This window comes from Acinonyx jubatus, chromosome B1, assembly GCF_027475565.1.
Source record: "Acinonyx jubatus isolate Ajub_Pintada_27869175 chromosome B1, VMU_Ajub_asm_v1.0, whole genome shotgun sequence".
Lineage (NCBI taxonomy): Eukaryota > Metazoa > Chordata > Mammalia > Carnivora > Felidae > Acinonyx > Acinonyx jubatus.
The window spans coordinates 99,371,863-99,516,041 of NC_069382.1; the positions used below are offsets into that span (position 1 = coordinate 99,371,863).

At 38.2% G+C, this 144,179-nt stretch overlaps 2 protein-coding genes, 1 long non-coding RNA gene and 2 pseudogenes across 5 annotated transcripts in view; 3 read left to right on the forward strand and 2 right to left on the reverse strand.

The window, feature by feature from the left end:
• The window catches only part of LOC106977103 (centrin-4), a 3,444-nt gene extending 3,417 nt beyond the window's left edge, over positions 1-27 (forward strand). Inside the window, exon 5 of the mRNA XM_015074608.3 lies at positions 1-27. This exon is cut by the window's left edge and continues 509 nt beyond it. The gene's annotated coding sequence lies outside the window, so the exon portion shown is untranslated.
• A 27,400-nt stretch (positions 28-27,427) lies between these two features.
• On the forward strand, positions 27,428-27,526 carry LOC113600907 (uncharacterized; annotated as a pseudogene).
• Positions 27,527-48,065: 20,539 nt separating this feature from the next.
• Positions 48,066-58,219, reverse strand: LOC128314239 (uncharacterized). Its single transcript, XR_008295732.1, has 2 exons — positions 57,591-58,219; positions 48,066-48,275 (listed from the first exon to the last, which is right to left on the reverse strand). It is a non-coding gene; the product is annotated as an uncharacterized LOC128314239 (long non-coding RNA).
• Positions 58,220-60,186: 1,967 nt separating this feature from the next.
• IL21 (interleukin 21) lies at positions 60,187-97,789 on the forward strand. Of its 3 annotated transcripts, none has more exons than XR_003421633.2 (5): positions 60,190-60,290; positions 61,531-61,596; positions 78,739-78,892; positions 88,596-88,631; positions 92,949-93,048. XR_003421633.2 is itself a non-coding variant. In XM_015074597.3 (5 exons), exons 1-5 carry the CDS (start codon positions 88,320-88,322, stop codon positions 95,089-95,091), a joined length of 462 nt encoding a protein of 153 aa, XP_014930083.1. In that variant the 5' UTR covers positions 87,964-88,319; the 3' UTR covers positions 95,092-97,789. The 3 variants fall into 3 exon arrangements, 1 of the variants encoding a protein (XP_014930083.1); XM_015074597.3 differs by lacking the exons at positions 60,190-60,290; positions 61,531-61,596; positions 78,739-78,892 and adding exons at positions 87,964-88,487; positions 94,894-94,971; positions 95,068-97,789 and having other exon boundaries at positions 92,949-93,104; XR_003421631.2 differs by lacking the exon at positions 61,531-61,596 and having other exon boundaries at positions 60,187-60,290.
• A 36,482-nt stretch (positions 97,790-134,271) lies between these two features.
• Positions 134,272-134,999, reverse strand: LOC106977089 (39S ribosomal protein L16, mitochondrial-like; annotated as a pseudogene).
• Positions 135,000-144,179: the final 9,180 nt, after the last annotated feature.

A 144,179-nucleotide genomic window follows, 5' to 3' on the forward strand; every position in this document is an offset into this window, starting at 1 on the left:
TAAATAAAATTGCCTAGTAATACTTTATTTGCTAGTTTTCTTATTATAAAGAAAGGCACTTATACTACCCAGATTTTCTTGTAAGTTTGACCCTGCAGGTGAGCATTTAATGACTGTCTTGGGAGGTGGTAGGGATTTTACATATGTTATCTCAGTTAATATGTTACAACTTGGAAGCTGGTGGTATTAGCTCCATTTTACTACATACAAGAAAAGTAAAGTTCAGAGAAATTTAAAAATTGCTCAATTGCTCATAGATAATAAAACATGGATTATAAATCTTGTATCCTTATGCTTCATTATGAAGCTTTGCTATGGATAAAAACTCTCAGGGTAATTAAGTATATATTTTCTAACTCATTTAAAATTGTGACTCTCGTAATTTTACTTTGTTTCCTATGAAAGAGCCAATCTATTGAGAAAGGCAGTCTGAAGATACAGTCTTTTGATTCCCCACTGGGTCACACAAGACTGGGTCTTGGGCCAGAACACTTCTTACCAAGAGACATAGTCTCTATAGCTTGTGCTGGAATTGTCTGAATATCTTTCCACTTCAAACTCAACGTGTACTTTTTTCTGCTTAAGCATTGTGTGTGTTATAGTGCCTGTGTATGTAATATGACACCTGGCCAACTCCACTTTGGAAAGAGGATATACCTTTTGGCAAGGGGTTGCTAAACAACAAGATGGGTCCGTACAGGCCAATTGCCCTAGATCGGCTTCTGGGAAGGACCTCTTGCATGGAAAACTGACATTCACTACTAAAACTGATACTACTTGGTCTTCATATGAGTGAAGAATTGTTCCATCAAGTAGTTGACTGGATTGTGTTTTCCTTGGCAACTAAACTGATACCAAGATGCAATGGCAGAAGCTCTCAGATTTCTGCTCCTGATAATAGGCAACAGATGCCACTTGCTGGACACCCACACTTCCTAAACCTAAGTAATGGTCTTTGGAGCAAGACAGGCTTACAGAAAATGTAACTTTAATTGTCTCAGTTCATTTTTAGCTCACTGAAATGAAGACTCGATTTTCTTTTGTCAACACAAGTTTTTTTTAAATTGGTGCTGGAATGGCATATCTATGCTTATGCTCATTAAGTGTTCCACAGAATCTTTAATTCCTAATTATGCAGCATTTCCTTCTATACTAAAGAAAAATATAACTACTAAACATGCTTCATAAGTGAAAATTATGGCCTTTAAGTTGTTAAATGATTTATATTTTTAAGTGGGTAATACACTTAAAAATACACATGAACAAGTTCAGAGTTCTAAATAGAAGTCTCCTCATCAGAGGGCACCTTTTGGGATGAGCACTGGGTGTTGTATGGAAACCAATTTGACAATAAATTTCATATATTGCAAAAAAGAAAGTCTCATCAATCCCAGTTCTCTCAAATACAGAATGTCCTTTATCACTATTTCTATTCAACATTGTATAGAAGTGCTAGTCAGTACATTAAGGCAAGCAGAAAACAGAGACCAGAAAGGAGGAAATAAAATTCTTTCCATTTGCAGATGACACATCTATCCATAGTGTATTCAAAAGAATTTAGAGATTGCTGGATGCAAGTTGTTATGCAAATACAAATAGAAGCACAATGATATTTTTACAAACCAGGTATGAATAATTACAAAGTGAATTTAAGAGACTATTAATAGTATTACAAATATAAAAATCTTATGAATGAATCTAATGAAGACCCACAGGTCTTCAATATCAAAAACTATGAAAGAGTACTGAGAGAGATTAAAGAAGACCTAAATAAATGGAGGAATGTTATGTTCATGGATTGGAAGACTCAATATTACATAGATGTCAGTTCTCTTTTTATTGATCTATAGCTATAGTGCAATCAAAATCTTAACCTATGTGAAACTCGACAAGCTAATTCTAAAATTTCTATGGAAATCCAAGGATCTGATACACACTCAAAGAACAAGGTGAGAGGCTAGCTTACCGGACTATCAAGATTTATTAGAGTCAGAGTAATTAAAATAGTGTAGTGTTGGGGCACCTGGGTCGCTCAGTCAGTTGAGCGAATGGCTCTTGGTTTAGGCTCAGGTCATGATCTCAGAGTTTGTGAGTTTGAGCCCCACATCAGGCTCTGTGCTGGCAGTGTAGAATCAGCTTGGGATTCTCCTCTCCCTCTCCCTCTTTGCCCCTCTCCTGCTCATGCCGTCTCTGTCTCTCTCAAAATAAACTTAAAAAAAATAGCATAGTGTTCACTAGGATAGACTAATTGACAAATGGAATAGAACAGAAAGTCCTGAAACACACTCATTGTATATGCCATTGATTTAAGACACAGGTAACTCTACAGTGGGACATCTTCATTATAATAAATTGTTCCTAGTCAATAGGATATCCAAAAAAAAAATAAATAAAAGAAAACTTGATCCCAACCTCACACTATACATAAAAATTAATTCTAAATTATTGTTGATCAAGACATGAAAAGTAAGAATATATCATCATGACCTTGGGGTCAGGTTTAAGGGAAAGTTTAAGGGAAAACATGATAAAGTGTACTATATTATAAGTAAGAACTTCTCTTCATGAAAGGAGAGAATGAGACATAAGCTACTAATTGGAAAAATATTTTCTTTTTTTAAAAAAAAATTTTTTTTCAACGTTTATTTATTTTTGGGACAGAGAGAGACAGAGCATGAACAGGGGAGGGGCAGAGAGAGGGGGAGACACAGAATCGGAAATAGGCTCCAGGCTCTGAGCCATCAGCCCAGAGCCTGACGCGGGGCTCGAACTCACAGGCCGCGAGATTGTGACCTGGCTGAAGGCGGACGCTTAACCGACTGCGCCACCCAGGCACCCTGGAAAAAGATATTTTCAATAAATACACCTGACTAAACAGTTGTATGTAGAATATACAACTTGAAAGTTGTTGAAACTTAACACTTGTGCTTTTAAAACTTACTCTTTGATATTCCTCCCAACAACAGAAAGAGTTCGACTTTCCCTCCCTCTGAATGTGGGTTGTCCATAGTGACTTGCTTCTCAACCAATAGAATGTAGTGGAAGTGACACTGCATGACTTCTGATGATAGGTTAGGAAAGGTGATATAGCTTCTGCTTGGCTCTATTCTCTAAGCACCCAACCTTGGAATCCAGCCACCATGCTATGTTAGGCAGCCATATGGAATGACTACACGGAGGTATTCTGGGCATAGCCCCGAGGAGATTCCAGCCAATGGCTAGTGCCAACTACCAGACAGATAAGTTAGTAAGTCTTCAGATGGTTCCGTATTCAGCCTTTGAGCCACCATAGCTGATTCTGAGTAGAGACAAGATGACCCCACTGACCCCTGCCTAAATTATAGATTTACAAGCAAAATAAATGATGTTATTATTTTAAACCAATACATTTTGGGGTAGTTTTTTGAGCAACAATAGAATACAACATTCATCCTAGACTTATTATAGTTTACCTTTAAGTGGCACGTTTACAATTTCCCCCAATTAGAGGATTTTACAACAGTTTAACTTTATCTATCTCTCTGATCTATTGTGCTATTGTCATATATTTTACTTCTATTTATAATCAAATCCATATAAGATATTATTATTGTTATTATTTTATATTTGTCTTTTATAAACCAGTCTATTTTACTTAGATTAATTACATACCCTTTCTGGTTCTCTTCATTCCTTTATGCAAGCTTGTGGTTCCATGTGGAATCATTTTCTTCAGGCTGAATAAGTCTTTAGTATTTGTTATGGTGAAGATCTATTGGTAATAAATTCCCTCAGCTTTTGTTTGTCTGAAAAGGCCTTAATTTTTGCCTTCTTTTTTTGAATAATATTTCTATTGTGTATAGAGTCCCAGGTGAGATAGTAGGATGGCATTTTTAAAACACTTTCAGCATTTATGTCATTCCATTATGTCCTGATTTTTGTAATTTCTTTTGAAAAGTAAGCTTATAGCTTTATTGTTGCTTCTTTGAAGGAAATGTGTGGGATTTTTTCCCTCTGAGTGCTTTTAAGATTTTTCTCTTTGTCTTGGTTATTAGCAATATAACTGATCTACCCAGGTGTGGTTTTCCTTATATTTGTAATCTACGTGAGATTCATAGTGTCTTGATTCTGTGGTTTAATGGATTTTTATTAACTTTGAAACAATTTTAGCCAGTGTTTCTTCAAATATTGTTTCTGAACCATCATCTCCTCTTTCTAGAACTCCAATTAAATACATGCATGTTAGACTTATCACTGTTCTTTATATATCTCTCACACTCTTTTTGGTGTTTTCTATCCCTTTTTCTCTCTGTGCTTCAAATTTATATATAGTTTACCGACTTGTGTTCCAGTTTACCAGAAGTTCTCTAACAGATTCCAGATCTCTGTTGAAATTCTTCATATTCTCCTCAGTTTTATTGAACACATGAATTATCTTTATATTAAAGTCACTAATTACTTTAACATCTTATCTCTAGGTCTATTTTTGTTGTTCTTTTAAATTCTGGCTTTTAGTTATCTGGTTCTTTTTTTTTTTTTTTTTTTTTAGCTAGATATTGTGGATGAAAAATTAGAGAGACTGTAAATGCTGTCATCTTCTTTCACAGAAGTCTAAGTTTTCTTCTAGCAGGTATATAAATATAGGAGGATAATTTTGATTCTTTTGAGAAACAGCTTTAGTCATAATTAAGGATTTTCTATTTCATGTTTGTCCTTATTCCCAGATGTAATACTTTTGTGTTGACTGAAAGCACAGGGTATCTACTGATATCTCTGCCTCCCTTCATCTTACCTGGGCTTAAAATCAAATTTTAATATTTGCAGCATCACATAGCTATTTAATTACACTTTCACTTAGTTCTTTGTTCTCTTAGATGCTGTTTTCTGTTGGGTTTTTAGGGTCTCACCCAGGGCATGTGTAACTAAGGAGTTAGCCAGTGAGGTAGGCTATTTGGACAGTTTTTCAGTTTAATCTACTTTAAATCCCGGATCTCTATAATGTTTCCTCCCAAATGCTAGCTACTTTGGCATCCCCAAATTCCAACCTGTTTCTCCTCAGCTCAGTAAGATTCCTGCCTTTCTGCTTGGGGCTTATTTATTTATTTATTTATTTTAAATTCCAGTTACTTAACATACAGTGTAATATTAGTTTCAGGTGTAAATTTAGTGATTCAACACTTCCATACAATAGCCAGTGCTCATCACAAGTGCCCTCCTTAATCCTCATCCCTTATTTAACTCATGCCCCCACTTCCCTCCCCTTCTGGTAACCATCAGTTTGTTCTCTATAGTTAAGAGTTTGTTTCTTGGTTTGGCTCTCTTTTCTTTTTTCCCTTTGCTTGTTTGTTTTGTTTCTTAAATTACACATACGAGTGAAATCATATGGTGTTTGTCCTTCTCTGACTGACTTATTTCGCTTATCCTCTAGCTCCATCAACATTGTTGCAAATGGCAAGATTTCATTCTTTGTTATGGCTGAGTAATAGTCCATTGTATACATATGTATACCACATCTTCTTTATCCATTCATCAGTTGATGGATATTTGGTCTCTTTCTATCATTTGGCTATTGTTGATAATGCTGATGTAAACATCCCTTTGAATTAGAATTTTTGTATTCTTTGAGTAAATAACTAGTAGTACAATTGCTGGATCGTAGGGTAGTTCTATTTTTAACTTTTTGAGGAACTTCATACTGTTTTCCAGAGTGGCTGCACCAGTTTGCATTCCCACCAACAGTGCTGTTTCTTCACATCCTTGCCAACAGCTCTTATTTCTTGTGTTGTTAGTTTTAGCCATCTGACTGGTGTGAGGTGATATCTAAAGAACTTATAAAATTCAACACTCAAAAATAATCCAATTAAGGGGCGCCTGGGTGACTCAGTCGGTTGGGCAGCCGACTTCGGCAAAGGTCATGATCTCGCGGTCCGTGAGTTCGAGCCCCGCGTAGGGCTCTGTGCTGACAGCTCAGAGCCTGGAGCCTGTTTCAGATTCTGTGTCTCCCTCTCTCTGACCCTCCCCCATTCATGCTCTGTCTCTCTCTGTCTCAAAAATAAATAAACGTTAAAAAAAATAATCTAATTAAAAAATGGGCAGAAGACACGAACAGACATTTTTCCAAAAAGACAGAGATTGGCTAACAGACACATGAAAAGATGCTCAACATCATTCATCATCAGGGATATTTCCCCTATTTTTTGAATTGGAAAATCCCCTCAGGGAAAAAGTCATGATGAGTGTGGCACTCCCCTCCAGTGCTTCTCTTCTCTCAAGGATTATAACTTTTCCTTTCCAATCTTGTCTGAACTGAACTGGGTACTTCCCTGTTCCTTCACACAGTGTTTTCATATACCAGCTTTTATAGTTGTTTTCAGCAGGAAGATAAGTTCAACATATCCTGAGCTAAAAATGCCAATATTATTTTCAGGAAAATAAATCTGACTGATGACCCTGAACTGGAATTGGGAGAGACTGCTGGATGAAAGGCCAGTTAAGAGGCTACTGCAGTCATTTAAAGAAGGGATGGTGAGGACCTAATAGATAGCTGCATTTGGTTTGGAAAAAAAGAGGTACAATTCAAATCTTTCATTCATGCTTTCTTATTTTCATTCACAGGACTCTGATGAAAGAGTGATATTAAGGAACAGTTACTGAATTAGGCACTGTTCTACCACATTTACACGGACTTTCTTAAATCCTATGCCTATTGGACACTATTATTATCATTTTGATTTTACAGACGAGAAAACTAAGATACAGAGAGTTTAAGTGACTATCTCAACATCACATGGACATTAAATGGACTTTGAGTCAGGCCTGCTGACTCCACCACTGTGCTCTCATCATTCCTTGCAACAGGTGTGATCTTTTAAATGGGGGACATTGATAGCACATATTCCAAAGGGAGAAAAGGAGAAAAAATGGATGCAGTGGTTCCTGAGCACTTTTTGTTATTGTTTGGAAAAGTAAGTGAAATTAATGCTTTAGGAAAGTGATAAATCCAGAGAAGTGAAACCAAAGAAAAAGATGAACCTGTTTTTCTTTTTTAAATGAAAGTAGAGGGTCGTAAGGTGGCCAAGAGTAGGCAGTCAAGGCAAGTGGATAACTTGGAAGATCAGAGACTGATTATAGTGATGAAAGTTATTGCTTAATATTTTATATATGGACATTTCCTCCACAAATAATTTTCCCTTGTTTTTTTGGTGATGGCTCATTTTAACCAGAAAATTTAAAGTACACATTTAAGTTTTTTTTGGATGAGTGAAAGAGGAAAGTACAACTTTAACATTAAGAGTTAATGGTACCTCATCTTACTCAGGGGGTTGGTCACACAGGATGGAGGATAGAGGTCACCCCACTAGGGGGCGTTGAGGTCTTGTCTCAGTTTGGTGAATAAAGGTGTGGTTTGATTTACGCTTGTTTTGATAGTCTGACATAAATTAGAGAAGAATTTAAAGAAAGATCGAAATTAAAGATGTAATTTATCTAGCACAATTAGAGGAAAGATTTACAGAAATTTTATTATTCTTTATCCCACCTTCATGGTAACTAATTACTCACATTAATGAAAAGTCAAGAATTGCACTTAAAACCAAACCTAACACTATTCAAAATGTAAGCCATGGAATTATAGAGGGAGTTATAATATTTGAAGATTTTTAAAAAATATTTTCCCTCCAATTCAATTTTGAAGATGTTTGACATTTTTCTCTAAGAAGTAGGAATGCATTTGTTTCACGTAAAAATGACTAAAAAGACTTACCAAACTGTTGACAGTGGTTACTTCTGATGGAAGAGAAGTAAAGGTATTTGCTTTTTATTCACCATATCTATATATGGTTTGAATTCTTATAAACATAAATTTTATAATTTAAATTTAGAAAAGTAAAAAAATTTAGTTGCATTTAAAAACTGGGTTAGGATGTCAATATAAAAATTAATTAGAAATGTAAGTCCAAGTTTATATAATCTGCCTAAATATGAATAAATATAACATCTAAGTGATATTAATAGGCATTCTACAATTAGAATCAGAAAGGAAGAGCGTTATACTGTATATTTTCACATCTCTTGTTTTGCATAATGGATAGTCACATATAGGCTCTGAGGCCTTCAAAAATGAAACTTATTTAATTTGTTCTAACCCTAAATATACCAGTTTACTTGAGAATTTGATATTTTATTTTCTTCACACTTAAGAGTTTATAACACAGTTCTATAGAATTCAGTTTGAGAAAAACTGACATGTACAAAAGCACTAACTCTATATAAACAAAGAAACACCCATAGTCAAAATAAATGATGTACTTAAATAAGGTCCTTTAAATTAATCTTAAATTAATGTTAAGGGAATGAAAAATCAGTATACTGTATTACATGATTTCTGTCTTTTTATTAGAAATATGTGAGTACCTTTTACTTCTTTTGGAAATGCTGTAGATAAGTCACATATCAAACCGTATAAAAATAATGAATTAAACACCTATAAATGTGAGTAGCAACCCCATGCTATCACTTACTAAACATCCCTGAACTGCTGTGCCCTTGGGAGTGTTTAAGGGTTGGACACAAGAAATGTCGTGGCTTCATGTTTTTACTACTAATTCAATCAAAAATGTTTCTGCCCAAAGGACTAGATTTAAAATATCCCTTCTATCAACATAATAGGGGAACATCACCGAGGCATTTGGCCAGAGGACAAAGGGCACACAAACTTTTTGCCAAGCATGTTGAAAAGTAAGAATATTTTAGGAATACTACTTATCAAGATAGGATTTAAAATTAATTTTGAGTAGTCAGATAAGCAAACAGCGATAAGGGCTCTGATGATGGAAACAACAGATGAGAATACTTTGGTACACACTAGGGAGTCAGCAAAACACAAATAATGGGGAGAAAGCAGCTATCTAATTTGAGCAAGTGTAGAGACCATTTTCTTACCTATGCCTGGTTGAGCAGGTAGTGTATGTATGTGTGTGTGTGTGTGTGTGTGTGTGCAGCAGCTACCGTGTATGAATAATATCCCCATTCCCCAACTGTGTATTTTTGATAAATTTCAGTATGAAATTATGCATAATTGTATATCTAGTCATTATTTCTCAAAATAAGTTCAGTCCTCCTTCAAGTCCTTTTTATTTATTTATTTTTACAAAATGTAGGTTAAAGAATCCTATCAGTTATGTAACATGAGTCGACACTACCTAATTAACAAAGCCAAAATTTCTTGCCCCAACTATGTAAAACGTAATAAAGAAAGTGAGCTAAACAATGCTTATTTTTGTCTGAATATGTTAGATGTTGGCAGAAAAAACACTTATTCTTAATGTCCCTGTGTATTTCCTACCCATTGTTTCAATACTATGTCATGAAATCCTTCCTGTCATTTATTTTTTGAAAACTCAATTACTTGAATTAATTGGGAAACTCAGTATAAGTGGCTACTAGTTCTCATGCTGTAAAAATATGTTGAACAGTATTAAAAAATCTATCTTGCAAAGAATATTTCCTAATTAAAATCTAACCAAAATTAATTATAATCAGTAAAACCACCATTTTTAAAGCTTCTGCCAAGGGTGCCTGGGTGGTTCAGTTGGTTGAGCATCTGACTCTTGATTTCATCTCAGGTCATGATCCCAGAATCGTGGGATCAAGCCCCTCATCAGGCTCTGTACTGAATGTGGAGCCTGCTTGAGATTTTTCTCTCTCTTTCCCTCTGCCCCTCTCCCCTGCTCATGTGCTCTCTGTCTAAATAAAAAGATAAATAAACAGACAGACAGACAGACAAAGCTTCTGCCAACTTCTCAATTGTTGCAGAAAATTTGCGGATCACTAGTCCTGTCTCCTTAGATCCTTTTTTTTTTTTCAAAAGTAGAAAAACTGAACTCTCCTAAGTAGTGTTGATGCTCAGTGAGTAAGCAAAATATGTAACACATCAACTGTGGAGTATGACTTGGGGGACAGAAAAGGTCTAATGGCTTCAAATGTGCTCTTCCACAGTTGGGCAGGATTTGTGTTTTTTTCTGGCTTAGAAAACAAAGTTGGCGTCATTGTCTCTATAGCAGAAAATTAACAGACATATGGAGTGTGCTATGGACAGACAACTCATTTCTAGTCCTTGAGTCACTGTTTAACTAGACTGGACACTTTGTCCATGCCACCTAACTCTCTGGGCTTCTTATTGCAGCATATATAAAAGGTGGATAAGAAAACTGTCTGTCTAAAAAGTACCACTGAACTGCTGAAAACCCAGATGACAGGGGAAAACATCTTTTGCTTATTAAATATAATCCAGAAAATAATATAACAAGCACTATGCATTTACCACCTAGATTTAAAAGATGCAGTTTGCTGAAATTTGCACAAATCTCATTTCTTTTTAACATTTATTTATTTTTGAGACAGAGAGAGACAGAGCATGAACGGGGGAGGGGCAGAGAGAGAGGGAGACACAGAATCGGAAGTAGGCTCCAGGTTCTGAGCCATCAGCCCAGAGCCCAACGTGGGGCTCGAACTCACGGACCGCGAGATCGTGACCTGAGCCGAAGTCGGATGCTCAACCGACTGAGCCACCCAGGCGCCCCACAAATCTCATTTCTTATTAAGAAATAAAGCAAAAGGCAGATAGAGCAAAAGGCATTCCCTTGCCTTCACTATCATTTTTCCTTTTCTTCTCAGAAGTAGTTGGTGTGTATCACTTCCAGCCATATGTTCGTTCTTTTACTATACAAGTATGTATCCCTAAAATTATAAACTATTGTTGCAAGTTTTTGATAGCATGTATAAATATCTTTTACAGCTTGATTTTTTGTTTGACATTATATTTTTGAGATTCATTTACATTGATATATGCTACTATTGTTCAATTATTTCAACTGCTGTATACAATTCTGTTATGTGAACAGTTTATATATTTTTCTACAAGAAGTTAGATTGTTTCCATATGTGTACTATTCAGAGAAATACTATCATGAACATCCTTACGTTTTCTGGGATAGTCACTGTCTTAGTCAGTTTGGGTTACCGTAACAAAGTAACATTCACTGGGTGGTTTAAACCAAAATGTATTTTCTCACAGTCCCAGAAGCCAAAGTCCAAGATCAGGGTACCAATGTGATTGGATTTGGTGAGAACTCTCCCCTGGCTCGTAGACAGTCACCTTCTAGCTATGGCATCACATGGTAGAATGAGGGTGAATGAGAGAGAGAGGGAGGGGGAGATTTACCTCTTCTTATGCTATCAGTTTAGGACCCAACCCTTATGAAATCATTTAACCTTAATTACTTACTAAAGACCCAATCACCAGATATAGTCACATTGGGCATTAGGTCTTCAACATAGGAATTTTGGGAGGACACAGTATAGTCCATAGCATCCACCTAGAGTAAAATTGCTAGCTTGTATGAAATCCACATCTTCAACTTTTCTAGGTTTTTCCAAATTGCTCTCCAAAATGGTTGCAATATTTTAGACAACCACCAGCAAGTAAATAGATGACAGGACATTATTATTATTATTATTTTTTAATGTTTACTTATTTTTGAGAGAGAGAGAGAGAGCAAGTGGAGGATGGGCAGAGAGAGAAGGACAGAGGATCCAAAGCAGGCTCTCCACTGATAGCAGTGAGCTCCATGCAGGGCTCAAACTCACAAACCATGAGATCATGACCTGAGCTGAAACCAGCTGAGCTACCCAGGCGCCCCAAGATAGAAGGTACAATCTTTTCAAGTTGCAACTTCGTTTTCCTATTCCACCATTATCTGGAAAGTCTTCTTCCAAGTAGCTGTCCAAACGGCTTCTGCCAACCAGTTCTTTCATTTGTGGCCATGGTACCACGTGGACTGGTGTGTTCTCTTCTCTAATCCCAATATGAAAAACACTGACCTTACTCCATCAATAGAGTTTTATTAGGTCAATGATGTGGAGTAGAAACACTCAGTGGATTCAAAGTGACAGCTAGAGTTCCTTCCCAGAAAATCCAGGTCTCATTTGCTGGGAACAAAAGATAACCAATAAAATTTCAAGTCTACTACAGTAGAGCCCCTTATGATCCAATCATCTCTGGTTCCAGGTGTGAAAAGCCAACGTTCTTTGACATCCACAGTGATTTCTTTATTTTTTTTCAAATCAGATATTTAATGTTCCTTAAAATGGTTTAAACGCCATTTGATTTTCCCCTTCTCATTCACCCCCATTTTTAGCATTTTGCTTTCTTATTTCTTCAGCAGTCAGGAACTCTGGGTTCCTTTTGTTAATGTGTTACCTTTTGTTAATGTGATACCTCCTCTTGTAAAGGTGGGGGCATTTTACTTGCCCCCTGAGGTACTCGTCTGTGAATTGAGAAGAGTCTGATTAGAGAAAGAGATGGTTTCAATCATGAGACAGTCTATGAATCAAAGGGATTTTTCAGAGTGAGTTAAACAATCTATTTTCCTTCCTGTATGTGTCACCATTTTTCTGGAAACTCTTACTTATCAGGTAAAACTGTACTTAGGGAGGTTCTCTGACAGCTTAATCATGGTCTCTGCTGGATCCCACAGCGAAGCCAGAAAGCTGAAAGTGTTTGCAGCTCTCATTTCCGTGGCAACTGTCTGAAGGGCCAAATATAAGAGCACTATTTCTCTGTAGGACCCAGTAGAAGAAGGAACTGACTGGTGAGGAAAACCCCTTTTAGTCAGAAATTTTTCTTTAGGAGGTCAAGACCTTTGAAAAATTAATGGAAAAGTACCAAGCCATACCTTTATATGTATTTTTTAAATGCTTCATTGGTGTTAGCTAGGGAACTTGACATTTGCATGTCGTATCGAATCCATTTTCCCTTCACTGTCCCTTCTTCCCTCTTTCCATGCCCATCAATCTATCCATTTCTTGTTCTTATCACTATAACATTGTGCTTGTTTAAGCCAGCAGGATGTGGAAAAATATTTAAAAATTAATACATGCGACCACTTATGAATAATCCTGTACATTTGTGTGGCTCTCTGAGTGATGAGACAATAAATACCTGTCTACTTTGTGCTATGTAGAATTCCCTGCATTATTTGGTGGGTGGGGGGGAGGGAGGTTCTCTGAGCAGGAGTCAACACGGGGCAGTTGAATAGCTTTACAGTTCCTCTTGCATTAGATCTTTATTATTTAATCTCAAGGACTCTGAATTTTTAGAATATTTCTCTCAGACTCAAGACCATTTTTGGATAACCTACCATTATCTTTGGCATGAAATATCAAGAAATCACTATAATGCTTCCCTCTATGAAGGGAGGAAGGACTGTGTCTATGCCACACTGCTGAGCAATATACATAATACACATGAAAAGACTTTGAAGGTGGTTGCAACCTTCAAAGGAAAACCTGAACATTTCTCTATGTCAGGTTGTTGGGCTTTTGATGGCCACAACCTTAATTTCAACTCCTTTGGAGCTGTTCTATATAAAAGGGATCTCACAGTTTTGAATATATACATAGATAGTAGGGCAAATAAGCATCATTTTTATAGCTAGAAATTAATTTGAGACATCAGTATGATCATTATTGGGACACCTCTTTTGACGTTACTAAGTAACCTGTTAAAATTCATGTCATTCATTAACTCCTTTAACAAGGTCAAAGTGAGACAGAGAATTAAGGAGGTTATCCAACCAGGGTAAAACCTTTCTTATTACTATAACACACCCGTCTCTTCGATCTGTTTTTAACTCCCATTCATTATTTTTTAGTGCTCATTTACCAACTTTCTTTATTTCATTTCTCACAATTCACAATAGTTTTTTTTTTTTTTTTTTTTTTTTTTTTAGAAACACTGAGTAAATTCTGCCGTTATTTGTTATGAAACAAGTCCTGAAAGGAAGGAAGGAGCTACATAAACGGAGCAAAAGTATAAAACCTGTTAACAGGTAAAATTTCTCCCCAAGTTGTCCTCAATCAAGCTATTAACATGAAGAGCCACCTTCTTAAGTCCTTAAATACTAAAAATAAATCATATGCTTGTAATTCCTATGTCACACACATTCCTATGTATACAATTGTTACATTACATTTTTGATTAGTGTATGTATGTTATTATATGTCTATACATATTGTTCTGCTTCTTTGGATGCATGCTTTTTGCCCTTGAAACCCCAAGGAGCAAAATGTTTTACTTTTGTTTATTAATATGGTTGATAGTAATAATTATAAGGTCTGGGGCGCCTGGGTGGCTCAGCCGGTTAGGCGGCCGACTTCGGCTCAGGTCTGACCTCAAAGTTCCTGATTTTGAGACCCATGTCGGACTCTGTGCTGAAAGCTCGGAGCCTGGAGTCTGCTTGGGAATCTGCGACCCCCCCTCTCTCTGTCCCCTTCCCAGCTCATGCTCTGTCTCTGTCTCTCAAAAAATAAACAAGCGTTAAAAAAATTAATTATAAGGTCTTAGTTTAACATTGAAGTATAGGTTAGTTGATAGTTTCTTTATATTTATGATGCTGCATCCCAAATTCTGTAATTAGTGAAAGAGATTTTGTAAACTAAAGTCTCTTGTAAAAGAGATATGTGAACTGCTACCAGTAGTAGTTTCGCTATGATTTCTAAAAGAAACACTCCATGCAGTTTAGGAGAAAGTTGTTGGGTACTAGGACCAGGGTGGCATTCCCCACTTCCTCCAAAGCTTACAAAGAGGGACATTTCAAAAGGGTGTGACTGTTGCCCCTGTTCTCTATGGGAAGCTAACCCTGGGACTTTGGCCTCCTGACAGCTGGTAGCTCTCTCACTGGAGGGTTCATGGAGTGGCCAAAAGTAGTGCCAGGCTCTAAACCTATCTCTATGCTTGCAATTCAAAGAGAGGAGTATTTTGATCTGTTTTAAAGAAAATTGAGTCATTCATATAATCATGGGAGGCATAGGATGCATCTGGCCCTTGGGCACAGGAAGCCAAGGTCAAATCCTGCCAGAGCTCTCTCTTTTCCCCTTGCTTGTCCCTGCTTCTCACAGAATGTTGGTGCTCTTCCACAGAAGAACTTCTTCTGCACAGGAGGAGTCAGCTGCCCACTACACCAATACCTCCCATCTCTATCTACCACAGTGATGAGCCAGGATCTATGCAACTGACCTGGGTAGGGGTGGCAGCTCCCCCTGGTCCAGCTTGGGTGGGTCACTCAACAGGAAGAATATGGCACTCCAGAGAGAGTTTTTAAAGTGCTTTGTCTGTGTACTCAGAATTAATTCACAAGGTAACCTTGCTTAGTCTTTAAGCCCTGGGCTCAAGTCACCTGTTATCTAGAAGCGAAGTCTCACAATGACCTTTATAAGTATTGAACTGTATATAAGACACAACGCATAGATTCAAACTCATTTTTACATACCAGCTATATTAAATGAAGGCTAGAAAAATCTGAAAGTTTTAATAATGTTATTAAATTTTTATAGTTAAAATATATGATTATCTATAACGTTTTACTGGCTATAAAATTTGTAGGGAAAACAGTTCAAAGGCAATTCAATTATTTTTTCCAGTACATGAGGCTCTTATGAAACAGATTATGGACAGAAATGGCTTTCAGAATAAATTTAAGGAGAAAGTTCTGGTTATAAACAGAAAGGTCACATGTCTATAATAAATCATTTGATTTTGTACAAAATGTGAGACAAAATTAATAATAAAGTTCTAATTGAATAAAAAAATGTTAGTTGAAATAGTGATGTTATTGAAGAATGCCAGAGTTCTCTGAAAAAATGACATTGAGAGTTTGTATTAGAATAAGTTTGCATCAGTTGAAACTAAGGTTAGCAAACAGCCAAATCTCAGCATTCTGAACATAGAAGGATGAGCTAATGCATTTTTATGCAATTTTTAAAGAAATGGAACACACATATACTTTCTACTACCTCTCTTAGTTTTTCTAAAATCAACTTTATGTCCCTCTTGTAACAAAACATGACCAGTACTCTTCCACAACAGATCTGGAGATTCGTCCAAAAGATGAGTCACTGTGAAATGGGGTGGTCCTCCACTCAGGACTTGAAAGGAGGTTGCATTTGAGATGTGTCCCAGCTTCCTCAGTTGGAACCTGGGAAGAATTTTCCCACAGGAATAAGGAGCATTAAGAGTTGGGTCTTAGGACTTCTAAATGCCAGCTATCCCTGGCCCTTCAGCTTTCTGACTGATGATGTGTTTAGTAGGGACAACCAGCCAAATAAGAGAAATTAAATACTGATTTATTAATCTGCACAGGCATTTTTTAAACTCCCCGATTAATGAATTTGGACTACTCTGATGGAAAACCCATCTTCGGCCCGAGACTAAACTGGGATTTCCTGCTGCCTTTGCAAATATGAAATGTGGGAACTGTAGGCTCAGGCATGTCTGGGAAGGGAGAGAAGGAGGAGAGAGAGAGAATGAGAGAAAGAGGGAAAGTGAGAGTGAGAGAGAAAGAGAGACTGTAGAAAGGACTCCATCCAAGTCCATGAAGCCAAACAATTGTGGGAGGATGACAGAGCTGGGATAGTGTCATCAAAACAGTGTGATCCTGCTCACTTAGGACAGGTGGCCCAACAAACCATAGGCTTTAACCAATCAGCTGCTCCTCTTCCTTTGGAAAGAGCAAATAAAGAAGGGGGGGTGGGCAAAGCAGAGAGGGAAACCTGAGCAGTGGGAGAAAAAGTGTTCTTCTTTGTGCGCTGTGGCATTATTGATATTTAGTTTTATTATGGGGCTAAGTGGCCTTTTGTACATTTGCCCTAGGATATTACAATACTGTGTTTCTATGGGAAAATATTGTGTCTATGAATTCTAAATAAGTGACTCATAAATGAAGTTCTGGACTGCAACACATCAAGCAAATTTAGCTGCTTTTCAGATGAACTGTGCATGCCCCCTGTGCTGTGATGGTTTATGCAGGAGTATGCCTTGTCAGCAATGACTGGACAGTCCTCCCAGAGTTCTATAGAATGAAGATGTAGATACATTTTCTTCTTAGACTATGCCAGGAAATACATATATTTCAGCAAATAATACAAACACAAATTAATGTAATCACTTATTAAGCTAGTAAATGCAATCAAAGTGGAAATTATTCTGGAAATAATAGCAATTTTTTCTATTTATATATTCACTGTACTAGAAAAATTATTGTATCAATTATCATTTAGTGCATTATAAACCATCCCAAAATGTAGTGGTTGAAACAAAAGCTATGACTTGCATGTCCATAAGAGGCAATATGCAAGGCCTCTTGAGGCCCAAGCTTATAATGGTACATTGTCATTTCCATTTCATTCTGTTGCCTAAGACAAGTCACATGGCTAAAGCTGAAGTCAAGGTGTGGAGAAATATATTCTGCTCCTTTAGTGGGTAGGATTGCAAGATCGATGGGAAAAGGCAAGGACACTGGAAGGGGCAGAGAATTAGAACGAAGGATGCAATCTACCACAGTGATCATTGGCCCCATAAACTTAAATTAGATACTACTCCTTGAAGATTCAGTTGTCTCTGTGAGTACATAGGAATTAAGGATCAGGGAAAGGAGGGCATGGTAAGGTTGTGAATGGCATGTTCTGTAAAGGCACAATGCTTAAACCTGCCATTTAAAGTCTTAAGTCTTTAATTCCCATATTAAAATCTGGGAATTTTAATTCCCATATTAAAATCTGGGAATATTTTAAAGCATTTGCTCCACTGGTCCTGCAGAGAAAGCTGAAGTCATCCTTCATCTTGGAGCTGAGACAAATAGAATCAGTCAAGAACTTTCCAATCAGGTAGGAGTCCTAGTTAATTGGGGAAGTCTTTTTTTGTTGTTGTTATATTTATTTATTTATTACGAAAGAGAGAGAAAACATGAGTGAGGGAGGGGCAGAGAGAGGAGAGAATGAGAATCCTAAGCAGGCTTCGCACCATCAACTCTGGAGCCTGAGTCTGACACAGGATTGAAACTCAAGAACCCGTGAGATCATGACCTGAGCGGAAAATGGATGCTTAACTGACTGAGCCACGCAGGCATCTCTGGGGAAGTCTTAAAAAGGGCTCTAAGTGCTAGAGATATGCCTCTGGCTCCTTACTCTTATTGGGATTACATAGAGAAAAGAATAATAGAATAATTGGTTTGGTGACTATGCTTAACTTTTTTGGGGGCAGTGTATAAATAAAAAGGTTCTATATTTTCCATAACTCTCCTGACATTTGTGCTAAATGACCATCTCCCCCAAACCTTTTCCTCTAGTATATACTTTCTTAACAACATGTTGGCCAGTTTAATAATTTTTTAGCTCATTTTGGTTATTTGAACAGTCTAATTCTGGCATTTAAGATTCACTCCTTTTCTCAAAAATGATTCAAAGTAATCTTCTCTTTCCTCCACTCTTCTCTTTCCTCCACTCAGACTAGATCTGAGTGGAGGGACCATGGTTGCATCTGTGTCCATCTTCTTATCCTTCTTCCAGATGTTTTTCAACTGGGGGTTGGGGTTGGGGAGGAGGGGCTGAGTTGCAGACCTCTTCTTGGTTAACCATGACTGCACTTCTGTTCAAGGTCTACACAGGCTGACAAGAAGGCTCCAACAATCTTCACAAGTAACAGGGGAGAGGCCCTCTTTGCCTCCATCCTGCTTCCCAACACACACACACACACACACACACACACACACACACACACACACAGAGAGAGAGAGAGAGAGAGAGAGCTTACATTGCCCAAAGGTATAGCCCTGGTTCTCATCTTTTAGCAAATTGTGAGGTCAGCAGGGACACATGGGATCCATCTTTTAATGGAAACCAACAGATCACAGGCAGAGTGGTCCTTGGATCTCACCTTGCCCTCTCTCTCCCCAAATTTCTGCCCCTATTCAGATCACATGGGGGCCAAGCAACATGTCCACTCTTGAACCAAAGCCTGTGTGAGGATAAAAATGTTGGCCTCCTCTTCTAGGTACTGCAATCTTTAGAAAAAATTTTCTCTCTTTTCCTTTTTCCTTCCCATTAGCTTTGGGGAAGGGAAAGCTACGCCTCTTTCACTCTCAGTCCTTTCAGGGAGGGAATCAGAGGTGAGAGGTGCACAGAATTGGTTGTAGGAACAATTGGTTGTAGGAACAATAAGAGAATATGGCTGGCTCCAGATGCTGGTAACTCTCTGATTTTAAATTGTGGACATACTCAGTGATTTTTGACTTTAGTTTGGCACCCTAGCTGCAGTTTAGGGACAACAGGAAAAGTCTTACTGTACGTCCTATTTGTTTTAGAATCAGGCAGAACTTGTTTCAAATCTGGGCTCTGCTACTTACTACTGAGTCTCATTTTCTTCATCTGTAAAATGGTGTTACTAGAAATGATTTCTCAGGGCTATTATGATGCTAAAATTAATGCATGAATGTCATTTGGCTCCCTTATAAAATGTGTTAATTACTATTTGTTATTTTTTTAATCATCCCATCCTTCACATCCACCTCCTGCACCTTACTTGAAACCACTTTTGTGCATATTTATGTAGACAGATATAAATGTATATGTGTGTATAGAAGATCTAGGATTTGATATTTTTGCCCCTTGAATCCATATTATGTTATTGGTGTAGAAAAATATGCTTGGGACATAAATCTTCAACATTCAGTAGTAATAGTCCTATGTTCTTATATGATTCATATGAGTCATAAGTTACTGAGGGCATCAAGTATGGACTTTCTACTTCCTGCAGCACATTGTGTAGGTGTATTATTACCAGAAATCCTCCATAATCCTACCCAGTCATTTTGGTCTCTGTTTTTACAGAAATGACTAGGATGAAAGAAAAGAAAGATTGAAACAAAGAAATGTGATTGTTTTTATGTTTTACCATCAAGAATATTGTTTTAGTTAAAGTGAGACCATTCAAATGAGAATAAACAAATTTAAATAAAAAAGAATTTTGATGATGATTTCTAACCTGAATGGGGTTTTACCTGATAAAATCTACAAAGTAGAATATTTATCCTCCAAAAATATCAGCTGAATGTAATCATTAATGCATGTTTTCACGCCTTCAAATACAATAGAATTTTTAAAAACTCAATAGTTTGAGAGCTTTTTAGGAGACCTGGGCTCTCTGTTTCCAGAAAAGAAAGGTAGTTCGGATATTCTTTCAACAAACATTTATTAAATTACAAAGCTGAAGAGGCTCTGTCCTTCTCCACTGCTGTAAAGTTTAGTTTAAAGCTCCTCTAATAGAGGAGAAATGAAGTGATCAAACAAACAAAAATCATACTTCAGTATCTTCTTATTCTCTACTGCCTAACACTGGCCTCCACCAGCTCCACCAAGTTTTGACACCCCTAACACTGCTATGACCACCTCTGCCATCACAAAACAATCTTAAAAAAAGTTCTGCTGTATTTGCCCTACAGGAAAGTCTGCAAAATTAGAGAAATCTTGATTCCTTCCTTCTCAAAGATTCACCATCTATAAAATGTACACAATATTGTCCTGACTTGTCACAATTACCCAGTTACCAGTGTCTTCCGTAGGTAGCATTTGGAAAAGACAGTGAACAAATATGCCGAAAATACCTATACTTAGGTCCTGCTTTCATTTACACCCACACCCCCCCCACACACACACACAAACACATAGCCTAAAAGTAACTGGGAGAAAGGCAGAATTTATGTTTTATTTTATTTTATTTTATTCTATTTTATTTATTTATTTATGAGAGAGAGAGAGAGAGAGAGAGAGAGAGAGGTGAGGCGGGGGCGGGGGGAGTGCATGCGAGCAGGGGAGGGACAGAAGGAGAGAGAGAGAATCTTAAGCAGATTTCATGCTGTCAGTGCAGAGCCTGATTCAGGGCTCAATCCCATGATCCTGGGATCATGACCTGAACCAAAATCAAAAATCTGTTGCTTTACAGAATGAGCCACCCAGGCACCCCTGATTTTATTTTTAGACAGAGACTGCAAGAGGATGCACTCATAGCTATGGCTGATTTGACTAATAAAAATGACTATAATAGTTCTTACAAAAATATTCCATGAGTTGTATGCACGTACATAGATGACGGCCAAGAAATTAGAATAACAGGATGTTGGAATTGAAGGGTCTCAGAAGCCACTAGTCCAAATCTCTCATTTTACTGATAAGGAAATTTAGGTTTCTGGCTGTGTCAGGAAAAATTTGTAAGACAAATGGGAAAAAATAAATCACTTGCACACCCTTCCAGGTCAACTAGTTCTAAAGGGGGCTGAGACCAGTCTTTGAGCTATTTTATACCTCTGTAAGTCTTAGAAAATCTACAGTAATGCAAATTAGTTTTTCCCATATTAATGCAAATGAATTATTTTCATGTGGAAAATAATTGATTATAGCTCTGTGGATATTGACCAGTTTTCCATCTGCTTACAAATTTCTTTCAGCATTCCTAAAGATATATAAGATTTTGAACCAGTTTTTTATTTTACTGGCTCCCTCATTAATTAATGTATTAAGTAAAATCACGGCCACCATCTTAATTCCCATTTAGCATATCAAGGAACAGACTTGGCCAAATATACTCTAGAGTTTTTATGGAGGGCCAGATATTAAAAGGTAGAGGGCAAGCTTGCTTCGTTTGTCTCTAGATGGTTGTGAGAAAAGAAAGGAGATAGAGCAGTGACAGGGAATGGCCAGATGCAGGCCCCAATATCAGTTACAGAAAAGAAAAGAAAGAAATATCTGGGTTTTGTTATAAAAGTGATTTCCTGAACCCAGTCCAGTCCTACTGAATCGGTCTGTGAATTTGAGCCTCACACACACTCAGGTTTAAAAATCATTGTTCCAGAGTCACAAAAATACTTTCAGGCTATTAAAAAGGGAGGGAAAACATGAATTAAATGAGACAAGAAAAGAAAGCCTTACAACTATGATCTAGTTCAAATTTTAATAGGGAACTATACTGTATATCTTTGGTGCAATGGCTTCAAATGCTGGTATAGTTTGGCAGTATTATCTTGTATGTCATTTAAAACAACTACCAGAGAGTGCTTTCATATGGTTCTTCAAGCACAGCGAGGCTTTTCCTGTGATGCTATTTTGAGTGATAGCTGCAGAATCCCTCCCAAGAAGCTCCTCCTTCAGAGGGAAGAATTAAAGTCAGAATCCTTCTCTGATGGGGATTTATTAATTTTACAATTAACAAAGAAAACGTGATATTTTGTTTGTTTGATGTTTCAGAATTTAAAACACTAGTTCTAATAGAGAAGATGCCCACGCTCCACCCATTCTGCAGAAGCCAAACAAATTTTTTCAAGACAGAAAATAGCGTTATCCTTACAGAAAAATACAAGGTGGCAAACTGTGCAAGGCACAGGGCAACTCACGAGCTTTTGGGGCCAGATACACTTGAGCTCTGGAGCATGTTTAATGTGGCTCTGGTCTTAAAGGTTCTAAAAATATCAGTGTAACCAAATTAATTAGGTTACAGAAGACTTGGACTTCAGCAAAACTTAAAACTTTCTTGCCTCTCATGTCTCAGTGTGTGCATCCAGACTAGTTCAAATATTGGGAAACTAAAATAGATTCTATTAAGTTGTTAAAAAAAAAAAAAACCAACAACCCCCTAACTGTTTCAAGAGCAGCAAAGAAAAAGAGGCATTGTTAGAGCAAATTACTGAAATATAACGTCTGCAAAACTGCGTTTGTGCTGTTAAGGTAACCCCAGTGGTTTCCTTATATCCCATCTATCAATAACCTCAATTCCTACATGTGCCCTGTGCTTGTCACCAAAGGGGTTGTAAGAAAAGTAAGTGTTGGCCCTCTAGGAGCCTTCGTATTGTTTAATAGTAATATTGATATGCTGTGGAACTATTAAAGCCACTCTTCTCAGTTAACACCAGATATTAAAATTACACAAATAAAATACATTGTTGGCCAGGCTTAAGCTACGTTTAAAGTTATATTTGTTGAAGAACTAAGGTTAAGTCTCCACCCTGTAATATAGGTCTCTTAGATGACATGTGAAAAGATTGACTTATAGCTGTAGCTCATGATAAAGTCCTCCAATGACTCCTCTTGAGTGAACTAAGTCTGACTGAAGAATAGATCCTAGACAGTGAGACTGCTTGTTGTAGAAATGAATGCATACTTTCCATTATAAACTCCTGACATGAGTGTTAATAGAATTCAGTAAGTATGGGCCATGCCCTGAAATGTCTATAGATGACTTAATCACTTAAGCAACAACTTAATTCAGGCTCTGGAAGTATTGCCCACCCACCCACCTTTGCTCATAATATTCAAGTGATATAACATAGTTTTGAAAAACCACTCTGAACAAAGCATGGAGTTAAATAGTCATCAGAATACAGCTCAGGGATATGGAGATCCTAGTTGTTCAAATGGCAACAAGACTGGCAAAGTTGTATTGTTATAGAAAATCTACTCTATTTGTAGCAGGGCCCTCTATTATGTTCTAATAACACGGGAATTAACTCTCCTTGTAGTGTTTTAATAGAAAAAGAAAACACTGGGAGTAGAGGACTAAACAAAATTCAGAATATTTTGCTGCAGGTCTTTTTGGGATCTTTTCTTATGCCAATATCCCCTAGTAGAGCAGGAGATAAGATATGTACAATTTCCCAGATATATCTGACTATTGTATTAAGATTAAGTTCAACTAGTAGTGACAGAAAAAATGAAAATATAAGTGTCTTAATGTCTTAAACTAGATAAAAGTTTGTTACTTTCTTAAGTAAAATTCTGGAGATGTATAGGCCAGAGCTACTTTGGCCCTTTAAGGTATCATGGCTCAGTCTCCCACTGTTAAGACCACCTCATGGTATCATATGGCTGCTACAGCTCCAATCAGTACATCTGCAATCCATGCAGCATGAAGGAGGACATGAAAAGAAGAGAATCCCCTAACCTATCAAGGATGCTTCCTAGAAGTTGGAAAGCGACTTTTGACTATATCTTATTGATTGGAACTTAGTTCTATGGCCACATCTACATGAAAAACTGCTAAAATGTAATCTTTATTCTGTGTAGCCACATGCCTGGTTAAACATTCTGTTTTTGAGGAAGAGGAGCAGAGGACCATGAACAATCTCTGACACAACCATGAAACTCTACTTCATGGAGCATGTCACAAAATAAAGTTGTGAAAGTGTTGATGTAAATTAATTACTTTTGCCACTATTTTCTCAACTGCTAAGAATCAATGTCCAAGGTAATCCATTGGAAGAGTCTAAAAACTAGGACTGGCAAACTGACTTACTAAACCATTCTTTTACAGGTACCAGAAGCACAAAAAGGAGAATTAATGGTATTTCATTTGAATCTAGCCACTGCAATAATTTACTTAAAAGTATGGTGTTTCCTAAAAACCAAGAAGTCATCTCTTTGAGATGTAATTGTCAAAAAAAAAAAAAAAAAAAGACAGAAACCTTATTTTCCAGTTTCTGTGGGAAAGTAGGATGTTAACTTGAGCGGGCACCTTGCTCCAAATCACAAAATGATCTCCTATCATAAAGATATGACAAGTTTGTTTTCCTTTGGATAAAGCCAATTAGCTAACATAGATGGTCATCCCAATGATCAGATTTAAATTTAGGGGGAGCTGTGTGTGACAAATGGTGCTGTCAAGTCCTCTTATTTGAGGAATAGTTACTGTTTATTTTGACAACTTGTAGGGAGTGTGTTGTATCTGCCTGGCTTTATAAAAGGGTGAGATTTCTTTCTGGTTTTGCAGTCTTTTAGTGGATTGTCTGAGATGCACATCACATTCTGGTTTAATGCTTGTTCACTATAGAACTGTTTTTCCCCTTTTCCTTTTGTGGAGAATTTTTCTCGGTTGGTGGGAGATTTTTTAAATGTATAGTTCCCCAACATTGTCCTCAAACTCTTTTACACCATATTAACTTAGTATATTCTCCACTGCAAGTAACAGATTACTGTAATTTGATGTTGAACTGGAGCTTAATAAGCCTTTTCTTAGTTGGTGTGGCTAGCAAACATTCAATTAAAGGAAAAAGATTTTCTGTTAAAGATGTTGGTCGACATTCCATACTTCCAAATTCTTGGGTGTTGAATTCTGTGTCCACCACAGACTCAGTGAGATTCTTTGTATATTGTGACGTTTTTGTGACTATAAAGCCAGCTGCATTGCTGAATACAGGCTACCCACCATGAAGATAAGAAGGCCCCATTAGCCTTTAAAGTATTAGTTGCTTAGGGGGCCATAACACAATACCATGAACTGGATGGCTTAAAGCAACAAAAGTTATTGCCTCACAGTTGTGGAGGTTAGAAGCTTGAAATCAAAGTGTCAGCAGACCTGCATTCACTTTGAAACCTGTCAGGCAATACTTCCTTGCCTCTTCCTAGCTTCTGGTGGTTTGTAGGCAATCTTTTGTGTTGCAGCTACACAGCTCCAATCTCTGCCTTTGTGGTCACATGGCATTCTCTCTCTGTCTTCATGGCTATATTCTAAGGACATCAGCGCTGTTGGAGTAGGGCTCCACTCTTCTTAACTAATTACATCTACAACTATCCTATTTCCAAATAAGGTCACATTCTGAGGTACTGAGAATGAAGACTTTAACATACCTTATTTGGGGGGACACAATTCAACCTGTAACACTTCATAAGAACCACCAAAACTTAAAGTTACACTTGCCAGCCCTGCCAGATGTCTCAGTCTCCACGTGTTAAGGATGCAAGTGCTAAAGTGCTCTCCAATATTTTCTCCTAGTTTCCTTTTCAAATAATAGAGAGAAAAATTCACCCTGTCCAAGTTTTGAAGTAATCAAAAAGTGATTAGCATTTGGAGGTAAAACCTAAACAATTTTTTAACTGGTAAGGGCTCTGCTAGAGAACATGGTTTATATCTGGGTGTAGGTGGGCTTCCTGATACTGAAGCCCAGGATTCAATGTACCCATCCAGTGCCAGGGCAGCCAAGTCACACATATATCACTGATATATAAGGATACACCTAAGTTCAACCTTAACCCTGCTATTTTGCCAGAAGGTCCAAATGACAGATGCCTACTTTCACAGCATTTCTCACATCTTAAACTTGTGGGTGATCAGAGATCATGTGATATTATAGGTGACCATCACAGCTAATCAGTGTAGCAGTAGCAGTAACACAAACAAGAGATGTGAACAAGAGATGTCATTTTGATCTATCATTAATCTAAATAAATATCTGGGTATTCACTTTCAAATTATGGCCAAGCGCTCAAGATTGAACTTGTGTTAAAACTCTTCTTATCAAATTCTGTGAAGATGACAGTGGTGGAAGAGGCATAGCTTTTAGATCTTCCCAAATTCCAACGTAAAAGAGACAGTGGACAGCATTTACAACAAAGCTAGGTGACAAGGTACTCCAGGAACCCCCAAAATGCAAACCAGCAAGAGCCACAAGATCAGTGCATCATCAGCACCTGTTTCAGAGAAAACATAGAAAAGCTATGGGATGATTCACAACCTGACAATAAGAGACCCTAAAATGCCCACCAGATACTCATGGGGAGGCACAGTGGCCAGTAAGAGCAACCGCAGGAATGAGAGGGAGTCATCCCTAGATTAGCAGATGAGGCAAGGGTCCTGCAGTAAGTCAGGCTGATCGCTTAGCAGCACCACCTTCCCACCTTCCACAGGGGCTCACACTCAGATGGAATAGGAGGGGCTAAATCAAAATTGATCAGGAAGAAACAACATAGATGGAGGAAAGAGAGGGTCCAGATAAAAGTGGGCCAGACCAATAGAGCAAAAAACCAAAAACAACTCAGAAAAATCACCTTAAAAAATTAAAAAAAAATTTTTTTAACACTGCACAGAAACACTGTTGTTAAAACAGATATCCTTCTGATAATCAGGAGAACTAAATTCATATAAAAATGAATAACAGAAATGTTTCAAGGCCAAAACCCAAAGATATTACATGTTTTCAATAAAAAGTCCTATTTGAGAATTTTTCACATCCTGTGAGGATGAAGTAAATTATAGTTTTTGTCACCTTCAATTTCATGAGGAGGAAAAAAATTAAAAATCATAATAAATTACTTTTAATTTTGACATAACAGAATTTAAAGAGAAAGGAAAATGGGAAATATTTAAAACATTTTCATTTCACTAATCATCTTTCAATTTGTAACTACTAAACTTACTATATCAATTTTCAAAATTATTTTCAGATGTATTCTTGATTCCTACTTCTTCCTCTTATATTTGATATTGGTCTTGATTTCAGTCACATATTGACTTTAACTCCTGGCTCTTTAGCATTTGGAAAAAATATGTATCAGTGCATCTCAATCCTATAAGATTTATGGTCTGGATGACAAAAAAAGGACATGAATTCTCAGTGGGTTACTTACTCCCAAAAGAAGAATAAGAGAAAGAGGCTGGGATGTGCCCCCTCAACCTCTCTAGACCCATCAATCAGATTAAGTCTTTATCAATTATTTACTGCTGTTTAAAAGTCACCTGAAAGCTTAGTGTCTTAAAAGGACAAAAATTTTATCTGTTCACAGTACCATGGGTTGTGCTTGCTTCAGCAGGCACTAGAATTGGAACAATAAAGAGAAAGTTAGCATAGCCCCTGTGCAAAATAACATGCAAATTCATGAAGCGTTCCATGTTGTTAAGGGGTCAGATCATCAAGAAGATATAATAATTGTAAATATAGGCACTGAACATCAGAGCACCAAAATATATTAAGCAAATAGTAACAATTCTGTAGGGAGAAGTTGACAACAATATAATAATAGTAGGAGACTTCAATACCTCACTTTCAGCAGTGGATAGTTCAGCCAGAGAGAATATCAACAAGAAAATGTTGAACTTGAACCGTATATTGGACCAAATGGACCTAACAGACATATACAGAATGTTCTGTCCATGAGCAGCAGAATATGCATTCTTCTCAAGTGCACACAGAACCTTCTCCAAGATAGATCAGATGATAGGCCACAAAGCAAGTCTTAGCAAATTAAGAAGACTGAAATCATACCAAGTGTTTTCCAACCACAATAGTATAACTGGAAATCAACAAGAGGAAAGTTGGAAAATTTATACTCATGTGGAAACTAAACAACATACTCCTGAACAGTCCATGGGTCAAAGAAGAAATAAAAAGTAAATTAAAAAAAATGTCAAAACAAATGAGAATGGAAACACATGGGATGCTACACGAGCAATTCTGAGAGGAAAGTTTATAGTGATAAATGCACACATACATGCTAAGAAAATAGAAAGATCACAAATAAACAACCTAACTTTATACCTCCAGGAACTAGAAAAAGAAGAACAAACTAAGCCCACAGTGAAGGAAAGTAAACATTAGAGCAGAAATAAATAAAATACAGACCAGAAAAACACTAGAAAAGACCACTGAAACTAAGCTGGTTTTTTAAAAAAGGTAAACAAAATTGACAAAACTTTAGCCACACCAACTAAGAGAAAAAAAAGAGAGAAACTCAAGTGAATAAAATCATAAATGAAAGAGGAGACATTACCCCTGGGATTACAGAAATACATGGTATCATAAGAGACTACTATGAGCAATTGTAGACCAAAAAAAAAGATAAGCCAGAAGAAATGGATAAGTTCCTAGAAACATACAACCTACCAAGCCTGAATCAGGAAAAATAGAAAATCTTAACAGACCAGGATGCCTGGGTGGCTCAGTCAGTTAAGCATCTGACTCTTGGTTTCAGCTCAGGTCATGATCTTATGGTTCGTGGAATCGAACCCCTTGTTGGGTTCCTTGATGACAGCACAGAGCCTGCATGGGATTCTCTCTCTCTCTGCCCTTCCCCTGCTGGCTCATACACACATTCACTCTCTCAAAATAAATAAAGAAACTTAAAAAAAAAAATAAAACCTTAACAGACCAATAATAAGCAAGAAGATTGAATTAGTAATCAACAACCTCCCAACACTGGAAAGCCCAGGAGCAGACAGCTTCTCTGGTAAATTATATCACATATTAAAAGAATAATTAACAACAACTCTTTTCAGATTCTTCCAAAAAAATTGAACAGGCATGAGCATTTTCATTCTTCTTTATTTTATGAGGCCAGCATTACCTTTATACCAAAAACCAGATAAGTATACTACAAACAACAACAACAACAACAACAAATTAACACAACAGCAAAACCCTATAGAACAATATCCCTGATGAATATAAATACAAAAACTCTTAACAAAATATTAGTGAACTAAATTCAACAGCACATTAAGCGCTTTATCCCTGGGATGCAAGGAGGGGTCAACATACACAAATCAATAAATGTGATAAACTGCATTAATAGAATAAAAGATAAAAGCCATGTGTTTAATTCAATATATGTGGAAAAAGCATTGACAACACACAAAATCTTTCATGACAAAAACTTTCAACAAATTGGGTATACAAGAAACACACCTTAAAAGCCATATATGACAGACCCACAGCTAACATCATACTCAATGGTGGAAGATTGAAAGCTTTTTCTCCAAAATCAAGAACAAGATCAGGGTGCCCACTCTCATTTGATAGTACTGGAAGTCCACCAAATAAAACTCATCCAAGTAGGAAAGGAAGAAGTAAAACTGTCATTATTTGCCGATGATAAACTTTACGTGTATGAAATCCTGAAAACGCAACCAAAAACTGCTAGAACTAATCAATGAAATCAGTAAAGTTTCAGGATATAAAATGGACATACAGAAATCAATTGTGCTTCCACCTACTAATAACAAAATGTCTGAAAAAGAAATAAAGAAAACCATCCCATTCACAATAGCATCAAAAATCATAAAATACTAACTAAAAATACATAAAAAAACTATAAAACTTTGATGAAAGAAATGAAGAAGACACACCTAGAAAGGTCTTGTGTTTATGGATAAGAAGAATTAAAATTGTTAAAATGTCCATACTACCCAAAGCCATCTAGAGATTCAATGCAATCCCTATCAAAATTCCAATGACATTTTTCACAGAAATAGGAAAAACAATCCTAAAATGTGTATGAAATCAGAATAGACCCCAAAGAGCCAAAAGAACAAATCTGCAGTCATTGTACTTCCTGAATTCAAACTATACTACAAAGCTGTGGTAATTGAAACAGAATGATATTGGCATAAAAATAGAAACATGGACCAATGGAACAAAATACCCCAGAAATGAATCCCCACATATACTGTCAACTAATATTTGATATGGAAGCCAGGAGCACTCAATGGGGAAAGGATAATCCCTTCAACATGGTGCTAAGAAAATTCGATAATTACATGCAGAAAAATGAAATTGGATCCCTATCATTCACCACTCACAACAATTAACTTGAAATTGTTTAAAGACTTAGATGTAAGACCTCTTAGAAGAACACTCCTAGAAGAAAACATTGGGAAGAATCTCCTTGACATTGGTCTTGACAATAATTTTTTGGCTGTGACACTCAAATTTCAAGCAACAAAAGCAAAAGTCACTAAGTAGGACTATATCAAACTAACAAAGAAACAACAAAAAGCAAAAATCAACAAGATGAAAAGTCAGCCTTTGAAACAGGAAAAAATATTTGCAAATGACATATAGATAAGTTCTTAATATCCAAAATATATAAAGAACTCATACAACTTAACAATAAAACCAAACAAACCAATTAAAAATGGGCACAGAAATGAGTAGCCATTTTTCCAAAAAAGATATCCAAATGGCCAATATATACATGAAAAGATGCTCAACATCAGGGAAATGCAAATACAAACCACAATTTAAGGTATCATTTCACATCTGTTAAAGTGGCTATCATCTAGAAGGCAAGGGATAACAAGGGTTAATGAAGATGGAGAAAAGGAAATCAGTGCACCATTGGTGGGACTATAAATTGGAGTAACAACTATGTAAAACAGTGTGGAATTTCTTAAAAAAATTAAAAATACAACTATCATATGATCCAGCAATCCCACTTCTGGATATGCATCCAAGGGAAATGAACACAGGATTCTGAAAAGATCTCTGCACTCCCATGTTTTTTGCAGCATTATTCACAATAGCCAAAATATGGAAACAATCTAAGTGTCTGTCAGTAGATGAATGGATAGGGAAGTTGTAGAATACATATACAATTGGAATATTATTCAGCCATGGGAAAGAAAGAAATCCTGCCATTTGCAGTCTGACATGGATGGACTTTGTGCTTAATGAAGTAAGCCAGACAGAGAAAGACAAATATTGTATGATATCACTTATCTGTGGAATCAAAAAAGCCAAGCTTGTAGAAGTAGAGTAGAATGGTGGTTACTGGGGGCTGGTGTGTAGGGGAATTGGGGAGATGTCATTAAAGGACATAGACTTGCACTTAGAAAATGAATAGGTTCTGGACATCTAATGCACAGCATAGTGATTATAGTCAACAATATCATATTATACACTTCAAAATTGCTAAGAAACTCTATCTTAAATGTTCTCACCACAAAAAAGAAATGACAATTTTGTGACATGATAGAGGTATAAGCTTAAGCTGTGGTGGTAATCATAATGTAATATATAAATGTATCAATTCAACACAGTGTACACCTTAAATTTACACAATGCTATATGTAACTTACATCTCAGTTTAAAAAATACCATGGGACATCCACTTGCACTGGACCCAGTGGGGCACCTTTCTGCTGGTCTTGTCTGGGTCACACATGTAGCTGCAGTCATCTGCAGCTTGACTGGGGCTAGGTGATCTAAACTGAGCACTGTTACACATTTGGTGGTTGGCTTTGGCTATTGACTGGGCCTTTCTCTCATGTATTCTCTCTTTGTTAAGAAGTGTAGCCTTAACAAATACTGGGCTTCATTATGTAGTGGCAACATGCAAGGGGCTAGAGAAGAAGCTACAAGGCCACTCAAGGCTGAGAGGTTCAGAAGCCACAACCCATCACTTGCACAGCGCCCTATCGGCAAAAGCAAATTATAAGGCCAACTAAGATTGAAGGGGCGGAGAAATTAATTGCACCTCTGGGTGGCAGAAGTGGCTAAGTCACATTATAAAGGGTCTGGGGAGAGAGAAATTATTGAGAACACTTTTTTAAAGTTGAGAGAGAGAGAGACAGAGAGAGAGAGAGAGAGAGACAGCAAGAGCAGGGGAGGGGCACAAGGAGAGGGAGAGGGAGAGAATCCCAAGACTCTGTGCTGTCAGTGCAGAGCTCCACATGGGGCTGTCTCATAAACCATGAGATCAAAACCTGAGCCAAAGCCAAGAGTTAGACACCCAGAGACCACTTTTAAAACAATCTTCCCCAGGAGCCACATATGAGTGAAAACATACTGGGTGTTGTATGGAAACCAATTTGACAATAAATTATATTTAATATAAAAAAGCAAAAACAACAAGAAAGATATAATAGACAAATAAATATTGTGTGTATTTAAAAAAAAACCCACAGTCTTCCCCGATGTCTACCTCCTTTCTTGACACACATGAGGAAAAGGGCAGAGAGAGGCCAGCAGTGAGATGGGAATTGATAAAGTGCAGGAGTGAGGGAGAAGTGTCTATTCTTCCCACTCATCCCACAAACTGGTGATACTTTAACATGCAAGATTCCTGTCAACCTAGGGGTAGCAATTTCAGACATTTGCAGAAAGTAACATTTAACTCGAATAAATAACATTCTCTGCTTCTAACTGAATCTTTTAACCATTAAAAACATAATCAGTAAATATATTGAATAGTGATTCTCGATTATAAATATAAAAGTCTTGGCATATTTTTATTTATGTATTTAAGAGAGAGGACACACACAAGTAGGGGAGATGGGGCAGAGAGAGAGAGAGAGAGAGACAGACAGACAGACAGACAGACAGCCTGATGTGGGGCTCGATCCCATGAGACCCTGGGATCATAATCTGAGCCCAAATCAAGTGTGGATGCTCAACTGACTGAGCCACCCAGGCACCCCAAAGACTTGGCATTATTTTTTAAAAATCTTTAATGTTTATTTATTTTTGAGAGAGAGAGAGAGAGAGATGGAGTGCAAGCAGGGGAGGGGCAGAGAGACAGGGAGACACAGAATCCAAAGCAGGCTCCAGGCTCCGAGCTGTCAGCACAGAGCCTGACATGGGGCTCGAACTCATGGACCACGAGATCATGACCTAAGCTGAAGTTGGACACTTAACCGACTGAACCACCCAGGTGCCCCAAAGCCTTGGCATTATTAAAGAAAGTTTAATTAAAGAAAGTTTAAACAGTTTTCTTCTGATGTCAACAGAAAGTCCATGAATGTACTGGGTAGTGAGCTGAGGTTCCCACACTACAAAGTTTATTGTTAAACACTGGCATAATTAAGGATAATTTCAAACTCAGTTTGTCTTTTTAGGGCTTTACAAACTGGAGAGATTTTTTCCATATTTATGGTTTAATTAATGGCATCATATCAAGGGAGGGGGGAGATGGATATTTCTAATCATGATTCATTTTGCTTCTGTGACCACAGGACCTAACAGTTTCTTATTAATAAGAAAGGCTGTTAACCCTTCACAACCCCATGGATTTGGGTGCTGATGAGTGAAAGGAAAACAACACCTGCATCATTGGCAGTGTCTAGTGATACAGGGGAGTCAGGACAGGTGGAGGTAGTGTTAGTGAGGGCAGGCTGTAAGTGCACATTACAGAATCCAATGCCTCTGTGGTTGCCAGGAAGTTTGTTCAACAACTGCTCCAAATGCTTCCCTTTGGGCAAGTCCAAAATTCATGGGGCAAAACTGGACCAGGGTTTGAAACAAGCCTGTCTTGAATGGCCAGGCCTTGCTTTCATGGACTCTTTGATATTAAGCCTTGGTTGTTATGTGGTTTGGTCACAGAGGGAAAGTGGCTGATGCCATCTCCCTCTGTATGTTTTCACCTTCTCGTTCTGAATCAGGGCAAACTGTAAGATGGAAAAACAGCCCAAGAGGGGAAATGGAAAAGTTGGCTGCCTTACACCCTTTCTGCCCTCCCTCTGCCGGGACTTTCCTGGAGCTGAGTTCCAGCTCAGCTAGTAGGGAACAAGAGAAAAAGAGACATGTCCAAAAGGAGATGATGGTATTTGGGGAATTGTTTATATGCAGGAATGTCCCAGAAAGATTATCTCCACTTATAGTTTCTCTTCCTTTTCACTTATGGCAACAATGGGCAATGAATCTCCTTCTCTCTCTTTCCCTTTCTTCCTGCCTTCATCTCTACTTTCCTTTCCTCTCTTTTTCTTCCTTTCTGTAAAATTTTTCATTACTATTTATGTGAAACTTGGTCAGAATGACCATGATTGAATGTAACAGGCATCTATATAGCTCAGGGACATTCATAAAAGCTGTTACAACAATGAAAGTGGTCAGAAGTGTGACTCAGAATACCTTCTTAAGGAAAAAAAAAGAATATTTTCTTAAGGATGCAAGGGAGTCTGAATTTTGCATATCTTTTATTCTGGGTTTGTATATGCATACATACACATAATCTTTTTAAGAAATTTTTCAGAGTCTCAGAGCATCATAGCAAGACTGGGTCCTCAGAAAAATTAGTATTTTGATATGTTGCGTTTTATATCTTTACTAGAGTTATATCTGATATTCAGTCTGCCTTGTAGAAAGCTTGTAGTGCAGTGGAAAATTTTTGCTACTTATAACATGATCTTCAGCCAATGGGAGATTATAATAACTGCCTTTGACCTAGGAAACACTTTCCTTCTGAGCTGAAGTTGATATAACACATCTGTATCCAAATAGGTGTAGAGAGAAAACTGGCCCCAGTATATAAAGCTGAGGGAAGGCTTCATTTGTCATACAGAAGACTCCCAATTGACTAGATTATCCTTACACATGAACTCAGAATTGCTGACAATTGGCCATGCTGGCATATAATTCAGCAGCAAGATAATGAAATAGTAGTTTTATGGATTTTGTGTTCACCTTGTAGAGTTATTTTCTAGTAATATTTTAGAAAGGTACAGTGCACCTCACACCTGTCAGAGTGTCTAAAGTTAACAATACAAGAAATAACAGGTGTTGGTGAGGATGCAGAGAAAGGGGAACCCTCTTGCACTGTTGGTGTGAATGCAAATGGATGCAGCCACTCTGGAGAACAGTATGGAGATTCCTCAAGAAACTAAAAAAGAACTACCCTACAATCTAGCAATTGCACTATTAGGTATTTACCCAAAGGATAAAAAAATACAGATTTGAAGAGGTACATGCACCCCGATATTTATAGCAGCATTATCAACAATAGCCAAACTACGTAGAGAGCCCAAATGTCTATCAACTGATGAATGGATAAAGAAAATGTGGTATATATATACACAATGGAATATTACTGAGCTATCAAAAAGAATGAAATCTTGCCATTTGCAATGACATGGGTGGAGCTAGAATCTATTATGCTAAGAAAATAAGTCAGTCAGAGAAAGACAAATACTATATGATTTCACTTACATGTGGAATTCAAGAAACAAAACAGATGAACATATGGGAAGGGGTGGGGGAAAGAAGAGAGGGAAACAAACCACAATAGACTCTTTTCAAAATGTTTATTTTTGAGAGAGCACAAGTGGGGAGGGGCAGAGAGAAGAGTACAGAGGATCTGTAGTGGGCTTTGTGCTGACTGTTGTGAGCCTGATGTGGGGCTCAATCTCAGGAACCGTGAGATCATGACCTGAGCTGAAGTCAGGCTCAACTGACTGAGCCACCTTGGTGCCCCAATGGATTCTTAATGATAGAGAACAAACTATGTGTTGACAGAGGGAGGTAGGTGGGAGATGGGCTATATGGGTGATAGGTACTAAGGAGGACACTTGTGATGAGCACTGGGTGTTGTATGTAAGTCATGAATCACTGAATTCTGCTCCTGAAACCAGTATTGCACTGTATGTTAACTAAAATTTAAATTTAAAAATAAGGGAAAAAAAAGAAAAAAAAGAAAGGTACAGTACAAATTCACCAAAATCCTTATCTTCCTATATCAGGCAAAGTATCCTATACTCTTGAGTCTCTGGAATGAGTATTTCTCTAATCTCAGCCCAGAGAGGTTCCATTCTTATCCTCCTTTGTGGATGAAGAACCTAAGGCAAGGAAAGGACAACCACCTTGTTCAAACTCATGCACTGCTAAGTGGTAAAACCAGGACTTGAACCCATTAGTCTTCCTTTAGTCCCACGACATTGTCCTGCATTTGTACATTGATATCAAGTTCAGTTATGGAGGAAATTCTATTTAACCCATACAGCAAGCTGCTAAATTTTTAATGCAAGTGTATTAAAATACTTCATGTTGAGAGGTAGGTGAAAATGTTTATTAAATAGAACAAATCCCACTGTAATTGTGTTGAATATGCCAATTCCTTATGTCAAAATCTCCAGTGATTCCTTATTGACCCATAGCTAAGTGATTAATTGAAGAAGTCAGTTAAAAGGCGGAATCACAGAAAATACTGTTAACACACCTTAATAGTTTATGCTTGCTGTGAAGCATGGGCAGCCACATGCAATATAGGGCCAGGGCCTAGTCCTCTGGTGGAGATCAGAAGTGCCTCCTTACTTACACTACATGCAGGCTGCACCACCTTATGATCTGAACTTTCGGTTTCTTTAAAGTGGAATAAGACCTGGGGTGCCTGGGGCTCAGTCGGTTGAGTGACCCACTTTAGCTCAGGTCATGATCTCATGGTTCGTGGGTTCAAGCCTCGCGTTGGGTTCTGTGCTGACAGCTCAGAGCCCGGAGCCTGCTTCAGATTCTGTATCTCCCTCTCTCTCTGCCCCTCCCCTGCTCACACTCTGTCTCTCTCCCTCTCACAAATAAATAAACATTAAAAAAAATTAAAGTGGACTAAGACCTGAATGATATCTGGAGCCTCCTGAGCCCAGAATGCTTCTGGAGTTTTATGTATTTTCTCCATTTTTAAAAAATAACTTTTCCATCCATAAATAATTTAATATAAATTTATATAATTATATATATATACAAATTCATTTTAAGTACTCACTTTTATCAATTCTTCTTTTTTACATGTTTATTTATTTCCTTTGAAAGAGAGAGTGAGCAAGGGAGGGACAGAGAGAGAGAGGGAGAGAGAAAATCCCAAGCAGGCTCTGCACTGTCAGTGCAGAGCTGGACTCAGGACTGAATTCACAAACCGTGAGATCATGACCTGAGCTGAAATCAAGAGTCAGATGCCCAACCAAGCCATTCAGGAGCCCCAACGACTTCTTGACTTACACATTTTATTCTGTGTTTCTACAACATCCTCAAACTGTACTATTTCTTGCGTTCTGAAATGAGCTTGCTTGCCTCAGCTTATTTACCTCTGCTATTTTTCATCTGGAATGTCCTTTTCACCAACATGTCTTCCTGTTGAAAACCTACCTATCCTTCAGAGAGAAGGATTGCCAACCAACAAAGCAGTATATACAGCATAAATCCACATATACACCACTTACTTTCCCAAAGGATATCCAAATGACTTGAAAGAATTCGAAATAAATATAAAACAACAACTGAAAGAATAAGGCCACTAGGGAATAGATATATTCAAGTAATTGGGTTGATCTCTTATCTCAGCAGAGTTCTTAATTTGGTTCTCAGCTTTTCTTAATTTAAAATGCAAAAGAACTATATAATTTTTATCTAATAAAAGAAAGGAAGCTTGTTTACCTTCAAAGATTCATTCGTGATACAAAATTCAAACCATGTGTAACTAACTACATATTATCGTTTTTAGTAAATGGGTACAGAAGAGAAGGCTCCAGAGACAGGGCACTTGTTTGTTTTGCTGAGGTAAACTCATGGGTCCTTGTCAGAAGTCCCTGGAAGATTTTCATAATATACCCAGGCTCTTTCTCTGAGAACTTTCTGATGGATTATATCATGCTAGCACTGTTGGGAACTTCAGAGACTGTAGGGTATCATTGAAAGTGAATTCACTTCAAGGGACATTGATCCTGCTCCACCACTCAACAGCTGACTGATCTTGTCAAGTTATTTAACCTTTCTGATTTTTCACTTCTTCATCTGTAAAATGAGTATAATAACTGGAAAAATATAACTGAAAAGTACTTACCATAGTGCTTGACACATATTAGGTGTCAATAAAAGGTATCATTATTATTACTAGTATTCTGAAAAAACTAAAAACAGCCAAAACAAAACAAAACAAAACAAAACAAAAAAACCCAAACCGACAAAACAACAACAAAATCTCTTCCTCTTCTCTGGTATTCTTTCCTCTGATTTAAAAATGCACAGGTCTGCTCAGTCCTGGGGAAACCTTTGTTCAACTACAATGTGCCTTTAATCTACCATTTTATCTCCTCCCTGACTTTTAACACCATTTCCTTACCATTTGCCATTTCATTAACACTTCAAAATTTAGCTCTTCTGAAACTTCATCTTCACTCTGTTGACGCTTCAAGATCCTCAGTGACTCAGTGTCACACTGTGTAGCATTGGGCAATTTTAAGATTTCCCCTCCCTTGACACACACTACTTGTCCTTTTACTCTTCTGTTTCTTCTTCCTTCTTCAGTTGATTTGTCCTACCTCAACTCTGTCCCAATGGTGGAAACTGCCCAAGTTGTCCCAGACCTTTGCTTTACATAATCTCTACTCTCACTGAGGAATCTTATCAACAAATATCTTTATGTAGATGCTTTCTAAATCTTTCTCTCTACATTAGATCATTTTCCCATATTACAGTTGCAAAACTGCTCACCCACGATTTGAACGTCTAATGTCTAACAGGCATCTCAGACTCAATGTACTAAAGTCCATCATCTTGCCCAAATATAATCTCCCTCTGCAAGTTTTAAACCTTTAAATCATCTTTGATTCCTCCTTATCTCCCCACATCACGTCAGACATGGAAACCTGTCAATTCTTCCTTTCTCATGTAACTCAATGTGTCAATTCTTTATCATCCCTCCGCCACCGCCACTAGTATCTATTGTCACTCTGTTTTTGGATTGTAATTTTCTCAACTAGTTTTTTTTCAATCTTAATCTATCCTGCATACCATTATCAAGTTAATATTCTTTAAAAAAAAAAACTGCTCTCATTAAACACATCAAATAACTTCCCACCTCAAAAAATACATGATTCCCTAAATTTTAAGGAGTAGGTGACTTATCTTGTATTCTAGGTTGGAATTTCTAAAATTGCATTTAATTTGCCTTTTTAGACTTACCTACAACTAATTCTTAACATTAATGATTATTAAAATAAAAATAGCCTAATTACAATTCCTAAAAGCCCATGACGTTTTTGGACTCCAGCATCTATTCCCTGTCTTTCCTTGCCATCTTCACTTAAAAAAACAAAACAAAACAAAACAAAACACCCAAAAAACAAAACTAATTCTGTGATTTTTTCTGGCATATCAACTCTTACCTCAATATCAATCAAGGTTCTATGTCCAACCTGTGGAGAACAGCATATGACCCAAGCTTGTTCAATGTGCCAAATCTTCCTTGACCATAATAATTGTTTCAGGAATGGTTATATGACCTGTGTATGTACAATTAGAATGAATCCTAGGGCTGTGAGGGCGTTCCTGAGAAAAGAGTCAGGATAGGATTGACTCGGCTGCAGTAACAAATATCAAATCTCGATGGTTTATTTCTAGCTGATGTCAGTTTAATGTGGGGGGGGGGAGGCTCCCCTTCAGGGCACCCCTCCAAGTGGTAGCTAAGTGATCTAGCATCCTGTATACTGCCATTTTAAGCAAATGATGGCAAACAAAAGGGGAGGAGAACATGGTTAGTTGTGGATTTTGTATGGCTAGGTTTGCTTTATATCCAGTGGCCTAAACTCAGTAAAATAGCTTCAACCGAGCTCCAAAATAGGAGGAAAATATTGTCCTTCTATGTGTCAGGGAAGAAGAAAGTGAAATAAGATTTGATAACACACAGGACTCTTTCTGCCATGTGAGGAAGGGTATGAGCGAAAGTTAAATTATAGAATCACTTAAAGATGCATAAAATGTCAGGACTAATCTTTTTTCCATAAAAAAAGTTAATATAAAATTTTCCAAAGTGTATAATACACCTAGAAATAGTTGCAGATGTGCCTGTGCCCACCCAGAGGACCCAGTGCTTCAACTCCCAGGAATGTAAAATGCACTGAGGTAGAATTCTGGTCCTATTTCCTTATTTTTTCTTTCATTCAGCAATCTGCCTCACTGTGGATTGCCTATAGAAGGGAGGTGCCCAAGAGAGAAGTACAGATGAGAAAGGGGAGAATGAAAAAGAACAGAGAGAGAGAAGAGAGGGACACATCTAAAGAGAAAGAAGAGGAGAGGAGTAGGGAGAAAAAGAAGACAAGTAGTGGTAAGACCCATGGCATTTGTGCTTTGAGTTTTTAGTACATTATCTAAAAACTCAAAGAGCATTAATTCTGCATTTCTTGCAAAGAGATTGTGGCCTCACACATATGAAGAAGTGTGACTGATTCTGCTTATGTATAAAATAATAGAAAAAATATATATTGGCCACTGTCTCCAGTTCCTGGCACAGATCTCCTAAATCCCTTGGAATTGCCTGGATGATAGGAAGGTGAAATTTTTTTTTCAATATATGAAATTTATTGTCAAATTGGTTTCCATACAACACCCAGTGCTCATCCCAAAAGGTGCCCTCCTCAATACCCATCACCCACCCTCCTCTCCCTCCCACCCCCCATCAACCCTCAGTTTGTTCTCAGTTTTTAAGAGTCTCTTATGCTTTGGCTCTCTCCCACTCTAACCTCTTTTTTTTTTTTTCCTTCCCCTCCTCCATGGGTTTCTGTTAAGTTTCTCAGGATCCACATAGGAGTGAAAACATATGGTATCTGTCTTTCTCTGTATGGCTTATTTCAATCCCAATCAAAATTGCACCAGAATTCTTCTCGAAACTAGAATAAGCAATTCTAAAATTCATATAGAACCACAAAAGGCCCCGAATAGCCAAAGTAATTTTGAAGAGGAAGACCAAAGCAGGAGGCATCACAATCCCAGACTTTAGCCTCTACTACAAAGCTGTCATCATCAAGACAGCATGGTATTGGCACAAAAACAGACACATAGACCAATGGAATAGAATAGAAACCCCAGAACTAGACCCACAAACGTATGGCCAACTCATCTTTGACAAAGCAGGAAAGAACATCCAATGGAAAAAAAGACAGTCTCTTTAACAAATGGTGCTGGGAGAACTGGACAGCAACATGCAGAAGGTTGAAACTAGACCACTTTCTCACACCATTCACAAAAATAAACTCAAAATGGATAAAGGACCTGAATGTGAGACAGGAAACCATCCAAACCCTAGAGGAGAAAGCAGGAAAAGATCTCTCTGACCTCAGCCGTAGCAATCGCTTACTCGACACATCCCCAAAGGCAAGGGAATTAAAAGCAAAAAAGGTGTAATTTTTTAAAAAAAATATTTATTGATTTATTTTGAGAGAGAGAGGGAGTGAGAGAGAGACAAAGAATGTTCACTGCAGAGCCTGACACAGAGCTCGATCTGACAAATAATGAGATTATGACCTGAGCCAAAATCAAGAATCAGTTGCTCAACCGAGCCACCCAGGAGCCCCAGGAATATCTTATGTTTTAATGAGGTGACTCCTGATGGGATCTTGGATGGGGGCTGGTTACCAGAAAGACCAAACCAGGATTAGAAGCTTAGAACTTTTAGCCCCATTCCCCATTATCCGGAGATGGGAGAGGGGTTGGAAATGGAGTTAATGATAGATCAGGCTTCCATGAAGGAAGTACGAGGTGTAGGGATGTGTCACCGGGTTTGGTAACCAAACCCGGTAACACATCTGCATACCAGGTGGGTGTTATACCCTAACTCCATGGGGACAGAAGCTCCTGTATTCAGGACCCTTCCAGATCGTATGTACCCTATCTAACTCTCATCTGGTTGTTCATCTGTATCCTTTATGACATTCTTTATTATATAATAATTATATAATTATTATTACATCATAACCTGGAAAGTGTGTTTCATTAAATTCTGTGGGCTGTTCTAGGAAATGACTGAATTCAAGGAGAAAGGTCATCAGAACCTGTGATTTGTAGCCAAGCTGGTAGGTAACCTGGGGCCTACAATTTGTGGTTGGTGTTTGAAGTGGGGTGGGGCAGTCTTGTGGGATGGAACCCTTCGCCTGTGGGTCCTGGGCTAACTTAAGTTAGTGTCAGAACTGAATTGAAATGTAGGACACCAGGTATTATCTCATAAGATTGCTTGGGGGGAAAAATCTTTACACATTTGGTGACCAGAAGTGTCAGATGTGAAGTGTTCGGTGTGAGTAGTACAGAAGAGACACGAGACACACAGGAAGACTATAGTGTTCCCCTTTACATTATAGAAATAGACCTCCACCTTTGTGAAATGATTGGAACGACTCCAAGGCATGTCCCTGATAGAAACATAATCTCCCTCCTTGGCTCCTTTCAAGACATCCTGGCTTCGTCAGTGTCTACAATTGCCTGCCATGGTGTCTTCCCTTTGGTTTAGGCTTTTGAGAAAATGAATGTGTATCTGAGATAATATTTTTTGAACTATTTTGCCTTTTGCATCCCTGTGTACAGACCACTCCACCAAGTCTTTTTCCAGATGCATCTATTTGGCTAACAAGTTTAGGACTGTTCTAGCAGGAATGCAAAGAGAACAGAAACACTAATATTCAGTTTATAATATCTAATAGAGGATTAAGGTAGAAGACAGTAGTTGCTGAAGCCAGCCTTTATTAAAAGAAAGCCTTTATTAAAAGAGTTTTCTATATTCATTTAGCTTTCAAATGATAGAATTTCTTTTGTAGGCAGAAATAATACCTCTACTGTGCTATCTAGGTCATGAACCTACTGCTCTATGGGCAGAGAAGGATATTTATTCATATGTTAAACAACTTAGTGTCCTCTATGTGCTGGGCATCATTCTAAATGTTAGGAATACAGCAAATGAACAAAAAAGGCAGTGTTTGTTTAAGAACGTATATACAGTAGTGTTCTGGTAAATGTTTAATAACTGGTTCTCTGAAGAAAAAGGCTCTGCTTTCTAGTACTTGCAAATTTCATGCTGTAAAGTCTCCCACCTTGGCTGATTTCAAGTTACGCACATAATATCACTAAATGCAGAGCTGGGAAGATATGTGCATAGTTGTTTACTCTCTCAAGCTGGTACAAGCTGGCTATAGTACACTGATGGCCATATGTGAGATAAAACTCTGTGTGTATGTGCTGTGTGTGTGTGTGTGTGTGTGTGAGAGAGAGAGAGAGAGAGAGAGAGAGAGACAGAGAGACAGAGAGACAGAGAGACAGAGAGAAAGGAAATCAGATCCTGAGCACTTTAAAGAGATGGAGAGTAACCTAAAGGGATTGTTGAATTCCTTAGCAGGTGTAGCTTTGTGAATGTGTGACCAGAAGCATCCCTGGTTTGCTTTAGCACTCTACTGTACCCATCTTGAAGTTCTTAATTTTTTAATAAGGACGACTACATTTCCACTTTGTGCTGAGTCCTGAAAATTACATAGCTGTTTCTTCTTATTACAATGTAGTAAGTTTACTTACAAACTAAATTAATACTTAGGGTTTTCCCCCTATTTTCTAGAGGATGCAGTCATGAAGAAATTGAGATGCCTTATGAAGATATAAAGAAGTACTCTCTCAACCCAGTTTGAGGAGCAATTTCGCCTTGTGACAAGTGCACAAAAGTTATTGTCCATTAACAACTCACCCTACTCTTGGATCTCAAGGATCTACATCTAGTCTGGTTCTTGACCTCCATCTCAATTACAGAGCAGCAGCACAACTCCATATTCACTCCCTGGATCTCATTGTGAGATCTCAGAATTTATACTGAATCTTAAGCTACAACCACCTTACACATGAGCCTCTCCTAACTCCCTGCATGTATGGAACTTGCTTTTCACCTGGGACCTTTAATCATCCAGCTTTAGTCATCAGCTCATTCTGACATGATCTGTCAACACCAAACTGGCCTCCATTTTAAGATGCCCCCACCCCACGCTAGAGTGCCAAGTCTCAATGCTCACAGTCAAGTAGGAAATCAAGTCTGGCTTGTGCTGCTAGCTCATTAAAATTTTTTTTTTATTATTGATGCTGAGAGACTGGGCGAGTCTAGATGAGAGAGGACATATTTTATTCATTCTTTTATTGTTTTTTTTTCATGTTTTTTTATTTTTGAGAGCGAGAGAAAGACAGCATGAGTAGGGGAGGGTCAGAGAGTGAAGGAGACACAGAATTTGAAGCAGGCTCCAGGCCCTGAGCTATCAGACGTGGGACTTGAACCCACGAACCACAAGATCATGACCTGAGCCAAAGTCAGACACTCAACCAACTGAGCTACCCAGGTGCCCCTCATTCTTGTATTTCTAACACCTAGCATTCTAGCCAATCCAGAGCAGAAGCTCAAAAAAAGCTTATGCAATTGCACTGAACAATGTCCTCTCAAGCCCTCAATCCTAACCTCTTGCCTTTACCATCATTGGGTGACCTCCCTTGAACTCCAGGGAGGAAATCAGTCATGAGACAAGATACACACATGTCCACTCACCCTCTAGGAGTGGGGCTTTCCCAAAGCTCCCTCTGAGGCCCTCTGTTCATTCCTCTTCATCCTGCTCCTCCCTCTCATCATGTCTCTTCTCAGTTCATCACAACACAATTGTGACAAGTTTCATCTCAGTAGGATTTCCAACACACTCCAAAATGTGGCTTTATGCTCCTTATTCAACCTCATTTCTTACTGCTGTCCATCCTGGTCAGGCCACTTTCTCACAAACACTGCTGCTTACACATGCTCCCTGGTCTGGGGTGCTTTTCTCCTTTCCCAATTCCCTCTTTTACACCCCTTTCTTCACAGCACCTGAACGAGGCCAATCTTGATGGAGAAAGATTTAGAGGAACTTTTTACAACACAATGAGCATCTCTTTTCTAAATTTTACTACACCTTCTCAGTCCTAATTTTTTAAGCACTTAGGGACAATAAACTGAAAACACAAAAATTCCAATTCCCTCTTTATTCTTTGTCTTCTGCATCTTTCTTTCAATTCTGATCTCCATCCCTCAAAGATACACACACACACACACACACACACACACACACACACACACACACAGCGAGGGGTTGGGGTAGGGAATAACAGTTTCCTCAGGTACAAGCCCTGGGGAGGATAGGATTACTTAGGACTATGAGGAGTCAGGAACCACATGTTCCCCTGCTTTCCCCAGGTCTGACTCAATTGCCATTGGGCGATTCTTACATTTACACGTGATAGGGAATAGAGTAAGGGATGAGTTAATATTAGAAACTTAAAGGAATGGAGAACTGGAATTATGACATTCTGGGAAAGCGATTCTAATAATCCCATAGATTTATACCACTGTTCACGTAACTAGTAGGGAAGAAATGGTTAAATCTTTGGAGCATGGAGGAAAGAATTTTACCAATTTTGCCAGCTATGAAAATTACTATTGATTTGTCACACTCCAGTTGGAGTTGAGGTAACAGTTTCCCTTCTGAATTTTTATAGATGTAGGGAACCAGGTTTTAGTTTGTAAAAACATAAACATTTCTGGTGAATCCAGAGAAAGAAGAGTTGTATCTGATGCAGTTTATCAAGAGACCACTCTACTTATTCTGATAATGTTGAAAATGGGACATGGGACAATGATCTATCTCTCTACAGGGAGTATCTGGCAATGTATGGTGGTTAATTTTATGTGTCAACTTTGGTAGGCCACGCTACCCAGAAATTTTGGTCAAACGTTATTCTAGATGTTTCTGTGAAAGTATTTTTTTAGATGACATTAACGTTTAAATCAGCAGACTGAGTAAAGCCTATTACCAGTACTCTGGAACGTGGGTGAATCTCTTCCAAGCAGTTGAAAGCTTTAATGGAAAAAGACTGACTCCTGAATAAGAAGGAATTCTGCCAACATACTGCCTTCAGACTTGAACTGTAGCATCGACTCTTCCCTTTGTCTCTAGCTTGTCAGCCTATCTGGCAGATTTTGGACTTGCCATCCTCCACAATTATGGGAGCCAATTCCTTAAAATAAAATTTTCTCTTTCTATAAATATGTATACATCCTGTTGGTTCTTACTCTCTGGAGAATCCTTTCTAATACCCTGTCCTACAGAACTTCCCTGAAGAGTGAGTTCATAATATCTCAACACTGACTCTTCCCCATTCTACTTTTAGAAACAGACCATTTTAATACCTTTGTCTCCCTTGGAAAAAAAATAATAGACATTATCTACAGACAAGGAGAAACAATAAATGAAGCCAAACGTAAAATTCATGTTGATAGATGTCAATTTTGTAGTACAATATGTGATTTCTTTGTATGAACTAATTTTAATGCTCCAAAAAATGGAAAAAAAAGGAAAAGGAGGAGGTAGAAGATAAGAAAAGGAGGAGAGAGGGAGATCAAGAATGAGAAGAAGGAGAAGAAAAAGAAATGAAATTATTGAAATGAACAATAGGTCTAAAAAAAAAAATCTAAAACAAAAAACAGCATCCGTCCAGGATGAATCAATATGTTGACCAAGCCCTTTTCTAGTAAAATGATATTTAGTTGTAAGAAAAGCAACCACAAAGGTTTTTTTTCTTTTCTCCCTCTCTTTTAAAAATTTTTTTAATTTATGATTCGAACATTGTCTACTTCAAAGTCTCATTTAAACTTTCTATAGTGAATCATCTTCATTGCATATTTTCTGAGTAATGGCAGTGAATCACTCTTTTAAAATGTTTTAAGAACTTAATGTTCTTTAGCACTCAACATTTAACATATTTTCTAAATGCTACTTTATATGAATATTGCTAAATAGCATTATAAGATCATCATTTTTCATAGAATTAGGTATCAAAATGATATATGAAGGGATACTGTCTTGTTTCTGACATTCCAGAAAATATATTAATTGTTGACAAGATCAGGAAGCAGAATATCATAGTATAACAATGCCTGAACTTGAAGTCAAAAGATCTAGATCCTAGTGCTAGCTGCCCCTACCACAGTCATCTTAGGCAAAACTATTTGATATCTTTACACTTCAGTCATGGCTGTATCTATAATATCTGAATATTATTATGAGTATTATGAGAGGTTATTTAATGTGAGAGTGCTTGGTACAGAGAGGGAATTGTCTATACTGCTGCAGTTTAGGGAGGTGTGGAATCAATAATGTTACATACAGTGAAAACACATGGTGGAAGGAGGAGAGAGAGTCAAGAGGACAGTCAAGGATCTTGCTCTGGAGCTCTGGGCTAAGAACAAGGTGACACAAAGGCCTAAAGGACCCTCTGCAGAACCAGAATGTACAGAAACCTTGCTTCTATGGGAGTCCAAAATATTTCAGGGATGTTTTCTTGGAATGAATTGCTATCAGGAAACCCATATGTGGATTATTATGAATTACTGAAATTGTTATAAACACAAAGGACTTAGCATAGTTCTTGGTAATTAGCAGGGCTTCATTAAATGATAGCTGTCATTGTGTTTACTGTTACCATTATTATCAACATTAAATGAGAGAAGGAGGTGAGGGAAATTAAAGTCAAAGGAGGGCCCTCTGTGGATTATTTCTAAATTATTCTAGAAAGGATGAAAAAACATTTGATTTTCTCTGGATGAGCCGAACATAATCATAAAACTGATATAGCTCAGCAGATTCATCTGAATTGTCTGAATTACAACTGGAGGTGGGGCAGGGAAGCCTCTAGATATGAGACTTCTAGAGCTGGGGTAGGGCCTAATGAGTCCTCACATCAGTGCATGTTCACCCAGGGTGAGAGCCCAAGGGTGGCATGTGTGCACGTGTGAACAGGGAGGTGATGATGTTAGAGCATTTAATCACCATATACCTATGCATTAATGTAAGTAGGAATACTAGGAAGGGAGCCTGATACATTCCTCTAAAGTCCGGGCACTTTATCTGTTTAACTTATTTGACACTGACTGCAGCCTTCTAAAGCTTGTATCCTTCCTCCCAATTGCTATGTGAGAAGATAGGGGTGCAGGGAGCTTGAGTGACTTTTCCCAGCGGGTATTGAAACTGGGATTGAAACCCAGGCAATCAGTCCTCCAAACCCCTGCATTTATGTAGTCTTCTTCCTGTGCCCTCTTCCCTTGATGGTGTTATTCCCTAAGTTCTCCTCTGTGTAGAAGCAATATTCATTTTACATGGCACTGTAATTGGCACATTTTACATTTGCAGGAAAACTGTCCCCTTGTGAACACTGACCTGAGCTTTTTGAAGTGGTTTCCTCGTGAGTGTTGTTTACCATCACTGAGCGGCTTGTTGTTTCTCAGAGTGCTGGTGAGTATGGGTGATGGCACGTAATTTAAGCAGTCTGAACTTTGGCCACAAACCATTTGTGTCGCTAAACAGAAGAAGAAACAAAGGGAAATCAAGCATACAATAATGGTACAAGTGCTAAATGGCAAAAATCATGATTTCTCAGTTTGCCCTCTTGGTGAATACTCTCCCAAGACATATTCATTCCTTTCATTGTTTTCTTTACAAAGAGCATACCTTATACATCTACTAACGTTAAGCATATTGCCTCTGCTTTAAATTGGATGTTTATTTTTCATTTAAAATAATGTGTCTAAAACTAATGATGCTAAAACATTTACTGTCGTGCTGATAATTTCTCCAACTCTGTGTGCTACAAAAATGCAACCAAGCAGAAAAAAAAATAGATTCTAGTTAAATTGACAAGATTTATATACTTTTTAAAAATGAAGCAAGTTAAATCTGGATCTTCATATTACTGGTTTTCATTAATTCTTGCTTCAACATTACAGAATTAGTGGGGAAGAAAGTGTCCTTTCAGCATTCTGTCACTTCACATATATTCATTTTTAATTAGAAATATTTCCGGTTAACTAAAATTAGGTCATACTAAACCTTCTAAAATATGACACTTAAAGTTTTGGCTGACTTTTGCCGTCTCCATAACATCTATATACAAAATGAAGAATAATTCTTATCATAGATTTCAATAGTTTTATTCAGAAAAAAACTCCCACATTTACTGTAGTTCCCAGGGCGTCTTCTACCTGTTCATAAAAGAATTACTCTGTGAGAGAAATGTTCAAGGAATGTATGAGTCGTTTTCCAGGCAGTCACCCACTCCATTGTCTGATGGTTAGGATTTAGCATTTCACAAGTAAAAACATCACTTTTTCTTATGGTTAACAAAATCTGGATTTTGAACACGAAGAAGGCTCAGAGCAGCAGAGTATTGTTGGTAAAAGGTGAGATGCTAGAAACCATTCTGCCGCCTTTCATTTCAGTGACTTCCCACCACTTCTGTTCACTGTTGGTGTGTATGCTATAGGTGTGTCCGCCTTCACAACTTTCCACTTGCGTGGAATTCCATCTGTTTAATCAAACCGAAACAAACTGTAGTGTCAAGGTCCTTGTACCTTAAAAGATTTCCTTCCTATTATCTTGTTAACCCATTGCATCATTCAGAAGAATAAATACCCCAGCTCAGCACACAGGAAATGTAACAAAAAAAAGGAAATAGACAATATTAAGATATACACATGTATGTGTCACACACACACGCGCACATACAAAATATATGGTCTGTGTAACGGAAGAGTCAATGATTTGTTAAACACATATAATGATGTCTGCCTAGTGCATTTAAAATTATAAACCCTGCTAACTGGAATTTGAATTTTTTCTCATTTTTTCAAAGAAGGTAATAATGATATAATGCTGAATTTGCGATAGAACTGTGTGGCAGGAAAAAGATGTAGCGGGATTCCAAATTCACTCCCAGCACACTTACATGTGCAAAGGAAATGCAGCTCCTTCATTTCTCTATGGCTGATTTCATTCTCCTTACGAGCCTCCATCCTGCTGGATAGAATGGACATTTCAATGCACCAACATTTGAAGAGTATCCTTTTGGTCTAAATTTCAGTCTATTCATGTATGATGTGAGACCATCAATCATAGCTGGTTAATGTTTTGTTTTGGGCAATTCCATCCTTCAGTGAATGCTCAGACTTTCAGAATGCTTCTTTCCCTTTGGGGTAGCAAGTGGGTGCATGAGGGGCTTCACTGTGCTCTCTGTGGCCTGCCTGGCCATGCACTGGCTGGTGTCCTCTGAACTCTGGCTCCCCTGCTTCTGCCCCTGGGCATCTTGCTGGTGGCTGCTCCTGAAGTCTGAGGCTGCTCTTTCAGGTTGGTCTGAGGCCAAGGTTTCTCTCTGGTGACTTGGTTCCTGAAGGCTGGCTGCAACCTGGCTTCAAAGCTATTTTGCTTTGCCTAGAGATTTCTGCCAAGTTGGACAGCCAACACCATCTGCTTCCTTCTGCAGCCCTCCTCCTGCCAGCAGAAACTTCAGAACTCACTGCATTGTCTGAGTGCCAAGGGTAGCTCAAGAGGGCTAGCTCATACTCTGCCTAAATGTGTAGTAGCCCAGCATGCACTGCAAGTCAGTGCTCTCCCATACAGGAGTAGAGCTGTTCAGCTTATCTAGCAGATCTGTCCCTGCTGGGGCTTCAGCCAAGAGGAGGAAGCCAGCATTCCGTCTTTCCTCACCTGCCTCTTTCCTCACCTGTACCCGTTCACAGCTTCCTTCCGTATTTCTCTTCCAGATTTCTAATCCTCCCTCCTTACTCCAAACCTCACGATCAAGTCACTGGATCAGCTTCTCCCCATGTTAATAGGACAATAAGGAATTTAGAAACAGTGTTTTATTTTCCAACAAATTCAGAAAAAAATTCCTATTTTGTTTTTCGTCGGCGGGGGGGGGGGGGGCAGAAGATAAATAGTGAATCTTTTTCTTTGCACTCCTGCCACAAAAAGTTCAAACACACAGCCTTCCTTCCATCTCCACCTCCTCCCCTTTCCCCTGGACTTTTCTTCAGGTTCCAAATAGGAAAGTCCAGTAATACATTTCCAAAAGATATTATCCTTGTTCTATGTGCAAAAGGAGCTGCAGTTTCAAGGGTCTCTTAGGTTAATAAATCGATAAAGGAGTCATATTGTATTCTGAATGTTAGCAAACCTTAATAATCGAGAGATCTTCATTTATAGCTAGACTCGTTGTAGCATTTATGTGGCAGCATAAAAAGAAGGCTTTTAGAAATTTGATATCTGATGGAATTGTTGTTTTTCATCCTATTTTATAGAATTATTTATTTCATGTTTGGGCATCCTAAAATAACTTAATGACCCTCTCTGTATTAATAAAATGTGAATTATAGTTCATTTAATCAAGAAAACTTCAAGATAATTCAACATTCTATTTGGATGTCTATTCAGATTTCAAAATAACTCAACATGTATTTGGAAGGTGACCTCAAATTTTATCACTGAAATAAGATTCTGAATTCATTATTAAATCCAAAATGAGGTTTTAGGTAAGTACCTAAGATTCTGTATATAATTTCCTTGTTTAAAAAACCTGTCAAAACAAAACTGCCATTTAATTGTCTACCTTGAACTTAGGAATTTTTGAGGTCCATGAAATTATATGCAATATTTAGTATCTACATTTTTATGGGAGGAAAGTCATAGCTTGTATCAAGTCATTAAACCAGGGATTCTGATTCACAAACAGGTTAAATTTTCTTCTGTGCTTTAAGCCCAATAATATTGAGTGTACAATCAATTCTTTGAGAGAAGTAGAGTATAAATGACAAATTGCACTTTGCAATGAAATAAGTAGGTTGAAGATTCTTATTATGAATAAAGTACTACTTTGTTAAAGGTAAATAACTATATAGTTACGTAAGTTTTCCTTCACAAAAGATATAAAATCAAATGAACTCAAGCTGACTGGACACTGCAAACTCCTTAGCGCTATACAAAATGCCGTCTACAGCTGACCTAGCTTAGTCTTCCCAGATTTACCTGTCACTTTGCCCTCACTCTATATCGCAGCCAAATCCAATTCCTCTTTCCTCTGAATCTCTCATGCATTTTCAAGCCTGTTCAAAATCTGTCTGTCTGGCAAACTTCTTCCTATCCCTCAGTGTCTCTTCCTCCTCCATATGCATAGTCACCATCATAGTGTTCTGAACATCTCGTTGCTGTAACAGCACGCTGGATTGCAACTGTTATTTCTGTACCCTTACCCACTATTAACAGGGACTATCTTGATGGCCAGGACAATATTATATTCATTCCACATCCCTAGGACTGAGCACAGTGCCTGGCATAGAGGAGAAACTCAATACATGTTGGTTGAACTAATAATTAAAGACGAGGATTTAAGAGAGTTAATAAAGGACTCTGGCAGAGGACAGTGGGAAGAGGCTTAGCCTTTGGACAAAGAAACGTGAATTCACCATATTCTCATGACACTATCAAGAATGATACATCATTGTCCCAAGGAAGATGTTCATGTATCAGCTGGGAATAGTGGCAAATTAGGGTTGCTCAGGCCTTATGACAGACTACAACACCCTTCTGCAAGGACACCTGGATTACATCAGGACTCCTGAAGGCCTCCCATCTACCCTCTCCTATCTTAGCCTCTGTTACTCCTCCTTCTCATTTCTTTTCTTCTGGCCCCCCTCCCTTCCCTGTCATTACGTCATAAACCATCCCTGCCTGCCGCACACACATACCAGGACCCAGATAATGTCAGTCAAGGTGGGTTGTTCTGGGCACTCTTCCACAAGCCAGTGTTACGGACGTGCCTGTTGAAGCTTACAATTTGCAAAGCACTGTCACAATGTCACATATATCATCTCATATAATCTTAATTTGGGCCTAGTTATGTCAGGTCAGCACATGTGGGAAACACCATAGCAACTTAAGTCATCCAAGACAGAGTACCTGGAGGATCCCAGCCTGGGACAAGGTCTTTTAACTCTATTTGCACTTTGGAGTTCATGTTGGAAAACAGAGTGAAGATAGATGATGGTGTCCTTAGTATAACCAAATATTAACAAAAATGTTTTTGTTTTTCTAAAAGTAATTAATAGACAGAAAAAAATTAAAATACATAAAGGCTATATAATGAAATACAATGCATCCTTCCTTACTGCAGCCCAAAATCTTTATCCCTGCTTTCCCAAGGTTACCACCATGAAAAATTTCTTGTGTATTCTTCCAGAAACATCTTTAGTGTATGTGTGTGAGATACATAATTGTGCTTTATAAAAATATTATATGTATTTATAAGTGTACACAACCAGAAATAATGCATGCTATAAATATACCTCTATATACAAATATAAGAACATTCAAATGTAAAAAATATAACATATAATCACACACATATAGCTATATGTATACATACATATATGAAATAATTCTACATAAACTTCTATCTATCCTATCTATATGTGTTGTTTGTATACATATGTATGTATGTATATACACACACACATATATTCATATATATTCATATATCTATCTATATCTATCTATCTATATCTATATCTATATCTATATCTATATCTATATCTATATCATCTATATCTATAGTTAACTATGGATCTGAATGTTAAGGGCATGGCTGGTGGTGGAGGCTAGTGACATTATTATTTCTGATCATTTGCCAAATTTAATGAAGTGAATCAGGGAGCAGTTTTTTTGTTGTTAGAGAAGATAGCTGTTTATACAGTAGTGTCAGATCTTCTGTTGGGCCCAGACTGGTTTGGGCAGAGTCTTCTTTCCTAGGAAGCTTGGTCTGTGGGTCCCACTATTTACTGACTCTCAGAAGTTTTTCTGCTGTGATAGCAACTGTTGTGACCATTTGGGCTTCAAGACTGATCTGCTGGTTTCTTTGAAACACACCTATGGACGTGCTCGATGGAGTTGTTTAGAGTGGTAATTGACTGTTTATTGACTCCACCCAGCCTCCCTGCCAGTGAGTGGAGGGCAGTGTTTCAGTTATTTTTGGTGCCCTAGCACAGACCCCACACCTCCTTGAGTGCTTGTTGAAAAGATCTGAAGCTGTAACTGGCATTTACAATAGCTCACTGGCAAAGTCTACACAGAGCCCTTGGAGAGGTAGATGTCTTTTCTTTTTTTTTTTTTTTTATATATGAAATTTATTGTCAAATTGGTTTCCATACAACACCCAGGGTAGATGTCTTTTCTTACTGAATAGTCATCAAGGGCATTCTCTCTTCTAGACACCATTTGGAAGTAGGTCATTTATCTTTAGTGCTTCTAGCTTCCTCTTCTATCCTCATACTGTTTGAAACTAGCAAATGAAAGCAAGCCATTTGGTGTGATTTCTGTGCTTGACAGCTGAGGTTATTTTGGGGGGCGGCCATTGATTTATGTTCTGAAATATTCACACAGAGTTCATGTACTCTTTGTTCTATTGGGGAAGAAATAACCTCGAATCTCTTAGGAAGCATGCAGTGAAAAAAGAAAATAAAAAAATGGAACAACGACAACAAAATGGAAAGAAAAAGACCAAGAACTTCAACTCCATAAACTCATATACATAGATTCTTTAATGACATAGTTGCTATACTTGGAAGCAGTAAGATTGGACTGGAACACACCAACTGGAAACCTGCATTCAATCCTAGCTTCACCATGGATCATGAGGCAGGACTGCTCCAAGCTTCAGCTGCCTCACCTGTGGCATAGTCTAACTGGGAAAGAGAAGTCTAAGTAGATACAATAGAGGTACCTATGCTCCCATAAAGTTCCAGGTGAAAGAATCATTCATTTATCCTGTGTTTGGGAGAGAGCAGAAGTTAAAGGGATATGGATTTTGACCCAGCTTAAGGAAGAACTGTCTACTATAAAGTTTTCAAAAAATGAAGTAGACTGCTTTGTAAGGTGATAAATTCTCTGGTACTGGAAAGATCTGAACCATCCTGGATAGAAGAATGTCTTAGGTGGTTTCCAAGTTCCCTAACATCCCTTAAGAATATGATTCTGTGACTAGTCTAAGGCAGCACTATCCAATTAAACATTTTCTGCAGTGATGAAAAAGTGATATATCTGTACGGTCCAAAATGGTAGTCACTAGCCACATGTGTCTGTTGAGCACTTTAAATGGGGCTAGTATGGCAGAGGAAATTAATTTTTAATTCTAGCTAATTTTAATTTAAAAAGCCACACATGGCTAATGGCTACCATAGAAGTCTGGCTCTGAAATCCTGCATTTTTCTGGCTCTCATCATCATGACCTGTCACATTATCATCTCATATTCTGTCCTGGACACTGTATATAAAATTGTTTTATTTAGGATATGATCTTTCTTTAGAGGGAATGATCTCTTGAGAAAGAAGTAGAACCCAAAAACATGGAAGTGGAATAAAGAATAAGAATAGATGGCAAATAAACTATTGCCAAACTGGAAAGTGCAGCCAGAGAATCTATTGAACAGCCACAATAAAAACACTGGTGTTTCTAAGAAGTCTAAAGATGTGAACTCCCCCTGGTCGTGGGGGTGGGAGAGAAGTAGCTCTGAGCTCAGTGCTCCCAACCAACATACTGTTGCGCTGAATACAGGATTCTTCCCGCAGTACAGGCTCAGTGGGCTGTTCGTCTTTTTCCTACACGTTTTAAGAGCACTAGAGATTTAGAACAATGTGATAAAGTAACCTCAGGCTTCATGTTACTTCACCAGAAAGAGGAAGTTGTTTGAATTAGAACTTATCATTTCAGATCAGGAAGAGGCCTCAGAGATTATATAATCTAGTCTCTATATTTTATACAGAAGAAAACCAAAGCCTGAAGCCCAGAGAAGACTTGTGTCTTGCCACAGTCATGTGGTTATTAATAGTAGAATATTTCATTTGTGAAAAAAAAGTTGGTGTGTAATAAATAACACATAGTTACTCATCAAAAAGGTAACCTTTTTCTTAAAAATAAAAACAAAAATAGTGCTTCCCAAGAGCTTATTAGAGCTGAAGAAGAGTCAAGGATGTTGTTAACAGCTTTCCTGGGGAACGTTTCAATCCTCTCATGTTTTCTGAGAGTGTGACAGAGGCCTTTACTGGAAACCTGTGTGGAGGACTGGATTGAACTCCTGCTCACGCTTGCCTTGGCCAAGACTGTGTCTCCTCAGACTTGATCCAGAGGGGAACTGCAGTGTACTCAGGGGCTGTTGTAGGGCTGTATTCTCTCCAAACAAGGCTCTCTGGGGCAGTTCCCAGGAAGAAATTCTTCCCCCTCATCGTTCATTGAACATTCTTGTGTGTCCCCTAGAAAATGACAAAATCTAAACAAACAGGTTCTATTTTCAGTTTGTCTTTCTGAAAACCAAACTTCACCCACATGAAACTAGCCAGCAGGCTTCAAATGCTGAAGGCTTCTAGGTACTTTCTGAGTTTGCTCTGACTCATGTCTTACCTACATTTTTATCCTTGATTTAAACAAAAATAAAACAAAATAAAACAGAGAAATGAGGGCTGTCTTTCAATGTAAACTATTTGATTTTTCCCACATCCTCATCTTTTCTCCATTATCACGTAAAACTCTTTTTTCCTTGAAATGGGTATAGAATTCAGATAACCAACATATTCGGAAGAATATTTATGGAGCATTTAGCCTTTAGACATTCCGCAGTTTAATAGAAGGTACTGTCATGTCAAATGCTATGATCTAATCACATTTCTTTTCATAATGACTAACAAATTATCATTATGTCACTTGCCCATATAAAACCCATAATTGGCTTTCTTCTGGGATCTTTTTAGATTAAATATGACCTCCTAAGCCTAGCAGCTTATCATTAGTGTTTTCTTTCCTTCTATATATCAAACTACTTCTTATTTTTTTAAAATGCTTATTTATTTATTCCAAAAGAGAGTGTGACAAGCAGGGGGTGGTCAGAAAGGATCCCAAGCAGATTTTGCACTGTCAGTGCAGAGACGGGCATGGAGCTCAATCTCATGAACCATAAGATCATTATCTGAGTCAAAACTAAGAGTTGGATGCTTAACCGACTGAGCCACCCGGGCACCCTTCAAACTACTTCTTAAATTTGCCCCCAACCCCACTGTTACTCATTCCTTTTCAGCTTGGCTATTCTCCTTGCCATGCCCCCCTCCCCTAAATTCTTGTTTATGATCTTCTTTATGCACTCCTTGCATGGCATTCCATACCTCATTCCCTCTATTCAGGACTATCCCCTCTTCCAAGAATGGGCTTAAAGCTGATTCTCTTCTAGAAACCTTCCCATCTAAGCCCATCCAAGACTTGTATTCTATCACTTATCTACTCCGAGAGTCCCAGCGTGTTTTGTTTTGCTTTGTACTATTTCCATGCAAAAAGCTGTAAACCTTTAGAGCTAGGGATATAGGGTGGGAACAGACTACACAGATACACGGTTGGCTCTACCACTGTCAGTCTCCAAATAAAGACTGGAGTTCAGATTGGCTGAGTGACATGTCCAAGATCACACAGATTTAGAAGCCACATCTCCAAGACCACTGCTCATTTCATCACATTGCCTTTTAGTTTTAGTTTTGTACCTGTGTTATACTAATAACTGAGAAAAATATAAATAGTATTACATAATACATAAAGAAAAATTCACAACTGCATTAGAGTGACGCTTATGTTTTCATTACTTAAAATTGCGACTGTGACAGAGACTGCTGGGCCATGTTTCTCAGTCTTCCCAGCAGTGAGATGCAATTGTGAGACAGTTCTGATGAATGGGGGGTGGGGGGGGAGCAGGAGGGGGTTGAAGTAATGTATGTAGCTCCAGGTCTGGCCCATAAAAACCTCCTCACATACCTCCATGCCCTCTCCTCTTACTCTGCTGGTGGATGTTGGGCTCCAGGATGACCTTGGAGGCCAGAGTTGAAGATGGTGGAGTCATAAGATGAAAGGCGCTTGGTCCTGTGATTTAGGAGAGCTGCCCGATGATTCAGAGCACCCATTTTGAACTGTGTTATGAGCAAGACGCTATGAAGTTAACAACAGACTGTGTTCAGCCACTGAAATTCTGACTAGCATCTACCCAAACTAATATTCATTCATTACATAATTCTTACAACATTCTTATAAACTAGGTATTATCCCCATCTAACAAATGGAAAACCCAAAATGACAGTGGTCACACTTCTCACATGAGGCACAGCAACGATATGAACCCAAGTCTATCTGATTCCACATGCTGGGTTTTTTTTTTTTTTTCCATGAATACAGAGGTTCCTGTGATGACAAGATTCAACTTACAGACTTAGATAAGAACCATTTTATGCACCTATGCTGAAATGCATCAGTTCTGGCCACTACCAACAGATGGCAGTAGTGGCTGCCTATAGATAGTCACTGAATTTATGAACAAAAGGATTTAGGAATATCATAAAATGAAACATAGCCTGTATGTGCATGGAGGAGTTTCTGAATGCTTTGTTGCCTTTTCTCTGTGAGGAGTGATTTTACCTTCTTGAGAACTATCACTGAAATTTATTCAAACTTGTGGGCCTCTAATTCTCTCCTCTGACAGCTGAGGAAACCAGCCTAAAATCATTTGCAATCAGTACATTCTTTCAGACTCTGACATTCCATTGTGTGTGTGTGTGTGTGAGAAGATAGCAAGAACTGACCCTGTAAAGAAATTCACACTGAGCTGTCCCTCTCTCCCTAGGGGAGATACGCTGGGTAGTAAATTATGTTCTGTGATTACTCTTAGCAATGGGTCAACAGGGCTATAACTAATACCTGTTTATTTATTTATTTAGCTTCTTTATATTAATTTTTTTTTAACGTTTATTTATTTTTAAGAGACAGAGAGAGACAGAGCACGAGCAGAGGAGGGGCAGAGAGACAAGGAGACACAGAATCTGAAGCAGGCTCCAGGCTCTGAGATGTCTGCACAGAGCCTGATGAGGGGCTTGAACCCACGAACCATGAGATCATGACCTGAACCAAAATCAGACGCTCAATGAACTGAGTCACCCAGGCGACCCTAGCTTCTCTAAATTTTAAAAATTTCCTCCAATAAACACATGTAATTGTACAATTAAAATAAGATTACAGATGGACACTCAAAACCAAGCAAGCAGTGTGAGGAACACACTATGAAAAGAATGAGGCAATATGACAGAATGGTTGACAAAAAGGTTTTGGATCATGATAATCCTGGTTTCAAGTGTTCCTATAGAACTAGGTAGACTAGAGAACTAGAGAAATACAGATTATTGAACTGTCCTGCATACTGTGGTTGCTGCTTATCCACATGTCGCTATTTAAATTTAAATACAACTGAAAACACACTTCCTCACATTAGCCACATGTCAAGTGCTCAATAGACACCCCACTGAACAGTGCAGATATAGACTAGTTCCACCACTGCAGAGAGTTCTACCGCAGGCTGACAGTCCAGAACTCCACAGAAAGGCCCTGAAAGTGGAAGAAGGAGAATTGCCAGAGTCAGAGCCTTCTGTCCAAATACTTCCTTCCCCAATATTAATTTATTAAAAAACCACTAAATGGCAACTATGTGACATATTAATGGCTACAATTTATTAAGCATTTAGTATGTGCAAGACATAATGCTAAGCCCTTTGCACACATCATTTATCTAATCCTCACGATCTGAAAGGCAGGTATTAACTATTATAATAGTTACTATATTATTCTATTAATAATTAATACATGTACCAATTATTATAATTGTTAATTAATAATTATGATTAACTTGCTTTTTAGAAGTGAGAAAACAGAGGCTCAGAGAGGTTGAATAACGTGCCTGAGATCACATAGCTTGGAAGTGGCAGAGCTGGGATTTAACTTCAGCATCTGTCTGACTCTGTGCTTAACCAGTAGGCTCCACTGCTTTCCCCCTTATCCTACCTCTCTGAGGCACAGTTTAAGAGCTGTGGAGATATGCCAATGTATGCAACAGTAACTACTTTCAAAGCCTGTTGGTATACACCTAGTTGGGAAATAAATGGATAAACATGTATAAAACTACCTATAATTACAGAACAAGCTCTGTTAAAGAAAAATGATAGATATGGTAAAAAAAAATATGGAGTGGACTGGAGGTAAGAAAACCAATTAGGAGGCCATCGCATTAGTCAGGGCATAATCAAGATAAGGTGTAGGAGTTGAAGAGTGGAGATAGTGGAAATGGGAAAAGGCAGGGAGGAAGAACAGTTAGTATTCAGGGAGTATTTGAATTTAGCGAGAAAGAAAAAAGGGAGGTATGGTTACCAGTCTTCAACATGAGCTCCCTCCCCAGTGTTCCTTGCCTCCTGGTACTCATGCTTTGGTGAGTCCCTCTCATATTAGAGCTGACCTGTGTGACCAGTAGGACATGGTACAAGTGATGGCATGTGACTTACAAGCCTAGGTCATAAAAGACAATGCAGCTTCCACCTGCTTTTTTGGTTTGCCCACTCTATGGGAGGCCAGCCACCATGTTGTGAGGTCACTCAAAAGTCCTACAGGGAGATCCACATGGGGATGAACCTGTGAGACATAGTAAATGCTTATTATTGTTTTTAGCTGCTAAATTTTGGGATGATTTACTGTGTAACAACAGATAGCTAAAGGAGGCATCAGAGTATTTTATGATTTCAAACTTCGGTGATGATAGAGCTAATTATCCATTTTCTTTCTTTTCAAAACATAATCCATACAAACAAGCTAATTTGTGATCCAATCCCATGTAGACTTTTATTCAAAGAAACAGCTGTCTGGCAACTGAAAAGTAGATACACACTATTTAATCCTTTACAACAGTCTCTCCTGAATGTGCTGGAGGGGGGGGACTACTTTCAGAATACTTAGCTAAATATATTTAAAATCTCATTTCCCCATCTTATCCTCTATATTGCCTTGATACCAAATTAGTTCCAAAATTTGTTTTCAAGATCTTTTCAAAACGGTGTACCATAAACTCAAGCTGAGTAGTCTTTTGTCACTCTCTTCATTGATCAGAATTTTATTATGGGGAATCTCTATTAACCTTTGTCTTTTCAGCTTTCCTGTCCTCTCAGTATTTGTATTCCTACAACAAAGCAGAGCTCAGGAACCATTCCTGAAAGCAAAGAATCCTCTTTTAGAGGTAAAGAGTGGGGGAGACAGAGTGAGAGTGTCCATGTCGCAACTGCAAATAAGAAAACAAAAATTCCTGGGGCTCCTGGGTGGCTCAGTCGGTTAAGTGACCAACTTTGGCTCAGGTCATGATCTCACAGTTCATGAGTTTGAGCCCCGTGTTGGGCTCTGTGCTGACAGCTTGGAGCCTGGAGCCTGCTTTGGATTCTGTGTCTCCCTCCTTCTCTCTGCCCCCGCCCCCCCCCCAAAATAAATAAACATTAAAATTTTTTTGAAAAAAGAAAACAAAAATTCCTTGCAATTTTTTGTTCATATGTATGCTCGCTATAGAAACCAGTCTCAGAAGGTAGCCTGGTACAGATGAATTCATTTACTATCTGTATGACACTTGAGGATGTCACATAGCATTTCTGTATCTCAGTTTCCTCATTTGCAAAATGATAATATCTACCTGATGGCTTGTGGAAGGATAATAAGAGTTAAGGCACAGAAAGCATGCAATAGATATTAAAGTCTAAAATATCTCAATTATTGGAAATTCCATGTTCTTAAATGTTACACAAGGGGTAAGTGATTTCACATGTGAGTATCTGAGTATTCCTTATAAAACATGCTTTGTTTGCCTCTTCTCATATTTTGAGATAGCTGTTTCTATGATTGTTAGGACAACAGGTGGCTGTGATATTGGTGTGGAATTGAATAACATGCATCACATCTGGACCCAAAAGCTGTAAGCACATTAACTCTGATTTATATCATGTCATATGTGACCAACACCTTCTTACAACCAAGTTTTTTCATATTTTTCTGCATATTTGTTTCTGATTATGAATATATATAATAGTATCTATCTAGTGTAAGCATTCAACTCAACTCTCCAACTACTTTTTGGGCCCCTACTATGTGCCACAGTTCTTGGTATTTTGTTTGTATCAAGGCACAAAAAGCCAAAGACCTGCCCATTGGATGGAGCTTACATTCTAGTGGGAGAATACAGAGAATAAATAATAAACATATAATATTAGTAAATTATATAGGATGTTAGAAAGTGATCATTACAACAGAAAAATAAGGAGGGTCAGAAGTGAGGTGGCAGGTTTTAGTTTGCTATGTAATAAAGCTGTCAGGGTAACTTCATGGAGAAGGTAAGATTTGTACAAAATCTTGAAGAAGTGAGGAAGTTGGCCAAATGTTCCAAACAAAGGGAACAACTAATGCAAAGGCCCTTGGGAGGCTGTATTCCTGCATACTGAAGAGATAGCCAGGAGGCCAGTGTATTTGGAGCAGAGTGAGAGTCAGAGATCTAAGGGGCAGCAGATCATGTGGGGTCTTTTGGGCCATTGCAAAGATGTACCACTTATCCTAAGGGAAAACCCAACCACTGGGGAGTTTGAACATAGGAATGACATCATCTGACATATTTAAAAGAATCCCCCTGGCTGCTGAGTGTTGTGAGGGGAGGGTAGAAGCAGGTATAGCACATAGGAGTCTCTTGTAATGCTCCAGACCGAGATGATGTAGGCTTGGGCAAGACTGTAGTAGTGGAGGTGAACTACTACTCCACCTACTTTATAGCTTTCCCCTAGATCTAAAAAAACAATTTTGATTCTCAGATAACAACCAGCTGATTAAACAACTTTCTAATATTCTAGGAACAAAGTTATGTTATCTTGCATATTTAGAAAATGCTCATAAACTATAAGGTCATTCCCATCCAGTCAGAAAAAAATACCTTTAAACACACAGTGATTGTGAGTTATGCCTCAAATCCAGTTCTAAATTAGAGATTAGACCAAGTGCAGAGTTGCTCTTTCTTTCACATATCTCAAACCTCCCTCTCTTTCCCACCATAGAAGAGTATAAATGTGGTAGACAGCATAATTAATGAGCAGTAGGAGAAAATTACGGAGACCATCATGATATATGCCTTGAAAATGGATCCTGAAAATAAACTGTATATTTCTTCTTCATAATTTTCTCTACTTTCAATAAGAGCAATATCAGGATGGTGAGAATTTCCTTCCAATGCAGCCTCTTCTCCCAAAATGCATAATCAAATTTATTCTCCTTAAGGTCACAAAGTTATCCTGATATGCAAATCTTCTCAATCTATCAGAATTGTTAGGGCTGTGTATGCTTGGTATATAGAAAGAAAAATAAAAATACCAAGCCAATAAAAGTGGATTATAAAGAAATTATATTGATAGATCTATGATGAATAGTATGGCCATTACTTCTTTAAGGATAGTATCTGATATGCCCAAAGACAGATTCATCTCTAGAACATGCACAACCAGGGGTGCCTGGGTGCCTCAGTTGGTTGGGCATCTGACTATGGCTCAGGTCATGATCTCTCAGTTTGTGAGTTCGAGCCCTGCATTGGGCTCTGTGCTGACAGCTCAAAGCCTGGAGCCTGCTTTGGATTCTGTGTCTCATTCTCTCTCTGCCCTCCCAGCCCCTAATTTGTGTCCTCTCTCTCTCTCTCTCTCTGTGTCTCTCAAAAATAAATAAATGTAAAAAAAGAAAATTTAGAGTATGCACAGCCAGAGTAGTGAAGTGGATAAATCTGATTTAGAAATGGAAGCCTTGATGCAAGTGAGTCCTGAATTGGGAATGAGAGCTTCCCTAGAGACCTGGGTTCTCTAGATTAATCTAATGCTTCTTCCATTCTTTTGAGAGCCATTAGGGGAGTCTTTCCAAGAGCTTTAGATGTATGTCATTAGCTGTCTTTTGGACATTCTTCACATACATTCATCTAGTTTATCTTCCAAGCTAGTGACCTGGAAATCTTCCATCATTTTCTTCCCTTATTCCCCATTTTGGTCAAGGTTCCATTGAAGAAACAGAACCACTGTGGAAATTAAGGACTAAGGAATTCATTGTAGGAATTATATATCATGCAATTATAGGAAATAAAGACAAGAAAGGATCAGAGAAAAATCACTAATGAGCTGCTGGAATGCAACTATGAAGGCTGATGTTGAAGTCCATCGAAGGTTGCTGGCTCTTTGTGGCAACTGCCTCTGTGAATCCCAGTGAACCATCTGATGGTGGGCCTGGGGTCACTCTTGGTCAGGAGGGGTGGCAGTCAGGAAGGAGAGCTGGACATATGTGGAAAAGAGTGAGGAAAAACTAGGATCCAAGAATAAACCAGAATTCACAAGGAAACATTGGAACTCATGTCTCTCTCACTGCATCTAATCCTGAAGACCAGCAGGAAAAGCTGTTACCGTAAGTCTGACAGCTGTTTGTGTGCCCAGCCCAGTACTTGGAGAGGTGGTAGAACGATATGGACAATAGCTAGACAAGGTATGGACCAGGTGCTGCTCAGGTGAGTCAGCAGATCAGTGACAATGTGATTGCTGCTGTTTCACTTCCACCTTCCAAACCATGGCCAAATGCCTTGTGTGACCACCCTTGACCCAGAACTGTACAGAAAAGGAAATTCTGGGAAATGTAATTACAACTAGTAAAGTTGACAGAGTACAAAATCAATGTAATCCTTACATATCAATCAATTTTAATTCTTACAGTTTTCTTAAATATGTCCCTTTCTTTCCTTCTCTTCTATCATTGTTGTAGTTCAGATCCCTGGCCTCTCTCTCCTGATCTATCAGCATAGCAGAGATACAAAACATTTGATGAATTTTAGGGTTCTGCTTGTAGGTACTATGATAAGAGCTTCTGCCCATCTAACTCTCTGTGGGCATCCCAGAAATCTCAGGAATACTCTTGTTTGGCTTCATCATCACTGGCCAAAATTGTTGGCATCACCCTTTCTCCCCTGCTGACATGTTCATAAGTACTGTTCATGTGTACTCATTAGTACTCAAGAATGTGTATGGGCCAGAATGAAGAGGGTAAGTAGATACTAATAGCAGCTAGCATTTAATGTGTTAGGTATTTTATCACATAAATTATTTCACAGTAATGTTTCAACCAACACCTCAATTTGATAAAAAAGAAAACTTAAGTTTGTAGCAGCTAAGTGAATCATCCAAAGTTAAACTATTAGCAAGTAGTTGAGCTTGGACTTAGACCTGGGAGTGTTTGTTTCTAAAGCAGATGCTCTTTTGTTCCCAAAGCAGATGCCCAAAGAGCCAGGGGTAGGTCTTCTTTTTCAGTTTTCACAACCACCAGGGTGGTTTATCTTTTTGGGTTTGGGATCTTGTTTTCCTGGGTTGGATTCCATTTGTGGTATTTGTAGAGAAGATGCCCAGCACAAATGCCTCCATGAGCTGGACAAGTACCATAAATGAGTGAAGAGGCAGGAGGTTGGGATGGATGAGGGGTGGTGGGGGGAAGCTGGAAAACTTAAACCCTGTCTAAGGGGCATGGAGTGAATCAACTGTAACCAATGATTGCCTGGCTGGAATGTAGACTCTGTTACATAAAAGTTATAATATCTTCTAACTTAAAATGTTCACTCAATATTTTTGCTAAAGATAACATGGCCCTAACAATATTTTTAAGATCCTTTGTAGACTAAAGAGAACACTGATCAGAGTCCTCTAAGGGCTGCTAATTTGCAGCCTTTACTCTAGAGACATTGTGCTTATTTCTCTAGATTTATGTGTGTTATCACTGACTCCTCCAAAAGTTGATCTAAATACTGGAGGAGTGGGGAGAATCACAGGTCAACCTGTGGCTGGGTTAGCTGCTTTGGACTCCAAAGGCCTACAGACCTGTAGGATTCTCCTGATGAGAATCAGGCAAAAGCTAAAAAACCAAGGCATCTGGACAGAAACGGACATGAAAGGAGCACACAGTGAGCAACTGTGTGGGTGACTATGAGAGCATGAGTCAGTGGATGACATGTGGGGGTAGGAGTCAATTGTGCATGTGAGGTTGGTGTAGAGGACTACAAGCAGAAAGAGAAAAGGGCCAATCGTAGGAAGAAAGGGAGAGAAAAGAGGGAAGAAGGAGAACCCACTTGCACTTTTACCCAGTGCATCCCTGGACATGTTCTATCTGCCAATCTTTCCCCCCCAATATGTGTGGGAACAAGCAGGCGTTAATGCTCACTAGGCTAGAGATGGGCAATTTCATGGCCAGGGAACATATATTTAGGAATTTCTTCTGGCCACTACTTTTACCAGCATCTTTCTTTTCTAACAAGTTATAAATAGTTCCCTATCATCCTTTTGCTAACTGCTTAGAAATGTCATAGCTTGGTTTGGGCATCTCAGAATCCCAAATGAATAGATAAATGATGGCTAAGAAAAGATTATGATTATAATTAAAGTACAGGATTCCAAGACATTCCTGTCTTCCTTGTCAAAGATTTAAGGCCTGTGGTGAAGGAACCAGAACCATCAAGTTAATATTGGCAAGCATATTAATATGTGAGTAAATTCACAAAATTGAGTGCACTGATGGCTGGCCCTGCTGCAGCAGTGAAGGGACAATAAGAGTGTGGACACAGCAAGCAAAGTACATCACAGCCTCAGAGAGGGCTTCTGCCTCCAGAGCTCCCCAACATTGTGACCTCATTCTTGACCCATCTTGTTCCTTTAGCAGGCCAGAAGAAGTTGAATGCATATTCTGAAACTTCTTTTTTCCACTTTGTGAGAAAAAATTATACAATTTGAGGTGATGCTCATATGATGGATGTGCAGTTTTCACATCATAAAACGCAGGTGCTAAGTGAGCCTGGCGTGTGCAACACTCCTACGCAGAAACCATCTGTGAGAGAGCCCCAGCGTCAGTTACCTAGGTACATTTCGCATTTTTAGAGGGCAGGAAGGAAGGGCAGAGATGATCTTGGATGTACAGTGTAGTGGGCTAGCCTCATGGATTCCACTTCATGGATGTTCCAAATTCCTGCTGATGTTTTGGGACAGACACCATCATTTTACATAGATTGGTATGTTTCTTCCCAGATTTCTCTCTTTTCTCAAGTCCCACCTCCATCTTTAATGTAAAAGATTTTTTAAAAATCAATGAAGTTTACGTTTTCTCATTAGAAAAATAAGGGGCTTAGTGTTAATCTTCTTGAGTCAGGAATATTTTCAAGGATATGATGAAAACCACGGACCATTCTCTATGAAAATGTATATGCCTACAAACACTCAAACCTTTTCACATTTTTTCCTAGGGCAGTGGTTCTTAACTTGTCTGTCCATTAGAATCACCTAGAGAACTTTAAACACTATAGATGCCTGGGCCCCACCCCAGAAAAATTAAATCAGTATAGCTCAAACGGCCTGTGTGTACACATTGGAATGTTCAAAAATCTCATCAGGTGATTCTAATGTTCAGTCAGTGCCAAGCATTAGATCCCTAGGGCATTAAATGACCACAATAAGAAAAAACATTTGAGTAAAGAAAGTCACGAAGCAATATGCCTCTAAAATACCTAACTGGAAGGATATATTATAGGAGATGCAAGAGATGAAGAGGAAAGAAAACAAGATGGCAAATGACTTGCTCCTTATTGCTAATTCCAGATTGCTCTTGCTTCCTCCACCCTAAAAACAAAACACCTGCATTGAATTGCATGCCATAAGGCCCATACCACTAGTTTCCTTGTTTCTGTGTGTTATCCGCCCCTGCTCCCCTCAAAAACATATCCCAGGTCCCTTTCCCTCATTCCTTGAAATTTTAATCCTTAGCTAACGGTCACCTCCTTCAACATTGCTCCTGACAATTCTTGGTGATTTAAATGTTCACATAGATAATGCGTCTGATATTCTGGCCTGTCAGTTCCTTGACCTCATGTCTTTCAAAGATCTTGCCTAAGATCGTCAAAGATAATTTCTCTGCCACTCACTTCCATGGTCATATCCTACTAGACCTTGTCATTATCGATCACGTTAATACCTTTATAACCTCAATTCCAAGCATCCCACTTCTGACCACCACCTCCTGTCTTTCCAGCTGATTCTCTTTAGTGCCCCGACCCCAGCTATCCTCCATGTCACCACCTGCAACTTATTGACCCTACTAACTTTGGATTGTCCCCTACTCCATCTTCATGTCATCACTTGCCTCCTATCCATCATCATTATTATCCCCTTTCTCACTCCCTGTCTTCATGTAGCAAAAGTACAACCATGGTTAAATCCACCTCTACACCTATTATGTGCTCACATGCACACAGCTGAGCTTGGCTGGAGAGAAACATGCCTCTATGCGAACTGGTCTCACTAAAAATGCATAACCATCAACCGCAAATGGGCCACAGAGCTACCCGATAATCTCACAAAATTCCCCCAGTCATTCACTCTCTCTCACTCTCATATGATTATTTCATATCTTATCCTCTCTTCCATTTCCTCCTTCCCCATCTGCATTCTCAGCTAATGACCTTGCTGCCATTTTTTTTTTCTGAGGAAATAGAGACAATCAGAAGAGAACTTCTTCAGGGTGCCTGAGTGGCACAGTCGGTTAAGTGTCCAACTCTTGATCTTGGCTCAGGTCATGATCTTGTAGTTTGTGAGTTTGAGTCCCACATCAGGCTATGCACTGATGCTGCGGAGCCTGCTTGGGATTCTGTCTCTCCTTCTCTCTGCCCCTCCCCTGCTTGTGCTCTCCCTCTCTCTCTCAAAATAAATTTTTAAAAACTCAAAAATTAAAAAAAAAAGAAGAAGAGGTCTTCTTCATACTCTCACCACTCTATCTACCTACCTAGCTATACCTGTGTCCATATACTCAGCTTTCTCTCCTGTTACACTGGACAAACAGTTTGTGTTCCTAAGGGTAAGCCCTCCACTTGGGCACTAGGTCCCACCCCTCACTCAATCACTCAAGGACATCACTGCAGCAAGTTTTCCCCCACCTCCATTATCATCAATTTTCTCATTTCTAGTAGATCATTTCCATTAGCATAAAAACAGACTACTATTATTACCATCGTAAAAATAGTTTTGACCGTTCACCCCTCTCTTCCTACAATTTCATTTCCCTGCTCCCCTTTACAGCAAAACTCTCTGAAATAATGATCTCTTCCCACTGACTCTATTTTCTTGCCTCCCATTCTCTTTTTTTCAAAAGAAATTTTATTTTTTTAAGTTTATTTTTTTATGTTGACAGAGTGTGTGTGCACAGAGGAGGGGCAGAGAGAAAGGGAGAGAGAGAATCACAAGCATGTTCTGTGCTGTCAGTGTGGAGCCCAACGTGGGGCTCGATCTAAAGGCAGTGAGCTCATGACCTGAGCCAATATCAAGAGTCGGATGCTTAACTGACTAAGTCATCCAGATGCCCCACTTCCCATTCTCTCTTAAACCCAGTTTTTGTCCTTACCAACTCACTGAAATAGTCCTTTTTAAGTTCACCAATGACTTCTCCCACAGCTATATCCAGGTCAGTTTGCAGCCTACAGCTTACTTCATCTATCAGCATTTTGTTGGGTAGATCACTTCCTCTTTCTTCATTTGGCTTCCACTCTGAGTTTTTCTCCTTCATCAGTGGGCATTCTTCTTCAGTTTCCTTTGCTGATTGGTCCTCATCATCCCAAAGTTTAAACTTTGAGCCTTAATTCTCACACCTCTTCTTTTCTTCATCTACACTAACTCCTTTGGTGATCTCAACCAGCTCCTCAGCTTAAACACCACATGCATGCTAATCACTCCAAATTTATATTTCCAAGCCTGAACTCTCTCTCAAACTCCAAAATTTGTACATCTAACTGCTTACTTTACATCTCCACTGGCTATTCCTTCCGCCTGGGATGTTCTTCTGGCAGATATTCACATGGCTTACTTCCTCACTTTTTCATTCCTAAGACTTTCTTTGTGTACACTATGAAAAACAGTACCTCTTACCGCCCCCCACATTCCCTATCTTCCTCTACTGTTTCTCTCTTAAGCAATTATCTGTGCCTGATATACCTTACATTTTGTGCTATTATCTCTGTTCATTATCTGTTTCCACCCATCTGAATATAATCTCCATGAGGGCTGGCATTCTTGGTCTATTTGCCTGGTACCAAATATGTATTCAAATCTTTGTTGACTGAATGAATGATCCTAAACTCTAGATTTGGAAAATCAGTGGGAGAAATGCCTACTTGTGTGCTAGATTACTAACAAAGAGAACTTTAAGGGTATTTTATGTTATCTCCCCATTTGCCTCTGAGTGGTGGCCACTGAAGTTAGCCTGCTGGGACTCAATGACTAGGTGGAAAACCTGAATGAGAGAGGCTTGTTCTATTCAGCTGCTTCCCTTGGGAGAGATGCTCGAGGTCTGTGCTGGGGATATGCCTTTACAAGTTAGGCCACAGTTCTCAGAATGGATCCTGTAGGACTTGTCTCACATAATGCTCCACAAGGAAGAGGCAAGTATGTAAAGCAGGTCCTGTAGAGATAACTCTCTTCTTTATGCACTCAGCCAATCCATTTCTGCTACTTTTGTGAGAAAATGGTAGGATTTGAGTAGTTAAGGAAAAAAACAAGGAAAGGCACAAGGGGGAAAAGACCAGGGATTGTAGTAGTTCAAAATGAATATAGTGAGCATAAGAGGACTGATCAGAAGAGAAACACTTATCAGGCTGCATGGTTAGAAGAATGACTTGGGGCCCCTGGGTGGCGCACTCGGTTAAGCGTCCGACTTCAGCCAGGTCACGATCTCGCGGTCCGTGAGTTCGAGCCCCGCGTCAGGCTCTGGGCTAATGGCTCGGAGCTTGGAGCCTGTTTCCGATTCTGTGTCTCCCTCTCTCTCTGCCCCTCCCCCATTCATGCTCTGTCTCTCTCTGTCCCAAAAATAAATAAACGTTGAAAAAAAAAAAGAATGACTTATAAAAGCTAGAGTTTGGGGTGGTGTTTTTTTTGTTTACCATTTTTAGAGTTATAGATTTTGGGTACCTGGGGTCACTTATCAGTGATAACCCACAATGGTGGTTACTAACAATGGTTGGTGCAGACAGGTGAGGGTAAATCACATCATTTGGGGCTGGTTTTTAGTTTAGATGACCTTTTATTACAGTAAATAGTAAAGATAAACTCGGGGGGCGCCTGGGTCGCTCAATTGGTTAAGCGTCCAACTTCGGCTCAGGTCATGATGTCACGGTTGGGGAGTTTGAGCTCCCCTTTCGGGCTCTGTGCTGATAGCTCAGAGCCTGGAGCCTGCTTGGGATTCTGTGTCTCCCTCTCTCTCTCTCTTCCTCCCCCACTCGCACTCTGTCTGTCTCTGTCTCTTTCAAAAATAAAGATTAAAAAAAATAAAGATGAACTTGGAAGGAGATAGGAATCTTAATTAGTTACCTGCATCCTAAAGAGTCCGTGGTAAAAAGGAAGGACTCTGCTACTATCTGCTGTGATGAGGAAGGATGAGTTTATTGATGGAGTACACTTATATATGAAACCTTCAAGTGTTTTTCTACACTTGTGCTGGAAATCTCCTCTTGTTCCTCCACACTCCACCTCCTGAGTCATTTCCTAGCCACCTGTCATTATAATGTGCATGCGGTGCGGTTGGGGTGGGGTGGGGACACACAAGGTGTAGGGCCTGGGAACTGTCCCCATTTATCATACCCTGGGCAGCCCAGTCACTACATTTAAGAGAAGATGTGGCAAAGAGATGCAAGGTCTAGAGAAAAACAGGGAACAAAATGATGATATTGTTGGAAACTAGGTCCTATGAGGGAATATTAAACTGGTTTGGTTAATAAGTTAGAGGACAGCAGACCACGTGGTGTCTTTAAATATGTGGAGGTTTATTTAAGGGTCTGAGCCATTGTGTTGCTATGACAGAATTTGGAGGTATAAACTAAATTAGGAGGTATATGTGCCAATTTTGAGAGTATTTTTGCACATCCTAAAGCAAAGATCCAAATGAGAATTCTAACAGGCAGCTTCTATACTTTGGAGGACGTGCAGGTTATAGTAACTAGGATTTTGCAAGCCAGTTGGAACCAGCTATTTGATGGGTGCTTGTCTGCTCTTTCTGAGTGGCTTCTATGGAGCTAAAACACCTAATTGTTATGAAAAAGAGAAGCTAGATTAGGCTTCCTCTTTCCACAGGCTAGTCGAGCTAGGCTCCCCTTTTCAAGGCTAGTCTAGCCTAAGACAGTCTCCTATACTGCATAATCCAGTGTTTCAGTTTTACCCTAGCAGGGATAAATTCACCCTACCTTTTTATTTTTTATTTGCCTTAGAAGGATTTTGCTAACTGATTTCTAAAAGAACAAATTAGAGGAAGTTCATGAAGAGAACTTAAGATTTTGCTCAATCTTTAACATTCAAATGTTAAAGCTTTCTGTTCTTTGTCTGGATTTTCTTTTTCTGGATTTTGTACTGCTTTTCAAGACATTTCTTGTGAATAAAGCAAGAAAAAGTATAAGAATATGTGTGCGGTGTGTGTGTGTGTGTGTGTGTGTGTGTGTATGTGTGACTGAATATTAAAACGAAGCTGACTACTAGATAAATGTATAAGCTAGAAATCTTTAAAACTAGTATTTACTGTGTGTGGTAGATTGTACTTGTGGCCCCAGTTTTCATGCCCCCCTCTATCCATATGCTTTGGTGGTATCCTTCCATGCTGATTCTGAACTTGGCCATGTGACTTGCTTTGGCTAATGAGATAGTAGTAAACTTGACAGAAGCAGAGACTTAAAAAAAAAGACTTACTTCCTTTCTTTTTTGGACCCCTGCCACCATCATCAAAATATGCCTAGGCTGGAGGGATACGGGAGCCATGTAAGGAGAACTTAGTGTCCAGGCCAAGCTCAATATGCTATTGACTACAGACACTTGAGTGAGCCCAGCCAAGATGAGTTAAGTCTATCCCAGATCAGTAGATCTATTAAGTCATCCCACAGACTCATGAGAAATAATAAATGGTGGTTGCTTTTAGCCACTATGTTTTAGGGCTGTTCATTATACAGTAATGGCTGATACACTGTCCTTCTTTGGTGTTTCAGGAATTCCTCTGCTTGATGGATTATTCTTAAGAATCTCTAGAGGCTGCTTTTGGGAATCAAAGACAAATTATTTGATTCAGGCAAAACTGCCTGCTACTTGACTCTCCTAGAAAGATAGCAAGTGTCTATAGGGATATTACAGTAGTATTAGATGATAGAGGGCAGTAGCCTTATCAAGGCTTACAAAATAAAGTCCTTATTTACCTTAGTGACCCAGAAAGTGTTATAATTGGCTGAGTGGAAAATGTGGATAAAGAAGTGTTAGTGAGATTACTGATGCTAGAACTCTGTTAGGCAAAAGATGGGATTGGCTGCCCTTCGTTTTCTTGAGATGTGGAATCACACTGTCATCGTCTACATCATCATCACCATCATCATCATCATCATCAACATCATCATCATCGTAATGGCTAATGATTATTGAATACTTACTCCAGATATTGTACCAAGTGTTCGCATGCTATATCACATTTAATTTTCATAATAACTCTATGAACTAGGTACTAGGCACTATACCTCCATTTTACAAATGAAACTGAGGGTCAAAGAGATTCTCCAAGATCAAATTGCTCTTAAATCATAGAGCCAGAATTCAAACTCAAGTAGTCTGACTCTGAAGCCCATGCTCTTGTCCCCCCAACTATATAACCAAAATGCATATTTTTTAGGGGAAGAAAAAGGAATCTAGTCTAACTTCCTCATTTGGCAGATGAACAAGTAAGACCAGAGTCTTTGGTATAGAGATTCTTTGTCTAACATAGATTGAAGGAACTCTCCTTACACTTGGTCCAAATCATCAAAAATTGGACAAAACCCAGCAAGGCTTTACCTAAGACTAGCTTCTACATATAGGTATGACTTTTGTGTACTGCAAAATGGTGCCCAGCTAGGGGCTGAAATCCAGAATGCACACCTCTCAGCTAGGGCATAGGGCTTCCTCCACTCAGAGGAACAGGGACTTTTGAAAATAATTCTTTTGCACAGAGAGGGAGCTGTTTTTGTTTTTGTTTTTGTTTTTCATTTTCACAAAAGTACTATATATGCTAGGAAATCCCTGCTAAAACATTTGCAAGTTGTGTGCAATGAAAAACAGTTGGATTCTATTTTTTCACACACAGAAAAGAGAGAGGACAAAGTATGACTAGTTGATGTTCAATAAGTACTTGTTGAATGAATTTTTTATGAATGAATTTTGAATGAACAAAGATGCCTTCATTATGCAGACACACAGAGACCAAGGCACATGAGACATGCAAATTTGTCACTGGAGACCTAATCCATGGCACCAAATCATTCTTGAGAAAAGATTGATACAATCTAATTTTCCAGTCTCAAACAAACAAAAAAAGTACACATACTACTTTCCTGAGCCATCACCTTACTTCTATAAGTGAGGCTTTCATGAAATACAAACTCAAAGAAAGTTTAGAGCCATATTTATTCCTCATCTGAATTTATTCCCCAGCAACCTTTCTCTTCTAGAACAAAAGAAACCAATTGCGTTTGCAAGCTAAGTGGCTTGCATTACAAATTTTAATGCTTCACCAGAAACTGAGGCAAGCCAATTCCCTCCTCCGTTCTCACATCCTCCCCCACTATGGCCCACACCTCTGCTGACTGTAGCGATTTGAACTGAGTACTCCTGAAGGCCACTCTTCTCTCTTTGCCTCTAATAACCCAATCTAACAATTGTGGTGAGTAATTTCCTTACCACTTCTGTTGTTAACAAATGCTAATAATGCTGCACGATACAGATCGAGCACGGCTACTGAAAAAGAAACTACATAAATTATTTTTTAAAGTTATCATCAAAAGAAATGCTTTTCTGAAGGAAATTTTTTTTTTAACGGCTCAAGGCATTTGCCTAGCTTTCTGTTCAAGTGACCGCTTCTGTGTTAATTAACAAATGCTTCTGTTTCACAAATGGAAACTGTCTTATCTAGGCTACACCTTCATGCTTTTTTGGGTGGCTATCACTGCAGGGAAGTCACCATCTGTTTTCTAGAACCTGAGTTATCTGCTTTTTGCGATGCTTAGGTTAAGCATAGGTGGCCTCTCTCATTTTGGTGCCTGCTAAGTCTCATTCTACTTGCAAGAATCAAGGTTGAGTAGATGATTGGTTTCCTACTACATCCAATTACATGTCTTGTATATGCCAATAATCAGTTAATGAATTAAGTCTTTCAATCAGCCAATCAATCAATCATTAATGTAGACAAGTCACAAATACTTATTAAGTGCCTTTCTGTGCCAGGCATTGTGCCAGACCGTGAAGAGAAAGCAGTGAGCAAGGCAGTCATACAGAGTCTTTATGCTGTGGCAGGAGGCAGTTATCTGAGGTTTTTCTGCCTAAAAAGGGGGGAAAAAATGACCAAGGAATTTAACCCAATATTATCAAGATGAATTCTAATGCTAAGCCTAATGAAGGAACCTCACCGACTTGTTAAATTGGTAAAATTTTTATTTCATAATTCACCCAACTAATTTTATCAGATTAATTCAGATATAACTAATATTGTCACAACTTCCATATCCTACCAGTGTCTTACACTAACATGTGTTTTACTAGCCTAGCCCCAAATTCATGGAAGTCCAGATTATTTTTACTGAAGCTTCATAGTATGGTGCTAGGCACTTGCTCATGATTTTAATTCCTATGAAAATCTCGAAGACAAAAAACCTTTTGTGAACAAAGACGATACTTCTAACTCTGGCTAATCATCTTAAAATCACAACACGGGTCAGCAGCGCTAAATGTGAATAGAAATCATGGAAAAAAACCTCAGTGCGACTGAAAAACAAACCTCGAATGCACATTTGTCTGATCGTATTTAGTGTCATTTTCACACATAAAGGCCGGCATGCTTTCATTTTCTCAAGCACGTGTGTCATTAAGTGTTGCCGTGTGTCTTCACAGAGCAGTGACCTGATAGCATCTAAAGAAATACCAAATACACACTGGCTCAAGAAATGTTTTCTGATGATGTAATGCTTCCTATTTATTGTTTTAAGTAGCAACTTATTTTATCTTTCAGATTGGTACATTTTTATGGTAAATGCTGAATAATGAATTCAAGACTCCTCAACTTAGAGGTTGAAAAGAAATTCCTTGAAAGCAGTTTTGTCACTTTGCCTCCTTATTTTCAGAATGCTATTTAATCTGCCAGTGACTAAGCTGTAGGAAAACCCTTTTTCTGTTGTTATGTAAAGGAAAATGTGGGTGGAGGGAACAGGGTCTGCTATGTATCCACCTCACGATTTGGACTGTCAGAGAGATAGAGGAAAAAGGAAATCTCTGCTCTCCCCAGGTAGGGATATGAGGTTGCTTAGAATTCCACTTTTGGGGAAGTCCACCATCAAGGTGATGTAAATTCTCAAGTAGCAAATTGACTCAGCATGTTCCTAAGCCACAGACCTCTTAGGTGACGTATGCTACCTTCACGTCATTTGCCCATTTGCTCTCACTAGGTGACAGGGAAACCGTGTATTTTCCCCACCTCGTGCACACAAAGCGGAAGTATACTGAGCTCCCCTATGGGTCTTGTTCTTATTCATCATTCTAACAATCAGGACATTCTGCACCTGATCAGAGCTATTCATTTTTAATTCTCTTCACCTTTACTCCATGGTATACCAGTGAGCGTACAGGACACAGTTATAGATGATCCTCCTTTAGTTGAAGGCCTTTCCTATTTCCTGAGTAGTCAGGAAAATTGTTTTACATATGACAAATCTGTTCAGAAATCAACTGAAATTGTCAAAGCTCTAACCACAGTATTCTCCAATGCCTATTTAGCAAATAAATTAGCATCAGATGTGGCAGCCACCAGTATGACATTTTAAAAGTATGATCCACGAGAAAGTGGGGTTTTTTTGACCCCTGAAAAAAGTATGGAACTAACATTTAACAGGTCCCTGCTGTGTGCAAGGATCAGTTTTAATGGACTTAACATATATCCTTTAAAGGCAGAACATTTCTTGACATCTGTCTTATTAAAAAGCTGGCGATTTTTATTGTGAATAAGATTAGTGAGAGAAGGCAGAATTGATAGAAACACACAGAAATATAAGTCTTAGGCTTCCTTTTCCTAGCAGGTTGCATATAATTTCATATTATGCCAGTGATTTATTGTCACTGGTTCCCATATTCAATTGTCTATACCTAGTACTAACAGGAATCATCTTAGGCCTCTTTCCACCTTGCCAATAGCAATCTTGGTGTTTTAGCAGATCACATTAGCACTTACAAGTGTGACCTTGGGCAAGTTTCCTAAACTCTTTGTGACTCAGTTTTCTCATCTCTAAAATGAGTGAAAATAATAGTTACCTTATAAAGGTGAGGGTTAGGTGGCTTGTTGTACTTCATTGACTCTAAGTTGTCATCCACTGTAAGAGGCAGCCTGGTTTGTGATATATTAATATATGGAATATGTTGTCTAAGGATACTGAAATGTAGAATACGTACAAAACTGAAATAACGCCTGGTACAGAGTATGTGTCCAGTAAATGTTAACTGTAATTATCTATTAGCAACCTGTGGGCCACAGTGCAACAGTAGGCCTTCCAAACCCTCTGTGGGCCATGCCGCGGTTTCCTCACCCAAGGCAGAACACCTGGACATGGGCAGGTGACTCCACTACCCTGGGCTCTGCAACTAGGGGGCTCAATCAGTCACTTTAAAACTTTTTTTTTTTCCTAAAGGGTAAACCTTGTTTCTAAACTAACTCTTAACAGGACTCAATGTGTAAAACAGATAAAAGAGGATTTTTTCTCATTAAAATGGGGGTGGAGGGGTACAAAATGCTGCCCACCTTCCTTCCCCTTCACCTGCAGGGCAACCTCTCCAAGGATCCCTGCCAGGGCAGCAATATTGCTTTGTTAACACAGTAAGATAATGCATCTCCTAAAACTTCTACAGGTGTTTAGCGATCAATTACTCCAAGCTTTGTCAAATTTTACCTTATTGAAAGTCACCTTATTTGTGGCACATATTAACATTTAATATGTTCACTAAATATGTAGACAAAACATACATTCAATCTATTTTCTCCTTTTCCTCTAGTTTGGGCTCCAAACTCCCTTAATCTCCCTTAAACTCTCATGTGAGTGAGACCGTCCTTCCATCTCAACCAAGTCACCTCACAATCCCCACCAGATGTAGTTTAATGCTCTCAGAATGCACAACATGTCGAACGTTTATTCTACACATAGCTTTCAGCTATCAAGGACTTTTTATTCTAATACCTTTTTCATAAAACCCTCCTTGAGCCCTGTCGCAGGAAACTTCCACCCAGTAATAAATGTAATTTAGTTAACTATTATTGTACAGCAATTATGATATGCAAGTATTATATGGGAAACATATAAACAAATAGCTTTCTCTTCCTGGAATATCCACATAAAACTTAGTAGGTGAAGGAAATAAAACAGAAATACTCACGTAAAATTGTTTTCTCCCTGGTGGTACCTGCTGGATGATGATGATGATGATGATGATGATGATGATGATGTGTGTGTGTGCGTGTGTGTGTGTGTGTGTTTATGTGTGTTTCTCAGGTTTGGGGTGTATTACGTGCAAAGTAGGAACTAACAGTGTAGAGGTTTCCACAGAGGTCCACGACTGCAGCAGCTCAGAGAGCTTCGGACAGGGAAAAATTAACACAGGTGAGATCTCTTTCTAAAATAGCTCCTTAGAGATTCAGAAAGTAAACAAGGATACTCCCAAATTATCTTTTCCCCGATGCTAAGCAGATAGTGCCTTTTTACAGCTTTCCGTGACTTACATTTTTATAAATCAGGAAAAGGCAAAGTGTTGTTTTTCTGTAAAAGTGTCATTGGCTCATGAGAGAGAGGGGGGAAAAACGACAAAGATCAAATATCAAAGGTCATAAAAAAGAGCTTTCCTTGCTCCTAAAAGAGAATATAGCACTCTAGTCATTTAAATTTAATACTTAGAAACTAGAAAGCTTTGTTTAATAAAACAGTTATAATTAAAATACATTTTGGTTTCAGGGTATGAGGATTGAACAAGAAACAAATTAGGAAGGACGCAAACCAATCTGGGGAAGGAGAAGAAACAAGAAATCTGGAGTGAGTGAGAAACAGAAGAGAAAGGAAGAATAGAGAGATCCAGAGAGAAAGTGAGTCAGAGTCAAAGGAGAAGGAGGTGAACACTGAGCTTTCCTGGGCTGGTAGGATCATTTGGGTTGTGGTCATCTGGGGGTCATCATTCTCAATGGTTACTGTTGACCTTCTTCAAGTGCCCTAATCCTTATATTTCTAAGGTCTCCATTCTATAATTTTTATGTTTTTATTAATTTTGAGAGAGAGAGAGAGAGAGAGAGAGAGAGACAGACAGACAGAGCATGAGTGGGGGAGGGGCAGAGAGAGAGGGAGACACAGAATCCAAAGCAGGCTCCAGGCTCTGAGCAGTCAGCACAGAACCCAATGCAGGGCTTGAACCCACGAACCGCAAGATCATGACCTGAGCTTAACCAACTGAGCCACCTGGGCACCCCGTTTTTATAATTTTTTAAATGTTTTTATTTTCTAAGGTCTCCATTCTAAATGTTGATCTGAACACCAACTCCATGAAAAGTTATTCTCTAAACACAGCAGCAATGATCAGAGCAGTGTTTCTGAAAGCTGGGTAAAAATCAAGTCAAGGACCAGAGTCCTACATCACTGTCATGCCATTTAAGCCTCCAGTTGATGATACACATACAGACGGCAGAAGTAACAGGACTTTTGTTAAATACACTGACATGACCTGTGATGACTCAACTGTGGATATCCACAACCATTGAACAATCCCTTTTTAGCTAACTCTCTCTATAGGCATGTTTCTTTTGTCTCCCTCTGTACTGATTTCCCCCTGGTGTCTATTTTAAAATTCTGGGAGATAACTGGAGTAGATGAGTGTTCTAATGCTCTCATTACCATGAGAAGGCTTGAATAACGTGGAAAATTAAATAGATGTAAATCATTTAGCTACATTTTTTGGCTATGAAACTGTCAAGATAGCTGATTTTCTGATTGATTTTGTCTATGCTATTCAAGATCCAAATGATTGTAGGAGTTTATTCACTTTTTTCTTTCTTCTTTTGTGAATATAAAACATCAGAAAATTATTGTCAAGTCTTTCATTGGACTAAATAATTAATAAATCAAAGAGAGGCAACTGGTTATTCCAACTCAGATTGCAAGCTGATTATTTAATTAACCCAGACAAGATATACATTTACATTCTGGATGCCACCAGGAATAATTTTGCAACAGGACTCCTTACCCCACCATATCCCAAATCCATGTGTTTGAAGCATCATCACTGGGACCCAGTCCTTTCATGGAGTATCATGAACTGCACAGACTGTTCTGCTATAACCCAGTGTTATTGGCAATGAAGGAAGTTTCCTGTTGTGGAGAGAAGTGGTCAGGCTCTATAGGCAGTTCACCCAATTGTTCAATGTTTCACTAGAGTCTTTGTGTCTTGATTTCCTTATCTGTAAGGAGGGATAATCAGAGCACCTACTACTCACAGTGTTGCTCTAAATGAGGTCATGTCTGTAAAGCACTTAGCTATGTAAGTGTTTGTTCTAATAATTATTAATATTACTATTTTTTTGATTGGTCCAAGGTCTCTTCCTAACAGGAGCTACCCTTTCCCCCTTTATTAGCAGCAGAAGAATCTCTCAGGTGTGACTATTTCTCCATTTAAAGGGTGATTCCTTTGAGACTTTGAGCCCTGAGCTTTTTCTGTGACAAAATCTCAGAGTCTGTTTTCCTTCCTCAGTTACTCTTGTTTATTAGGGCTGTACACACTGTACATGGAAAATTGATATTTAAAGAACTAAAGTACGGAAACTGTCCCAAACATTCAGCACTAAAATGGCACTGAAAAATACTGGTTTTGATGCCCCAGATGCCATTTCAGGATTCTTGAGAACCTTGACCCCCTGAGTGTGCTTTAAGATTGGATTTAAATGTACAAAATAATTATAGATTATGTCTAATACTTGTTATAAAAATGAATCCATGAATCCATCTATACAGGGGGCATTGTCTATAGATTGGCTAAATCATCTTCAACCATACGGGTATTATTTTTCAAAAAAGTATATAGCTTGTCTAATGATTAATTATGTGCAAATTCATTTAAAAGCACTCCTGAGTTCATAGGGACCCCCTTGGCATTGGAATTACACCAGCAAGATGAACACTAAAGCAATTACTACCATTTAGTATTATGGAAAGTAAGACATTTTTGATATTAAATAGGAGTTCATGTCGTAAAACATGAGATTCTCAGATGTAATAACATAAAAATTTTAAATTTCTATATGGTAAAGGTACCATAAAGGAAATAATATCAACATGTTTAACATATTTTTAATAGAAAAAGAGCCTTACAAGCAAGAAACAACCCAATATATGGCAAAGAATAGGAACAAGGATGTTCACAAAAAAGAAATAAGGTGATAATAAAGATATGAAAATAAGCCAAACTTAACTATTGATCAAGGAAAGACAAACCAATGACAAGATACTATGTTTCTGCCCAAGCATATTGGGAAGTATTAGAATATTCATAACATAAAGTATTTGAGAGTGGAGGAGCAAAGGAAACTGTTGTTGGTGGGAGTGTAAATTGATATGGCATGTTGGAGAGCAATTTGGCAGTTCCTATCAAATTATTAAAAGGATATAATCTTACCAACTGGAAAATGAAATGTGGGATATGTATCCTAAAGGGATATATTTCACATATGCTTAAGGATATAGATGTTCATCAGGGAAATACAAATCAAAACCATGATGAGATACCACCTTACACCTGTCAGAATGGCTAAAATTAACAACACAAGAAACAACAGATGTTGGCGAGGATGCAGAGAAAAGGAGAAAAGGGAGCCCTTTTACGCTGTTGGTAGGAATGCAAACTGGTGCAGCCACTCTGGAAAACAGTATGGAGGGCCCTCAAGAAGTTAAAAGTAGAACCACTCTATGATCCAGCAATTGCACTACTAGGTACTTTTTTACCCAAAGGATACAAAAATACTGATTTGAGAGGCACATGCACCCTGATGTTTATAGCAGCATTATCAACAATAGTCAAATTATGGAGAGAGCCCAAATGCCCAACTGATGAACGGATAAAGAAGATGTGGGGTGTAAATATCTATCTATCTATCTATCTATCTATCTATCTATCTATCTATCTATCTACACATACCATACACACACACAATCGAATATTACTCAGCCAGCAAAAGAATGAAATCTTGTCATTGGCAGCAACGTGGATGGAGCTAGAGTGTATTATGCTAAATGAAATAAGTCCGTCAGAGAAAGACAAATACCATATGATTTCATTCATATGGAGAATTTATGAAACAAAGTTGATGAATATAGGGGAAGAGAGGGAAGAGAGGGAGGCAAGTGATAAGAGACTCTCAACTACAGAGAACAAACTGAGGGTTGCTGGAGCGTAGGTAGGAGGGAGATGGGCTAAATGGGTGATGGGCATTAAGGAGGGCACTTGTGATGAGCACTGGGTATATGTAAGTAATGAATCACTAAACTCTACACCTGAAACTAACATTACACTATATGTTACTAACTAGCATTTAAACAAAAACTTTAAAAACAAAACAAAACAAAAAATAAAAAGTAAATTTGCTTCAGTATTGCTTAAAAAAAAGATATAGATGTTTAAGAATGTTCATTGCAGCATTATTTGTAGGAGATAAAAATTGAAAACAACAAAAAAAATCTATCAGTAGGGCTATGAATGAATAAATTATGGTATACAGCCATACAATGAAATATTAATCCAGCTATTTAAATAAGATAGCCCCATATATGAATACTGTATGGGCTGCTGTCCCTGACGTATTGTTAAGTAAAAAAAAAAAAAGTTGTAGGATATGTATAGTATGATTAAATTTTTATTAAAAAACATTTTTTATGTCTGCATCTCTATTTCCATATACTTCTATCTCCATATATAATTCTAATTTATTCAATATCTATATATCTATATCCTTTGATATTCTATGTACATAGAAAATAAGTCTATAATGATACATAGTAAACTCTCAAGAGTGTCCCAGGAATGAAAATTGGGGAAGGAAAGGGAATAATTTCATATTTTGCTTTTTACTTCATACATATGTACTTTGAATTCTTTGTTTTATGACACAGATGTATTACTTTTGTAACTAGAAGATGAAAAGTAGTAATTTTCCAAAAATGATCCTTATACCCAGAAACAGAAGTAACTGTCCAAAATGAGGCCTGTCTTCAGTCTGCAGACTTCTCTCTATGAGATCCTGCTGTTGCCCCTTGAGAGAAAGTTGGGGGGGTGGTTCCTATTCAGGTGATTAACATGGGCTCAGTAGACACCCTAAGAAGAGGACACAGTGAAGACCAATATCGTATTTAAAAAATTTTTATGATCATGTGTTAGGGGCTGCAGGGCCAAGAAAGAAGATGTTTATAGCCACCCATAACTCTAGAGAGGAAGAGAATAGTGTTTCCTTGATCGTAGACATTAGACAGGATGCTACATGAGGCTGGTGGAGCTTATCACATCTCCTGATGTGAGGCTGGTGGAGCTTGGTTGATGGAGTGAAGGACATCTGATCTCTAGCCTCACTGAGCCTATGGGTGTCATAGTTATCTAGAGACCAGCCTAGGGATGAGCCATTTGTCTAAATACCTTTAGTTTGAAGGAGTGCTACATATTAGAATTCCTTAATATTATTCGAAACAATGGAGGCTTCCCTTCCCAGAGCTTGCTGTGGAAAACATCTAATTCTACCATGAGGGGACAAAGCAAGTGAAAACAGGGAGTATTTGACACATGATGATCACAAGGAAAGGCTGCAAGACAGGACAAGGGAGTTGGACCAAATAATATCCAGCACAGCTTTGCCCTCGCAAAACCATGAACTAGCAGCATTCATTTTCAGACTTCAAGTCCTCCTTTCTTTTATTCCTCTTACCCTCAGCCTGTTCTTCCTGGCTGGAAGCCTTCCTTCAGTTCCCAGGCTTCATTCCTACCCAGACCAGGAAGTCTCTAAGCACAGACCATTAGATAAAATGCTGAAAATATGTCCATAAATCCCCTTGGAGGGTGACTAGAGCTTCATGCTTTCGTGGTGATGACTTGGGCTATATTCCTGGAAAGAATGCATGTAGTAGAGCCCACCGCCTCATTGCAAGGCGCCACATTAACACAGAAGCTAAGTAAAAGCAGTGTGCTTGCTATACAAGTATGCCGTCCAGCCAGACTGCTGCGCCTCAGCTTTTCCCATATAGAAAGTCTGGAGCCGCCCCACACTCACACAGTGGTGTATGTACACAAAAGAAGCATGGATCACTCTGCCCTTCACAGAAGTCTCTGGAGCCTGAAAAACAAAAACAGCAGCTGTCTGGTATTTTCTTTGAGAAGTGGGTGAAATTTAAGGTTTTCCTCTTCCCACAAACATAAATGCTAAAGTTTGCAAATAATTTCAGGAGGTTTATGGTCCTCTGAAACACACTGATAGTGGTCCCTGGACGGTGGGGCGGGGGGATGTCCATAGATGCCAAGAAAAACTCTCTTGTGCTAATGGGGAAGGACCACGGGAGGAATGGCACCAGGGTTTTAAAATACCTGAGCTCGGTTGGGCCAAGTATAAAACAAGAAATAGTTGGTTTTTCATTCTCTCCTTTCCTCCATCATCTCCCTTTTTTCTTCCCCCTCAAGAATAAATCCTATATCCTAGACTCGCTCTAGGATATAACTCGTTGCTGTTGAGGCTTAAATGTGACCTCTTCCAGACAAAATACAGTCAGTTCTGGTATAACGTGACACATACTTTCCTAAAAATCATTGCGCTGTACAACATTGCACAATAACAACCACAGAGCTTATGGGGAAAATGAAATTAGGGGCACAATACTCAAAAAATGTTGTCAGGGACACTTAAAAAAGACAATAGGAACCTAATAAAAAGGGTAGCAGTTTTACACATGTTAAATAGTTAAGAAATACATAAACACTACAATAAATATGGCACCTTACCTAGAAAAAGACCTGAAGTTTGCCCATGGAGGTGAGTGTGAGAGCTATCAAGAAATGGCAACAGAGGGTTTTTGAGCACAGAAAATTATAACACCCGAAGTGGATGAGTATGGCTCATGATATACCTGGTGAATCAAGGCAGCTGGAGGATGTTTGCAGCATTTGTGTGCATTCCTATACAGTTCAAGTCAGCTGGAGGCAGTTTCTGCATTCAAAGATGAAATCACACATAGGCAAACACAAAATTCTTGTTATACTCAAATTGTTCCCTGGTATATTTAATCAGTGGAATAAATTCCCATTTTTGATACGTGCATTAAAGCAGGACTGACTAAAATCTAGGTTATAAAAATGATTATAATTTAAAGAATAAAAAGCCATTAAGACCCCAGTGGAATGATGCCATAAAGGTAGCAGTAGGGTTATCTGGAAGCAGAGGATATGTAACTCAACTAAATCTGAGTCCCCTTACTCCCACCCTAAATTCCATCTAAACATAGTGATAGATTCAAGTGAAATGCAACTTGGGTTCCATAACTTGGAAACATACTGTCAATCCTAAGCAAATCCTACTTGGTGCTAGGAAGAACTTGTAACAATACACACCAGACTTCCTGAAAGTCCTCATTATACATTTTTGTCCTTATCATCCCACACCACGTGGTGGCCAACACTAATCTTCCTTCCCTCTTCTCCAGCATTTCTTGTCCCCTCTATGTGCACTCCTCACAAGCCCAGAAAACAAAATCCCAACCTTTACGGGTTCTCTCATTACCCCTTCCTCTCTTTCCCACCTTTTTCCCAAGAGTAAAAACTCTATACATAGGTGTATTACTTTTCTATTGCTGTTGTAACAAATTACCCCTTAACCAGTGGCTTAAAACAGCACAAAAGTTATTCTTTCACAGTTCTAGAGGTCAGAGGTCTCAAATGAGCTTTATGGGGTTAAAATCAGGGTGTTGGCAGGCTGCAGTCCCATGGGCTCCAGGGGAGAACATGTTCTTTGCCTTTCCCAGCTTCTAGAGGCTGCCTGTATTTACTGGCTTCTGGCCCCATATCACTCTGACCTCTGCTTCTATTATCACATCTTCTCTGACTCCTGACACGCCTGCCTTCCTTTTATAAGTACACCTGTGATTATATCAGGCATACCTGGATAATGTGGGCTAATCTCACATCTCAGGATCATTAATTTAATCACATTTGCAAAGTCCCTTTTGTTATTTAGGGATATATAAAGGTAGCATATTCACGGGTTCTAGGGATTAGCCTACCACACCAGCGATAATGTTCAAAACGCTTCACAACTGATATGCCACTTAAGGCAGGGTGTCTAAAATGAGCTTTATGGAACTAAAATCAGGGTGTTGGCAGGCTTCACTCCCGTAGGCTCCAGGAGAGAACATGTTCCTTGCCTTTCCCAGCTTCTAGAGGCTGCCTGTATTTACTGGCTTCTGGCCCCATATCACTCTGACCTCTGCTTCTGTTATCACATCTTCTCTAAGACCTCAGAAAGATCTTAGGTCATAATGCTGCAGCAGGACCCTGGAGATCCTGGCATGCTGGTTGATGAATAGTAGAGAGGGCTGGGAGGTCTCAGAGAGGGACTGGGATTTGTAGGGTGTTGGTGAGGCACTCTGGGGCTGTAAGGAATGGTTCTCTCTAAGCAATATGAAAGACTTTCCACTTTGTTACAATCAGCACAGTCACACCAGTGCATTTTGGCTGACCACTGACCTGCCATGCTCTTCCTTATCCACAATCAGTACACAAACTTTCTGGGATTTTATCATGTGCTGTATTCACCCCCGTTACCTGGAATGTCTATTTAAGCCTCATCACAACCCAATAATTAGTTCTACACTTATCTTCCTTTTGCAATAACATACCTGGGGTCATATGTGCTATTAATTGCTAGGGCCTGAATCTGAAATTAAGCACTTAACTTTAGAAATTGAGCTCTTAACCATTGTGGTTAGTGTTTACAAGGAGACTCTTTAGGCAGATCAGGAAAGCATGTACATAGACTGTGCAGGCAATGTTGAGGTACCAAGTGACAACATGTAGTCCACATGCATTTCATAGGTTTACATAGAACCCTCTCTTACAGAATTTAATGCTTATTGGGAGGGCCTCTTGATCATACAGTAAGAATTCTTATCTACTTTGTAAGCACTCAACATGTATAGTCTTAAATAGATATTCTGATAAAAAAAAAACAATTATAGTGAAGCAAATCAAGTACAAACTCTAATTTACCTTGTCTACATACAGCCTAGAATAAAGCATGATTTAAGCATGCAATGAAATAGATGAAGAAACAAATGAATAAGTAAAATCCATAGTCAAGAGTTTTATTTGTAAGACCTAACTGACTGTGGTACAAAACTACTTCTGGTTAGAATATTATATTTAACTTTCTCAAATAAGTAGAACAGTAGGAACAGAAGCAGCAGCAGAGAGAAAGATGGTAAAGCCACTAATGGACTTTGAGTCTTTTGTAACCTCTACCTGGTCATAGTTAGAAATGTGTTGCTCATCCCTTGTCTCATATCTAAAAGAAATAAGTAACACTACCCCCCCCCATAATAATTTATGGGTATTTTTGATTTTGCTGTTGAAAAAGTTTTTGGTTTGGACAAGAATGAGAATTAGTACCTTTCATTCATTTAATTGATGCATTGTATAGAAGAGATGGACATCAGAGAGTTTTTTTGTTGTTTTTTAAATGAAGGTAGAGTGAGATCCTGATTGGGAGATGGCATGAATTTCTTTACAGTCTCTTAGAATCATTTATGACACACATAAAAACCAGATTGCTAAGTAAAATATTAGGAGCCAAGATTAATGTTATTTAAAGATGCTCTCAGGGAGAATTGTAAGCAAATTCTACTTTCAACTCTTTAACCTGATTAAAAGCCTAAAATATTCTTGCTAGTTTGGAAAATACCCCTGATATTTAAAATTTCCTAAAATGTAGCTCCCCTCCTACCTTTACGATGGAATACTGGATGATTTCAGTCAAAAGACATAGTTATTACTATAAGAAAAAGTCCTGCAAGAAAGCACATGTTGCCACTTTACTCATTATTGAAGTGCCCTTATGACTGTTAGAGGGAACAGGTAAGATGCTAGGGGAGGCAGAGAAAGAGAGATCAAAGTGTTTTTGTTTACTTCTTTGAAGTTTTGTAGTACCTACTGTTTACCATGCACACTTCTTGATTCATGCTGAAAATTGGAATTCACCCATTTCTCTTTTTCCTGTCTAAGATGCAGATGGGGCACATTTCGTTGACTCCATCAATCCCTGCCCCCCACGCATTAGCACATGCACACGTATACCTAGCCAGTGGAAAAGAAAAAAGAGTTACTCACATTCATCCATTTTACAAAGATTTCCAGGCTGCAATGGGAGGGCTTTACCTCTCCCTGAAGGATGAATAAATAGGTAGCTTTACTGACAACCTGTTCACAGTCAAACTGCAGTGAAAACTGAGACCAAGGTCTTACTCTACTGGCACTTATGAGATCCAGTGCTGGCAACATGGAGAAGATAGTCATCTGCCTGATGGTCATCTTCTTGGGGACAATAGCCCATAAGTCAAGCTTCCAAGAGAAGGATCTCCTCTTGATTAGAATGCGTCAACTTATAGATATTGTTGATCAGCTGCAAAATTATGTGAATTATTTGGTAAGGCCATACTTATCACAACAAAATTTAAATATTATTCTTCAATTAATATAAAAGGTGCTTTTTGACTTATAAAAATAACCCAGAACTAATTTTCTTTTGCTCTAGGAACCTGAACCTCTGCCAGCTCCAGAAGACGTAAAGGTAAGACCAGTTGAATTTATTTGTGATAATATTTGTGACACAAGTTTTTAAATCCAATTAAGAAAGCCACTAACATAATTATCTAGGAATATACTTAATTTCCATGAATTAGGGGGTTTAATAGTTGGTAAAATAGTTATTCCTATTTTGGTCAAATATTCATTGATTTACCAGCAAGCCAATCATAAAAACACCACATAACTTATAAAATATATTTTTATCTCCAAATACCTCTAAGAGTCCTTCCAAGTAGCACTATTGAGACAGAATAACAAAACTAGAAAATAAATCTATGATCAGTTCCTGAATAATGACCAACTAATTAGATTTTAAGAGCCCTTGTAGAATGACAGTTCTTGAGCCCTCCTTTGCAAACCTACCTAAGAAATATAGACACACACCGGAAGAAGCAGAATGCACCTTTTAATAACAAGAAAGAAAGAAAAGAAAGGAAGGAAGGAAGAGAGAAAGAAGAAAGAACAAATTACAGGAACAGCATGGAAGAATGGTAGTATGGAAGTCAAGGCTGTCCTTTAGAATATAATTCCCATATACCTTGGCCTCAGTGAGTCTTGTCTTTGGCCTTTGGAGAGGTCTTTCAAAAGGACTTTTTTCAAAAACTCATCCCATTCTCTTAAGCCATTTAAATCCCTTAGGTCCGAGGAAGAAAAGACCTAGCACATAGTTCAAGAGGGCTGCGTGCTGGTCTTTTCCTTAGTAACTTCGTTCTAGTCTTCACATCTGGTACCCTGAGGATAAAAATGCAACTGGGGAAATGTTTTCATTGTCTCAGACCTTTAACTGCATAAATTAGAATAACTATAAAAGTGCTACCAGTAATTAGGACACTACAGAGGAGGAGACATATGAAGACACATTGCAAAGAAAACAATTATCGTAAATGACTATGTGTAAAAGTTTAGAAAGTGAATGAGTCACAACCATTGCTTTTCTCTAAAATTCACTCTCTAGCTCTGAACCTAACCACTCTCATTTACTAGGTCTTTTTCTAATAAGCAGCATCTAAAATGAAAGCAGCACATTCAGCTTATTGGAAAGCCTTTTCTAATAAGTGAGAATATTTCTTAATTGATGACCTAATTATCAAAACATACATTTTCAGCATCTCACGCATTTTGTTTAACTGCTGTGGTTACAGTCCTTTGGGACTAACCCTGTCTATAACTTGCAGAATAAGAAATAAGAAAGATTTCCCATTTTCTAACTTGAGTTGATCCAATGGGTATTTCCTTCATTAAATATCTATGCTTTGTTAAAGATAGAGGCTTTTTACCTTACATCATAATGAGAAGATTTCATCTCAGTGACAGTGTATCTATCTGACAATCTTATCAAACAATGCTTGCTATGATACAAGTGAGTAATGGTATAGCAAAGATCTTTAAGCTATGCTGGCAGGCAAACTTAGGAAGAAAATAATTCAAGGCCACAGTAGCATTATGTCAAGTTTTTCAGGGCTAGCATCAAAGCAGGGCCCATAAGAGATTTAAAAATAAGGAAAATAAATTTATTTACATGTTGCATGTAAATGTTGATACTTTGTGATTATCTCAGATCCCTTATTGGCCTTGCCAGGCATTGTTCTCTTTCTTATAATTATATAACCAGTGATCCTCAACTGGTAATGACTTTGCCCTCCTGACAACATCTGACATTGTCTGGAGAAATTTTGGGTTGTCACAGTTGTGTGTAGGGGAGTGCTTTCTACTTGTCAGAGATGCTAGTAAGCATTCTAGAATGCACAGGACAGTCCTAACAACAAAGAATTATCTAGCCCAAAATGTCAATTGTATTGCTATTGAGAAACCCTGATATAAACCTAGTTTGCCTTTGGGACAAAGGTATCTTGCCCAAGACTTCCTAGTGTGAGTGGTCAGGCCTTTCTGTGAGGGGGAAAAGTAGGTTAAAAATAAGCTATAAGGAGGCAAATATTTTCAAATATTCAGCTGCAAAACAACAAAGCCAAGCGTGCTTCCTTGCAAAAGCAGCAGTTGACTGTTCTCTGTTTGTTACTCTTGCTTTTTTGACTTCCGTACTGCTCCTTCTATTTTGCAATAATATAGGACACACAACTCCTCATTTTATCATGTGTTGAAGGATGAAGGAATCAAAGCCTTGCCCTCATAGTTTGCTGCCACCAAGGCATAGCAAAGGAAAATAATTGTTATGCTCCCAGATGGTGGTTCTACACATGAGTTTGGGTTCATTCTGTAAAGACCAGGAGTGACAGGCCATCCATGGCTGCCTGAAGCAAGGTTAATATCTCCACTCCCCTTCCCAGTGCATCTGTAAGGCAGTTGTCAGGATAGCTTCTCCACTTCTTTTCCTCTCTGAGGCTGCCTTTGGTGTGTGTCTGAAGCCCAATGCAGCAGTTACTTGTCCTGGACTGTACATGGCTGGGGACAACTCTGCTGCTTGCAGAAAGCACTGAGCAACATACCACCGCCTACTGACACAGGTAAACAAGGAAGGGCATGAGACAGTGCAGCCTGTCAGTGTCCAGACGCCATCCAGAGGCTTTCAGAAAAGCTTTCTCAGGCATAAGCTCTTTCATTACTGATCTTGACCATTCCTGGCAATACCAAGGGAGTTCATTCGGTAGGGCCCCTATACTTCTTTGGAACGTAACTTTCTTTCAACATACCCATGTAAATGTTAACTCAGCAAAATGGGCTTCTGTGAGAAATGCTGGTTTCTCAGATCATCACGGATGAAGCAGTTAGTGTTTTCAGTTTCAGCTGGAAAATTTACCTCTTTAAATATGAATATTATTTTTTTCCAGTAAGTTAAGCCGGTTGTGGTCAAAAAGAAGAGAAAAGAAAAAACTTCAACAAACATGAGCATGTGGTTTTCAAGGAAAAAAAAGTGCTATAATTAACATTTATAAATAGTTTCTATTAAATAAGCATTTTGGCAAACATATGGAAAGGATATTACCTTGCCCTTATGAGAGAGGCAAACTGTTCTGATAGAAGGAAACCAGATAAGCTGGTTCTCAGCTTGTGGCTATGTATGCAAAGTAAGCCTGACAGGCTTGTGTCTTAATGATGCATGTTATTAATCAACATTCATATTGGGTAAGCATATGGGTTGGAAAATGCAAAGCAGGCCAGATGCTATTTTCAGCTGATTGTCCATGAGAAGACTCAGATAATTTTGTTATATGTGGAACTGCCCTTGTAGGAACTGAGAGAAATTAAGGTTTCTGGTTTCATATGGCTGTGTCTTCCATACACATTAGTGAGATAGGGATGCGACTACTGGGGTGGGGTGGGGTGTGGATAGAATAGCATGATATACACACATTGGCTGAAAGAAAAAAGAAACTTGGATACAAGTTTTTAGATCAGCATTAAAATGTTTTTAATAAGTCAATTTAAGTTTTGTTCTTTCGATATATTCCATTTTATTTTCAGTTTGATTTCTACGGTTTTTGAGTTACTACTCTCTAGTTATTTGACTAAACCAAGAGACAAGGTTTTGGTCCTTGTTCCGCCCTCTTCTTCATTCTTTGAGACACCATCCTTAGTTTCTAAGGAACAGTCCTCCGTCCCATTGGTTGCACAAGTCTCAAATTCTGTTCCTTGACTAGGTAGTTCAGGCAGAATCCTACCCTAAGTGACCTAAGAGTGTGAATAGCATTTTAGAAGAGTCATGTGTAGTCTGTCACAGGTGTATGGACTCTTAGATGTAGAATATGCCATCAGAGGTAGATAGCCACTTCCTTCACCCAAAGTAGGGGCATTAACTCATTTACTTCGTTTGTTGACTCCATACGTAGTTATTGAGCACTGACTAGCAATAAGACAGGATGCCAGGTGTTGTGTAAGGTAAGATGTTGCTCGAGACATGTCACTGTTAGATGCTTCCATGAACATTGTAGAGAGAAACAAACAAAAAACAAATAAAAAAGATTGCTAATCAGATTACAGCGTATCTCACCCAAAGCTGCAACCAGTCATAGTGTAACTTATAGAAAATTTAGAAAATTTAGAAGATCCTGTCTACTACCCAGACCTCAAAATGGCATTAGAAATGGAAAAGCTAGGATCCCTCCTTTTGCCTGTAGGGAGGGAAATGTTGTCTCTTCCCTAATACGGGATGAAATTTTACATTGCAGGTGCCTCCTTCTAATGAGCCCAAATGCATAGGGCGTGAACTCCTTCCTCACAATCTGCTGAAATAAATGTGATCTAATATGCTGTAGTAGAAGTAGAAAAAGAGGACTGGGAAGGTCATTTACTTTCTGAATAACTTTTGTTTTGTTTACATATATATAAATTATTTCTTTTTCAGAGACACTGCGAACGGTCAGCTTTTTCATGTTTTCAGAAGGTCCAACTAAAGGCAGCAAATACAGGAGGCAATGAACAGATAATCAGTGTATTAACTAAACAGCTGAAGAGGAAACTACCTCCCACAAACTCAGGCAGAAGACAGAAACACAGACCAGTAAGACTGTCATTTGTCATCTCTCTTATTTGTACTTAGTAACTACATCTCTTACGGTACATAACGCACTTATACACACATTTGTAGCCAGAGATTCCAGTGCCTTCCTTCCAGTTACACGCTGTCTTGTATGGCGTATTTTGAGAAGTGAAGTCACCTCTTCCAAATCCACAGACTCAAAAGTGCCCAGAAATCCTGTTAAGAATTTGCTAACCGTCTCTGGTAGCTGGAAGAAGTTAAAATAGCCTCTCAAGGTGAGGAAGTCACTTGGCAGGAAATCTAATTGTGACTTAGGAGTTAAGTATTTTTCTTTCATCATATGGTCACATATAACTTGTATGCTTATTAACAGGAGCTAGGGCCTAGTTTTCCTATAAGAAAAGAGACAGCCTACAGGAGACCAAGAAAAATCTCTTATTTGGCCTTCTTCTCTTAAAGAATATTATTGTCCTATATAATCACAGAGTCAGCACTATATTTAAATAGGACAGATCTCATTATTTGGCTGGAGAATTTTAATAGTCCCTAGGAGACCCTGAGACCCTCTTGTATATTTCTTCCTATGCCAACTCATACGCAATGCTGATACTGTCATCACTAATTCAAGAATTAATCAAAACCAGTGGAATAACACATAAGATAAATTTCTCCAAAATATTTTTTTGAATCAGTTCTCTCTCTTCTAAGGAATTTCACATATGATTCAAATGAAACCTTAATGACATTATCAAAATGATTTTTATTTCCTTTGATTTCTTAGCCAGGTTTCATTGTAAAAAGTATCCCTCTAAAACTTTCCTCAGAAAGAAAGGAGCATTTGAAACCCAAAAGCAAAGACTTATGAAATGGCAGTGCGGGCACTGAGCTTTTATCTAATTAAGCACCTTTTTTGGTAGATGGGAAAATGAGACCTTATTAAGTGACTTGTCCAAGCCCTGCAAATACTAAGTTGCAGAATGAAAACTAGAACTTACATCTCCTACCTTTCAGTCAAAGGCTCCCACTACAACATCAAATGGGCTTAGAGACGTTGAATACCAAGCAATGGCCTGGTGTTTTTGTTCTCAAAAGGAATAAGGATAAAGAAGAAAATCCCAGAATTAAAAAAAAAAAAGAAATACAAGCAGGCAAGACACATAAGAAAAATTGCTCAATCTTCCTATAATCAAATAAATGGAAGCTAAGGAAATCCTACTTTTTTCCAAAAAAAATTTTAACAGTACTCAATAATAGTACGAATGCTCTGCATGAATACAGGTGGAACTTTTTTACAATATACAGCAAGACAAAAATTTTTATTCCTTTAATTTAGTAATTGTACTTCTAGAAATTTTAAATAAAGATGTATATAAAAATTATTCAGAAATGTTCTTGCATTGTATGCAATAGTGAAAAGTTAGAACAATCTATGTGCCCAAAAATAGTAACAGTTTGATGGTACGTTGGAATACAGAGCAACAATTACATATATTTTTGAAGAATATTTAACAGGTAGGAAATGCTTGTATATGTTGAGTGTAAATAAAGCTAATTACCAACCAGTGTAAATAACATAAATGCAAAGAAAAAAAACATTGCTGGGAGGATATGCATCAAAAGATTGCAGTGGTTATCTCTGAGGATGGGGATTACAAGTGATTTTTTCCCATTGTTATTTCTTGAACAATTTTATGCACATCTCAAAATTTTTTTCAGTGAACACGGTTTATATCTCTAACTGGAAAAAATATATTTTAACTGAACATTTTATTAAATGGGAAAAATGTTGAACTTTTTTGTTGATTTCTAGACATGCCCCTCATGTGATTCTTATGAGAAAACATCACCGAAAGAATTCCTAGAAAGATTGAAATCACTCATCCAAAAGGTATGCAACTGAAATTGTATTTAATTTTCTACTTCATATTTATCTATCCAGATTTATTCTTACATTTATGTTACTCATGGTATACTATTTCCACAGATGATTCATCAGCATCTCTCCTAGAACAAATGAGATACGAAGGTTCCTGAGGATCTAACTTGAAGCTGGACACTATATTACATACTCTAACACAGTAGTGAAACTCACTTCTTGGTATTCTAAATGGAGGAGTACAACATATTGGTGATGGGGAAAAAGACTCAGATCAGTATTTCAAGTCAGGATTATTTCCCCCCAGTTACTATACAGTTCTTCAGTTTGATCCACATGCTCTGTATCTGGTCAACTTGAAAAAGCTGTCTATTCAATTAAGTCTGATTTCCTATGTTATGGATTTCTATGGTTTCTAAAATTTTTACTTTATATTAGTGCCCAAATATGGCATTCCTTGATGGAGAGAGAAGCTTAAATTTTTTTTTAAGCTTAAAATTTTTAACCAAAAACATGGTTTGGGAATTTAGTGGTCTTGTATTAACCTTGACCTTGATTAGCACAGGAATGAGGTGTCTGATGATCATTAATTTAAAAGTTATATACCTTCATTCAAGATGAGAAATATAGAAGCATAGGGTCAAGATGAAATGTTGGTCTTTATTCTCTTAAGGAAATGGAAACTGAGTGTTTAAAAATGTATATCTGAAGAGTTTATTTTTTATCTCAGAATATCTAACATATAAATATATAGTTTATTTATGTGCCAGGAGATAGCTTTACTAGATGGCTACAGAAAAAGGTCTTATTTCTTTATTGGGATTTATCAAAAATATTTAAATACTATAGATATGAATGTATTTATGGAATACACTCTTGTAGTCTTTTTTCTTTAAGTCGTTTTAACATACCTTCCCCAGTTCAAGTCCCCTTATAAGCTAACATTTTAAGCTTGTGGAAATGGCAATTAAAACGTATAGAGGGACATATTCAGGTGGTATTCTGGAACAAAATGCATTTTAAGCAAAGTCTTGTAGCTCTCTTCTCAAATTGTTATAATGATTACATGGGAGCGAGCTAGTAACTCCAAATGTCTGTCACCTTTCTTCCTTTCTTTTCTTTCTTCTTTTGAACGTGACAGACACTTTGTGCTTGCATGCTTTGCATAAGGCAAATTCAATCACTTGTATCAAATCAAAATAAGGAGACAAATCAAGAGGCCAAGACTTCTGTCCTAATAGAAAACAGACTTTTGCATAAACATTCCAATTTTTCAACCATGGATAGTAAAAGTAAGCAACCTGTTCTAACTGCCATTTCTTATCAACTCCAGCAGAGTTTATTTAAATATGAAATTAAAAACTCTAGGAAAATAAAATTTTTGCTAGAATGTCATAAGCTATTTGAGAATCTCTTGTTGTTAAAATGGCTGTGAACGTGCAAGAGGATGTGGGATGGGAAATACTGTATGTTCTGAGAAGAAAAATTATCTACTTAGAAGTATTTTTTTTAAGTACAGATAAATTTATAGTTCTAAAAGATATATTAGCTGTCAATTATTTCATCAAATCTCAATGAAATGTGTTATCAAAAACACGGTATTCTACCTTAAAATTTTAAAATGTTATCACAAAGGGATCATGTAAACAATAATGATGATAACATGCATGTAGAGCCTACCTATGTGTCAAATGGTGCCAGCCCACATTATTGGGATAAAAGCAGAAAGCAGCCACAAAGTTGCCTAGGGAAGGATGAAGTCTGTATTTCTTGTTTTTGGCTTTATAGTTGGTGACTTCTTTGACACTGTGATTTTATATTTAAAATAATATATTTATTTTGGTGTGTTTACTGTTAAAATCTCTGTTCTAATCCTTTGACCAGAGATTCTACCTTAAGAGTAAAAATAATTTAACGGGGTGTTGGTTAAGAGCCTTCACTAAACTGAGTTTAAAGACTCAGGTAAAGATCCTAGCAACACTCCAAGAAAAGCACTGCATTGAAATAAACAAGATGAAGAAGTAAGACATGAACAGCTCCATCTTCACTGCTCTGTGTTCAAGACTTAAGCAGCCCTCAAAAGAGATAGAGGCTTACCTACGAACATTACTGTTCACCTACAGATGGTGATACAGGAGGCCTAAAATCTTGCTGGCTGTGAAATCATGGTCACTTGCTTAAATTTGGGGGGTTTCCATTTCCCTATCTGTAGAATGAGGATGTTGGACTGAATCTCTAAAGTCAATTCTACCTTTTTTAGAGCTTTTTGTGTCTATGAATGTCTAAAGTTCTGGATGTTCTGGATACTCTTACAGGAACATCTAACCATACTCTGAGTAAAACTTTCACTAAATCTGATGTTCAATTGAACAACCTTATTCAATAGCATTTGTAGCAACACTCACTGCAGGAACAAAGAAAATGTTCCCCTCTCCCCCCCAAAAAAGGAAGGAAGAAAGAAAAAAAAAAGGAGAAAAACATTGCAGTAGGTCATGGAAGTTCAGGGAAAATTAATCATGATTTTTACTACTGTAGCTGAAAGTGTCTTCTTTGGACACTTGTATAAAATTGTAGCATTATTATTCTATATTATTGCTCTGTTGTATTTACACTTGCATCTGAGAATTTAGTTTTAATACAAACTATGTACTTTATAACTTAATAATTATTTATTATATATTTGGTTTTAAATGTTTATGTTCATGGCTTCTTATTTAAGACTTGATCATATTAAATACTTCCCAGTCAGTACAACTGTTTTTGTGATTCCCTGGAAACCCTTAATTCAATAGTCTTAGCAGAAAATAAAAGATGATCCTCAGTTTCTGGGAGCATATTGTTTTTATATGTATATTGCTAAGACAGTCTTTTCTCCTTACATACTTTCACTGAAATGGAACCTTCCGCTTCCTGTCTCCACCTCAAGGATATCACGTCCTTTTGCAGCTCTCCCAAGTGTATGGCAGGTTCTGAAGGAGTTGAAGATATCCTTGCCAATGCCCATTACATGTACACTCTTGTGTAAAACTCTTTCCTGCTTTGACATTTATCCCATTTAGCTTTTCTGTACCTTTATTTGTTATTGGTGATTGTCATCTGTTCTCTCCTCCATCTTTACAGAGGAGTTAGGCATACTCTTTCCCTTGAATTCAACTTCTGCCATCATCTTGGGTAACTTCAGTGCCCACAAGGAGGATTCCGCCAACACTGCCACTTGCCAGAACATTGACTACCTCAGTTTCAAACACCTGCAGGTGGCCCATTCCCATGGCCATGTGTCAGACTTTATTGCCTTGGAACTATTTTCAGTATGAAATCCTTATATATATAAAGCCATCATCTGCTAGTCTCTTAATTCTTAAACTGCCTTACTTCTACCACATCTGTTCACACTCTCTCTCTCTCTCAAAATAAAGAAAGAAAAGAAAAGAAAAGAAAAGAAAAGAAAAGAAAAGAAAACAAAGAATAGTCTCTACATGTGTCTCTACTCCCTCAACTTCTATCCATACATCAAACCACTATAATCTGATTTCTACCCATCCTACACCCTATCTGTGTATTAAAATGCCCTTTCTTTGATCAAAATACCTTCAAATTACCCAACTCACAAATATGTTTAAGTCCTTATCTTACTTTATCTTATCATGGCTTTTGCTACCTTTAATAACTCTCTTTTCTTCTTTGACTTTGGAGGGTCCTCCTTCTCCAGGTTCTTGTCTTACCTCTCTTACCACACATTCCCCATCTCAGTTGTTGGTTTGCTTTCCTGTGTCCTCCCTTTAGAAGTTGATATCCCTGAGGATTCTGTCCTGGCCACCTTTTCACTTTAAACTTTTCCTTCGATAGTCCAATAGATTCTTGGTGTTTTAAACATGCCCTTGTATGTTGTTTACCCACAAATCAGATAAAGGCCATACCTCTCTGTTAATTCCCAGACCCCTAAATCCAATTTCTCCCTGAAGATTTCCATCTTTATCTTCCAGGCCCTTCATCTCAACATGCCAAAACTGATCTTGTCACTGTTTCCCACTTCCATGACCTCCTCTACTTTCCAGTATTCCCTAATCTTAATTAATGGGAATGCATCTCCAGCCTCCCTGACTCTGCCTTCTCTCTCATTCACTATAACCAATTGGCCACGGGCCTTGCTATTTGTATCTCTTAAGTACATCCTTTCTTTTCCATTCACTCTGTCATCATTTTAATGCAGGCTCTCAGCAATGGTTACAATAACTTTTGATTGGGTTTCTGGTCTCTTGCCTTCTCTTCTCTCCAATCTATCTCTGCATGGTCACCAGAATTATATCTGATCAAATGTAAATTAGATAATGATTTTCCCTTATTTAAAGCCTTTCACTGGTTCTTCTTTGGAATAAAGCTGAGGCCTGAAGCTGGGCATGTAAGACCCTTTATCATCTGCTCCACTCCGCTCCCAGCCTCTTCTCACCTTGAACTTCACATTCCAGCGATTCACGTCTGCTTCTAGTTCTGACACACCATGCTGTTTCATGCCTCTGTGTCTTTGTACTTGCAGTGGAATATTACTCCTCCACCCTCTCCTCAACATCCAGAAAAACCCTCAGGCATCTGTCAGTACTCAACTTAGTTATCACTTCCTCCAGAAGTATTTCCATCACCATCTCATTCCATCTCTGTGACAGTATTAATCTCTTCTCACTTTTAGAACTTGAGCATACTCTGGTTATTAGTTTTAATGTGGTATATACACATTTATTGACCGATACATCTGTTTCCCTTTCCAGAACATAAGCCTCTTTGGTAGAAGGAAGTGCATCTTGCCTGCACAGTGCCTTATATATAGCACATAATATATAGTAGAAAACAATGTTCAAAAATTGAGTCAGACCAAATACAAAATACATAATTATGCACTGAAACTTTCCTTGATATGCATTGAAGTTTTCCTTGACATCTCTTTCTCTTACCCATTGAATCCAATTATCATCAAAGCCTGTCAACTCTGTTTTCAAAATAACTCTAGAAGACAATCACCTGTCGCCATCTTCAGCTTCCACTTTATTTGACTCCACCACCATTTTTCACTTAGATAATTGTAATATTTTCCTAAATTGTTTTCCTGATTTTGTTCTTGCCCCTCACCAAACTTTATTTGCAACAAGCAACCTTAATAATCTTTTAAAACACCAGAGTATGTCACCCCTTAGCTTAAAACCTTCCAATGGCTCCCACCTCATTCAGAAAGCTGTAGTCCTACAACAAGGGCTACATGGTCATTATGTTCCTTCTACTTCTCTAACCTCACTTTCATTCTTCTTACTCAACTCAAGCCACACTGACACTCTTCCCTGTCTCCAGCACTCTAGGAACACTCCCACCCATGGCATTTGCAGTTTCTGTTTCTTTTGATTGGAATGCTCTCCTGCCAATGTCCACATAGTCCATTCTTTCCCCTCCTTCATGTCCCTGCTTAACCAGGTCTTCTCTATCAGGTCTTCTCTATCATCTCTTTTAAAAGAGGACTACCAGGGGCACCTGGGTGGCTTAGTCGGTTAAGTGGCCAACTCTGGATTTCAGCTCAGGTCATGGGTCGTGAGTTTGAGTTGGAGCCCTGCATTTGGCTCTGTGCTCACCATGCAGAGCCTACTTCACCTTCAGATTCTGTCTCCCTGTCTCTGCCCCTCCCCTGCTCATGCTTGCTCACCCTTTCTTTCAAAAATAAAGAAACGTTAAAAAAAAAAGAGGACTACCATCCTCTTTTAAATTGCAACTTCCCCAAACACTGCTGCTTTATTTTTCTCCATAGCACTTACCATCCTCAACATATACATTTTAATAATTTATGTGTTTATTGTCTCTGTCCCCCACCAGAGTGTACGCTCAATGTGGGCAGAGATTTTTGTTGGTTTTGTTCACTGCTATGTAACTGGCACCCAAAACAATGCCTTGATCATAGAAATCACGAAAAATTTGTAGGAAGAATTGATGGATTCTAGGATAGCTGGCATTGGAGTTATGCCACAGGGTTTTCCCAACATATAGTTCGCCTTTTCTTTATTATGCAAGTTGTGTACTATTGAATTTTTTCCCTTATAGCTTCTCCCTGATCTCCAGGTAGTTTGTATCTTCTGCAAATTTACTCCCATCCTCTTATCAGATGTAACGACACCTCTTCTATATTTTTCAAGTGATAGCACTTCTCCTTTTATAAAAATAGAAAAGTAAAATATCCATGCCACGACTTTGGAGTCTCTAAAAATGTCTTTTTCTACCTTCATTCATAATAAAATATTATTTTCAAGAAAGTTTCCATGTGTTTTACAAATTATCTTATTTTTCTCACTTTTTAAACTTTTTCCTTTATTCATTCATCCTGAATGAGATGATAAAGTGCTCTGGAGAAAGACAAGCAGAGAAAGGGGGATGGTTGGGGGGCATGTGTGGGGCAGATGAGGAGAATAGTTTTAGCTAGAATGAAAACCTACATCCAATGGGATTTTTTGTTACTTCCAGTGAGCTTAAATGAGGAATAATATAAAGGTGAGAAGAAATCACATGATGATAAAAATTTCGAGAGAGAACTCTTTGAGGTACAGTGTTGAAATGGACTTTAGTTCAAATGAATCATCTAACAAGTGTCTATAAGATGGCAAGTGGTTCTCAGCGCTGGCATGCATATAGTCATCTGGAGAGCTTATAAAAAATACTACTGGGGGGGGTGTGTCTGGGTGGCTCAGTCGGTTGAGCGTCCAACTTCAACTCAGGTCATGATCTCACAGCTTGTGAGTTTGAGCCCTGCGTCGGGCTCTGTCCTGACAGCTCAGAGCCTGGAGCCTGCTTCAGATTCTGTGTCTCCCTCTCTCTCTGCCCTCCCCAACTCATGCTCTGTCTCCCTCTGTCTCTTAAAAATGAATAAATGTTAAAAAAATAAAAAAAATACTACTTCGTATTTAATTAAAATAAAATCAAAATGTCTGAGGGCCTGGTAATTAATATTTTTAAAACTCTCCAGGTGATTCTAGTATATAGTCAGGGCTGAGAACCACTGAATGATTCAAAGCAATGTTGACATATTATGACCAGGAGATAGAGATGATATATACTACAGAATTATGAGTACATTTATGTACTTTTTCTAGATCATTACCCTTTGCAACAATTTAATTCTCTCTGAGGCCCTAACAGCAAAGATAGCACCCAAAAGATGTGCTTTCTCTTTATAGCAGAAAGATAATTTTGGAGATATTAAAATTTTTTTATAATTTTTTAAATGTTTTAATTTATTTTTCAGAGAGAGAGACAGAGGCAGAGTGCGAGTAAGGAAGGGGCAGAGAGAGAAAGAGAGAGGGAGACACAGAATGTGAAGCAGGCTCCAGGCTTTGAGCTGTCAGCACAGAGCCTGACACGGGGCTTGAACTCACAAATGGTGAGATCATAACCTGAGCCAAAGTCAGATGCTTAACCAACTGAGCCATGCAGGCACCCCAAATTTGGCACCCTGATTTTTTTTAATGTTTACTTATTTTTTAGAGAGAGAGAGAGAGAGAGACAGAGCTTGAGTCAGGGAGGGGAGAGAAGGAGGCACAGAATCTGAAGCAGGCTCCAGGTTCTGAGTTGTCAGCACAGAGCCCAAGGCGGGGCCCGAACTGCAAGATCATGACCTGAAAAGAAGTTGGACATTTAACCGATTGAGTCCCCTAGGCTCCCCTTGGAGATATTTTAAATAGGATTAATTATTTGTTTAAAAGAGGAATAATAGATTATGTAATAATCCTATAAAAAGATTCAACACAGCAGTAAGAAAATGATAGTAGTTACATGCCTGAATCTCAGAAACACAATTTTAACAAAAGATGCTAAACACAAAATACAGATTTTATGATTCCATTTATATAAAGCTCCAAAACAAGCAAAACTAATAGTATTAGAAAGTCAATGGTGGTAATCCTTGGAGAGGAGAATGAAATAGTACCTGAGAGAGAATATAAAGGGGGACTTCTGGGGTACTAATAATGTTATATTTCTTGTCCCAGGGGGAGGTATTTATTGAGTTGTACACTTATGATTTATACCATTTTCTCTACGTATGTCATAATTCAATAAAATTAAAATTCAATTATTAAAAATAATTGATAGAAAAGGTCTTTTAGAAAAATTCTGTCACATTAACAATACATGGCACTTATAGAAATAAAAAAACTTGCAGAAGGCTATGGAGAGAGAAACAGTTGGCTAAGTGATAACAGGGAGTGAGGGAAAGAGGGAGGAAGGAAGGAAGGAAGGAAGGAAGGCAGGAAGGCAGGCAGTTAGGGAGGAAGGAGAAACAGCACTTGCCACAAAAGAAGACTCTAGGTTGTGGTACCTCAGTCAAAAATCACATTTTAAAAATTATGTTTTTAGATTGGCTCTAATTATGTTACAATCTTCCTATTAGGTTGAAAGATTTCAATTTGGAGAAGAAAAGTTTGTGTTGCTGTGTTTTTCCTCTATAATCTTAATTCAAGCAATATCCCAAATATAACTTACAAAAGAAGAGAGAGAAGAGGAGAAAAGAGAAGACAAAACGTAAATATCCTTGGTCAGTGGTCAGGTTTTCCCAGAAGTAGAGCCTAAATCAAGGATTGTGGTACAAGTGGCTTACTAAGGAAATGCTCCCAGAGAAACTAGGAAATGAGTGTGGAAGGCAGGGTTGGGAAGGGGGAAATCCAGGCCTGGGAGTAAATTCAAGTGAAGTCTCAGATCCTACCTGATCCTGCAAGGTGCCCTGCAGCCTAAATTACACCAAAGTTGTTAGTTCTGCCTAGAGACACAGGAACTGGGCTCTTGTATTCCACAATTACTCTTTTTGTCTGTGGAACTTCAGGACAGAGGTGAGGCCGCTCCAGTGCCCAATGGCCATCCTCTGAGTGTCCCAAGTTGGAGCTACCATCAAAGCACACAGATAGGATGCATACATAGAGCTGATGGAAAGGATCCAAGAGTATCTGGGCAGGCACCAACTCTGTCTACTACATTAAGAGTAATTTTTTTTTTCTTTTAGAAGTTTATTTTCTAAGGTAAGAAAAAGGGTTAGGGCAAGGATTAATTTTATTATTAAAACAGAGGCAGTTTTAAGAATGTTGGGATGTATTTGTTCATATAGAATTATATAGAATTATGTTATATTTATTAGGTATATATTTTATATAGGTTGTTCCCTTTTAGGGGCCACAATTTATTTTTATTTTATTTTTTGAAATTTATTGTCAAATCGGTTTCCATACAACACCCAGTGCTCATCCCAAAAGGTGCCCTCCTCAATACCCATCACCCACCCTCCCCTCCCTTCCACCCCCCATCAACCCTCAATTTGTTCTCAGTTTCTAACAGTCTCTTATGCTTTTAGGGGCCACAATTTAATTTTAAGGGCCCACTTAACCTAAAGGAGCCCAGTTTTGGAAAGAAATGTATTTGCAGCACAAAGAGTGAGTTGTCTAGGGCAAGAATATGATACCAATGATGTGCACCCCAAGTCCTGAACACCATGAGGAACCACTGCCCTTCATTTTCACTCCCTACCCAAGGGCAGCCATCATTCCCATGCTGCAAACAGAAGATATTTTCCCTGAGAAAATAAGATATTCATATTCTTAGAATATAGGGCAGTTGATGAATTCCAAGCTTCTAGTAAGTCTCCCTTTATTTGTTTGTTGTTTGTTTGTTTTTTTGTTTGTTTGTTTAGACTTGGAACCAACCATTTCTTGGATGGTCTTTTAGGAGAAATGCCATTGTGAATGAAATTAAAACATTTATATATGTTGATAGATAAATTGATCTTACAAAGAGAAAATTGTTTGGAGCTGGTCATTCTGAAGAGAGTGCAGAAGGGAACAGTGTGGCCAGGATGGAAACAAAATCATCCACAAAATGGTGGGTGGGGAAGTGTTGTCTGGCAGAGTTTCTCCAGTATGCTAAGTCACTGATGAGGGGAGAACCAAATAGCATTAGAATTCAAAGTAGCAATGTCATGCTTCAATGTGTGTTCTAAAGATATTATGGTGGGATCAAAACCTGTTGAATAACTTGAGTTGTGACCATGAGCAGTATATTCTTGGTGGGTCAAAGGGAAAATTTATTATTTGCCTATATTATTAGTGCCTCTTCCTTTCCCAACAGAAGATTTTTGCTGAGGTTGCCCTTTAAAAAATATACCTTTTAAAGGAGAGGACATGCTGCCACCTATTGAAACAATGCAAATATATACCAGACACCCAAATTCTAAAATGTCAGTCAGGACCTTGTCACCCCACACCTAGAGAAAAGCAAATGGTATAAATTCTAAAAGGTTTTCTCAGCTCTTTCAGTCCTGGACTTACAAAAATCTTCACTACTGAGATCATTTTTAAAAGGAGCTTCAGGACCAGGAAACCCATTTCTCTTTGGAGCTACAGAACTCAGTGTGAACAAAAATGGGAGTGTTTGAAACCTGCTCTGGGACCATTAGCTGTTGTCCTGCTTACACACGAACATCTGAGAGACCTTTCAGCATCCTTAAATAGGCAGAATCCATGGCCACTAGATCCTGGTAAAGTAACATTAATCTAGCTGGGGTCCTTTTTAGGAGTCCTTAACCAGGACAATGTTAACCTTTATCCTTCGCTGAGGATGAAGCCAGAAACACTGCAGATTTCTTCACCTGTGAAATAGTTGTAAAATTCAAACATCTCTAACACCATGGAATTCTCACAAAGATAAAAGGAAATGAGGCATGGAAAAGTGTCTTGTAAAGTGTTTACACATTTGACAATGTATGAGCTTGTCTCAGACTTATTTTGGCATAATTATAGCAGCAATTAGCTTGTGCTGAATTCCCATTTACCACATCCTGCTTAAGGAATTTCTCTCATGACAAAGAGAGCAAATGGGGAACTCTCTTCCACAACCTTGGACTCATTGAACTGTATTTTAATACACAGTTTCCTAATAAAAAAAATACTCCTAGTGGTTGCAGCACTTTAATTAAACACATCAATTAAATAATCCATTTTTTTAGCTGCTTCTGATCATGTCTCCTCCCTCCAAAAGTTTACCATCATTTTCTGCAAAATGCAACTCTCTTCAATATAGTCCCAATGTTTTAGCCAATTCTGTATTATTTACCTTCTTTAATTTCCCATTTCTGCTCTCCTCATCAGGTCTAGACTAATAATGGCTCAGATATTCTGGCCTCTGTTGCTTCTACGTGTAATGCTAAAACGTCTTTCTCCTTGTTGAGGAGAAACAACCAAACCAATGAAAAATGAAAACCCTTTGTTTTTGTCTGTCTGGCATCTATTTTGCCTCCTCTGGTTAGAGACCCTCTTTTTCTTTGAGAATCCCTCCTTGACCAACTCTTAGTCGTTGGGGTCAATTGGGGCTGATCTCACCTCCCCCTGAGCTCTAGGGGTGGGAACATAACATAGCCAGAGCATGGAGAAACCTTTCTGTGACTTTTGTTGTAATTATGCAGAAGGAAATGTTCTTCTCCTACAGGGGTTTAAACTGATGGAATTGAGGCTGGGGCTGCCAGTGGCCATCTTTGCTACTCTTTGGGGAGTGCTTTCTGAGCACAGAGAAGCAGAGTGAGAGATAGGGAAATAGATTGTGCCTGAAGGTTCACCACTAAACTTAATTATGAGAGCCAATAAATCTACTTTATATTTAATCTAGTTTCAGTTGTATATCTGTCACTATGACTGGAAGAGCTTTAAAATAACAGACTCCTCAATCCCAGAACTGTACATTACTTTAAAAATAACTTTGATAAAAGAAAGATAGTATCCTGTTCTTTGCCAAACCCCTAGTTAAATGAAACTGAGGTGTGAAACTCTCTGTAGCAGTACTCTCTCTGGCTAACCATCCGTGGAAAACAAGATTGTAGAATCCCCTCTCTCACCTTCCAAAAAGAAGCCTGGTTGGGTTATGAAGGCTACCAGTCAGGTTAGAATATTAGCTCTTGACAGCAGGATGGCCACTTGCTGCTTACAGAGCCAGATGTGGAGTCAATCCCCACTCCCAAACTCATACATACCTTGTAGTAAAGGCTACATCACCATGGAAACAGCAGAAAGGGCCATGACCGTGTTGAATAGATACACCAAACAAAAGGTTCTAAAATTCCACAACTATTTCCACTGTTTACATTTCTTTTGACAGTCCAGAAACACCACCTTGCCAAGCACTGATCAACACCAAATTAGAACAAATAGCATCTAGGGTCATACTCTTCATTTTTTTTTTCCTCATCTGGAATCCACTGTGGTTCCATAGAGCTAGGAAATCTATTTGGGCTAGAACTGAATATTATTTTTCTCTATTCACTTCTACAAGAGTGAGAAGGGCCATGGCCACTACATCTACTGTTTCATTCAGAGGTTTATTCTAAGCATTTCAAAAATAAAATAATGAAATAAAATAAGCAATAATGTATCACTATTTCCTATTTACCTTGCTAATCCATAATCTGGCACTAATTGTCAAAGGACTAGTTTTTATTATTGATACCACAATAAACAAGTGGCAAAAGGCTAGCGAAAAGAGAAGAATTTGCTCCTGTAATCCTCAGAACCTCTCTAAGTGACTCACCTGAGAAAACCAAAGCTCCACATGAAAACTGCTAAAGATGTAGGCCCATTCCAGACTCTGGTTATCAAAATTATAGTTTTATCAGGTTTATTTATTCAATGAACATTTAGTGAGCACAATGTGCCAGACATTGTAATAGACATTAAGGACATACCCTAAAGAATTTAAGTCTGGTGGGAGAGACATATAATTAAATTCACACTTTCAGTGATAGGCACATTCTGTGATAGGTGAGTGTATAAAATACAGTGGGAAAGCTCTGGTTCTGGTAATGGCAGAGTGGTTTTTATTTAGCCAATTCTCCTCTGGACAACAGTGATAAACTTTGCATAAAATATGAAAAACCACTATTTATAGTTTACTGAAAATGAAGAGGCAAAAAATGAAGAGGTTTGACTCTTGAAAAAAGGAAACTACACTAAATTAGAGCTATATGTATACGACTTTTTACCTTGAGAGCTCCTCCAATCCATGAGGTGTGGCACAACCAGAACTCAATCAGAAGGCTTTATCCTATTGATCTGAAGTGTCAGATGAGAGTGGAGTAGCTGAAAATTGAGGGAAGGAAGACTGAAAAGGAAGGAGCCACAAGTAAAAAGCCTCTAAATCTGCCCATAAACTGCCTCAAATCCTTGGATGGTCTCAGAACTGTGGATGCATAGAGAAGACTTCAAGGAGCCCAGTGACAGCAATATGTGGAAGGCTGAACAGAGATTTCAGCCTTCAATGGAGGTAAAGTTGGCGTATGATTCCGACCATGTTAGAGAGACTTGGTAAACATTTTGGCCTTTCTATTAAAAGGCTATGCCTTAGCAGTAAAGACTATATTAAAAGACAACAGATTCACCCCACACTAAACTAAAAGACACTCAATGAAATGTAAAAATCAAGCCTCCGTAAAAGCAGGTGATGAGCCAGTAATTTAAATGCCTGTTATAATAAATATCAACATTCTCTACAGAAAGACAGCAGACTGCAGAATCTCTACAATGTATCATACATAATATCAACATTAAAATGTTAGTAGACACGCAAAAACAGGAAAATGTGACCCATAGTCAAGAGAAAAAGTACTGAAGAGAAATAGATCCCAGGATAATCCAAATGTTGGCATTAGAAGACAAAAACCTAAAGCAACTATTATAAATGTGTTTAAAGACTGAGAGGAAAAATGGGCATAATGAATGAATAGGTTAGAATTTCAGTAGAAACATAGAAGCTATACAAGCAATGGAAACTGTAAAACCAAAAAGTATAATATAAGAAGTAAAAAATTTACTGGATGGGATTAACAGGTTAAAGAGCAAAACTTGTTGACAAATATTTGAACTTATCTCACTTGAAGAACATGGAGAAAGAAAATTGAAGGATGAACAGAACCTTGGGGACATATGAAACAATATCGATTGGTGTAATATGTGAAATTGGAAGTCCCAGAAGGAGAGAAGAAAGATAATTAAGCAGAAAAAAATCTATAGAAATAGTTGCCAAAATTTATCTAAATTGGGTAAAAAACATTAATTTACAAACCTAAGAAGCTTGGAGGACCTCAAGCAGTATAAACATAAAGAAAACCACATCTACACACCACAGTCAAACTGCTAAAATCAAAGATAGAGTGAAATTTTTGAAAGCATTGGTGGGCATGGCAGGGGAGTGTATGGGTATTATATACAGGGAATGACAATAAGAATAAAGTCTGATTCTTATCAGGAACAATGAAAGAAGACTATGAAGAAAACATTCTTAACACGCTTCAAAAAATAGCAACCCAAAATTCTATATTCAGTAAAAATATCCTTCAAAAATGAAGGCAAAATAAAGGCATTTCTAAAAGTCTATAAAAGTCCTACAAGAACTATTAAAAGTTCTTCAAACTAAAGGAAATGCCAGCAGATGGTAACTCAAATACAGAGGAAGGAATAAAGACCTTTGGAAATGGCAGATGTGTGGGTAAATATAAAATAGTATTTTTTCCTTCTTGTTATTTCTTTCAAAGACGAATATCTGTTCAATGTCAAAAATTATAACATTTTATTGTAGAAATTATAAAAAATACATGGCAACAGCATGCAATATGGTGTATAGTACATTTAGTTACATGGTTTCAGAATCCTTAAATTTAACACAAAATGGTACAATATTAACTCTACAAAGACTATGATAAGTTAAGGATATATGCTGTAATCTTAGTGACAGCTAAAAAGGATTAAAAAGGAATAGTTAAAACTTAGGGAAATTATAATGGGATAGTAAAAATATTTAATTAACCTTAAAAAAGCAAGGAAGAAGGAACACAAGAAAAAAAACAGATGGTACAAAGAGAAACACGTAGGAAAATGATAGACTTAAATACATATGTAACTAATTACACCAAATGAAAATGGACCAAATTCTCTATTTATTTATTTTTTCTATTTATTTATGTTTTTTTAATATGAAATTTATTGTCAAATGGTTTCCATACAACACCCAGTGCTCATCCCAACAGGTGCCCTCCTCAATAAATTCTCTATTTAAAAGCAGAGACTGAGGGGCACCTGGGTGGCTCAGTTGGCTAAGCATCCGACTTCAACTCAGGTCATGATCTCATCGTTTGTGGGTTCAAACTCTGCGTTGAGATCTGTGCTGACAGCTCAGAGCCTGGAACCCACTTTGGATTCTGTGTCTCCCTCTCTCTCTGCCCTTCCCCTGCTTTCACTCTGTCTCTCTCTCAAAGATAAATAAACGTTAAAAAAATTTTTTAAAGCAGAGATTGCATAAAACAATAAGACAAAACTATATGCTTCTTTACAACAGAAATACAGTAAATAAAAGCAGATAGGTTCAAAATAAAGGAATGGAAAACATTTTGTGATAAAACAATAACAAACTGTTGGGCCTATGTTAATATCAGACAAAATTCATTTAAAAACAAGTATTACCAGGGAGCCTGGTTGGCTCAGTCGGTTGAGCGTCCGACTTCAGCTCAGGTCATAGTCTCACAGTTCATGAGTTTGAGCCCCGCGTCAGGCTCTGTGCGGACAACTCGGAGCCTGGAGCCTGCTTCAGATTCTGTGTCTCTCTCTCTCTCTCTCTCTCTCTCTCTCTACCCCTCCCCAGCTTGCACTCTGTCTCTCCTTCTCTCAAAAATAAATAAACTTTAAAAAAATAATAATAAAGAAAGACAAGTATTACCAGTGAATGATAAAAAGATCACTTAATCAAGAAGAAATAAAAATTATAAATATGTAAGCATCTAAATATAGAACTTCAAAATAAATGAAGCAAATACTGACAAAACTAAAGAAACAAAAAGACATATCCACAGTTATCATGGGAGATTTTAAGACACCTCTTTTAATTGATAGAACACTGATTATATATAGAATATTTGAACAACACTATCAACCAACGTGATCTGATTACTATTATGGAACACCAACAAGTTCAAGTAAAAAGTACACATTGTTTCTAATTGTGCATGGAACAGTTAGCAAGATAGGTCCTATGCTTAGCCAAATAAATCTAAATAAATTTCAAAACCTTTATTTATATGTTTATGTATTTACATTTATATATTTATATTTATATTTTTATTTTTAACCACAATGAAATTAAATTAGAAGGCATTACTACTTAGATATCCAAATAAGCCCTAAATATTTGGAAATTAAGAAACAGACTTCTGAATAACTCATGAATCAGAGAAGACATCGTAACAAGTATCAGAAAATATTTTTAATTAATAATAATACAACAAATAAAAATTGTGGGATGTAGTTAAAGCGGTGTGTGGAAGGAAATTTTTAATATTATATACTTATATTAGAAAATAAAAAGTCTAAAATAAATTAATATTCCACTTTAAGAACTAGAAAAAGAGGAGAAAAATAAACCTAAAGTAAGTAGAAGGAAAAAATAATTTAAAGAAGAGTAGAAATCAATGAAATAGGAAACAAATAAAGAAAATTAAGAAAAGCCAAAATTTTTTCCTTGAAAAGATTAATAAAATTGACAAATCCCTAGCAAGGCTGATGAACAAAAAAGAAAATGTAGATAGCCAATATGAATAAAAGAAGAGACATTACTACAGCTTCTACAGACATTATGATAGCAAATGAATATTATTTTTAAAACTTTGTATAAATAAATTTTAAAAATGAGATGAAATGAAAAAATTCCTTAAGCTATAAATTTACCAAAATGGACACAAGGAGCAATAGAATATTTGAAGAGCTCTATATCTATTAAAGAAATAGAATTCATAATGAAAACATAACTCACAAAGAACATTCCAGACCCAGCTGGCTTCTCTAGTGAATTCTATTATTTATGCAAGAAATTATGTCGTTTATACAAACTCTTTCAGAAAATAGAGAATGAGGAAATACTTCCAAACTCATTTTACGAGGCCAGCTTAATTTTGATACCAAAACCTGAGAGAAATCTTTTGAGAAAAATCACAGACCAATCTCCTTCATAAGCACAGATACAAAAATGCTTAAAAATTGACATTTTTATCCAGAAACACAAAAAAGTTTATTACATCTTGACCACCTATAATTCATGCAAAGAATGAGAGGACTACTTAATGAACAAAAATCAATGTGATCCACCATATTCATAGAATAAAAGAGAAAAAGTAAATTATTACTTCAATGGATGCAGAAAAAGCATCCTAATACTAATTTAATTAAATACTAATTTAATAAAGTTTAGTAACTATTTAAGATTTAACAGCAACAAAAATCTCTGGAAACTAAAATAAAAAAAATTGAGAGGCCCTCTGTTGGCTGCCTGGGTGGAGTGGCACTACTCCAGAAATGGGGCATGGGGAGCAGGATCCTTTAAGAAATCGGGGTTTGAATCCCAGCGGAGTGCCTGGAGGCAAAGGAGACTGATGGGCAGAACAAACTGGCCCACTCACACCAGCGCTGTGAAGACAGCTAAACAGAGTGGTTTAGGACACCTGGGAGGAGAGACTGGGGTTTCACCATTTTTCTTCCCATCATTAACAAGGTGGGGCTTCAGGGAACGGACAAGGGGTTCATAGTGGAGGTGGGACCTGCCTACAACAAACCATGTGCTTCTGTGCCTGGTAATTGAGGATCTAACAGAGCAATATTGACACTAACCAGACCAGACAGCCCCTCCTCCAGAGCAGGGCAGCCACTGGTTCCAAGGCACTATCAGATATCTGTATATTCATCCAGCATATATATATTTTTTCTTTTTTTTCTTCCTCTTATTTCTTCCCTTCTTTAGTCTAGTTATTCTGTTTGTTTATTTGTTTAAGCAGACGTTTTAAATCTATTCTTTTTACACCTCTTCTATATCACCTTCTTTATTTTCCTCTGCTTCTCTCTATCTCTCTCTCTCTGGATTAAGTTGTATAGTTTCTTTGCCTGGTCATTTTTTTTTTTCTTTTCTTTTTCCCCACTGCTTTCATTTCTCTCCTTGTATGGGATAAGGCTTCTTCCAACACCAACCCCCTCTTTAAAAACTTTTTCAAGGGTTACTTATTTCAGTGAACAAATCAAAGCACACCTGGTGGAAGATCCAAACCACCACTACAAATAGGGAAATAAAGCAAGCGGAGTCACAACAATGGAGAGCACACAACACACTCCAAAAACCCTTCTTGAAGGCCAGGCCCCGGGCAGTGTATGACAGCTTTTTAATATAGTAGTGCTCACAGGTGCAGGACACATAACAAGCTATTAAAACACATAGGGACAGGGGCCACCTGGGTGGCTCAGTCAGTTAAGTGTCTGACTTCAGCTCAGGTCATGGTCTCATGATTTGTGGCTTTGAGCCCCACATCGGGCTCTGTGCTAACAGCTCAGAGCCTGGAGCCTGCTTTGGATTCTGTGTCTCCCCCTCTCTGTCCCTCCCCCACTCATGCTCTGTCTCTGTCTCTCTCAGAAGTAAATAAACGTTAAAAAATTTTTTTTAAATACATAGGGACAGAAAACTAGCTAAAGTGACAAAATGGAAGAATTCTCCTCAAAAGAAATTCCAGGAAAAAATGAAAGCTAGAGAATTGCTCAAAACAGATATAATCAATATATCTGATCAAGAATTTAGAATAATAGTCATAAGATTAATAGCTGGGCTTGAAGAAAGCATAGAGACAGCAGAGAATCTGTTGCTGCAGAGATCAAGGAACTAAAAACCAGTCATGATAAATTAAGAAATGTTGTAAATGCATGCAAAATAAAATAGTAGAGTGACAGCAGGGATGGAGGAAGCAGAAGGGACAATAAATGAAAGAGAAGATAAAATTATGAGAAATGATGAAGATGAGAAAAAGATAAGAAAATACTATGGGCGCCTGGGTGGCTCAGCTGGTTAAGCATCTGACTTCAGCTCAGGTCATGATCTCACGCTTTGTGAGTTTGAGCCCTGGGTCAGGCTCTGTGTTAACAGCTCAGAGCCTGGAGCCTGCTTCAGATTCTGTGTCTCCCTCTCTCTACCCCTCTCCTGTTCTTACTCTGTCTCTCTCTCTCAAAAATAAATAATAAACACTAAAAAAAAAAAAAAATACTAGACCAGGAGGGAAGAAGTAGAGAACTAAGTGATTCAATGAAAAGTAATAATATCTGTATCATAGGAGTCCCAGAAGAAGAAGACAAAGAGAAAGGGGCAGAAGGTTTACTTGAACAAATTATAGCTGAGAACTTCCCTAATCTGGGGAAGGAAGCAGACATAAAAATCCAGAAGACACAGAGAATCCCCTTCATATTTAATAGGAATAGGTCCTCTCCATGGCATATCATAGTGAATCTGGCAAAATACAAAGATAAAGAGAGAATTCTGAAAGCAGCTGAGACAAATGGGCCTTAAGCTACAAGGGTAGACACATAAGGGTAGTAGCAGACCTGTCCACTGAAACTTGGCAGGCCAGAAGGGAGTGGCAGGAAATATTCAATGTGATGAATAGGAAAAATATGCAGCCAAGAATCCTTTATCCAGCAAGTCTGTCATTCAGAATAGAAGGAGAGGTAAAGGCTTTCTCAGACAAACAAAAACTAAAGGAACTCATGACCACTAAAACAGCCCTGCAAGAGATCTTAAGGGGAACTCTGAGTGGAATGTTGTAAAGACTATAAAGGACCAGAGACATCACCACAAGCATGAAACCTACAGATAACACAATGACATTAAATCCATATCTTTCAATAATAACTCTGAATGTAAATGGACTAAATGCTCCAATCAAAAGACATAGGGTATCAGAATAGATAAAACAAACAAACAAACAAACAAACAAACAAAAACAAGATCCATCTATATGCTGTCTACAAGAGACCCATTTTAGACCTGAGGGCACCTTCATCTTAAAAGTGAGGGAATAGAGAACCATCTATTATGCTACTGGAAGTCAAAAGAGAGCTAGAGGAGCCATACTTCTATGAGACAAACTAGATTTTAAACTACAGGCTGTAACAAGAGATGAAGAAGTGCATTATATTATAATTACAGGGTCTATTCATCAAGAAGAGCTAACAATTATAAATATTTATGCTCCCAACTTGGACACCCAAATATATAAATCAATTAATCACAAACATAAGCAATCTTATTGATAAGAATATGGTAAGTGCAGGAAACTTTAATAATCTACTTACAACAAAGGACAGATCATCTAGGCAGAAAAATCAATAAAGAGACAATGGCCTTGAGTGATACACTAGACCAGATGGACTTGACAGATATATTCAGAACTTTTCATCCAAAAGAAGCAAAATACACATTCTTCTCGAATGCACATGGAACATTGTCCAAAATAGACCATATACTGGGTCACAAAACAGGCCTCAATAAATATAAAAGAATTGAAATCATACCATGTATATTTTCAGATCACAACACTGTGAAACTTGAAATCAACCATAAGAAAAAATTTGGAAAGCCTTCAAATGCATGGAGGTTAAAGAACATCTTACTAAAGAATGAATGGATCAATCAGGAAATTAAAGAAGAAATTTTAAAAATATATGGAAGTAAATGAAAATGAAAACACGACAATCCAAACCCTTTGGGATGCAGCAAAGGCAGTCCTAGGAAGAAAATACATTGCATTCCATGCCTATGTCAAGAAACAAGAAAAATCCCAAATAAAAAACCTAACAGCACACCTAAAGGAAGTAGAAACAGAACAGCAAAGAAACCTCAAAGTCAGCAGAAAAAGAGAAATAATAAAGTTTAGAGCAGAAATAAACAATATAGAATCCAAAAAACAAAAACAAAAACAAAAACAGTATAACAGATCAATGAATCTAAGAGCTGGTTTTTTGAATGAATAAACAAAATTATAAATACCTAGCCAGAATTTTTCAAAAAGAAAAGAGAGGGGACCCAAATAGATAAAATCATGAATGAAAGAGGACAATTCACAAGGAACACCACAGAAATACAAACAAGTATTAGAGACTACTATGAAAAATTATATGCCAACAAACTAGACAACCTGGAAGAAATGGACAAATTCCTAGATACTCACACACTTTCCAAAACTCAAATGTGAAGAAATAGAAAATTTGAACAGACCCATAACCAGTGAAGAAATGGAATCAGTTATCAAAACTCCCAATAAACAAGAATCCTGGGCCAAATGGCTTCCCAAATGTCTACCAAACATTTAAAGCAGAGGTTAATACCTATCCTTCTCAAGCTGTTCCAAAAAAAAAAAAAAAAAAAAAAAAAAAAAAAAAGAAAAAAAAAAAAGAAACGGAAGGAAATCTTCTGGACTCATTTTATGAAGCCATTCTTCTGTGCAGAAGAATGAAGCCAGATGGCGACCCATTAAAAAGGAGAATTACAGGCTAACATCCCTGATGAACATGGGTACAAAAATTCTCAAAAAGATACTAGCAAATCTAATTTAACAGTATATTAAAAGAATTATTCACTATGATCAAGTGGGATTCATTCCTGGGCTTCAGGGCTGGTTCAATATTTGCAAATCAATCAATGTGATACATCATATTAATAGAAGAAAAGATAAGAACCATATGATCCTGCTGAAAAAGCATTTGGCAAAATACATCATCCTTTATTAATAAAAAGCCTCAAGAAAGTAGGGATTGAAGGAACATACCTTAACCTCATAAAAGCCACGTGTAAAAATCCCACAGCTAATATCATCCTCAATGGGGAAAAGCTGAGAACCTTTCCCCCTAATATCAGGAACACGATAGGGATGTTCACTCTCACCACTGTCGTTTAACATAGTGTTGGAAGTCCCAGTCTCAGCAATTGACAACCAAATGAAATAAAAGGCATCCAAATTGGCAAAGAAGTCAAACTTTCACCTTTTGCAGATAACATGATACTCTAAATGGAAAACCTGAAAGACTCCACCAAAAAGCTGCTAGAACTGATACATGAATTCAGCAAAGTTTCAGGATATAAAATCAATGTACAGAAATCGGTTGCATTTCTATACACTAATAATGAAGCAACAGAAAGAAATCAAGGAATCGATCCCATTTACAATTGAAGTGAGAACAATAAAATACCGACGAATAAACCTAACTAAAGATGTAAAAGATTTATATGCTGAAAACTATAAAAAACTTAAGAAATTGAAGAAGACACAAAGAAATGGAAAAACATTCCACGCTCATGGATTGGAAGAACAAATACTGTTAAAATGTCAATATTACCCAAAGCAATCTACACATTCAACACAATCACAATAAAAATTGCACTGGCATTCTTCTCAAAGCTAGAACAAACAATCCTAAAATTTGTATGGAACCAGGAAAGACCCCGAATAGCCAAAGTAATGTTGAAAAAGAAACCAAAGCAGGAGGCATTACATCCTGGACTTTAGCCTCTACTACAAAGCACTAATCATGAAGACAGTATAGTACTGGCACAAAAACAGACACATAGACCTATGGAATAGAATAAAGAACCCAGAATTGGACCCACAGATGTATGGCCAACTAATATTTGACAAAGCAGGAAAGAGTATCCAATGGAAAAAGACAGTCTCTTTAGAAAATGGTGCTAGGAGAACTGGTAGCAACATGCAGAAGAATGAAACTGGATCACTTTCTTACACCATACACAAAAATAAACTCAAAATGGATGAAAGACCTAAATGTGAGACAGGAAACCATCAAAACCCTAGAGAAGAAAACAGGCAACAATCTCTTGGACCTCAGCTGCAGCAATTTCTTGCTCGACATGTCTCCAAAGGCAAAAGAAATAAAAGGAAAAATGAACTATTGGGACCTCATCAAGATAAAAATCTTCTGCACTGTAAAGGAAACAATCAACAAAACCAAAAGGCAACCGACAGAATGGGAGAAGATATTTGCAAATGACATATTGGATAAAGGTTTAGTACCAAAACTCTATAAAGAACTAACACCCAAAAAACAAATAATCCAGTGAAGAAATGGGCAGAAGACATGAATACTTTTCCAAAGAAGATATCCAGTTGGCCAACAGACACATGAAAAGATACTCAACATCACTCATCACCAGGCAAATACAATTCAAAACCACATTGAGATACTACCTCACACTGGTCAGAGTGGCTAAAATTAACAACTCAGGAAACAACAGATGTTGGCAAGGATGTGGAGAACGGGAACCCTCATGCACTTTTGGTGGGAATGCAAACTGGTGCAACCACTCTGGAAAACAGTTCAGAGGTTCCTCGAAAAACATAGAACTACCCTATGACTCAGCAATAGCACTAGTAGGAGTTTATCCAAAGGATACAGGAGTGCTGATACATAGGGGCACATGTACCCCAATGTTTATAGCAGCACTTTCAACGATAGCCAAATTATGAAAACAGTCCAAATGTCCATCAAATGATGAATGGATAAAGAAGACATGGTTTATATAAACAATGGAATACTACTTGGCAATGAGAAAGAATGAAATCCTGCCATTTGCAACAATGTGGGTATAACTGGAAGGTATTATGCTAAGTGAAATAAGTCAGTCAGAGAAAGACAGATATCATATGTTTTCACTCATATGTGGAACTTCAGAAACTTAACAGAAGACCATGTGGGAAGGGAAGGGGGAAAAATAGTTTCAAACAGAGAGGGAGGCAAACCATAAGAGACTCTTAAATACAAAGAACAAACTGAAGGTTGATGGGGGTGGGGGTGGGGGAGAGGGGAAAATGGGTGATGGGAATTGAGGAGGGCACTTGTTGGGATGAGCACTTGGTGTTGTATGTAAGTGATGAATCATGGGAATCTACCCCCAAAACCAAGAGCACACTGTATACACTGTATGTTAGCTAACTTGACAATAAATTATATTAAAAAAATAAAATATAAAAAATCTTCCTTAGTCTGATAAAAGGCAGTTTTTAAAAACCTACTGAAATTAGAGTTTCATTTAAATTCTAAATGAAAGGATTTAAGATCAGGAGCAAGAAAAGGATGTCTACACTAACTTTTATTCAAAACCATTTTAGAAGTCCAAAAAAGTGTAATAAGGTGACAAAAGACACAGGAAGTATGAACATTGAAAAGAAAAAACAAAACTATTTCTCTTTACAGATGACATGATATATAGAAAACCTTATGGAATCTAAAAAACTACTAGAGGTCATAAAGTAAATTTATGAAGGTCTCAATATACAAGGTCAATGTACAAAATCAATTCTATACATATCAACAGTAAAAACTGAGAAATGAAAATTTTTTAATCTCATTCATAATAGTATCAAAATTATAAAATGCTTAGCAACATATATCATAAAAGACAGTCAAAACTTCTAAAAGCTACCAAAACATTGATGAGAGAAATTTAAAATACCTCAAAAAATGGAGAAGTATATTATGTTCAGGGACTGGAAGACTGAATACTGCTGTGTCAGTTTTCCCTGAAATTACATTCAAAATTCTATAAATTCAGTGCAATTACAGTCACATTCACAATTCCAACAGGCATTTTATTTTTTTGGAAGAAATTGGCAAGTTGATTCTAAAATTTATATGGGGATGCAAAATACTTTGATTAGCCAAAATTTTCTTGAGGAACAAAGTTGAAGGTCTGAATAATCTGAATTCAAGAATTACAAGACTTACTTACCAAGACAGTATGGTATTGGTGTAAAGATAGACAAATCGATGAAAGGAATAGACTAGACAGTCCAAAAATAGACCCACACACATATGGACAAAACAGTATATACCATATGATTCTGTTCATATAAATTTTAAGGACAGGTAAAAATTAATCTGTGGTGATAGAAATTAGAATGTTGCTTATGCAGGGTGGGGGTGGGTGGAGATAGACTGGGAGGGAGCACAAGGGAATTTTCTCTATCTTAATTTGGGTAGAGATTAAATGAATGTATATAAATTTATTAAAACTCCTTGAATTAGACATTTAAAATCTCTGCATTTCACTGTATTCAAATTTCCCTGAATAAATAAAAGCTATAACTGGAGCTTAGGGAGTAAAAAGGCTTCCTGGAAGAGGTAGATGTTTGAAGAACAAGTAAGAGTTGGCTAGGTGAAGGATGGAAGAAGATTGGAAGTAGACCGTGTGACATGTGGAAAGGCACAGAAGTGTGACACAGCACAATGCCTTTAGGAGGAGGGGCTGGGAGAGAGAGAAGGTTGGAGAAGGGATTAGGGGACAAATTAGAAAAGGCTTTGGGATTAAGAAGTTTGAAGTTTATTCTGAAAGCTAAGGGAAGCCACTGAGGCATTTTATGTTGGCAAGATCAAACTAAGAGCAGAGTAGGGGGTGGGTGTGAAGGGACTCATCCAAGGTCAGGGAAGCCAAGTTCTAAAGTGGCACCAGACAAGCAAGAGTGAGGGTCCCAGCCAAGGTGGAGAGAGAGGCCTGTAGGAAAAGAGAAATCTTTAAGAGGTAGTAAAGAAGTAGAATCCACAAGTTTAATGAAGGAGTGGATGCTAGGATGGGTGAGGGGGATGACAAGGTTGACAGAAGAAATCCAAGTCCAATGGACTCCATTCCTTCCATTTTCCCAGTAGCCTGTCATTAGCTTTGGAGAGTTGGTGGCACACAGGGTACTAGGGTGGGAGTTGTGAGTAAAAACTAGATGACATTTGGGTTTCTCAAGTTATCTATAATATCAACTAAAAAAAAAGACTTACAAAGCAAAATGTTTTGCCTTGCAAAGATCAAAGTTTTCTAAGGTGAAAAAAAAAAAACTACTGTGATATAAAAAGATGTCTAATTTACTGCCCTCCCCCTGAAAGCAATGGCAAATAAAGCTAACCTTTATTGAATATTTACTATGTGCCAAGCACTGTGTTTATGCATAGTTTCTGCATAGTTTCTGCATAGGCATAGTTTATGCATTGTCTTGATGAATCCTGGCACCAACCCTCAGAGGTTGGACAATAAACATTATCCTACTTTTTAGAGTGGGAACTGAGATTGCCCAAGATCATTGAACTTGTTCCTGGTGGAGGTAGGACCTAACCATGCATTGGTGTCTGACTTTGGTCACCTGTGTAAGGGTGTTAGCTCCAAGATGACACCCAGTGATTTTCATTTTCTGATCTCACAACTCTCAGTGATTCGGAGGCAGAAGGTGGGGAGATTGTTGAAGAGAAGCCAGAATTGGGAAGGGATCAGGAGAATTGTTCTTCCTCAACTGAAACCTTCCTATGGAGTTGAATCTCAGAATGTAAGAGATAATAAAAATCTGTTATGGTCTGAATTGTGTCCGTCCCAAAATTCATATGTTGAAGTCCTAACTACCTCAGTCCTAGAACCTCAGAATGTGATTGTATTTGGAAACAGGGCCTTGAAAGAGGTGATTACATTAAAAAGAGGTGATAAATTAAAAGTTAGGAAGGGCCCTAATCCAATCCGATTGGTGTTCTTATAAGAGGCGATTTTGATGTGTGTACACAGAGAAAAGGCCATGTGCAGACACAACAAGAAGATAGCCATCTGCAAGCTGAAGAGACAGGTCTCGGAAGAAATCAAAACTGCTGACACCTTGATGGACCTCCGTCCTCCAGAACTGTGAAAAACTAAATTTCTGTTGTTTAAGCCAAGTACCAGTTTGTGGTACTTGGTTATGTCAGCCCTAGCTAACTAATTATCCATTCATTCATCTATCCATTCCTTTGTTCAACTACGTTATGTGCTAAACTCAAGAGAGACATAAAACATTAAACAAGAAATATTACCTTATCTCCAAAAGAGAACAATTATTGCATATGGGGATAAGTGTTCTGACAGTTTTATGTTCAATTTAGGGCATTAGCTAAGGTGTCCTGTGGGAAGTGACACTTAACTTGAAGGCTACAGGACTTGTAGAGGTCTAGAAGAGGGTTTCTAAACCTGGAACTATGGACATTTTGGGCCAGATAATCATTTGTTGTGAGGGCATGTCTTGTGCATTATGGGACATTTAGTAGTATCACTGCCTCTGTTTTAGATGCCATTCACACCCCTACCGCAAGTTGTGACAACCCAAAATGTCTGCATACATTGCCAAACGTCTCTTGAGAGGCAAAATTGGTCTAGAGGGTGGGTACAAGCTTTTAAGTGGAGGACACAGCATGGAATCAGGCCAAAGATAGCATGGCCATTCAGGAGCTTGCAACCCTCTCATGTTATAAATGAGAAACCAAGGTTCAGAAAGGCTCAGTTTTTTATGCAAGACTGTGAACTGGTCACTATAACCAGAAGCAACAGTAGATGTAGTGGGAGGAAGTGAAAATCCAGAAGATAGCTTCAATTTGAGGCTGGTCTCTTCATCTTAAAGAAAAATATCAGACTCTTACCTATTGCAACATTTGAGTCTATGGGGCTACAACATGTTAAAGGCTTATTTTCTAGTGCCTGGAATAATGACTGGATGAGTAACTAGTAAACTAGGACCAATTACTGGACCAAACCTGAAACAAATAGCAAATGCAATGCTACTCACATGTTTCAAAGAAATAGTCTAAAATTTATGTATTGGTGACTAATAAGTAGCCAGTAACTGTGGGTGAGGGTTTTTGGCAAGGGCAGATGCTAAACACAAGAAATTTTAGCTGGCATTTCATGTCTTACAGTAACAGGAAACAGTCTACAGACCTGGGCATGGCTGGTGGGACAGTCCACCATGGCAAGAGGTGCTGTTAAGAAAGCATCTGGACATGTGGGAACTGAATAATGGTCAGTGCAAACACTACAGCTCACTGGCAAAATTGTTTGCTTAGAATTATAGCTAAATATAAGTAACAGGAAATGGTCTGACAAAGGTGACCTGTTCTTTTAGGTTCACAATTTATGAAAAATTTTGCCTGGTGCTAGGGGTTACTTGGCATTTCTTCCTGAAGCACAGAGCTTCACAGGGCATTTACAACAGCAACATGAAAAGACTACTCTCTCATTGGTATGCAGGGTAAAGGCAGGACATACACCAGTCTCAGAATCAGTTCCTTTTTGGGACCTAACTGAAAAATATCTCCTCTATGAAGCCTTGTGTGGTCACGTTGGACCTTGTACTTCCTCCACCTCCTTCTCAGTCCTTATGTAGACCATCTGGCCTAACTTAGGAGGCACTCAACAAATGTTGACAAGAATGAGGCTTTCTTGTGTGTTTCTCAGTCCCAGAAGAGGACTCTACTTTCCTTTGTATTCTGTCCCCACCCTGCCACCACAGTTCTCCTGACAGTGTCCCATCCACCATCAGAGATCCTATAATGCCCATTAGGACTTTGTCATTTGCTGTGCATGGGTGTATGGTTCACAGGTGTGGTCAGAGTAGGGAGGGACTGTCCCCCAGCCCTGAAGGGTGATCCTCACTCCTTCCAGCAGTCCCTGAATTCTCTTCAGAGAATCTCTGAAGGTTCCACAAAGCACAAAGTCTGAAGGTTTCACAAAGTCTGAAAATTCCTGCTCCAGTCCAATGGCCAGGCTACATACAAGAAAACAGAATCCCAAAGGCCCTAAGAGTTCTACCCAGGCCACAGATCTCTAGTTTGGCATTACCTGAAGCAGAATCTGCATTCCTTCCTCACCTTCACCAGGGTTCTTTGAACCACCCCTCTCAGAGATTGAAGTATTTCCTGCTGTAGGCCCCTAGGGATGGTTGCTGTCTGGACACAGAGGGCAAGGGTAAAATATTCCCACCATCCCATAGGAATAGTAAAAGATGTTGGTTGACTGACTAGAGACTTAAACAGTATTAATAAAAAAAGTCAGTTCAACAGGGTCATGACTACTTTTGGTCCTTATGGCACAAAACACTATGAGAGCAGCTCTCATTCAGCTTTTCACATTAAAATCCTAAGGGCCAGTTACTGAGCATGTACTGTACTTTGCTCATCCAGTGGCCTTAGTGGTGCAGATCAAACCTTCCCAAAGACTGCTTTTTCCACTCTCCACACTGGCGTACTGTTAATAGGGACAATAAGAGCTACCACCTCTATGTAAACACTTTTCGTTTGCTTTGAAGGAGATCAGACTATGCCATTCCAAAATATGCCATCATAGGAGTAGGAAAAAAAAAGCTTTCCTTATGTTCACTGGCTGGGATCCTGTGAATTAGACTGCCACCAGAGAGGTCAACAGAAAAACACATAAATTATGTAATATAAGTTTTATGTGACATGGGAGCCTTCATAAAGAAACAAGATCAAAAGAAGTGATTAAGCCTGAGTATTTTTGTATTAGGTTTGATGTGGAGAATCATGGGAAAATGTAATAGGGCAAAATGGTATGAATTAAGGTGGTAAATTGGGGGAAACTCAGCAAGGCCTATGGGTTCAGACTTCCCTCAGTGTCTCTGTATCTTTGGAGATAAGGACACTCCTTCCCTTCAGTTACAAGGAGGACACCTTTCACATAAGGGTCTTAAGACCTAATTCAGCAGAGATGAAGGAAGTCAGACAGTCCTTCCTTCACCTGCCATTTCTCAAACTCCTCCAGCTTAAGATATTCAATATGCTAAGGTGTCATATTTTGGGTTAGTGTGTTCTGAACCCTGCTACTCCTTAGGCATAAAGATTATTTTGAGCTGAAGATACTTGAGAATCAACAGATACATAAAGAAGTCTTCCCAGAGATTTCCTTATCTGACTAAAGGGAGAAAGTCCTGAGAAATAAGGTCTACCATAGATCCCCTATCCCCAAGATGGACTTGTACAAACAAACCTGCTGAGATAGCCCTTATGACTCATTAGTTTCCTCCATATATCTATTTTTGCACAGTTTGGCAGGCACCCTTGGAAGCTCCAAACCTTTTCCTTTGTCTTGTCATATCTCCGTAATTTCTCATTCGTTGTTAAAAACGGGTGACTCAGTTGGTTAAGCACCCGACATGGGCTCAGATCATGATCTCACGGTTCATGAGTTCAAACCCTGCATGGGGTTCCGTATTAACAATGTGGAGCCTGCTTGGGATTCTCTCTCCACCCCCCCAACACTCTCCCTCTGCCCCCCCCACTTGTGCTTTCTCTCTGTCTCTCAAAATAAATAAATAGACTTTTTAAAAAATGGTATATAAGCTCTCAGCCCTATCCACTTCTTTGAGTCTTCACTTTTCTAGAAAAACCCATGCCTGATAATAATTAACATCAAATAAAATGTGCATGCCTTTATTTCTGTTAATCTTTCTTTTGTCAATATAAGATGCAAGGCCCCAGGTAGTGAACCTAAAAGGGTTGAGGAAATTTTCCTCCCCCACAATTTATGGGTTACCTCACTATTTTTTTTGTTCACTATGTTCACTATTCTTCCATGTTCACTGCTTGTTAACATTTTGCCATGTTTGCTCTATTAATCTATCCATCTATTTACCCATCCATCCATTCATTTATGCATTCATGATCCATCCATCTAGCTAGTTATTTATTTATTTTATTAGATCTTTTGAGAGTTACTTACAGATATCATGATACTACATTTCTAAATACTTCAGCAAGAATCTCCAAAAACAAAGGCTTTTTACCTTTACAAATATAATTACCACACCTAGAAATTTAACATTGAGCTAATACTATTATTTAATTATTTGCTACTCACAGTGTGGTCCCAGGGCCAATAGCATCTGATCTCACCTCTAGGAACTCTTGCATGGTGTATGCAGGAATGGGGTTGGTGGGGAATCTGTTTTTTTTTCCCCCTATGATTTTTTATTTTTATTGTTAACATAATCAAAGAATTTCATAAATGTGCTTTGTTTTGATATTCTATTTTTTCTTTAAACCAGCCACACAGAGCTATGATATAGACCAGCTATTCCCAACATTTTCCCACCCCATACCCTGTGCATTGGAAGGCAGAAATCTTGTCTTTATTTTTTGTCTTGGAATCCAGTGCCTGTTGCAGATGCTCAATACATAGTCTCTGAAATGCACTTGGGAAGAGGCCTATTTTTTTAAGTGTGAAGTGATAAGACAAAGGCACCACAAAAAACACTAAATTTTATAGAATTTGTTTTGATCTACCTGGAATCCTGTAAAGATATCTAAGTTTGTTTTTTATTTCTTTTATTTTTTATTTGGGTATAGTTGACACATAATGTTACATTAGTTTCAGGCATACAACATAGTTATTTGACAAGTATATACATTATGCTATGTTCACCACAAGTGTAGCTATGATCTGTCACCATATAATGTTGTTACAAGATCACTGACTAGATTCCCTACATTGTGCCTTTTATTCCCATCTTATTCATTCTATGAATGGAAGCCTGTATCTTCCACTCCCCATCACCCATTTTGCCCTTCTTCCTATCCTCTCCCCTCTGGCAACCATCAGTTTGTTCTCTGTATTTATGGGTCTGATTCTGGTTTTTGTTTATTAATTTGCTTTTACTTTTTTAGTTTCTAAATATGAGTGGAACCATACAGTATTTGTCTTTCCCAGTCTGACTTATTTCACTTAGCATAATACCCTCTAAGTCTTTCCATGTCTCAAATGGCATGATCTCATATATTTATGGTTGTGTAATATTCCATTGCATATATATACCAAATATTCTTTATCCATTCAGTTATCAATGGACATTTAATTTGCTTCCATATGTTGGCTATTGTAAATAATGCTGCAATAGACATAGGGGTGCATATATTTTTTTCAAATTAGTGTTTTTGTGTTCTTTGGGTAAATATCCAACAGTGGAATTATTGGATCACATGGTATTTCTATTTTTTAAAGTTTATTTACTGAGAGACAGAGAGACAGAGAGAGTGGGGAAGGGGGAGAGAGAGAGAGAAAATCCCAAGCAGGCTATGTGCTGTCAGCACAGAGCCCAATGTGGGGTTTGATCCCATGAACCGTGAGATCATTACCTGAGCTGAAATCAAGAATCAGACACTTAACCAACTGAGCCACTGAGGTGCCCTGGTATTTCTATTTTTAAGTTTTGGAGAAACCTCCATACTGTTTTCCACAGTGACTATACCAATTTACATTCTTGCCAAAAGTGTGGGTACTCCTTTTCTTCCACATCCTTGTTAACATGTCTTATTTCTTGTCTTTTTGATTTGAATCATTCTAACAGGTGTAAGGTGGTATCTCCTTGTAGTTTGGATTAGCATTTCCCTGATGATTAGTGATGTTAAGCATCTTTCACATGCATGTTGGCCATCTGTATATCTTCTTTGGAAAAATACCTTTTCAGGTCCTCTGCCCATCTTTTAATGAGATTTTGTGTGTGTGTGTGTGTGTTGAGTTGTGTAAGCTCTTTATATATTTTGGATATTAACCTGTTCCTGGATATACCATTTGCAAATATCTTCTCCCATTGTTTTGTTGACGGTTTCCTTTGCTGTGCGAAAGCTTTTTATTTTGGAGTAGTCCCAACAGTTTACTTTTGCTTTTTTTCCCTTCACCTTAGGAGATAGCAAACTGTTTTTTAACAAACCCTCCAAGTGATTCTGATGCATGCTAAAGTTTGAGCGCCACAGTTCTAGATTAAAAGATAAAGAGATCTAAGAACAAAATGCACTGTGTGATACTTGATTAGGTTCAAATATGGAGTTGGGTGGATTGGGAAATAGCCAAAAGGGATATTACTGGGTCATCTGGGGGAAATTTGAGTATGAATTGTACATTAGGTCAGAGCTTCTTAGAATTGAATGTGCTCACAAATCACCTGGGCGTCCTTGTTAAAATCCAAATTCTGATTCTGAGTCTGGTAGGGAGGCTGTGCTGAGATTCCGCATTTCCAATAAATTCTTAGGTGATGCTGATGCTGCTGGCACATTTTGAGAACTAATCTAGGATAATTCCCCAATCATTTGTTTTTCATTACACTGACATTTTTTGAAAATCCTAAGCTAGCTGTTTTGCAAAATATCTCACAATTTGGATGTGCCTGATTATTTCCATCATCATTAAACTACATCCTTTTGGCAGGAATACAATATAGGAGATCCTATGTCCTCAGTATAGTACATCGGGACACACATAATTTTATTACTCTTTAATGCACTTGCAATTTCCACTTTCTTCCTCCACACATTCTGTGGCCTCCTGAGCAGGGGTGGTATTAAAATCAGGTCCAGGAGACTTTCACCTGCACTGACACTCTTCCGGGTACTGTTGACAGGAGCAACAGTGAAGACATAACTGGAAAGTTGAATGCCCGTGAGATAATTCTCCTTGATCTGTTTCCCTAAGTCAAACCTTAATGATACAAAACAGTATAGCAGTGTTTGTGAAATCCTGTAACAAAGATGAATCACTGGTTTGCCTCAGAAATGAAAGGGAGACTGATTCAGACAAGCCCTGTTGCCAAAAATACCCTACGGAGGATGTTACACCAAAAAACAGAAAGCAAGCAGAAGCCGACAGAGAAACACTGAAGATGTTATGACAGACCTACAGAAATGCTCTTGAAGATACAGGTAACGAGGTTTGAACCTTCTCTGGAAACTGGTAACCAGTCCAGTGAGCATTTTTTCTCTTTTTTTTAGAGAGAGAGAGAGAGAGAGAGAGAGAGCAAGCAGGGGAGGGGCAGAGGGAGAGGGAGAGAGAGAATCCTAACCAGGCTCCATGCTCAGCACAGAGCCCAACACTGGCTTGACCTCACAACCATAAAATCATGACCTGAGATGAAATGAAGGGTTGGACATTTAACCAAACGAGCCACTCAGGTGACCTGCAAGCATCTTTACGTTACTTTTTTTTTTTTTTTTAATTTTTTAAATGTTTATTTTTGAGAGACAGCAACACAGAGTGTGAGCAGTGGAGGGGCAGAGAGAGAGGGAGACACAGAATCTGAAGCAGGTTCCAGGCTCTGAGCCCTCAGCACAGAGCCTGAAGTGGGGCTCCAACTCAAGGACTGTGAGATCATGACCTGAGCTGAAGTTGGTTGCTTAATCAACTGAGCCACCCATGCATTCCTTTACATTACTTTCAAAGAGAATCTCAAAATTGAAAGAGAGACACATATTTCACTGAGAAAATGCACTGATTAAAGACAAAAATTAAGAATACATAATTTTTGTGAACAGGCATTAGTTAAAACAGATTAATAATGAGGTGCTTGGGTGTCTCAGTCAATTAAGTGTACAACTTCAGCTCAGGTGATGATCTCTGTCTGTGAGTTCAAGCCCTGTGTTAGGCTCTGTGCTGACAGCTCAGAGCCTGGAGCCTGCTTCGCATTCTGTCTTCTCTCTGCCCCTCCCCTGCTCATGCTTTGTCGCTTTCTCTCTCTCTCTCTAAAATAAAAATAAACATTAAATTTTTAAAAAAATTTTTATTTAATATTTTATTTAATTAATTATTTTTGAGAGAGAGAGAGGGAGAGAGAGAGACAGAGCACACAAATGGGGGAAGGGCAGAGAGTGAGGAAGACACAGAATCCGAAGCAGGCTCCAGGCTCTGAGCTGGTAGCGCAGAGCCCAACATGGGGCTCCAACTCACAAACCACGAGATCATGACCTGAACCGAAGTCGGACACTTAACCGACTGAGCCGCTGAGGCACCCCAATATTTAAAAAATTTAAATACAAAAATGATTAATAAAAAACACTTTAATGCTTGATACTTCAAGGCAAACAAAGAAATAGAGGGAGAATAGTATACTTGAGAATAGTCAAGACAGTTATAAAATCCTGGTTAGTGGGAATTTCAGCATTCAAGTTCTTTTCTTGGTAGATAATTATTGTTGAGAAAGGCAATATAAGAACTGTAAAATAAAACTGGCCAGTCTTCCAGGCACGCTATGATTTCCACTGAAGGCAGCAGTGTGGGCCCAGTATATGTCCTTGTTCTCTGTACTGGGAGACAGCTGGTCCCAAAAAGTCTGTCAAATGATGGCTGGGGGAGTCACTTTTCCTCAAAGCTGTTAATCCCACTTCCACAGTCTGAGCCTATAAATGTGATAAAGTTTCCAGACACTGGCATAGCTGAAACACTCAGTCATTTCACCCCAGAAACTGAAAGCATAATGAAAGGAGAGCTTTTACCCATGACCTCCAACTTTATCTTTCAGGTCTGATGTGTTGTTATTAATTAAGGGCAATAACAGGCAAAAAGGTTTAAATGCAAGTCAAGGGGAAGGGCTGTAGTCAGCTCCACAAAATTTAAAGAACTTCTATAAAAGTTGACAGAGAGCAAGAGCCAGCTAACCTCCCCTCTCCTGCTCCATCTCTCCCACACCCCTCTGGCATTCTGCCCCTCAGTTGTTCTGAACCACTTGGGTACCTCAAGCTTGCCACACACTCTTGCCTTTCCCTGCCTTTAACTGGTTGACTTCAGATTTAACAAGGTCTTCTTCAACCTTTAACTGGTTGACTTCAGATTAGACAATCTCTTCCTTGGCAGGCCTCCTTGATGGCAAGCCTCCTTGATGCCAACCCTCTCCAGTGCTGTCCCCAAAGAACTCTGTGTTTATGGCCATAGGTGTGCCTGTCTCTGCCCCTAGACTATAAGCTAGTCTTCAAGGCAGAAAACCTATTTTGTTCCATTTCGAAATTTACTATCAAGTCCAGTGCCTGGCACATGATATTAATCATTATGGAAATGTATTTATTATATTCCAGGCATGACTCTAAGTACTTTAGATTGATTAATTTAATGTGCACAATATTGTGAGGTAAGTACTGTTATTATCCCCAGTTTACAGAAAAAGGAGGCACAAGTATTTAAGTGATTTGTCCATGGTCTCATAGTTGGTAAATGGTAGAGTTATGATTTGAACCCAGCCAATTTGGTTCTATGGACCATGCTTTTAAACTGTAAGCTATTTGCTCTTAACAAATACTAGATGGGAGGATGTATAAATGGAGATGATGGATGGATGGATGGATGGATGGATGGATAGATGGATGGATGGATGGGTAGGTGGTTGGAGTGTGCAGGTCTCTAGCCAGTTAAAAAGGCTAGGGCATGAGAGAATTGTTCCCACTATAGGCCTCTTCTAAGGAAGACCCAATTAAGTGCAGGTATATAGGCACAAACTATTTCACACTAAAGCAAGAATCTATACGTTGATGAACACACAAATACACAAAAGTAGACACAGAGGAACCCATGGAAATAGCATGACTTTTGGAATCAGAGGACTAGATTTGAATCATGGCCCTGTTAATTTGAGGCCAGTTACTTTATTAACACCTTACCAGTAGAGAATATGTAAGTGTCCAACAGAGTGCTTGGAACTTAGGAACCTCCTAATTAATTTTAGTTCTGCTCCTGCTCAAGAAAATGACATCACCTGGACCTGATTTACCATAAGCAGGAAAATGCTGAGAAAAGGACTGGAGAGGCTGGCTCACTGAAGGACAAGAAAGTAAGACTTGTCTGGATCCCCTTCCTGGAACTGGGCTTTGAAAAGAGAGGTGAACTTACAACTTAGCTCTGCCAATTCTGCCAATTCTAGAATTATTAAACTACTTTTACTGCAGCTTGAAAAATTTTGCCTGTGTATACAAACGTGATATCTTTGAGGAAAGAGTGTTTGATATTTATATTTCAATACTTTTTTTGCATATAATAAAAGTAACTAAAGCTCATTGCAAAAAAATTAGAGAACTACAGAGAAGCCTAAAAAATATATGAAAGATCAGTCCAAGTTAATCATCTTGGAGGATCTTTCTTAATTTCTTAGTATGTGTATAAGTATGTATATTTTTTAAAAACAGAAATAGGATGAGCTTGTTTCTAGTATTCTGTTATTTTCACTTGATGATATATTATGGATACCTAACAACATAGGAATACATAATCAACTGCACTGCAATCCACCGAAAGGATATACTGTAAATTACTTAATACTACTGTAAATAAGACTTATATGAAACCACTATTATAAAAAATACCCCAATGAAAATCTGAATACACATCTTTGAGCTTTTGTATTACTGCCTTTATTTACATTTCCAAAATGGGAATTATCAGGTTAAGATAAACATTTTTATTTTGATACATACTGACAAACTCCTCTAGAAAAGTGGTATTTCATCAACAGTATAGGAAAGTTATCCACACTCTTTCTAACACTGGATATAACCATTATTTTTAGCCTTTGTCAAACAGATAAAAAAAATAAAATAAAAAATGACTTCTCATTAGTTAGCATATAGTGCAACAATGATTTCAGTAGTCGATTCCTTAGTGTCCCTTACTCATTTAGTCCATCCCTCCTCCCACAACCCCTCCAGTAACCCTCAGTTTGTTCTCCATATTTATGAGTCTCTTTTGTTTTGTGCCCCTCCTTGTTTTTATATTATTTTTGTTTCCCTTCCCTTATGTTCATCTGTTTTGTCTCTTAAAGTCCTCATGTGAGTGAAATGACTTCTCATTTTAACTTATTTTTTTCCTGAGGTAATTTTCAAATTCTATTTAATGTAAATATAATGCACTTTAAAAAATCAACAGATATAAATTGTTTTATATATTTGAGTTGTTTCAAGTTGGGGGCATAAATATTTACAATTGTTATGTCTCCTTGGATAGTCCCCTTTATTATGATATAATGCCTTTCTTCATCTCTTGTTGCAGTCTTTGGTTTAATATCTTGTTTGTCTGATATTGCTACTTTGGCTTTCTTTTGACATTCATTTGCATGATAGATGGTTCTCCATTCTCTCACTTTCAATCTGCAGGTTTCTTTAGGTCTAAAATGAGTCTCTTGCAGGTAGCATATAGATGGGTCTTGTGTTTTGTTTTGTTTTTTAATCCATCTGATACCCTATGTCTTTTGATTGGAGCATTTATTCCATTTACATTCAGAGTAATTATTGATAGATATGTATTTAGTTCCATCTTATTACTTGTTTTGTCATTATTTCTGGAGATTTTCTCTGTTCCTTTCTAGTCTTTGTTGCTTTTGGTCTTTCCTTTCCACTCAAAGAGTCCCCTTTAATATTTCCTGCAGGGCTGGCTAAGTGGTCACAAACTCCTTTAGTTTTTATTTGGGAAATTCTTTATCTCTCCTATGCTGAATGATAGCCTTCCTGGACAGAGTATTCTTGGCTGCAGATTTTTTCCATTCAGCACATTGAATTCAAGCCCTTCTGGCTTGCCATTTTTCTATGGAGATATTGCTGCTAGCCCTATTGGTCTTCCCTTGTAAGTTAGGGACTTCTGTTATCTAGCTGCTTTTAGGATTTTTTCTTTATCACTATATTTTGAAAATTTACCTACAACATGTCTTGGGTAGCCTGCTTTTGTTAATTTTGATGAGAGTTCTCTGTGCCTCCTGGATTTGGGTGTCTGTTTCCTTCTCTAGATTAGGGAACTTTTCAGCTATAATTTCCTCAAATAAACCTTCCACCCCCTTTTCTCTCTTCTTCTTTTGGGACATGAAAAGATGCTCAACATCACTCATCATGAGGGAAATACAAATCAAAACTACAATGAGATATTGCATTACACCTGTCAGAATGGCTAAAATTAACAACACAAAAAAAACAACAGGTGTTGGTGAGGATATGGAGAAAGGGGAACCTTCTTATACTGTTGGTGGGGATGCAAACTGGTGCAGCCACTCTGGAAAACAGTATGGAGTTTCCTCCAAAAGTTAAAAACAGAACTATCCTATGATCTAGCAATTGCACTAGTAAGTGTTTACCCAAAGGATACAAAAATACTGATTCAAAGGGATACATATACCCCAATATTTATAGCAGCATTATCAACAATAGTCAAATTATGCAAAAAGCCCAAATGACCATTGACTGATGAATGGATAAAGAAGATGTGACATGCACACACACACACACACACACACACACACACACACACAGGAATATTATTCAGCCATCAAAAAGAATGAAATCTTGCCATTTTTAATGATGTGGATGGAGCTAGTGAGTATTATGCTAGAAATAAATTAGTCAGGGAAAGATAAATACCATATGACTTCACTCATATGTGGAATTTGAGAAACAAAGCAGATGAACATAGGGGGAAAGAGAGAGGCAAATCAGAAAACAGACTCTTAACTATAGACAACAAACCAAGGGTTGCTGGAGGGGAGGTGGGCAGGGGGGATGGGTTAAATAGGTGATGGGGATTAAGGAGTGCACTTGCAATGAGCACTGTGTATTGTATGAAAGTGGCGAATCACTAAATTCTATACCTGAAACTAATATTACACTGCATGTTAATGAACTGGAACTTAAATAAAAACTTGAAAAAGATATAAAAAAAATCCACATATGTTGTACAAGTTTTCAGAAATCATTTACTCATATATTGCACCTTGGTTAGACATTAGAGCTACCCAAAGACTTTAAGGGTAGGCTGAGGGTATTAAAGATGTAGATTCTTTCTCTCTCAGTAGCCTTCGTACATTTATTTCTCACATTCTCACTACACATGTTCAGGCATATAGGACTTGCCCCAGAACTGCGCCTTCTGGGTCAAGTTATAGGGGCTCAGGACTTTCCATATCCCCAGCACATTGGCAGTGGCTATACGCTCAAAGGTCCAGGGGTTTTAGTTGTTCTGTTCTCATTCCTCTTGATCTTTGACATCTTCTCTAGAGTCACACACTCATGGCCTTTGCTCAGAAGGGCAACTTGTGGGCACCTGGTCAAGTAAGCCTTGTACCTCTTTGAATTCACAATGCCCACCCATCTCTATTATGGGCCAGTCATGTAATGATCAATGGCACCTTTGGCTCCCATGTGTGTCATACCCTTGCAGGTGATGGGCTGAAAAGGGGCTAGTACTCTTCATAAGGCAAATATGTTCTTGGGGTCCACAGAGCAGTACTTTGTCACGTGCATCATTTCAAAATGGCTCCAATGGAGGTGACCACCACCCAGTGCCAAGATTGCACAACTGCCTTCTGTGAACTCAGTAGCTTCAGTAGAAGGTCCTCATATGTCGTTTTTAAGTTCTCCTCTCACTTTTGGCACACACAGATGTTGCCCTTTCAACAAATTTAAGCTTGGGCTTTTCAAGAATGGAAACATCTCAAGAGTTGGCACCAGGAGCAGCATCCATAGTCCAGCACTGGCAGGTGGGGCTGCCCAAGAATCTGACAGCGGCACTCACAGGAATGGCCCACTGGCTCGAGCCAGCAGCTGCCACATGGTCACCTGCATCTAGCAGCACCGGGCTCCCCATAGTGACTCTAAACTTACATATTTTTAATTGTTAGTGAATCACACACATTTAAGGTGTTTATTGACCATTTGGAATTACCTTCTGTGAACTTCTAGATCATGTCCTTATCATATTTTCCTATTAGTTTGTAAGAGCATGTATTCATCTTTGCATATCTCATGCCTAGTATAGAACTTGGCACATAGTAGTTTTTCAACAAATATTTGTTGAATGTCTAATTCAATATCTAATATTTAATATCCCTACTTGGCTGCAAAAATATGTTTATCCCCAGAGGACACAGGCCAGTGGTTCTAAGTTTGAATCCTGATTGCTGAGATTTTACACCTAACTTTGAGAAAGTCAGATTCTTGGAATCTGAAAATACTGACCATAGTCAGAACCCCAGGGGCCCTGACACCATGTATCCTGAAGTCTAATACTTGAGAGAAAATACCTCCTATATAAAAATTTTCTAAAGAATAGACCAGGAAGAAGAGCTGGAGCCATTCACCTGGTGTCATGGAGAGGTACCACATGGTTGGTTTGTACCCAAATCTTCCTCTTTCTTCATCTGCCAGGAGCCCAAAAGCCTTCCTTACTAAAGCAGTCACCATACCTTAACAAGTCTTGGAGTAACTAAGAACTCCATAGGGTACCTGAATAGCTCAGTTGGTTAAATGTCCTACTCCTGGTTTTGGCTCAGGTCATGATCACATGGTTTGTGGGATCAAGCCCCATGTCAGGCTCTAAGATGACAGGGCAGAGCCTGCTCGGGATTCTCTCTCTCCTTCTCTCTCTGCCTCTCCCCTGCTTGTTTTCTCTCTGACCTGAGGCAAAATCAAGTCAGACGCTTAACTGACTAAGCCATCCAGGCACCCCAATGATCAGGACATTTTTATGATATAAGAGTTTTCCACTAATAGAACCCAACCTTATAAATTGTGCCTTTAGGAAAGAGTGTCATGTGTCTGTTACACAGGATGTCATTGGGAATCATTTGAACCATCATTCAAGAGATAGCAGGCCCTCTAAGAAAAAATCCCGTAGCATTTTTTTTTGTCTACCTTGATATACTGTTTTCTTAAGAATTATCACATTAATTTCCTCACATTAACTTGTGAGAAAGAGAAAAGAAAAAAAAACCCTATATATAGTTTTTAGTTCTATGGGGCCATTAATTAGAAGATACACCAAGTATTTAGTAACAGCTTTTTGGGATATATATATATATATATATATATATAAACACTACCATATTAAATGTACACATTTAAAAATGTTTCCAGAGTTCAGAAACTCAAAGAAATACATTTTTTATTTGTTATTTTAGCATCAGGGAACCATGGTGGCACTAGCCCCCTTTTACAAGAGAAAACAGAAGTCAAATTCCTTACCTGAAGAGTCAAGATTGTGAGTGAACATTTCCTTGGTTCAGTGCTTATTATATGGCAGGTTTGCTGGAGCAAAGGGAGTAAGAAAAGAGTCTGAAGTTTGAGGTTAAGTCAGCCAGAGGGGAGAAGGTCTTGGCAGGAAAAGAGGGGGAGCTGAGAATTTGGGCCTCAAGCTAGAATTTGGAGCTCTGCCCAGGTGTGATTTTGCTTTTAGCCACCTGGTTTCTGACCATGGATTACAGATTCTATTCCAAACATTCCAAGCTGTAAGCACAATCTGTCTTGACTCTTTATTCTCTTTTATCATTCTGTTCCCCTTCCCAGCATTCTGCCCCACCTTCCGATACCAGTCATTTCCTCTGATCCTACCAGATATACCCACCAGAATGTTTGTATTCTAAGAGATCGAAAACACTCTTGACTCAAAGAAATAAATTTTCAGTGGTACAACTGAGGAGGTAAGATAAATAATGGGAAAGACATTTTTGGCTAGGTACTCAAATTTATATGTCTATATGTGCCCTTAGAGTTGTAACTAAAAATGTACAGTTTGTGACCTTGGTGTTTTCCTTAACAAATGTGGCAGTTTGTCCTTGGGTGGTGATTGGATGGCTTGTTTAATGGCACTGTGGCAGAAGGCAAGGCTGAAATACTGTGTAACTTTGCTTCTCTCACAAGGGTTTGCAATGCTCATTTTAGGTTTGAAATCTTGCAGCCATTGGCCTCTGCCCTTAAATAGCCAAGCCAGCCAGGCAATCCGGAACACAGTGGCTTAAGACGTCAGGTTAGCTTCAGAGTGCTCTGCATTTTCCTCTTGCAGAGGCCTCATGTTGCAGTCTGAGCATCAGTAGGCATGCAAGCATGCATGACATATCCAGGGGTGTGGAGTTGCCCCTGTGATAAGGAAGAACTCAACAGAAACGTGATTTTCCCTGTTGAAAATTCTGCCCTGATCTATTGCCCAATTTCCTCTCCTCTCACCCTAGCGTTTCAGAGAACAGAGACTCTGTCTGATAAAGTTCTTTCTTTGCCCACATGAAAGGGGTACGGAGCAATTGCAAGCTTGCTAAAGAGTTGTTGTCTGTGGAGACAACCACAGCTTCGGTTTTTGGGCCGCCAGCCCCTATGGCTGCCTCTCTTCCTACCATCCATTTGAGCAGGAGCAGTAGTTTGTGCCAACTCCAGAAACTTCAAGCATGTCATTTCTGAAACCACAACAAGTCTCTTAAGCTTCCTGAACAAAGTGCTCGGAGTGGAAAGCCCTGAAGTTCTTTTGGGCCTCCTAAAACCACAAAGCTGATTACTGAACAAAGCCCAGAGCATCTGAGCACATGGGTGCCTTTCTTGGAGCTCATCTCAGAACATGAAAAACAGTTATTGAGTAGTGACTGGGGAAGAAGTGGGGGTGGGGGTGGGGAGTCTGCCCTCTCTGCTCAGAGCAGTAACACCATCTAGACGGTCTGTACCAGTGATGGTTTACAACTTTGTCAAGCATAAGGACCTACTTGTAATACCAAGTTTTAACATTTGTATTGTTAGCAGAATCTGATTAAGAAAATATATAATAACCAAAAGCTAGTGTGAATTCAGTAGTGACTTTACATAACTTTGTATTTTACCAGTTACAGTCATCATATTTTTTGAAAAATATTGGTACACTTGCACAAAAGATTATTTTTTCACTCCTGAAATTATGCATCTAGTCTAGATTCATGGACACTTTGCAATAACTCCATGGCCCACTAGGGGTCCCACCAGAGGTTAGGAATCACTGACAAATGGGAACTATTCATCACCTCTAGTACTAAACGAGATATAGTGACAGGTCTACAAGCTGCCATGGAAGAGAATCAACTATGCATTTGGATCTTTCAATTTGGTGTTTATTTATGAGTCTAGAATTTCTAGGATAAACTCCTCTTTCAATTTTATGCCAGGAACTATGTATGTGAAAACATTTCAAATTTTGCCTCAGCTTTATTAAGATATAATTGCATATAACATTGTGTGAGTTTATGGTATACAACATGTTTATTTGATATATTTCTATGTTGAAAAATTATTAACACCACAGTATTAGCCAATACCTCCATCCAGTTACAGAAATTATGTATCTCTGAAGGACAGTTGTATTGTCTCCTTTCATGCAATGCAAACTATATTAGTTCCTGTATTTCTAGTTTTTCCTTAGCCAGGAGGAAATTCAGAACTGAATGGAATGCTCAGTTGTGACAATTGCCTTGTGCCACAGTCCCTGCACTTTCTGTATTCCTCAGCATTGTTTCTAGTTTTCTTTCTTTATTTCTCAAACATCTTCTAAATGTGATATTCATTATAGGCCTCCTCACCTCACTGAAATTAGATAGACATAAATTATAAACAAGCACCAAGGCCCTTCTTTGGTTAGCCTCCAAAGTAGTAAAAAGAGTCAAATGCTCTGCATAGGGGCTTCCTCTGGGCTCCTGAGCTATTCTGCCATCTCCTCTGCCAAGTGTATTTTTGAGGAGTGGTGTCATCCAATTTCCTAGGCCACATTTCTCCAAGATGATAGGGAGCACAGGGTAGTGGTGGCTAAGCGTGACTTGGTATCATAACACCTACCCTGCATGGGGCTTCAAGGCAAAGCAAAGCAAAACAAAACAAGCATAATCTTGTTTGTACTAGGGAATTCAAGAGAGCTGACCAACACAGATGGTGAAAAGCAGCTTCTACAAGGGGCCAGGGGCTCTCTCCCCAACATCCCCACTGGCAGGATCTTCTGACCACTCTTCCAAGAAACTTCTATTTTATTTCTTATCTGACCTGTTGCTCCTGCCTGTTACAGCCTTTCATCTATTTCCTTCACTCCCAACCTGCCTCTTTATTTTTTCTTTATTTTTCTTTATTTTTGATGTTTATTCATTTTGAGAAGGAGCTAGTGGGAGAGAGGGGCAGAGAGAGAGGAGAGAGAATAACAAGCAGGCTCCGTGTTCAACCTGGAGCCTGACACAGGATTCAATCCCCTGACGGTGAGATTGTGACCTGAGCTGAAATCAAGAGCTTAAGCTTAACCGACAGCCAGGCACCCTGATCTGCCTCTTTCTGCCAATGGACTAAGTCATGTTACCACCAGGGGGCAGTGCAGTTAAAGAAACTGGCTCAATGGGTTTGCTGCTCTTAGACTAGAAAGTATTAGTGGTTAAAAGCATTCCATAAATTGTGCTTCAGAAATTTGTCTCTCCCCATGATTTTTTACCCTTTCCACTTTTAAACTTAAATTCTGGTGATATTCACACTTGTAAATCTATATTCACATCAGTGTTTTTATAAATAGGACTGTCTTGGATTCTGTCAAAATCCTCTTTACTATGAGATACCACTTAACACATGGTGCTGTGATGTGTATATCCAAATAGAGACTCAGAGGTCATACATTCCACTTCAGCCTCCTTTGGGTGTGAAGCACAAAGTTATAATGATGAGGTATTTCTTAGAACTAAACCCCTTCAGATAGTGTTGTCACTACTGCAAAGTAAGGGGGTCTCTGAGCTTGAAAGGACGCTACTGCCCTGTGGGTAAGAAGTGCTTCCACTCTGCTTGGTAATTTCCCTCTTTATTATAAATAAATGCCCTTGAGATTTTGATCTCTGTGTTGTGATTCTTCTTAGTGTGAGTCAGACCCCTTAAGATGGCTTTGACAGGCTCCAGCTGCTGCCCTCAGAGGCAGTGGCCTTATTCCATTATCTCTAAGCATCTGCTATTATAATGTGGATATAAGGTTTGCTTTGCTATGCTTTTAGGAGTTTGTCACTGTAAATACAGGTACTGGCAAAGGAGGGTAAGCATTATACACACGGCCACAGCTCAGTCATTAATTCAAACTGTGACTACCATTTCATCCTTAATGAGCACCAAAGGATTACTAGGCATTTTCCAGAAAAGAGAGATAAAAAATAGGTCTGCAATTTCTTCTTTAGATCAGAAGAAAGCACCAGTCACTAACAAGGAATGTGGCCTTTGTTCCTTAGAAAGAAACCTGAACTGACCAAGAGACTTAGGATTTCACTAAGATACGTGGTTCCAGAAAAGTGTTGAGAAATATTTGAAAATGGAAACAAGAATGAGTTGATATTCAGGTATGGTGAGATTTTCCAGATATCTTACATTGGTATATAAAGATTCACTAAGATTGAAAGAACTAGCCTTGTGGTTATTATTTCACAATGTATACAAATATCATTATGCTGCACACCTGAATCTAATATAATGGTATTGGTCAATTATACCTCAATTTTCATTTTATTTTTTTAAATGTGTATTTATTTATTTTGAGAGAGAAAGAGAGCAAGAGAACACACACACAGACGGGGGGGGGGGGAGGTGCACAGAGAGAGAGAGAAAGAATGCTATGCGGGCTCCATACTGTCAGCACAGAGCCCGATGCAATGAGGGGCTCAACCTCACAAACTGTGAGATCATGACCTAAGCCAAAATCAAGAGTCAGATGCTCAAATGACTGAGCCACCCAGGCAACCCTGTATCTCAATTTTTTTTTAAGTTGAACTTCCTTAAAAAATACTGAAAAGAAAAGATCAAACTGCTGGGTAATTTAAGGCAGATAGGAGGAAGCAAGCATCTGTCTCCCAGTTTCTGTAGGAGGAGAGGAACCTAGCTTAGATGGGTGCCTTATTCCAAGATACAGCACTACCTGCTGTCATAAAGATGAGAAGTTATTTTTTTCTTCAGATAAAGTCAGTTAACTAGCACAGATGGTCACTCTAATTACCAGGTAAAGTTAGGATAAACTATGTATGACAAATGGTACTATCAAACTGTCTTGAGGACTGCTTATTGTTCATGTTGAAGACATGCATGTAACTGGGGGTGAGATTTCTTTCTGTCTATGCAATCTTTTGCATACTGCCTGTGATGTGCATTTAGGTTTAATGCTTCTTCAATAATAAAATGGTTTTCTTTCCCTAAAAGAAAAGAAAAAATATAAAAGGAAGGGAAATTTATAAAGGGAGTGTACTGAATATGGGCACTGCATTTGTATAGCCACCCTATGAGTTGGGTATCATCATCATCATCATCATCATCATCATCACTCTTGCATAAAGGAGAAAAATGAGTGAGGGAAGGTAAATAATTTTCTCAGAGTTTCCCTGTGAAAGACATTGGATTCTAATCAACCCATGTTCTGAATTGCTACCATGATTTATGAATCGAGTTTGCATTCTTAACCATGTCCTCTCTCCAGAAGAGTACGTAAATCTAGAACAAATTAAGGAAAGACAGGACAGAGGCTCAAGGGAGGTGGTCCTGGATCTAGCTTCTCAGCATTCCTGACACACTGATAAATGAGTGTAATTTATTTTAGTTTCTCTGGTAATAAATATCTGTTACTTTATTCCAGTACTACGTGCTTGAGGGTCTTTTAGCGCAGACATGGCATTACTTCTCAAGTGAATCAGACTTCAGCACTGAGAAAGCATTCAGTAGATTATTCAGTTTTATGAACAAAACTTTAGAGTAATGGTATCTATAAACTGTATGATAGCAAGTTCTCCTCTGGGAACTAAGATAAATAACATACACCTACATCACTTCAGTCAAAATTATGTAAATAAAACTGCATACATTATGGAAGAAAGCAAGCATACTATTTAGTGAGAAGGGAAATCAAGCATCTCTATTTAGTGAGGGGGAAATATTTATTAAAGGAATTCATGTCATAAACAACTGTAGTTGTTCAGAATTGGTATCACATATAACTGTAGGGGCATCTGGGTGGCTCAGTGGTTAAGCCTCCAACTTTGGCTCAGGTCATGATCTTGGCAGTTTATGAGTTCGAGCCCCATGTTGGGCTCTGTGCTGACAGCTCAGAGCCTGGAACCTGCTTCAGATTCTCTCTCTCTCTCTCTCTCTCTCTCTCTCTCTCGCTGCCCCTCCCCGGCTCATACTGTCTCTTTAAAAACTAAATTAACATTGAAACAATTATAAAAAAGAATAACTGTAGATACACACAATGAAGGGAATCTTAATTAATCTTGATAATGTATAGAGGTTAAGGAAGCCACCAAAGACAGAATAGGGTAGTTGTAGGTTATATTAACTGGATGATAATGGCCACACATTATTCCACAAGGGTAAAATTTCAATTTAACTAGAATAGAGTGAACCTAGTGTCACATTAATGACTCAGAATTATCAACATGAATATGGACATGTGGAACTGTCTTGATGCATTTCGATACTCTTAAATTTTTGTATCTGATTCGTAAATTCTTTTACTTTCTCTTGTTGCTGCCAGGTTGTAGTGATGTGCCCATCTCGAGTAGTTACTACCTGTGGTAGATGCATTGTGTGAAGACTGCCTAGCTGCCTGTGGTCACCTTAACTCCTCTCTGATATACAGGAGCAGGTTCCTAGAAGAAGCAAAGTTTGCTTATAATACCTGGTGCCTGTTAACAGTTGACTACATGAAGGACAGACTTCCAAGTAGGTTAATCAGTGGTCTCTCCCAGGTAATGTTGAGTCTGGAACCCTAGTGAGTGTTAAATTCCCTGTGAGTCTGTAATTGTAATACATGAACTTGGGAGCTATGAGAAGCTGTTATCTAAGCCCATTATATGGCCTGTCCTCTAAGTCCTATGTAAAGTATATGCTTAATGAGAAGGAGAAACAAGAGGCAATGAAAAGTATGCAAGGAATCACAATGATCATCTTGTTACCAATTTCATTCCTTCTTGAGGTCCAGAACATTTCTGTCCTTAGGTTCTATAAGATATTACCATATTTTGAGAACAGATGGTGCTTCTCATCATCCAATCTTTATTTCCTCCTTCCTAACAACTTCCCAAATTTCCAGTCATATGTTTTGGGTAGAATTGATCCTAAACTTTGGTTTCAGAGTAGACCCAGACTGAAATTAATTAGAGCACCCCATTTTCCTGTATAGAGTTATTGATGAATAAGTGTAGAACATGACCTCGTCAGTTCTGATTGAGCTATTAAGAGAATTTTCTGGGAGCTTTTAAGAAAAAAGTTTCCTCTCTCATTCTTAGGAGTTAGCAAAAAAGATGCCCAGTGGACATAAATGAGGAGATATTTAAGTGTCAGGTGCTTTTGATAAGACTCCTTACAACAGTAAGGAAAGTCATATTTAAGATAAAGTCAAAACCATGCAAGGAAAAAGAAAAGAAACTAGGTCCTTTGTGAGAACCTGGGCCAAACTTTGCCTGAAGCCTCTAGACATGTCACTTACATGGACAGTACATTTTCTTTATTTTAAAAATCTACTCGAGTTAGATTTTTGGTTGCTTGTAACTAATAGCATCCCAATTGATAAGCACTTTAAGTTATTTGCGACAAAAGAACAATAACTTTAATGACTTAATCTGAGTAGTATATGACAGAGCCAGAGTAATTAGGCACTGAGGAATGACCCAAGGGAATCTCCTACTAAATAAAGTACTCACACTGTATGTGTGTTTTTAAATACAATTTTTACTTGTTCTGAAGCCTTTTAAGGGTTATTTCTTGATTTTTAAAAACTTTCTCAAGAAGCTAGACCCCCAAATAAAGGAATTCAGGTAAGTCCCAGCATATTTTAATGACAGAAGAGACTTTAGAAAGATGAACTAATTCAACCTCTTCCTTTTATATGTAACCTATAAAAATTACTGCACACCTTCAAACACAAGAATAGAATGTTTTCTGTTGCCTTGAAATTTCAGCTAAAATACAAAGCTGAAGATAATGGGTAATTCCTCTACATTCTATAATCACTGG

Bases quoted from the DNA above. Each gene is read 5' to 3' on its own strand.
- IL21 (XM_015074597.3), top strand. From the start codon at position 88,320: ATGAGATCCAGTGCTGGCAACATGGAGAAGATAGTCATCTGCCTGATG. The intron at 93,105-94,893 runs GTAAGACTGTCA...GTTGATTTCTAG, and splicing joins GAAGACAGAAACACAGACCA to ACATGCCCCTCATGTGATTC. The intron at 94,972-95,067 runs GTATGCAACTGA...CTATTTCCACAG, and splicing joins TGAAATCACTCATCCAAAAG to ATGATTCATCAGCATCTCTC.